The 102,003-nt window shown below is 41.8% G+C and overlaps 1 protein-coding gene across 1 annotated transcript; it reads left to right on the plus strand.

The window, feature by feature from the left end:
* Positions 1–26,231: 26,231 nt before the first annotated feature.
* LOC113016711 (activin receptor type-2A) lies at positions 26,232–100,908 on the plus strand. Its single transcript, XM_026159766.2, has 11 exons — positions 26,232–27,197; positions 63,401–63,608; positions 65,821–65,954; positions 73,242–73,396; positions 92,062–92,205; positions 93,865–94,008; positions 98,010–98,155; positions 98,254–98,368; positions 99,446–99,584; positions 99,679–99,809; positions 100,168–100,908. The coding sequence occupies exons 1-11, from the start codon at positions 27,143–27,145 to the stop codon at positions 100,360–100,362; spliced, it is 1,566 nt and encodes a 521-aa protein (XP_026015551.1). The 5' UTR covers positions 26,232–27,142; the 3' UTR covers positions 100,363–100,908.
* The last annotated feature ends 1,095 nt before the right edge of the window (positions 100,909–102,003 follow it).

Genomic DNA, 102,003 nt, shown 5'->3' on the forward strand with positions numbered 1-102,003 from the left:
CCACTCTGATGATGCATTGCACATTTCTTCTGGTGCAACTTGTGACTCTGATTTTATTTATTATAGCAAGTGTTTAAGCACTTTTACACATAAGAAAAGATGTATGGAGCATTTGTAACACACTCAAAAATAAGTGTGAATTTACTTAATCTTCATCATTAAGTTATCAGTTAAGAATTAACATAAATAACTCGCGGGTGCAATACATGTCATATCTAGGGCATCTGTAACAGAACCTTATATGGCTATGTCGGTTGATAACACACATTGGACATTTAAAATTACATTTAAAATATATATGTTTTTAATTTTTTTTAAAAGCTCTCTGTCAGCATGATCCCACATTGCTTCAGTAAAGCTGAGGTCCGGGCTCTGGGGAGGCCAATCCATGACTCTGTTTTTTCTATCCAAGTATGCTTTTACTGCACTGCCAGTGTGTTTGGGATGCCATGATGACAAAATGAAGCTGTTGCCAATCAGATGCTTTACAGATAGTATTGCATGGTGGTCAAAATCTGATGGTACTTTTCTGTGTTTGTAATTCATACATTTTGACAAGTTCTCCAACATCACTGACTGAAATGCAAAAAAAAAAAAAAGATCACTGACTGAAATGCAGCCTCAAACCATGACAGAGCCTCCACCTTGTTTTACAGATGGCTGTAAACACTCGTGCTGGACCTCCTCTGTACAAACTGATGACAATTTGAACCAAAGAACTGAAATTTGGATTAATCACTCTATCAGACCTGTTGCCACTGATTTTTAGTTCAATATGTAATTTAGCATACCTCAATCTTTTGTCCCTGTTTCCCATCCTTAAGAATAGCTTATTGAATCCATACTTTCACTGAGAACATTTCTAATGAGGCTTCTGTAAACAGTAGCTGGGTCAATGAAGGTCAAGGTCCTGTGTCACATCTTTGATAGTTTCTTTTCTATATCTTATGGACATGACTTTCAGATACTGTTGATCTGCTAGATGTAGATGAACACTGTACACCATGCTATGATAATACACATTATAATACGTTTTCTGCCAATAGCTTTTTGATAATCACCTTGTTGGTGCAAAAATACTATTTTATGTATGTTAAACTGTGTAACCATTGACATTTTTCATAGATTCAACCAAAGAAACTGGATCAAATTATGGCTGAACTCAAAATGAGTGAAAAAGCAGCTTATGTCCAAAGAAAACTTTGAAATCCAATACTTGGATTTGAAAGAGAACTATTGCTCAAAAACACTTGCTCAAAAACATTTTATAGTCTGGCTCTTTGAAAGCAAAATATAAAGGGGGTGGCTCAAGACTTTTGCACAGTAGTGTACAACAAGATACATATTAAAAAACATAATGCACATATTTGAAACTATTCTTAAAAAACTGAGAAAACCATAGGTTATATTATGATCACGTCAGGTTTTTAACATTTTCATTTAAAGTCAGCCAGGTTGGTGTCAGTTTTTCTAACTGCAGCATAGAAAGCATTTTCCTAATCCAGTTATTAAACGATGGAGCTTTATCTGATTTCCACTGCAGGAGAATAAGTCTTTGGGTCATTAACGAAGCAAAAGTTATGCCTTTGCTTATGTTCAGAAACCGAGACCCCACCCCGACAATGGAGATACTAAGTGGGGAAAGTAGTATTACCTTTCTACACTTGCATGACAGAACTTCAGAAATGTTTTTGAAATGCAGCAGCATGAAAGGAATAATGTTCAGAGGAGAAATGTCCCCTAGCATTTTTGGCAATGTTGAGATCATGGAAGTTGCTGGGTTGCACTTCCATCCATCCATCCATCCATCCTGAATGACCAAGCTTCTCACTCTTTCTTAAAGGGAGAGCCCCTACAACTTCAAAGGAAGCTCTAGCTTCCATCACTTAAACTCATATTTTGATACAAGAGGTATCCACACTCAGCTAGCAGTCCAAATCTCAAAGCTATTTCATTTGAAACAATTTAAAAGGAACAAAAATGGTCAACTATCAAAATTTAGAAGCAGAATCCAGAAGATGTTCACCATTGTTTCTTTTATAAATAACTTCAATGGGCTTTTTATCTGGATTTTCATCACAAGTAGTCAGAAGAAAAATAATAAGTGGGTGAAAAAAAACTATATTTAACCGCTTTACCTGGAAAACCTAACAAGATAAGTTAATTTTACCTTATTATTCCTAATAAATAAATCAAAGGAGGGCAAATTTAGCTTGCTCTGCTCAAAAATGTAATTTCCCTATAACTGCTTCCCCGTGATACATGACCTTTGCGGTGCAGGATGATGACCACGAGTTGAAAGAAATACTCCCAGTTTCATGGACCTAATATCTAAAAAAAAAAATCATTTCTAAAAATCATTCAACAAGCATAGTGTGGAAACTTAAAACCTGGAGTTTTTGTGACTAAAGTATACACACAGAGTTCAGCAGTGAGCCCCTTTTTCCTCATGATTAAAAACACTACCACACCAAGGATGGATTTGTAGATCCGACTGTATATAGTAGTACAGGTGAGCTGTGTGCAGATGTCATGTTATGGCCTGTTTCTCTCCCACACAGAAGCCCCAGTGGTATTGTGGGGGTGGGAGTGGCAGAGAACAGCCATCTGCTGCAGGAGAACAGCTATTTTTCATCAAGGGAGGGAAAAGGTGAGACAGACAGCAAAGAAGGAGTGAAAGATGGGGGAAGACAGCAATAAGGCCATAAGGTTAAAGTCTCCAGATTTAGACTGGTGTGAAACTCATCTTAGCATTTCTTCTTGATTTATGGTAGCTTAAAGTGAACCTATTGTTACGGTTGGAAGGAGGACTCAAGCGCAGGACTCCGGTACTGATGCTTACAAGAAGAGTTTATTTACAAGTCACCAGGTGTATATACAAGAATGTGCAGGGGGGGTGTTATATACAGCTGAGTGGGGTAAGAAGGGGTCTCCAGGGAAGTCCAAGGGAAAGCATACGTTCTTCAGAATATCCACTCACACGATCACAGGTTCACACTCCAACACTGCCACACGGGAAACACACGGGGAAAAAATCCAAGAGGTTCTGTGGACAGGGAGACAGGGTTAAGGACGATGCACAGAGGAAAACACTCTTCACTAAACTTGCTGTAGCTTTGACTTTACTAACGCGTGGTAGACAACGATCCAGCGACGAACAGCAGTCACCTCCTGGCTTAAATGCTGCTCCCCTTAATGAGACACCTGGGTCTCATCTCCCGAGGGCGTGGGCCAAGGGCATGAACCCACAGTGAGTTCCGCCCCGGCGAGAGAGAAGAGGAAGAGAAACAGAGAGGGCTGATCAGCGTGCAGCTGATCCGCCTGGCCGTGACAGTACCCCCCCCCCTGACGGGAGCCTCCCGGCGACCCCCAGGCTTGTCAGGGTGAGCCGCATGGAACGCCCGCACCATACCCTGATCCAAGAGGGCCGCCCGCGGGATCCAAGAACGCTCCTCCATCCCGTAGCCCTCCCAATCCACCAGATACTGCAGACCGCGCCCCCGGCACCGGACATCCATGATCCGCGAAACGGTGAAAGCCGGGTGGCCATCAACGACCCGGGCGGGCGGAGGGGGTCCGGAAGGAGGGCACAGAGGACTAGAGAGACACGGCTTCACTTGCGACACGTGGAAGGAGTTATGGATCCTCATATTCCAGGGCAGGCGAAGGCAGACAGAGACAGGGTTAATCACAGAGTCGACCTCAAAGGGACCGATGAAAGTGGGAGACAGTTTCTTGGACTCAGACCTGAGTGGGATGAATCTGGTAGACAGCCAAACCTTTTGTCCAGGTGTGTAGGTGGGAGCAGGGGTCCGGTGGCGATCCGCCAGGCGCTTATTGCGTTCCTCCGTGCGGAGAAGGGAGGCCCGAGTCGCTCTCCAGGCGCGCCGACACCTCCGAAGATGCTGTTGGACAGAGGGAACAAAGTGCTCACCCTCGACGGCTGGGAAGAGTGGCGGTTGATAGCCCAAGGACACCTCGAAAGGGGACACACCGGTGGCAGAGGAGGTAAGGCTGTTATGAGCATACTCAATCCATGACAGTTGCTCGCTCCAAGTTGACTGGTTAGTGGAGACCAGGCACCGGAGAGCTGCTTCGAGCTCCTGGTTGGCACGCTCCGTTTGGCCATTCGTCTGCGGGTGGAAACCAGAGGAGAGACTGACCTGAGCTCCGAGGGCACTGCAGAACTCCTTCCATACACGCGACGTGAACTGCGGTCCTCTGTCTGACACAATGTCCGTGGGGATGCCATGGAGGCGAAACACGTGGTCAGCTAGCAGCCGGGCGGTCTCTAGAGCAGTGGGGAGCTTAGGGAGGGCGACAAAATGAGCAGCCTTGGAGAAGCGGTCCACAATGGTGAGAATCACAGAGTTACCTGACGAGACGGGCAGACCAGTGATGAAGTCAACAGTGATGTGCGACCAAGGGCGGCTCGGAGTCGGCAGAGGGTAAAGGAGGCCAGTGGGTGGTTGATGGACGCTCTTGTTTTGAGCGCAGGTCGAGCATGCGGAAATATACTCGCGGACGTCTTTGGCAAGGGAAGGCCACCAGGCGAAACGTTGGAGGAAGGTAATAGTGCGGTGGACCCCCGGGTGGCAGGTGAATCTGGCAGTATGAGCCCAATGTAACACTCGTGACCTTACTGAGGAGGGGACGAAGAGCAACCCTGGAGGGCCCGTTCCGGGGTCCGGTTCTGTCCGCTGAGCCTCTCGAATAGCCGACTCGATCTCCCAGGTCAGGGCCCCGACTACACAGGTGGGCGGTAGAATGGGAGAGTCCCGAGTTGCGTCTTCGGAGGCGGCGAATTGGCGTGAGAGGGCGTCTGGCTTGACATTACGGGAACCGGGTCTGTAAGTGATCGTAAACTGGAATCTAGTGAAAAACAGGGCCCACCTGGCTTGCCTGGCGTTGAGGCGTTTTGCCGATCGAATGTACTCCAAGTTCTTGTGATCGGTCCAGACCACAAACGGCTGGGCAGCACCCTCTAACCAATGGCGCCACTCCTCCAGGGCTAGCTTGATGGCTAGTAGCTCTCGATCTCCCACATCATAGTTGCTCTCTGCAGAGGTGAGACGGCGTGAAAAGTAGGCACAGGGATGCAGCTTACCTCCTTGCTGCTGGGAAAGCACCGCCCCCACTCCAGCGTCCGAGGCATCCACCTCCACAACGAACTGCCGGTCGAGATCGGGTTGGACGAGAATGGGCGCCGAGGCAAAGCGGTCCTTCAGATGGGCAAACGCACGTTGAGCCAGCTCATCCCAGCAGAAGGGAACCTTGGGAGAAGTAAGACGGGTCAGAGGCAGGACCAGTTTACTATAGTTGCGAACAAAGCGCCGATAAAAGTTCGCGAACCCCAGAAAGCTTTGAAGCTGTTTACGGTTAGAGGGGGTCGGCCAGTCAACAACGGCTTGAACCTTTGCGGGATCAGTCTTGAGGTTACCCCGATCGATGACGTGGCCCAGGAAGGAAACAGTTGAGACATGAAACTCACACTTCTCCCCTTTAACAAAGAGACGATTTTCGAGGAGACGCTGAAGCACTTGCCTGACATGGCGTCGGTGGTCGGCGACAGACTGGGAGAAGATGAGGATGTCATCCAAGTAAATGAAAACGAAATGGTCGATGAAATCTCGGAGCACGTCATTCACGAGAGCCTGAAACACAGCTGGAGCATTGGTGAGACCAAAAGGCATCACAAGATATTCGAAATGGCCCAGGTGAGTATTGAAAGCCGTCTTCCACTCGTCTCCCTCCCTAATCCTCACCAGATGGTAGGCGTTGCGCAGGTCCAACTTTGTGAAGATGGTGGCACCCTGAAGAAGCTCGAACGCGGAACTCAGCAGAGGGAGGGGATACTTGTTTTTAACTGTGATGGCGTTGAGGCCGCGATAGTCAATACAGGGCCGTAAACTTATCTTTTTTGGTGACAAAAAAGAAACCAGCAGCAACAGGTGAGGACGAGGGGCGAATGAGACCAGCGGCAAGTGACTCATTGATGTAATTTTCCATGCTTTCCCGCTCCGGTCGAGACAGGCTATACAACCTACTGGTCGGAAGCGGCGCGCCTGGGAGGAGGTCAATCCCACAATCGTACGGCCGGTGAGGGGGAAGAGAGCGTGCCTTATCTTTACAAAACACTTGCGCCAGGTCGTGATAGTCAGACGGTATGGAGGACAGATCAGGCGGTTCTGAAATAGTTTTATTGGGTGGTAGGTTCATGGCGGGGGTGGCGGCTTTTAAACAGGACATGTGACACTCCTCCCCCCACCCCGAAATACTCTTTTTCCTCCAATCAATCACAGGGTTATGTTGACATAGCCAGGGATAGCCCAAGACTAGTGGAGTGAGTGGGGCCTTAAAGACGTACAACTGTATGGTTTCAACATGATTGCCGGAAAGAGACAGGGAAATCGGTTCTGTGACATGAGTAATGTCTGGAAGACGCTGGCCACTAAGGGCTGTGACTTGGAGTGAATGAGACAGAGGCTCCGTGCTAAAACCTAACTTCAGTGCCAGCGAGGCATCAATAAAATTCTGTTCTGCCCCGGAATCAATCAGAGCGTCGAGAGAATGAGTCCTGAGACGAACAGTTAGCTTAGCCGCAATCATGAGACGAGGAGGAGACTGAGAACATGAGACCTCGCCCACCCGTACACTCCTCACTACCGGCGGGCGCTGTCTTTTAGCCGCGCCTGGCAATCCATGGCAATATGGCCCTTGCGGCCACAATAATAGCACTCACCGGCCCTCCAGCGACGATACCGCTCCTCGGGCGACAGACTGGAGCGGCCCAGTTGCATGGGCTGTTCGCTTTCTTCCGTGCTGTCCAACGAGTGACTGCCGCTAGGCGCGCCCCCACCTGACGTCTCCATGCACCCCGGGGGCCTCTGGGAAATGTAGTTTCCGATTCCCCGACGCGCCCGTAGGTGCTCATCCAACTTCACATACAGCGTAATCACATCAGACAAGGTCTTAGGAACATCTCTCATCATCAGTTCTCTCTTTAACTCATCACAAACATTATTCAGGAGAGTACTTATCAATGCCGACTGCCCCCAGCCAGTCTCTTCGGCCAAGGTCCAGAATTCGACCGAAAAATCCGCCATACTCCGCCTCCCCTGCTTCAAATTTAACAGTCTGTGGGCAGCCGCCTCCGCTCCGGTGCCTCTTTCAAAAACACTCTTAAATTTGGTGAGGAAGTCCTCATAAGAAATGTCCGGGGCTGTTCTCAAAACAGCTTGCGCCCAGTTTAATGCGTGCCCGCGTAATAGTTGAACCATAAAGGCGATTTTAGCCCCATCTGTCTCATATGTTCTTCGTAATTGACGGAATTGTAGTGTGATCTGAGTCAAAAATCCACCACATTTATCGAACTCACCTGAGAAAGGCTCCGGCGCTGGTAACGATCGCTCCGGTGGTTCTGTGGGGGCCGGCGTGGGGGAAACAGGCGGAGCGGCTGCAGAGGGACTGGGAGCCGATAGCTGAGGAGAAACAGACGGAGGGGGTGAGGGTGGGCTTACCGACGGTAGACGTTGAGCGAGGGCTTGAGTGAGTGCAGCCAGTTGTTGATTTATGTGCCGAAGCATGTGTTCGTGGCGTTCCAGAATTGCCTCCGGGGTGAGGACGGGTTGCTGGGTGGGGTTTGAGTCCGCTGAGTCCATGATGGCTGGATCGTTATTGTTACGGTTGGAAGGAGGACTCAAGCGCAGGACTCCGGTACTGATGCTTACAAGAAGAGTTTATTTACAAGTCACCAGGTGTATATACAAGAATGTGCAGGGGGGGTGTTATATACAGCTGAGTGGGGGAAGAAGGGGTCTCCAGGGAAGTCCAAGGGAAAGCATACGTTCTTCAGAATATCCACTCACACGATCACAGGTTCACACTCCAACACTGCCACACGGGAAACACACAGGGAAAAATCCAAGAGGTTCTGTGGACAGGGAGACAGGGTTAAGGACGATGCACAGAGGAATACACTCTTCACTAAACTTGCTGTAGCTTTGACTTTACTAACGCGTGGTAGACAACGATCCAGCGACGAACAGCAGTCACCTCCTGGCTTAAATGCTGCTCCCCTTAATGAGACACCTGGGTCTCATCTCCCGAGGGCGTGGGCCAAGGGCATGAACCCACAGTGAGTTCCGCCCCGGCGAGAGAGAAGAGGAAGAGAAACAGAGAGGGCTGATCAGCGTGCAGCTGATCCGCCTGGCCGTGACACCTTTTATGCTTTTTCCTAGTTTCTGTCATGTATATACTGTAAGAATGATGGATGCTCCTATTAAATATGGCCAAAGTCTGAAATAATGAGGTCAATATGTGTGTTCATGTAGTCCTTAATAACAGCTCTCCCACTACTGACATGCTTGTATATGTACATACATGGGCCACTCAGAAGCCCATGTATGTCAATACAAGAATAATTTATTGACAATTCGTTTACCTATTTTGTAAAACAAAAACGCATCTTGCAATTTTAATTCCATGTACATTCCACATTATTACTTAAAAGCTTGTTTGCCAACTTTAGATTCTGGTATCACTTAGTTTTCGGTAATTTCATACATAGAGGTAAACATAGAGGTATAATCTCTGTTTGTCCTGGGTAGATCACGGTTAGGCATAGATCAACCTGGAAATCAGCCTTGACACTCTACACTCAGCTCTCACTCACTGCAACCAACCTTTTACAGTATCCACAAAACTGTCTATCAGTCTCGTATTCCACTCTCACCTCCCTTGTGAATAAACCCTAAGATACTAAAAGTCTTCCTTTTGGGTCAGCAACTCATCCCAACCTTGAGTGGGCAGCTGAGCATCTTGCCAGGTTTGAAGGTGCTAGTTCGCATCCCAGCCAGCAACAAAAATCCCCAGTGTGAGCTGAAGGTCATGGCTCAAAAAGGCCAACAGAGTCGCATCATCTGCAAAAAGCTGAAACAAGGTCCTGAATTCACCTAGCTCTCCATCCATTTGCTGTGCCTAGAAATTATGTCTATAAATGTTGTAAAAAGAATCAGGGCAAAGTGCACACAGTCTGACTTATTACCTGCTGTGTAGACCAAGCTCTCACTGCAGCTGTACAGGCACTGGAACAACTAAAAACAGCTAAAGCTAATCCCACATTACAGGCACTTATAGCACACAATTTGCTTCATGCTTTGTTCAGGGCATGCTGGCATGTGACAGGAGGGTGGAAAACAGTTGCTATCTTCCTGTCTCTGTTTTGGGAGCAAAGGTAACACCTATTTCAAGCAGATATTCCAGCTGAGCATTGGACAGTCACATCAACAGGTGGAGCTTTTTCCTCACTCCAAAAAAGGTCACTGCTGCTCAGTCTACGCCTCACAAAACAGCAGTTTTGACTTTCGTTTTCATCTACAGCAGCTCTCTCAGGTAGATCCTGTGATGTCTCCAACATCCTGATAACTTACAGTCTGAGAAGCTATCCCTCTGCAAGATATCTCACTATTTTTGACTTTTCTGAGCCTGTCAAGTCCTTCTTTTGACCCATTTTGCCAAAGGAAAGGACGTTGCCTAATAATTATGCACACCTGATATAGGGTGTTGATGTCATTAGACCACACCCCTTCTCATTACAGAGATGCACATCACCTAATATGCTTAATTGGTAGTAGGCTTTCGAGCCTATACAGCTTGGAGTAAGACAACATGCATGAAGAGGATGATGTGGACAAAATACTCATTTGCCTAATAATTCTGCACTCCCTGTAGTAGCGACTTGAGCCTGCCTCAAAAAGACTCAATCCCAATATTAGCATGTTAAAATTCACAACTTAATAGCATATATAAACATGTTCACAGCTACTACAACAACACAAAGAAAAGCAGTTTTTGACTTTAAGAATAGCTCTCCACTTTTATATCAATTCTAATCGGCTTAAAGTTAGGGGTGTGGCCACTCTGATTGATAGGTGTCTGAACACAGGCTGTTGTAGCTGATAGCTGTCTCCTAGCCCTCACTCCCCCATGCTGAACTGGGATTTTCCACTGTGTTTACTGTCTGTTATGTAGCACCAATTCTCAGCTGTTTGTCTGTCCATTGCACCTGTACATTTTATGTTTGCTAAAAAGGCCAGCTACCATTCGCTGATAAGTTAACACTCCACTCTTTTGTCCAAATATCGTCACTCATGATGTTGGATTTTTAGAGCTAGACATCCTAAACCAATGGGTGACCTCATGGACATCACTCCCATTTTTTATATACAGTTTGGTAGATCTACACGGGCAATGACTTTGGTGATGGAGGTATCAAAATTTCCCGTGGTTCACCTTTCCACCAAACATTTTTGCTTGTTTGTTTGTTGTTTTAGCTTGAAACATTCTAAATTCTTTTTTTTCTATTCCATATCTTTTGGTATGCTTGCTTTGATTCATACACAAATTCCACTATTTTCCCTGACTTTCCTAGATTTGTCTGTTTAAATTAAACAAAAACAGCATGTTCCTTACATCCAGTCCAACTGGCTTACTGACACTATTTGTTCTCTCTTCCTCCTACATCTCTGTACAATATATATCAGCACAAAGGCATTAATCTAATTTCACCTATGTCCAAAACAGTCAAAACACCATCACAAACTCTATGACCTCTGAAAGGAGAGCCAAAGTGTCCACCTCTAATTGTCTCTAACTGTGGCTGTGTCACGTCACATGCTCCAGTTTTAGAAAATGCTGCTGTGGCAGGAGATCAAAAATAAGCAAAGCAGAGCTTCGGTTACATAACATCCTCATGATTTCATACATGTCTCCAGTATGACCCTCTCAGATCTTGCCAAGCATAATATTAGATAATAACTAATTGGCAGCCTTTTGTGACATTACATCGACTGTTGGCAAGACTGGATTATGAACCAGGACAACTGCACAGACGATGTAATAAAACATTCCTTTATTCTGGCTTCAGAAATCCAAAAACACTGAAGGCAAAAAGGGAAAAAATTGACATCTTGACTGAAGATGAAGGACAGACTAAACTAAATGTGCACAGAGAACTGACTGAGAATGACAACCAGGCGATGTCAGGGCAGACAAAGAAGTAAAATAAAAAACACCAAAAACCAACTGACAAAGATAAAATGAAGTGTACAAACAACCGGAACACAGACAGAGAATATTATGGAAGACCTAGACAAGTCTAATGGAAACAGGGAAACACTGAGGAGACTAATAATAAAAGTGAGAGAAACGCAAAACACAATAAAATCATCCAAAAATTAAACAAAAGTCAAACAGAAACCCCAAAACTCCATAACAACTAGGATAAAAACTTCAAACAAGAACCCAACAATAATAGATGGAAACCAAAACAGTCAACAAGCTGCCCAGAAGGCTAGAATGTAATCATCTGGCTGTCGTGTGATCAAAACCTAATTTTAACATAATAACATAATCTAAAAATGAATGTAGTCATATACAGTGTTTTCCAGAAGTCTCCAGATTGTTACTTATCACCTGTACCATCAGAGATGTGACTTATTATATTCTGCAAACTTTCAGCTCTGTAAAGAAGCAGCAGGGCACCGTGGCTGCATCCACTGTCAAGTCCTGTGATCTTTTATTTGCAACTTTAAAGAAAGTTTTACAGATCTACAGTTCTTCCTTTGCACGTGCTTTACTTCAGCTGGGTACTTTCATGTCATTTTTCAGACACAAATAAACATCATTGATCACAAACCAAACCAAATGACTCACTGTTTAAAATATACCTTATTGATCTTAGGCGTCTTGCTGCTTAGTTCATCTCCTGTCTTTACCCATTTCCCTTTAAGGGCAGCCTCCATTTAAGCCAGTGGTCCTCAAACTGTGGCGCAAACCCTACTAGTATGGCACAGAGTCACTGAAAGAGCAACATGAATCACCAGGGTAAAAATAGTTTAAAAAGTTACATTTAAATTAGTAGGAGACGTTTTTGTTGAAAAAATTATTTAAAAACAAAACATAAAAAATCTGATGGTGAATATTTTTCCCTATTTAATGTGAGAGAACCACTACTTTAGCCTTATACAGTATGCTGTAGCCTTATATATCTTAGTAAAAAGGAGGATTTATGTAATAAAAACCGTATCACCTGAAGTAATTCGACATAGAATGGAGTTAAACTAAAGTCGAACAGCAGAAACCTTGACCTATCAAACACAAACATACTTAATGCTGTTTTAAAGCAGCTGCTGGAACAGCGCTGTAGTTCTTGTTACACCTTTGTCTCACCTGCCTCTGCTTTTGTTTTTTTTACCTCAAGCCAGCACTGCTTTTCAAACACGGCAGGAAAACAGTTCATGTACTTAATAATATGATTTAATAAAACTCAATTTTGCTTGTGCCTACTTATGTGATTCATATAAAATTGAGTCTGCCTCTTAACTTGAGTTCCTTCAGCAGGGTATAACCTTTGTTTACAGTTTAATCACCAGGCAAATATCAGGACCTGACACGGAATTTAATATAACTTTATTAATTGTGCTATTGCTTCTCAGAAACGTCTGAAGCTCCATTTATTTTTGCTTTATGGTAGTTTGGATGTAATTAAAATGCAGAAATGCAAATATATTCTGTTAAATGAAGCGGTACAAATTTTGATTTGGAGTCAGGAGCATCTTTACTAAAATAAATTGTACCTTTAAAGTGGATTTGATTTCCTTCATTTCTATCCTACCTATACTGATACTGTGCTGAATGTTCATGTTAAACATGGCAATGTTTAACATGAATGATTGTATATAATACAAGACAACGCTTATATTTAACGAAACTATTCCTTACACCTTTACTTTTCACTGTATTATATCAGTGGCATAAAAGGTACAGAAGCCCCACCCACCTGCTGCTAAAATCTGTTTAAAAGGGTGCAGCCAATCAGAAAATGATAGACGGTAAACGTCCTCGTTTGCACCAAGAATAAGCTAAATAAAGCTTATGTTGAACTGTGAATCATCCAAAGGTGCTCTGGTAGAGTACAGGAATAAAATCATGGGGCTAGTAATGATCAGAATAAGGTTCTTCAAAAATTTGACATAAAAGAATAAAGAAATGCAGAAATGATTTTTTTAAATACCTAAAAACCATCACAAGAAACAAAATAAACCCAAGAGGACCAAAGCAGGTGCCTTGGGGAACTCCCAGCACTTTATTAACTCTCTCTCTCCCCCAATGCTTACAGTTAACAAAACAGCTGACTTGTAGTGGGTTTTTTTTAATTTCCACTGTATTATATCAGTGACCTAACATGTTAGGCACATAAGTCCCTCCCACCTCTGCTGCTGAAAACTGTTTAGGAGAGGCAGCCTATCAGAAATAGAGCCATGCTCAACATTTTTGTTTCAGGCAGAGGATGAACTTTATTTAAAGACTTATTTTGTACTGTGAGTCTTGCAAAGCTGCTCTAGTGGAGTCCAGGAATAAAAACAAGCTGGAAATGAGCAGAACTGTTGGATCCTTAATCTTGGAATATGCTTAAAATTGAGCTTCAAGCATCACAAGCTTTGGAAATTGCCCTTCATGTATGCATGCACATCACCTGCACAGCTGCCCTCCTAAACCTTGGCAACAACCTGTCTATAAGTGTTTTGGGGTTTCGAGTTACATTCCCCAAATATCTGGGCCTCATTGTGAGATTGCATAAGCGTCACGTCACGCTCGAGGCATGGGCTGCCTCAGCTTTAACGTGGTGTTATTTTCACACTAGCCTGGTCATGCTGGCACTTTTTTGGGGGGTGTTGCGTATTAAATTTAGAGCTGTCAGCACTGCATCTCCTGTCAAGCCCCCCTCCAGAGAGGAAAATGAAGAGGAGAGGTAGATCAGTTCAGCGGCATTTATCTGCTTGGTGACTGATCCTAACTCACTTCATGAAGCTCTATTTCCTCCATGACTGATGAGGGCTCACTTGGTGACTTGAAATGACTAGAAACTGGAAGTAAATTCTGCAAATCTGGCTGCAAACAAGTGTTTATCGGATGAGAACGCGAGGAAAAACAACTATTCATGTAACAGCTTGGCAAAGGTCAAGATTTGCATATAAATTCTGCTGCAGCGGGCCTTGGTACGAGTGTATATACAGGAGAGAGCTCATAAGAGAGTTAATGAAAAGCATTGAGCCCTGAGATTCAAAGCTTCACAATAAGTTCGTCCTTCATTGACTGTACTGTACAATGTTAATCTCTGCTGTGTGCGTCATCATCCTATGTCCATTTGTGCAAGCCATATTCACTCCTGTGCAGGAAGTATTGTTTATTCTAATTTTATTCAAGCAGTAAAGGTTGTGTGCTCTTTTCTTCAAAGCCCACATGTTCCTTTTCAACCAGTAACAACACTTACATCTACTTCACCTGTGTCCTTATTTTCTCTTTTCAGAGCAAACTCATCGACCTTTAGGGACCCAAGCAGTTCATTTTGCCTCTCCCGCCTGATGTTCTGAGGCTCTGCTGCTGCTGACAGTTCCTGCATGTCTCGGTTTAAAAACAGTAGGTGTCACAGATCACGGCAGGCACGCTGGGGATTAAGAAGACAGTGATACCTGCCAACATGACATAAGCGCGAACTGTCGCCGATGATTGACGACGTAACTGGAGATGCTGTCTTTCTTCGGTTTATTGTCCTCCTGACCTTGAGTCCTCAAAAACCCTTTCTTCTCAGCTTCATCTCCACCGCTTTGCACACAGTAGCTACAGCAACCATAGCTCATTTTTAACTCGGCAACACCGCCACTCCCCCCTCCGAGGTTTGCTGCACAGGTTCATATGAGGACAAGGAAGGCAGCTGGGTGCCAGATGAGAACGGTAATTAGGCCGCTATCCACCGGACTTTGGTTACAGGTGCAGATCTGCCTGCAGGGATGAACAAAGCTGTCAATGCAAAAGATCATTCATGCTGAAACAACAGAAAAGAAGGGGGGGGATTGGCCGCTTCTGCTACAGAGAGCCTGGGCCAAGGCAAGATAAATCGCTCTGAGTGGCATCGCAACAAGCCGAAAGCAGGCGTATAAATCATTTTCCTGGGAGCTTTAAGAGCAAAAAGCGGAGGCTCTGATTTTAGCTCGAGCGGCTGTGCACAGATAGAGCTATCACCAGCCAGTCTGGGCTACCTGGTGCTGGTGCTATTTTTGATCGAACATTTTTAATTAGACAAGAGAGCCAAACACGTTGTAGGAGTGGAGTCCTTCTGAGATTTATAGTGACTCCAAAGAATCTCAAAAAGGTCTACATAGGAGCCTTCCAGTGGGAAACAGCAGGAAAAGCCCATTATGTTGGCATGTTTGTCGCATGCTACATTTTCTCTATATTTTGCAGTGGTTAGGTGTTCACATACATGTGGCCTGATAGTATCATTTCACAGATCACAACGTAACTGGACATTAAGCGGTCCATAAATATGATTTTTAGAGAATCGTTTTAGAAAAATGACAACTGCTCATTAAAACGGAAATCAGTCAGTCACATGGCTGCAATTCACTGCATGTACGCATGTACACTTGGTTAAAACAACCTGCTGAAGTTCAAGTCTTGTTGATGCCAGAATGGCTGATTCAAGCTGATAGAAAGCCAACAGTTACTCAAATTACCACTTTTTACAACCAAGGTATGCATAAGAGTATCTTTGAATCCACAGCAGAGGAGCAGAAGACCACCGGGTCCCACTTTTGTCAGCTAAGAACAGCAAACTGAGGCTACAATTTGCAAAGATTTACCAAAACTGGACAATCGACTGTCCATCACATTCAATGAAGACGTGAAGATGAGATTAATAATACAATAATACTCCAGCATGAAGCATACGTGATCTACATCAATCAGCATTGTTTTCAGATCCCTGTTGATGGAGACTTTCTGGACAATAGAAGATTGAAAAAAATGTTCCCTGGTGTTCTGAGCCTTTATTTCTACTCTCTGAGAAACATTCCCAGTGCCTTGTTGAATTTTTCCCATTTAGAATTAAGACAGGAGACAAAACGGGGTCCAACCCAGTACGCTGTACTTAATAAAGTAGCTGTTCAGTGTCAATGTTAAATGTATTTAGCTTTTTCTTTAAAGTAGAAAAAATTATTTTTGTGCAGTTCTGAGTATTAACTATATTTTCTTCACTTATTTTGTAGATAAGATATACTTTATTTTTGCCCAAGCTGGGGAATTCCTGTGTTATATGAATCAAAATAAAAAATATATTTTTTATCTTATATATAACTAATAGACCAACTATTTTACCCACAAATTAAACAAAATACTTTTTGTCCACCAACTACAGCCTGAAAATGCATTTACGCGATTAGTATTAGCCATACAATCATATACTATGTCTCATATACACATTCCTCAGAGTAATGGGAATGCATTCAATATTTTATGTTTTGATAATAAAACATAGTTCTAAGTGATTTTTCAGTGCTAGACTTCAGCTGCATGTTTTCTTTTCTTGAAGAGCTGGTTCTTTTAATTAAGTGTCTGAATATTTCAAATGCTTGCTCGGCCACTGTTTCTGAAGGCTCGAGTGGCTGCAGAGTGACATTTTCACTCAGCGATGTAGGTGTCTATGTAAGTTTCTGTTTGGCAAAGGCACTTATCAACTTTTCAAAATGACCTTTACAGAAGATGTGGCAGCAGCGGCGGAGGCAGCAGTTGCTGTCTGATTTGAGGTTTGTATGGGGAAACTCCATCCCGCTATTCATCATTCATGCTTGAATCTTTAAGTGTCCGCGTGTCCTTGGCGTCACCCTGCAGCTCTCGCTGTTGCACGCGCTCCCTCGCGTTACAAACTATTAACATTTCACCGTGTTTGCTCACAGTTTCGATGTATTTACATCCTTTGGTTGCCCTGCAGTGCACTTTGCGAGCAACCTGCTTTTTGTTAAAAGCACTTTGTCGATAAATTTGACTTCCCTTGACACTCAATACTGAGTCCATTAAGCCGCAGAGCCACGGGGCTACTCTGTGCACAAGGGCCACTGGTTCCAGTAAGGTATATCAGCTGAGCTCTCATTAGCAAGCATCATCATACGTAACTCTGGCACGTGTAATGCCATTAGAGGGGATTTGGCATCTGATAGTTGAGTAATGGGATTAGCTGGGCAATAAATCTCCAGGACTAGAACTGTAGGTCTTCCCCACTCAAGGGAAGACAGAGAGACGCACTTGTTCCACATGAGGCGCGTCATGTCGTCCCTTTGTCCTGGCGGAGTGCTTTCAGGGTTTTGTTATTGTAGAGAAATTAAACAGCCTCACTGCAGGCATACCTGTCCACATCAGTGTCTGGAAGGACCTTGGCATGCCTGAAGGCTCTTCAGCTAACACAAATACTACAACTCTGCTGATATTTTTTTATGTTTCAAAGCCTCAAAAGAGCATTTTAGGTGCTCTGGCAGTTCAAATATATCAAAAAATGTAGGAAAATTACGTATTTAGTTTGTCTTTAAGTGAAAAAGCAAATGGCCCTTTGTAATTTAGCTTCAGCACACAATTTGATCTACTTGTTGTCTGTTTGTTGTCCTTCAGCTTGTGACATCTCCTTGCTTCATTAACTTGTTAAGCCTTAATTGACTCACAGGTCAGGAATTACCAATTAGCAAGAAAGCTGACAACAATTCTAAGTAAAAACTGTTTTCAAACATTGTCCTAACGCTCACCAAGCACATACGCCTCTCAACACCTGATCTGAGAATCCTAAGATGCAGCTGTAAAGCACTTTCAGCTTCAAATTGTCCCTCGGCCTGAAATATCCCTAAAAATGGCAACAACAAAAAAAGTGGTTTCTCCCACCCGCGTCCCTGCACAGGTGCACCGCTGATGCATCAAGAAGTAAACTGTATACGCAGTGTCATCACAAAAGTCCGAGCCGGTGATATGCAAAGCAGGTGAGAGAACAACTTTCAGTTCACTAAAAAAGTTCTCTGACCAGCTAGCCCTCATTTCCCCCATTCAGATTTCTGCCATTCGCTTCACTCATTTGATAAGAAAATCTTTTATACAGTCATTGGTTTGCACTGTGAGGGTAAGTTCTGTAATGAAAGGCTCTGGCACTTTTGTGGTTTCTGGTGTGAATGTTGTTACATAAGTTGTACATGTCGATGTATATAGGTTTATATTGATGTTAGGATGTTACTGTGTAACCGAAACAAAGGGTGGTTGCTGTTAAACAGTGTTTCTGCCGTATTTATGCTCTTTGGCAGTAAGCTTTTGTCGGCCCCCTAGTGGTTGCTGCGCATAGCAGGAAATGTGTTTGGACTTACTGTTTTTCTGTGCTTTTTTTGATGTTGTTTTACATTGTAGGAGCCACAGTTGCGGGTACCACCAGAAGACACAAGTGTTTTCCATGTCTTCTGCAGATATGTGCGCTTGTTAACAGTCATTTTGTCTGTAAAGCACAAGCAAGTGAAAATGTAGTGCGCTACCGTTAATTTGTCCACTAGAGGGAAATGTTTAGCCGGTGATACTTCTGTTATCCTGTTATTTTGTTTTATACAATTGTGAAATGTATTTTTATAAGCCATAATATTTCTTTTTGTATACAAGTTCAGTGTGACAGACTGTAAAATGGAAGAAATGATTGTTTTCCATCTTTTCTTTATTAAAAAGTTAATTGTAAGTCTGTCAACACAGCGCACGTTTGCACTGTGAGGGAGCTACAATTGCAGGTACCACCAGAAGACACATGTTAAGTGTTTTCCATGTCTTCTGCAGGAATAAACTGTGAAAAGCCAACCTTTCTGAGCGTCTGTGATTTTTGAAGAGCTGGAAGCGTTACATGAGCACTCAAAGCGCTTTATACTACTAACTCATTCACCCAATCACTTCTTCTAAGCATCTAACATTCATACTCCGATGGATGGGGTTAGTATCTTGCCCAAGGATATTTGGCATGCAGACTGGAGCACCACCGATCTTTGAACCACCGACCTTCTGGTTAGTGACTGATCTGCTCTGCCACCTGAGCTACAGCCACCCCACATATGCTATCTAATTTTGATAATTCCACACATTGCTGGAAACCCAAACAAAACACGAAATAAGAGGCTCTAATTAGGGATGGGTATTGATAAGATTTTCACAATTCCGATTCCATTTTCGATTCTGTTTAACGATTCGATTCTTTGTCGATTCTTTTTTTTTTTTTAAAGGAGAACACACAGGTCGATTAGCTTAGAACTTTGTTTTATATCTTCTCTTTGAACAAGATAGAAATTTAGGATAACATGGCCTTACAAACCCAACAGTGAGATCTTAAGAGATCCAGCCTACGGCTCTTCAATGGGGTGTCACAGGGTCCCCAGGAAAAAAAATTGTAAATGTAAAATAATAAAATAAATATTCTCCTGTAGCAATAACAAAGTATAACATAAATTATTCTGTAGCAATTACACAAGAATATCCAGTAATGTCCCTGCCTACAATTAAACACATTCACTTACCAAAGTGAAATCGGGGGCATCTGCTGTGGCAAATGGGTGCAAGCCTTTTACCACAAACTTAGTCACTGCTCGGTGACATTCGTCTATCCTGGCCTGAAAGGAGACGCTACCGGTAGACTGCAGCGAGAACTAAGCGTCCTGTTAATGTTGGTGGCGTCAGTTACACAATGGACCCGAAGCCAGCACAACAGAGCCAGCAGTGCACGGGCAGGAATGGATTTCTTACTTGGAAATTCCAACACCACTTCATACTGCAACTAACTTATTTTAGTTGTGGTAGCTTACTGGGTTATGTGCCACTTCAGTATCTTTGATGTACTATTGCTGTGTGAATGCCACCGAGCTAACTTTGTTTGCTGGAGTTAGCTGAGACTAGTTCATAGACTGCAAACGGTTAGGCTTGATGGAGAGCATCAACAACCTGTTGGCTGCAAATAATCATGTGCAGTTGTGAAAGCAGTCTGACCTAACCTGAGCTAACGCCAGGTTATTACTATTAGCCTTCAGTAATAGTAATAAATCACACAGCAATAGTGCATTCAAGTAGTTGTAAAAAGCATGGTAATATATTGAGTAATCCAAAGTATTCAGAGTACATTACTCACACTGAGTAACTTAATGGAATGTGTTACAACCTACATTTTGGGGCATGTATTCTGTACTCTGCAGTGGAGTACAATTTAAAAGTAACCTTCCCAACACTGCTTGTGGAATCACCTTTAGTAGCAATAACTGGAAGTAATAATAGATCGCATTTGTAAAGCGCTTTTCGGGACCCTCAAAGCGCTTTACAATTCCACTATGCCGTTCACTCTCACATTCACACACTGGTGGAGGAAAGCTACAGTTGAAGCGAGGCTGCCATATCGCGCCATCGGCCCCTCTGGCCATCAGCAGTAGGCGGTAGGTGAAGCAGACCACGCTCCGCCACACACAGCCCCCTCCCACGTGAGAGGAGAGAGGGAATGAGCCCGACCGTCAGCATGGCCCAGCGGCAGGGATGTGTTGGTGACAGGGGACGGCCACTGGTCCAGCGGAAACAAAGCTGGTCCACAGGCCGGCCGCGTGGCAAGCAGCGGCGGCGCAGCAGACACAGACGTGAGCCGAGGCTCACAGGTAGCCGGCATGCAGGACCCCACCGCACACTGGCCTCTGGTGGAAACTAAGCAGATCCAGCTTGTGCGCCAAATCGGCCAAGGAAGGTCCCTCCCGCGCTCTGACCTTCAGCTTTGGCTGCACAGGTCTCTCCCTTGCGTCAACCTCTGGCTCTGGCTGAGCAGGACTCTCCTGCACACTGTCCACCGGCTCAGACCAAGCAAGTCTCTCCGGTGCCACGATCCCCGGCTCCAGCAGAGCAGGTCCCTCTAGCACACTGCCCACCGGGTCGGGGTGAGCAGGTGGGTTAGCAGGTGGTGGAAGTGGAGGTTGCTCGGCTGCCCTCCAGGGAACAGGAATGGGTGCAGGCACCTGCCGGGCACTAGCCACTCCCACCCGAGGAGTGTAGTAGAGTGTAGTGCGGAGGTAGGCTATGCCTTGGCTGGCCTCACCCATGGGTGCCAGAACAGGCCAGACACCAGCCACTCCCATACAGTCGAGGGGAGCCGGTGGAGCCGGCGGCCGTGTCGGCCAGGCACCGATCCTAGCTGCCAGACTCTCTATCGCCTGCATCTGGCAGTCGGTTTAGTCCTGCAGCTGTTCCCACTGTTTCGCTGCCTGCTCCCTCCCCGTGGCCGCAAACTCGGCCCCCGTTTGGGCCAGCACCTCCCCTGGCTGGCCCGGTCGCGGTTCCACCATGCCCCAATCCTGGGTTTGGGCACCAGTGTAACAGACATATGGCAGACCCGACCACATTTTCACGCTTTTCAGCACACGTCTTTTATTCCAGTTGTCGTTTTACACAGACGGTTGCAGCTTTTCAGCTGCCAGCCACACAATAACAACACACTCAGGACCCCGTTTAATCCTTTTAAGCTGGCAAGGCGTGATTACTGATGCCGCTCAGGTATGTCCACCTCCCCCGCCAGCCGTGCCACAGCCCACACCCTGCCACACAGCCACTCTGTTAAAGATTTCCCGCTGTGCATGAGACCCTTGTCCTGTAGCATGATGTTGTTCGTTATAGCCAAACATCTCTACTTTGGTCGCATCTGTCCAAAGTTCAGTGTTCCAGAAGTCTTGTGGTTTGTTCATAGACGACTTTGCAAACTTAAGCTGTGCTGCCACATTCTTATTAAAGAGAAGAGGCCTTCTCCTGGAAACCCTTACAAATAAACCATCCTTCTTTAGTCCCTTTCCAATTGTGCTGTCACGAACTTTAACATTTAACATGCTAAATGAGGCGTGTAGAGTCTGAGATGTAGTTTAGCGTGGGGTGAATTTCCTGGGACGTCCACTACTCCTGGGTGGGAAGATTGTGGCATTATGTTAACACACCAGAATGCCCCAGACCAGCAAAAAGCCAAAGCTGTTTCACTGCTACTAAAGCTCAAATTATGGGCTAGCAGCGGTAGCATGTTGGTGGTCCAGTGGTACTGATACACTGTGGTCTACCTGCAGAGAATTTCATTAAACAGTGTCAACAGACGCAGAGTACAAAGTATGTTGTACAACCGGTCTGCGGGCCACTCTTACTTGTGCTGTTGGTGGTTGATCAGCCAGCCATGGAAAATAAAACTAATTCGTAACATACAAATGAAAACAAGTGTTAAAAACACGAAAGGTGTCCACTGCAGCCACAGTCTGTACTGTTCACACTGTATTTTTGATGTTTCATGGTTTTTGTTTTTTGCTTTTTCTTGCGTCTCGCGTTCCTGCTGAACTCAGGACTACACAAAGGCACATTCACTGTGGGTGAAAACTCCTCTCTATGGAAATCCTCATGCAAATGGATACATTGGCAGGACAGTATTTTAACCCAAATTGTGATGTTTTCTAGCCAAATACCAAATGTGACTTAAAGTAACCAGTGACTGAAAAGGAAACTTAAAAATGGTGATGATAAATATCTGAAGTCAGTTTTGAGGTGGAAACAATCCCGTGTCATTTCAGAAGCACTTGAAAAATGTTTGTTTCACTTCACTTACGAACGCAGATAAGATCATGTAGTTGGAGGACTGGTTAGAGACATTTCCATGAACTCAATCAAGAAAGTAAAACTTTATTTGTCAGGACACCAATCTGACACCATTCTTATGAATTCAATTAATGTTAGCGTTTATTAGCAAATGTCAAACACAAAGCCACAAACATTACTTGTATACTGTGATTTCTATGGGAGTAGTACTGGTTTTCTTGTATTGCATTACTGCCCTGTTGTGAAGTTCCTAAATCAACCCAAATCATCCATCCGTAATCATTTTCCAGAACGGGGTTGTGAGCAGGCTGGCGCCTTTCCAACTGTCCATGGCCAAGAGAAGGACAGGGTCACCCCAAACAGACTGCCAGTCAATCGTAGGGCCGACTCAATACAAAATAAGCCAAATTAAACATTTTCAAACCGAACTGAAAAATAAGGCTTTTAAACCAATAAAAACTAATGAAAAATAAATAATTTTACTTTAAGGTTTAACTTCAACATGGATGCATCCATGTTCACCTTTTAGAGGTTTGTTGGATGGACTTCAGATTCAAGCCCTGGAGGTCAGACTGAAGTTCATTTAGGTTAGGTTATGTGTGACATTTTGCTCTAGAAACCTTTTTAAACGGGTCATGTGACGCTTGGCTTTTCTGTATTTTTGTTTGTTCAAATTTTAGTTACCAGGATTATAGGAAATGTTATAAGTGAATTTACATTGACGTTTTTCCAATTAAGAAATGGTGAAGTTTTAGAGTTTCCAGGAATTTTTGGAAGGTTTCTCTTCCATTGAGAGAGGGGGAAAGATACATGACAAATTTAGATAACAGAAATATAAGACATCATCTGGAAAACAAATCTCAGCCTCAAACATATGGAGAAGGTCTGGAGAGAGGTACAACAGTAAGTTTCTACAGCCGTCTGTAAAACTTGGTGGAGGCCAACGTTCTCACTCCCAAAGCGTAACATTTTACGCTAGGTGCAAAATCGTCACCATATTACGTTTTCGGCTACCCACCACGTTCCTAAATGACGACCTCGGAAAAGTGAGGAAATATGACAACCGTATGGACTCAATCTACACATGTTCGCTCTTTTTCTTTAAATCGCTGAGAAACACGCTATTTAACATCATTACGGTCCTGGTTAAGATCAGGAAAAAGGTTATGGTTAGGGCTAGGGATAAGGTTAGGTTTAGGGCTGGAATACAGGGCTGGAACGTCTATTACCGCGGGAGCGTCATTGCACTGGATTCCAGCCATAACCCGCCGCGTACCATAAGAACGCCGAAGGTCTCCTTTCGCGTTCCTCAGGAACGCCGCGGGACGTGACAAAACGTCGGCATGTTACGCCTCGGGAGTGAGAACGGGCTGTGGAGGCTCTGTCATGGTTTTGGGCTGAAGACTACTTAAAGAAATGACAAAAGACTTCAATCCTACATTTTTCACAGGGTGTCTGTTTTCTTTAATATCTTCATATTTTGTTGGACATCAAAATCAATCAAGCCATAGGCTCATAGATTGTGAAACTCATTTTAGCCACATGGTCTTACATCTTAGCTGAGATGTTGCCTGCAAACTGGAACTTTTCTATTAGCTCCCGATCTATTTTCTTACCACTTATTCATCTCGGAGTGATTTATTTCACAATATTGGTGATTTAGAACAGGGCTCTCAGTTATCAGCTTACAGCACACGCTAAAGAATTTGCTTCAAAATGCCTCATCAATTAGCAACAACACAACCCATGGATGAATGAATCCTGTGTGGTGTAGGCTGATCATGAAGCTATTGTTGCAGCGGCTCATCCTAAACTTCTGTAAGTGAATTAGTTAATTATACGTGACGCAAGAAAGGAGTGTGACAATGAAGGTGTAATCTGATTATGTGGTGACTTGGTGACCACAGCTATGCTCACAGCATGCTCACACATACTCAGAAACAAGCCTTTTGATTCATGTTTCTAATATCTCTGAAATGATGAGCATCCTGCTGGGGCTGCTTTCGCTCTTTCCAGAGAGATTTCATTTGTGATGAAAGTTTGAAAACGCTGCTAGGGGAATAACATTGACAAGAACTGAACTACTCACCCGGGCCTTTGTCAGTGCCTTGAGCCCCAGCCATTAAGCTATGTACAGGACCCCGTGTTTTGCTGAAGATGAAAGCCAACACTCCAATATAGAACAGGTGACTCAGCTTCCAGCTTGGCAGAGAAATCCCCCGAGACCTTTGACCTCCTAATCGTTTAGCAGCGCTTATGGTTGGAGATCTGCTCCAGGCTATTAGAGAGATTAGTGTCACACAGATCTGGGGATGGGCCAAGCCTATATCTGTACTTCATGGTATTCTCAGCATTTATTACTGAACACCCAACCCATGCTGAAACCTGATATATGTAGGTATAGTAGCACATACTGCAAAGTGAGGCTATATGTAGCCTATGTGTGGCATGTGTTGACCTATATGAGTGCTGAGCTGTATAATGAGCATACTGTTGATTAGAAAAAGGACATTTTTTGTGTAGTTTAAACCTCAACAACACCACTGTAGATGGCTGTAGTATAAATAGTTTTTCTTTTAACATAAGGTGTATAAAATAAGTACACGCTGACTAATGATATGTAATATAGCATGCACAAATTAAAATTAATGCAAGTTATTGTAAAGACGTATAAATGTGTAACAAATTGGACATTTCTTATTTTGAAAGGATGTTTAAAGAAATGTGACCGCCCATCTTTTCATTATACGGCACGCACTGGAAAGCAAAGCTAACAGCCTTCCCGGACAAAAACAATCCCTATCTCATAAAGCAGATCGTCAAGCTGGATAAAGTTAGCCAGATTGGCACCGGAAGTTGACAAGCAGTTCTTTCAGAATTAGGGCAACCCTCCCACCAAAAATGTCAAAAACATTCAAAATACTAAACTACGTTTGTTTATGTGATTCTACGTGGTGGTGGTGGTGGTGGTGGTGGCGATATTTTTTTCTTATTTATACAAAGGCCATTAATAATAATGAAGTCTGGACCTCAACATTATTGAAGCAATGTGGGATCATCCATAGTGTAGTGGTTTACAAATTCATCAAACATGCTAAATATCCCCGGTTCATTTGAGGGAAGAGACAGTAATCTCACAAATCCAGAGTCAAAATCTGCCAACTCAAAGACGTGGAGCTACCCACCGTGGCAACTCCTTGTGAATAAGGGAGCAGGCAAACGTAGCTCCTTGACAGAAAACAGAACAAAGGGCAGCCAACATCCAAAGAAGAGCTTTGAATGGTTTTCATAAAGCCTGGAAAACTATTCCCAAAAACTACTTCAAGAAATGACAAGAAATCTGCCTAAGAGAGTTCAAACTGTATTGAAACACAAAAATACATCTTAAATCATGCCATTTTGAAACATTTTGAGAACTCTGTTAATTTAGGGGGCAGATTTTATAAATAATAATGGAAACAGTCACTTAGTACTCAGGATTTAAATAAATGTTCGTACCAAAGCCTCTTTTTACAGAATTTATAAAATTCATTTAAAAAGGACGTCTAAACATCTACCTAAAAAAAGGATAGGTTTTCTCCTTCGGTTGCGTAGTTTTATTTTTTATTTCAGTAAACTAAAATTTCTCTTTACAACCGTTTTAGTTCGTTTACAAGCGTAAACGCTGTGGTTTTTATTTTGAAAACCCTCGCTGGAAGCTCGTTGTATGAGCTGGGTAAGCCTAACAGGGTGCCAGTGACGCCATCTTGAAATCGTCCCGAGCAGAGGGGGCGAGGAGGAGACGGACTTGGGAAAATCAGCTCGTCCTAAACTCGACAGCTACGTGGATTAACGGCAGCTTCAGCGGCTAGTGTTATCATATGATAGTCTTTCCGCTTGTTCGTTCGAATCTTTTGGACCGGGAACGGTTGTTTGGCCCACTTTGGAGAGGGCTGTCGCAGCGGGAGGGGGGGAAAGGCAGTCTGGTAATCGGTTGTTTCCCTGCTGGAGCGGACGGAGCCGTGGTTGTGGCCGGGCAGCCCAGCCGGACGAAGCCTAAAACCTCTGCACGGAATATAACACCTAAGATAAAGCTTTTAAATTGTTTTTTGCAAATAGCGGGAGAGTGGAAATGCTCCCTTTCGACGCAGTTTGGACATTTTGAGAGCTATGCGACGGAGCTCACCGAGGAGAAGTTTGATTGGAGAGCGGAGTGCGTTTGATTTGCAGTCCGATGGATGTTAGCCCTGCCCGGCTGTGGCTCGGGTCTGTGCACCGTTTATCTGAAAAATAGCACCACCGGGCACAGGTGAACAATGCTGCTGTTGCAGACCTGGCAAGTACACGATAACCCCGGCTCCAGTGCCATCAGTTCACCCTGCATTGCTTGTGTATAAACCTGGAAATACCAGCGACCATCCCCTCCTCCTCCTCCTCCTCCTCTTCATCCTCCCGTCTTCTTTTTTTGGACTAGTGAGGCTCGCATTACCTGGGATGTTTTGGATGTAGACTCGATCTTGACTTTTTTTTTTTTTTAAAGATGCAATATTTCCAGAGACAACAAGACATTTAATTTGACTCAATCGTTTTGAGATTTTTTTGAAAATTTTTCTGGAGCTTTTTGTGCTTTTGTAAAATTCTCTTTCTAGTCAAGAGGATCCGATTCGGATGGAAAATGGGAGACGCCACCAAATTGGCCTTCGCCGTTTTCCTCATCTCCTGCTCTTCAGGTGGGTGTGGAGGTGGGGGGCTATGTATGTTGCGTACGGTCAGCCGTGCAGTGCATAGCTTGCTTTTATGTGTAAGGAGTGTAACCTCTTTTGGGGCATCATTGGCGTGCATGCAAACTGCAGGTGAGCCCCAATATTGAAGGGGGGGGGGGGGGGGGGGGGTCAGAGGGCCCTTGAGTGGCTTCTTGTGGGACACAAGGGTACAGATTGGAGTTTTTATGAAGTTAATGAGGGAGCAGCCAGGGATTTGGGTTGATGGGAGTGCAAATAAAAGGTAATCAGTCATGTGGCTTGCATGTGGCTTCTTTCTACATCTACATGCTAAAAGCCATTTTCAGCACTCTGTGTTGGTGGACGGCCATTATATGTAGTTATTTCCCCGCGGTGGATGTTTAATGAATGTCAGTGTAGTGATGATAAAGGAAAGAGAGGTCATCTCGGGAGTGCAGGGCATGCTGTTTATGTGGGCTACTGGGAGAAATGCTTCAGACTTTACTTTTTTACTTGCCGGAGTATTCTGAGAGCAATTGTTCTTTAGGAAGAGAAGTTGATCACCTTGAAGTGTGTCATTTTAAATCTGCTCTTTGGGTTTGGTTTCATAGTACAAAATCCATTGAATTTGTTTTTTTGTTGTTGTTTTTTTTAATGGAATGAGAATAATATAGTTTGCAACAAATATAAAAGAGGCGACAGACAAGCAATTATATAACGTAATAGATGATTAAAGGGTAAAAAGACGGAAAAATCACATGACTAAAAGCAAGGTTACAAAAACGTGTTTTTACAGGAAGTCACAGATTTTACGAGCCTTATCTGCTCAGGCAGGTTTTAGAAAGCCAAGGGCTCCTGATGGGAGAAGCACCTCCACTTCCTCAGGTGGGGCTCTTTCTAACAATGTGAAGTAGGTTATATAAGGGGTCAGAATTTCTGCTACTTGGCTTTAAGCATGAGTAGGAAAATCTAAAATGTACTTGGAGTCAGAGGATTGGGATGATGTGATGCCGTCTGTACCAGTAAGAAGCTTCGCTGCTGCGTTTTGAACTGTTTGGAGGTGAGAGAGTGGTGTTTCATTTGCAGTAATTTAGCCTGGACAAAGCACAAGAATGAACCTTTTTCCAGCTAATATTTTGTTTAATTTTAATAGTAGATGTTATTTGGAAGAAGCAGGAAAGGGTAACTTTTCTAGTTCAAAGGTTAGAGCTGAGTACCTTTCTGACTGCTGGCTTTAGGGTCCTAGGACACCTTCAGAGTGGTTTGTGTGATTTGTAGATCAGGGAAGAGCATGATGTATGATTTATTTATTTATTTATTTGATGCATTTAATTAAAGAGAAGTGTGTGTTTTAGGGATTTAAGGTATCTATTTAAAATCTATTTATCCTAGGGACAGCATATAAATAGGAACTATAACAGGACCCAAAATCGAACCTTGTGGTATGCCACAGATAATGCTCAATTAAAATGCTAAGTGGGGTCACAAAACTCCAGCTCTACGCTTGTTTTGATCCATCTCCAGCTAGAGCTGGGCGATATGAGATTTTTTCATATCACGATATGTTTTTTTCATTTCAGGCGATAACGATATCTATCACGATATAAGCCAAATAACTATATTTGTAAGATTTAAATGTGCCGTTGCTCACAAGTAAAATGTGAAATAATCAGCAGCTTGTTTTTATTTAAATATTTATTTCCCATAATAAGTTCAACAGGGTAGATGTACTTAAGGAACATGAGACTTTTTCAGATAAATAAAGGCAAATATTGCAAACTACACAAAAGGCAGCCGCTAAAGCGTTTAAGTTTCAAAATAGAACAAACGAAATAGACTAAATTGTCAATTCCACTTAGAAACAAAGTATTAATTCTAAAAATAAATCTTAGTTTGTTTTACAGAAGAACAGACAAAACTGACTAACTTTTGTCAATATCAAATAAACTGAGAACTAAAAGGAAATTCTCAATCTCTCCTTGTTGTATAGCTTAGCTTTTCAAACAGTTTTAACAGTTACTTTAGTCTGACAAAAGCCGAATGACGAATTAGCGCTTCCAGTCAGAGACTGAGGCTACGTCCACACGTACACGGGTATTTTTGAAAACTGAGATTTTCCGTTTTCGTTTTAAAAAATAATCCCATCCACACATAAAGGCAGAAATGAAGGAAAACGCTGCTATGAACATGCCAAAGCAGCAGGTGGCGCTAGATTCCTAACCGTGCAGAAATGTTGGCCAATCAGAAGTCTAGAAGCCTCAGTGGGAAAAAGTAAACAAAGCTGGGGCATAGAAGCAGAACCGAGTCGTATGTGTGGACGGACAGTAACTGTGTGTATATGTAAGCATTTAAACACTGCAGAGAGTACAATTAACAGTAACAGTATTGTAGAAATTCATTTCACCGAAACAATAACGTGGCGCACAGTGTGACGCATGCACCAGTTTATTGTATTTCCAGACTTGCTTTCGGCACAATTTACAGCGCACGCTACTCTGTTTTTTGTCAGACTTGAAATAGCCGAAATACCTTCACACTACGGAACTTCTATGGCTCTTCCGTTCGACAATCTCTCCGGCATTGGAACCATCATCTGTTTTCTCTTCGGTCACGCTCGGTTGATTTTTCTAGTCGGCACACTCATTTCCTCCATTACGCGCTGGCTCCATTACCCGCTGGCTGCTTCCCAAACAAACACACGTGCGGCTTGGCACTTGTGCTGTACGTAACAAGTCACGCGACGTGACGCTGCGGCTGTGATTGGTTCGGCTCTGCGCTACTTAATTTGGATTGGCTGACCTTTTTTTTTGTTTGTTTTTTTAAGAGGACAAGAGCGGCGAGGTCTATCGCGATAGCTTAATTTCTCTATCGAGTAAAAGTTATATCTCGATACATATCGTTATCGTTCTATCGCCCAGCTCTATCTCCAGCATTTATCTTTTGCCTGGAGACCTTCTCCTCTTAATTTTGCAAGCAATTAAACCTCAATACTGGTGGAAATATACACATAAATATCTAGTCCTAAACCCCTCTAGCTGGGAATTCAAATATTTAAAAAGCGTGAACAGGTCTGTTTGCTTTCACTCCCAATGCTGTTGGCTTCTGGCTTCATATCAATACTCTGACATGGACTTTATTTAAAAAAAAAAAAAAAAAAACAACTTTAAAAATGTTAAAAAGAATTTAGCGCTGCTGCCTGTCTTAGTTATTATAGAAGGACACTGTTTTTAATTTGAGTAATTTGTGTAAACATAAGTAGGTAATATGTATGCAACATAAATATTGCATACATATTAGGCTTATACATGCTATTATCATTGTGCTGATAATTTAAAAAGTAAATTATTGTTATTTTAGTTTTATAATTTGCAACAAAACATGACATAAGTACCAGTTATTAATAAATAAGTCACAGTAAAGGCATTGGATGTGGTCAAACGTAGTAAAGTATCTAATTTATGCTTGATAGACTGTCACTATCATTATAAACCTTCAAAAATGATTATTTTGATAGTAGAGGTTTGCAACCCCTGAAGAAACCAAGTGATCAAGTAAATCTAGAGTGAACAAGATTTTATAACTTTGTATAACTTGGCCTGGAGGAAGCATATAAATAGAAAATGAGATGATACCTAAAATTGAACCTTGCAGTTTACCACAGGTAATGTGAGCTGTAGACGATGAGTTAGTTTGACCAGAATCGGTTTATTCCAAAAGATTAGAGGAAACTCATACAAGCAAACACTTGTTTAGCACAATCCAGTCTCAAATGCTCCTGTTGGATCTAAAAAGAACTAAAATCATGATCTCCCCTGTGGTGTGCAATGATTTTTGACTTGTAAAAGCAAAATATTGAGTAGAAACCACTTTTTCTAAAGCTATAAACTGTACTGTAAGTCTTCATTGAACCACTTCCACCTCCCAAAACGAGCTAATATAGCCTCATATAAACCCTGTGACACTTCTGTGACCATGTGAAGTGTAAATACTTGTGGGGAAATTGACACAAGTGTCATAGTAGTTGAGGTTTTGGTGTTGCTAACAAAATAGCACTGCAGTGAGTTTAACTTCCATTTGCAGTTGTGTCACTCGATGTGGTTTGATTGTGGTGTGAGCCTGATGTAACTGGAGCTGACAAAAGAAAACAAAAATTAGGCCCAGAGGCAGAATTTCTATTCCTGTTGGCTTACAGGATAAACAGAAAATGTTCTAACTTTACTGTTTGTGCGTGTTTGTGCAGCTCCACCGAACCGGTTTTCTCTACAGTTGCTGCCGGTTTACCAAATACTCAGTGTACCTGTGTGAAAGCTGCCCCAATTAACACCTAAGAGAAGTGTAAAATAAACCCTCGAGTTGCAGCAGAATTGTACTTTCACAGAAATCACCCCCCACCCCCACCCCCCTGGGGCGTCTTAAATTAAAAGGTTTCTCAAATATGGTAATAGTCGGGGTTGGTTGGAGTTATAAGCCAGGTGCTGCAGGTGATTATTCCACTCACTTATTACTGTCTGAAGTGGGGAAATGAACTAGGTGGAATAATAATCCTCAGTGAAATCGGAGTTGAATTGGCACAGCTCAAGAAAAACCTCTGATAAAGGCAGGGCACTTGGCCCAGAGTGGCTTTTATTTGATGAACATGCCAAAAGAAATGAACAGAGAGAGGTCTCTGTAGCTTTTCAGTGATGTTCAATATGCACCTTTAACCAGCTTCAATTCACTGTGAGATGAAACTGAGAGAAGCAGCTTAAATATTTATCAGAAACTTATTTGGCAGTAGGGAAAACAATCAACTAGTCTGCTCACATAGCCTCTGAAGACAGCCACCATTATTTCAGGACTTCAAGTGTGGACATCCCGTTCTGCCCGCGGGCCATTTAAAAACCCAAATCAACGTCTGACGATAAGGGATGGTTTTGATGTTGCAGTTTTGGGAAATATAATTTGTGGACTCAGCCGAGGCATGTTTGATGAGTAGAGGTCCAAACTGTAGCTGCCTGGTTATGGCAAACAGTCAAAATCCCCATTGTTTAGCTCCATGATGCAGTGGTTAATACACTGGCCCCACACGCAGAAGATTCTTTGTTCAAAACCAGGTGGAGTCACAAATCCTAGTGAGTCTGTAAAAATCGGTGCCGAATCACGTATGCTGTGTGAATTGGAGAGCAGCCGGAAGAAAGTTCCACTTGGGTGTTGGGGAAAAAAAATAGATTTATTAAACCTCAACCCAACCACAGTCTGAATGGGAGTAAATCTGGACTTTTAGTGAAAGCAAAAGTTTGATATCAAGCATCTGTAATATAAAATTACATCTTGTTTAATTACATTTTAAAGAAAAGCTTCTTGATTGTGGTAAAAAATCCCAATCAGTGGTAAGATTGTCATTATTTAACAGTGCGGTTTTTTTTCCAGAGACATTGGAAAAATAGGTCAATCATTAAACTTAAAAAAAAAAGAAAGTTGCCTTTTTTATTTAAACACAAACTTTAATTAGAATTTAAAAGAAAATAAATTAATGTGAACTTGACAAAAAGCAAAATTGGCAAAAGCGATGTGCTGAAAGGCAGAACGAGCTTTAATGCAAAACAGAATGTGGCCAAATAATTGTTTTTATCTCGATCAGCCAGTTTTTTTTAATAATCATTGAAAGCCAGAATTGTGTTGAAATTGATGAATTGCACAGCCCCAGTAGAAATGTAAGAGAACAGCAAATGGGAAAATGGGAAAGCTGCAAAGAAATGGAGAAGGGCATACATTTTGCCCTCTAAATTTATTTCAGTATAACAGCCTTCTAAAAACAAAGGTGTGGCATCCTACCCCAGATTAAACTGTTAAATGACAGGGATTGACTTTTTTTTTTACCTCTTTGTTAAATACTATAGAAATTTGTGGTTTTACTGCAATGCCACAGTAAGAACGAGACTTTATCTGTGGATATCTTATTCTTGAAGGACTGAGTCCAGGTAATGAACTGCAGATGCTCTTTCTTTCTTTCTTTCTTTCTTTCTTTCTTTCTTTCTTTCTTTCTTTCTTTCTTTCTTTCTTTCTTTCTTTCTTTCTTTCTTTCTTTCTTTCTTTCTTTCTTTCTTTCTTTCTTTTTTTTTTTACACATGTATTTATTTATTAAAGTTTAAGCTGCTGTCAGGTTTCTTTTATTCACTACATCAGCTTTTCTGCCCTGTGTAGAAAAACCTGAGATGGGATTAAATGTGTGTTTAAACTTCTTTACACTTGAAAGGAAGGAGAACAACGTGCAACTATGCTATATGTTGTTATGCAATAGTTTTACTGGTCCAACCCGCTGACAATAAACACTGAGCTGTATGTAAAAATGCTGCTGTAAAGAAAAACTGAGGCATGACTAAAACAGGGTTTTTGGGGGGATTTTTATACTTAATGCTTTGATGCTTTTATTTTGTAAGGGACCTCAGCAGCTGCTAAGTGTTTCACTGCCCAAGTTGCCTGAAAAGAGTTGATGGGACTTCTTTTTGTTGAACTTAAAGGGCGCATTCTGGTAACGCCGCACCACCAACAGCAGCATTATCAGATGAACCTTGAACCTTTGGTCATCTGATGGTCTTCAGGTGACCTCTGCCTCAGATCGCATGTGAGCTTGAACTGCAGGCTTGTAAATATTTACAGTGCTGCAACAGCACATCCAGATCCGGTGAGGCTTACTCTGAACTCTTTAAGTTCAAAGGTGGGGATTTGATTTTTTTTTAATTTTTAATTGTTTGGGTTTTTTTGGGGTGGTGGGGTGGGGTGGGGGGGGGGGGGTGGGGGTGGGGTGGTGATGTTCCGGGAAAGTGCAAACACATGAATCAAATGATCAAGCGATTGTGGTGTGGCCTTCCTAATGCAATCAATTATGCATACTAACAGTAAAACCTACCCTACCCTGTGACTGTCTCTTTATTTCTGGCGAAGCTGAAGCAACAAGAAGCTTCCCTTTTCCTCTCTATTCGTCAGACCTGATGTGACTGTAACTCAGCGAATCAGTCTAGAGCTGCAGAGGTCAAACCCTGTTATTACAGCCATGTTTCTTCAGTAATTTGGAGCAAATGGGTGTTTAGATTTCTCCACCACAGAGGCCAAGAGACGGACAAGTCGTGTCCCGTGTGCTGCTTGTACATTTGGCCTCCTGTACACTGCAGCAGTTTCACACAGACATTGATCCTCTTGCACACCAGTGTAAGGTTACATCAGTATGGCGAGGATGAAGCAGCTCTGGCTTGTTGTTGTTGTTTTTCTTTATTTCCTGTTTCTTTTCTTTCTTTTCTTTTCTTTTTTTTTTCTTTTTTTTCTTTTTTTAAATCCTCAGCAGCAGCGCAACAGAGCCGATGATTCAGTTTCAGCTCTGCTGCACATCAACTTAAATCTCAGTTGATGACCAGTCTGGGGTCTCTGTGTCCTGCTACCATTAAGCTGGGGCTGACTAATGTTCACCAGTTGCAATTGAACAGGTCAGGTGGTTCTGCCACCAGATTTGCAATTACACTCTAAATAGCATTTGTTTGTTTTATTTCTTTTTAGTTGACCCAAACCTATGTCCTTGCTGTGAAGGATTCGAAAAGATAGACACTCTTTTCTCAGCTCTGCAAGTAATAATAATTATATAATAATGAATGAATAATCATAAGTATTCGAGATTTACCTGGCAGATTTATTTTTTTGTTGCTCTCTCAGATTTTATGAAGGTAACAGTATCTAATCTCACTACTCCGACATCTTGATGTCTGTTAGTTGGTAGCCCCTGCATCTTCTCTTACTAGGTATCAGTATCTGTATTTATTCATTGTTTTAATAAGCTCCAATAAATATATTATTTTTTTAAAAATGCACAAACTGGGACTTTTCCATTGTACTGTACAATTTCAGACCTATAAATCATTAGGATTGAATTTTAGCAAAGTTTTATTTTATTTTGTAACTTCATACCAAGTTTATATGATTTGATCTAAACATATAGAGACTTATTGGTCTACTTGATTACTAATAGTAGGAACTGGCCTTGAAAAGGCCACGTCAGTTGATCCCTCTTTTGCTGTTTAATCCTTGCTGCCAACCAGGTGGCTGCCAGGCTGAGATAAAAACAGTGGAAAATAGCTGCCTGATCTGTTGGATGTTTCTTTTTAACAACTTAATGACTATTTGAATATCCCAAAATCATGACCATGGCTTGTTTTATCATCACAGTGATGCTCTCTGTGAGGCCTTTAAACCTTTAGACCTTTATAATTCACTCAGTTAAACACAATTCAACTCATTTGGCGTTCCTTTCCAGGCACAGTTAATCATTAGATGTCGTGTGAAGTGTTAAATGTTAAACGGAAGACTCCAAAAAAACACTTTAGGTAGGAGGGGGTAAAAATCCAATCATGGAAAGTAAAGACTAACGGTCCCAGTAGCAGACTGAAACCATGAAATGTTTACTCGTGCTCACTGAGCTGATTATTTACTCTGTAACTGGTTAAAAATCAGTGAAGTGCACTGAATCAATAGTTAAGCCAAAGAGTGGAAAGTGAGAATGATAGTGTAGCTTTATTGTGGTTTGGCTGAAGACGCTCCTCTGTTGTGCTGAAAGCTTAACAAAGCTACAAACTAAATTAATGAAAAACTTAATTTTCCATTCGATTTAAACCTCTTGCATGTGACTAAACCCCCCTCTATCTTTGCACTGCAGTGCTTTGGCTGCTTCCCCGAGTGGTCTGAGGCCAGCCATCAGCTCTGTCCCATTTTTTCCCCTCTTCCTATCTATTTCTAATATGTTCTCTTGCATTATGCATTAGGTTTCGAAAGCACAGGTGTATTTGTTAAGGCCAGATGTAGCCTCTATTTCCCATTGGGCCCAACTAACCGGACAACCTCCTTCCAAGGCCGTGTATCATTCTGTGCTTTAACAAAAAGAAAGCGCTGCACTAGCTCGTGTTCACCGAGGTAAAATGTTGACCCAAGACAGCATGTTGCCAAACACGGCTGGAGAAATTATGACCCTCGACCGGTTGGTTAAATTTAGCCTGTATCCAGGTGTTTCATGTTTCTGTACACACTGGATTGTGGGTGGCGTATGCAGCCTGGTAATTGCATTTCTGAAGTGGACGATAAACTTACGTAAGCATGCATTGTCAGTGAGGAAATTGCAATGAGTCAGTCGTGTTCATCACCACATATGGTTAAAATAATATGTTAAAAATGTTAAACTGTCCAGTCAGTCTAGCAAATGGCAGCTGCTCACACACTGAACCAACAGTGTTGTCATCGTTGTATTTTTACTCAGTATTTTTACTCAGTTGTATATAGTATTTGTATTTGTATTCTATTTTTATCTTATTGTATATTTATTTTATTTTATTCTACTGTATATAGTATTTTATTTTATTCTATTCTGTACAGTTGTGTACTGTATTTATTCTTATTGTATTCTAATTTTTGCCTCATAACTTTTGCACTGTCCACTCCTGCTGTGACAAAACAAATTTCCCACGTGTGGGACTAATAAAGGTTATCTTATCTTATCTTATCTTATCTTATCTTATCTTATCTTATCTTATCTTATCTTATCTTATCTTATCTTATCTTATCTTATCTTATCTTATCAACATGTATAACCTGAGTATTACTTTGGTTTTAGTGTACAGTGGGGCAAAAAACTATTTAGTCAGCCACCGATTGTGCAAGTTCCCCCACCTAAAATGATGACAGAGGTCAGTAATTTGCACCAGAGGTACACTTCAACTGTGAGAGACAGAATGTGAAAAAAAAAATCCATGAATCCACATGGTAGGATTTGTAAAGAATTTATTCGTAAATTAGGGTGGAAAATAAGTATTTGGTCAATAACAAAAATACAACTCAATACTTTGTAACATAACCTTTGTTGGCAATAACAGAGGTCAAACGTTTACTATAGGTCTTTACCAGGTTTGCACACACAGTAGCTGGTATTTTGGCCCATTCCTCCATGCAGATCTTCTCGAGAGCAGTGATGTTTTGGGGCTGTCGCTGAGCAACACGGACTTTCAACTCCCGCCACAGATTTTCTATGGGGTTGAGGTCTGGAGACTGGCTAGGCCACTCCAGGACTTTCAAATGCTCCTTACAGAGCCACTCCTTTGTTGCCCGGGCGGTGTGTTTTGGATCATTGTCATGTTGGAAGACCCAGCCTCGTTTCATCTTCAAAGTTCTCACTGATGGAAGGAGGTTTTGGCTCAAAATCTCACGATACATGGCCCCATTCATTCTGTCCTTAACACGGATCAGTCGTCCTGTCCCCTTGGCAGAAAAACAGCCCCATAGCATGATGTTTCCACCCCCATGCTTCACAGTAGGTATGGTGTTCTTGGGATGCAACTCAGTATTCTTCTTCCTCCAAACACGACGAGTTGAGTTTTTACCAAAAAGTTCTACTTTGGTTTCATCTGACCACATGACATTCTCCCAATCCTCTGCTGTATCATCCATGTGCTCTCTGGCAAACTTCAGACGGGCCTGGACATGCACTGGCTTCAGCAGCGGAACACGTCTGGCACTGCGGGATTTGATTCCCTGCCGTTGTAGTGTGCTACTGATGGTGACCTTTGTTACTTTGGTCCCAGCTCTCTGCAGGTCATTCACCAGGTCCCCCCGTGTGGTTCTGGGATCTTTGCTCACCGTTCTCATGATCATTTTGACCCCACGGGATGAGATCTTGCGTGGAGCCCCAGATCGAGGGAGATTATCAGTGGTCTTGTATGTCTTCCATTTTCTGATGATTGCTCCCACAGTTGATTTTTTTCACACCAAGCTGCTTGCCTATTGTAGATTCACTCTTCCCAGTCTGGTGCAGGTCTACAATACTTTTCCTGGTGTCCTTCGAAAGCTCTTTGGTCTTGGCCATGGCGGAGTTTGGAGTCTGACTGTTTGAGGCTGTGGACAGGTGTCTTTTATACAGATGATGAGTTCAAACAGGTGCCATTCATACAGGTAACGAGTGGGGGACAGAAAAGCTTCTTACAGAAGACGTTACAGGTCTGTGAGAGCCAGAGATTTTCCTTGTTTGAGGTGACCAAATACTTATTTTCCACCCTAATTTATGAATAAATTCTTTACAAATCCTACCATGTGAATTCATGGATTTTTTTTTCACATTCTGTCTCTCACAGTTGAAGTGTACCTCTGGTGCAAATTACTGACCTCTGTCATCATTTTAGGTGGGGGAACTTGCACAATCGGTGGCTGACTAAATACTTTTTTGCCCCACTGTACATGAGAGGCCCACATTGATAGGATGACATTTTTGTGAGGAGTTGATGGACTTTATTTCAAAAGTGAGAGTGAGTCAGTCAGTAAGTGGTCATTTCTCAGTGAGCAGGGTCACTGTTGTGAAAGGGCATGTTTTATCGTAACTAGTCGATGGAAGCGAGAGGGGGGGGCAAGAAGCAGAGCTCCCGGTGAGACATCAACCAGGATTTCCTGCCTGTTAACCCTGGAAATTATTTACTATTGTTCACTGAGCCTCCCTGGGAAAGTCTATGCCAGGGTGCTGGAAAGGAGAGTTCGCCCGTTAGTCGAACCTCGGATACAGGAGGAACAATGCGGTTTTCGTCCTGGTCGCGGAACACTGGACCAGCTCTTTATCCTCTCCAGGATACTTGAGGGTGCATGGGAGTTTGCCCAACCAGTCTACATGTGTTTTGTGGACTTGGAGAAGGCATTCGACCGTGTCCCTCGGGGTGTCCTGTGGGAGGTGTTGCGGGAATATGGGGTGTCTGGCCCATTGCTACGGGCCATTCGATCCCTATACAACCGTTGCAAGAGCTTGGTTCGCATTGCCGGCAATAAGTCGGACTCGTTCCCGGTGGGTGATGGGCTCTGCCAGGGCTGCCCTTTGTCTCCGGTTCTGTTCATAATTTTTATGGGCAGGATTTCTAGGCGCAGCCAAGTGGCGGAGGGCTTTCGCTTTGGTGGCCTCAGAATCTCATCTCTGATTTTTGCAGATGATGTGGTTCTGTTGGCTTCATCGGGTGAGGGCCTCCAGCTCGCACTGGAGCGGTTCGCAGCCGAGTGTGAAGCAGCGGGAATGAGGATCAGCACCTCCAAATCTGAGGCCATGGTTCTCAGCCGGAAAAGGGTGGAGTGCCCACTCCGGGTCGGGGATGAGTTCCTGCCCCAAGTGGAGGAGTTCAAGTATCTCGGGGTCTTGTTCGCGAGTGATGGGAGAAGAGAGCCGGAGATCGACAGACGGATTGGGGCTGCAGCTGCAGTAATGCGGACGCTGCACCGGTCCGTCGTGGTGAAGAGGGAGCTGAGTGTAAAAGCGAAGCTCTCAATTTACCGGTCGATCTACGTCCCTACCCTCACCTATGGCCACGAGCTGTGGGTAGTGACCGAAAGAACGAGATCGCGGATACAAGCGGCAGAAATGAGCTTCCTCCGAAGGGTGGCTGGCCTCTCCCTTAGAGATAGGGTGAGAAGTTCGGCCATCCGGGAGGGGCTCAGAGTAGAGCAGCTGCTGCTCCACATCGAAAGGAGCCAGCTGAGGTGGTTCGGGCATCTGACAAGGATGCCCCCTGGGCGCCTCCTGGGTGAGGTGTTCCAGGCATGTCCCACCGGGAGGAGGCCCCGGGGCAGACCCAGGACACGCTGGAGAGATTATATCTCTCGGCTGGCCTGGGAACGCCTTGGTATTCCCCCGGATAAGCTGGAGGAGGTGGCTGGGGAGAGGGAGGTCTGGGCCTCTTTGCTTAGGCTGCTGCCCCCGCGACCCGGCCCCGGACAAAGCGGATGAAAATGGATGGATGGATGGATGTTCACTGAGCTAAGATAAATTCTTTATTTATGGTCAAAGTTGGGAAATTCTTTTATGTTGGCAAAAACGAAATTAAAACTCAACTTTTAACAAGTTAAATTATGTTGATTATCTTTAAGAATAAATATGATAAAACAGACTTGTTAAATAAGGTTAAAAAAATTCCTAAAATCAAGCTGTGGTTGTGGAATATGGAAAAACATAATGCCTCCACTTTATGATTTCTCTTAAACTCCAATCAGTGAAAGTTATCGCTGTTATTTTTCATGAGGCCGACGTTAAATGAAGTAAATAACAAGTGAAAGAAAAAAAAAAACAGTGCAGATTATCTTTGCAAAGTTCACTTGTTCTCTGCTTATTTATATGTTGGCAAAGTCTGCACGGTCATTAAACTCCAATGAACTTAAATCAACATCAAACTTGATTATATTTGTGAGCAGCGAACGCCACAAGAAAAATAACTAGTTTGAAATCTTACAAGGACGTTTTAAGAGATTTCAAAAGCCTCCCTAAAACCGACTCACCACATGAATGACTGTCTAAACTTTGACTCCAATTAAATATCATCAAAACAGCATGATTACTATCGAGGGGATTTTCTTTCTCTTGCTGCAGGAATTTGTTCCAACCTGCTCCCACTGTTGTCGGACTGAGTATTGCCACACAGAGCCGTGCAGTCAAAGTGTTTAAAGTAGTATGCAAATGATTTCCTCTAATGTACTGTTCTCACCCTGGAGTAGTAAATACTCAATACTGAAAACAATTCTTCTAGTGTTTGTTGAAAGAGACTGAGACAACCTCCATATCATTTCTTGCAAATATCTACCATTTTATACTCTACCTGATGTATCGTAGGAGACAGGTGGGGAGAAGAGGCCGCCGGGTAACTGAAAGGTCGCATGTTCAACAACTGCTGCAGGCTTTCATCCTGTCAGCGACAAAAATGCAGCCCAGTTTGAGGTCAAATGGGCCAATCCATTGAAACCATAATACCCTAAACCCCACAATCTTTTAAGAGGAAAGAAGTACTTTGTGAAAAGTGATCCAGCACCACTACTTATTTATTTATTTTAAATATGCTGAAACTGTGAGTGTTGATTTCCCTCAGTCACCACAAAATTTGCCAGACAACAGTTATAATTTGTAGAGGAAACTTTTCAGAAAACCGTTGAAGAACAGTCTGAGGTTTCTTTAAAAAAAACAGCTGCATTTCCAGTGATCTGTTGTAGTTTTTGCACATTTATTTAAGCTTGAAGTAAATGTAGTGGAGTGTTTTGTTTAAGCGACCACCCTTACTTGTACATTATAATTCATAGCTTGCAGTGAAAAAACAGAAATGCTACACATGAGAGTTTTTGTAACTAAACAATAAAGTCTTTATGATTCAAAAATCTTGTTTATACAATGCTCAGCATAACATATTTCCCCAGTAGGCCTTTGGGCCTGTAGGTTAGACCTTTATTTGGCCACAGAAAAGTCTGTTTGATTACTTCGTATGCTGCTAGCTTAATATACAAGAACCTTACTATAATGCATGAAATAAAACTTGTTCTACACAATCAGGAGTTGATCATGCCGAAAGTTCTTATCTATATCAGATATTTGGATGTCATCAGGTTGCCTAGCAACGGGATAAAATGCTTTTATCATTTAGGTAAATACAGCACTTTTCTTACACCTTAACTTCTTGACAAAAAATGTCTCATTTATGTCCAAAACAGTTGAATTATACAAGAGATTATGATGTTTTTATGTTGCATAGCAGCCACCTGGAAACAGGCTAATATTACCTTATTTTTAGCATATGAACAGGACCTAGCACCTCTATATTTTCCTAAATGTTATTAAATGTATCTCTCAATATTGGCTATTTCTGGATAAATTGGTATTGGCAATTGTTATGTTATGGTCAATGAATGAAAATTTTAAAAGTGAAGATGATGTAGGAGAAACACTGTTCAATCCTGAGTTGAGTGTTGACGTTGCAACCAGAGGGCAATCTGCAACTCTTCTGTTCATAATAACCTGCTGATCCAGGCTGAGTGGAGATGACTAATCCACAACTTGCTGTGACAATTAAAAAGATTATTTTTTAAACTGCGTAAAATCTGTTTGTGTTTTCATGTACCTGCAGAATAAAGGTATTTTTCAACATATCTGATTTTTATAACAACAATTTATTGGTCCTAAGGTCAAGTTACAGTAATTAATGACTTAAAACACTGGGGGCAGGTGCTGGTCCCATTCCTTATGTTTGCCACATCTTATTTACAGTCACGGAGGATGAGAGCTAAAAGCTTATAATGCAAATCTAAACTGAGTGACCCGTAGAATGGGAAACCAGCAAATTAAATTGACTCGAATTAAAACAAATGAAAGGCAGATGGAAGTTCAGGATTGCCGCATCACCTTTAGTGTGGATATTTCATGATATGGGAGTCTCTGAATCCAGCTATCCTTAAATAGCGTCTCAGTCTAGACCACTTGATGTGCCGGTACCCCAGAGATCGGTCCAGAACAGTCTTTTACTGTAATTAATGCATCCTGCAGATGTTGCTTTATGTGCTTGGGAGAGTTTCAGTCTAGACAGGCTGGCTGCTCAGACGGAGAGGCCCGGCTTTGATCCTTGATTAAAAACTGCGAGCTGTACATTCATCATGCTCTTGTTTCAGGCTCTCTCAAGGGTCCTCGCCTGCTTTACACTTAACACAACCTCCTTCATCCTCTTCCTCCTCCACCACCTCTTCGGCCGCCTCTTGCCAAGATTCCTCACTGTCGTGAAGGTCGCTCTAACTTCTTATCACCACAAAACCACCAAAGGGTAACGGTGACCCGGGGACTCGGTTGGCCCTGGTTGAACGCTGCTCAGTTGTAATAATGCGAGCTTGTCATTCTGCCTTTATTGCTGCTGTCACTTTGCATCTTGTAAAACTCAAAAGCCATTTAGGCTGCGCGGAGCTGCAGAAGCAGGACCATGACGTCTAAGTCGACCTAGTAACAGTCGTTTTTGTTTTAATTGGATCTAATGGTCTTTCGTTATTTGTGTCTGGTTTTAGGTGGTTGTTTGTGAAAGCAGCACACGTCACCGCTTAAAGAATTAATTCTTACACATCTGGATTTTTATACCTCAGATGTGTTTGAGAGAGGTTTCTGGCACTAATGTGCATGATTGGATGATGATTTATATAAAAGGTGAATTAAAACCAATAATAACAGGTGGTTAGTTTGTGATAATACTTATTACTCTGACCTAAACTTATTGCTCTTGTTTTGAAGTTTGTGTCCAAGTGGCAGGCGGGTCATATGTTGGCCTTGACACTTGACACACTAGCATTAACAATTTCTAGCCTATAGTCTGTGTCACTTTCTCTTGTATTTTGATTAGAGTGAAGATTTAATATTGGGTGGGCCCCTGGGATTTTCTTCTAGGATGGTCTGTACAGCACAGACAGTCATAATTCAGTCATATACCTGTATAACCATGCATGTGACAAATAAAGAATCTTGAATCTTCTAATCAGGTATTTCCATGAAAATACTCCCAAAGCCCCCAGCAGCACAGACACAGTGAAGAGGTCCAGTTCAATTACTCAGATTAGCAGGGCTGATGCCGAGCAGCTCCAGCTGTCAATCACAGGAGCCACACCCCTAAACTAAAGTAGAGGCATAAAGGTGGGGAAACTGCCCATAGCGGAGGCTACAAATGTGTCTATTTCTGCTGTACAGTTAGCCATTTCCACATAGGAGACTATGGATTGACTCAACTTTGGAGCCTCGAGTGGCCACTAGAGGAACTGCAGTATTTCACACTTGCTGTGGTTTCATTTCCGAATCTCTGAGGGGTTTTTTTTGCGTACAGCTCCATGTAACTGTTGTTTCTGAAACACTATTACGCCACGCGTACAACAGACAGCAGCGCCTTGCCTTTCTCGCTCCCTCCCTCCTCATTCGTACAGTGACTTGATGTGGGCGAGCAAGCTTTAAAAACGAGACAGGCGACAGCGCCACTCTGTAGAAAACGGGCAGTGGCAACTGAAGTGTCGCGCAGCCACTCTGCTCCATGTCTGCAGAGTGTGGCAGTACAAAGTGTCACATGTTCGTTATCGTTGCGCGAGCGCGTGCACACACACACACACACACACACACACACACACACACACACACACACACACACACACACACACACACACCATTTAATCTTGTCCATTAGACTCTCCATCCATAGACCTCCTGATCAACTTGTGTTTTTCTGTATTATTATTATTATGTTCATCAGTTGTGTGAAATTGTGTTTTAAAGTATATTTTGGCAGTAGAAAACGACCTGTGTGCGCGAGAGAGACAAAGAAAGAGAGGACAGATGATCGCTCTCTAAATCTACACCTGTGACACAACAGACATGAAGGGTAAGGAGTGAGGAGAAGCAGGGGGACAGAGTTCAAGACTGGTTGCTAAATACTGCTGCTTTTTCCCCCACCTCAGCTACAAGGCCTTTCAGCTCTTGTAGCCGATTGAAGAGGGATTTGTTCAGTCTTGAAACTCACTTTTTCCCCTCCCCCTGACAGGAAAGCTTTTTTTTTTTCTTTTTCCTCAGCAGGGCTCTGCTTATCACTGACTCATCATGATTGGTATTGTAAACAAAACCATAAACCGCTGCAGATACATTATGGCTATTCTCTGCATCGCTTACTGCACCTGTAATATAATCTCAATCAGAAAATACACGAGTGTTGGGGGGGTTTTATTTTGGCCACGCTGCCTTGTGACCGCTGTGTCGTTAGTTTGCTTGAAATAGCGTCGAGTCAGGGAGGTCGTTGGTCAGTGGTGGGGGGTCGGTGGATGCGTGGGGAAGCGGGGGGGTCAGTGACTCCAAACGTTTATTGGTGTGTCTTGTACAAATGCGAAGCTGGCGAGTGCAAACAGTGAACATAGCTAAGTGGCAGACATGTCTTGGAGGGCCATGTGAGGTGACTCAGAGCAAGGCGGTGCGGTAGTTATACGCACTAGCACCAGCCATTGCCTGTGATCCAGCGTGGGCTAACCGTGCCTAGTTCCCCTGCACGGCCTTTATCAGAGCCGTACCCAAGCCGCCACAGCCCAGTTTGAAATGTGAGAGCCTTTTAATCACAACTGCAATCATCACACGAGCACAGAAGCATCTTCCGTGTGTCTACATTGAGTCATTTTGACCTTCTGATGAGTTTACTTACTGAAAAGGATTCTCTCAAAGCTTCTGCTTTAAGCTCTTTTCTACTAATGATGAGATAGAAGACAAGTTGAGGATAAGAAATAATACTAAAGAAGTCCTTTTCAAATCCTGTGCCTTTGTTATGTTGAGTTTCTTTTTAAAATGCAAATGTTTTCAGGGCAAAAACCAAAAAAAAAAAAACCTGGTTGGGAAAAAAAACAACTTTTTAACAGCATAATCTATTTGATTTTATTTCAGACTACAAAAATGTATCGTATTTTATTGGATTAAGATGTATAAAAGTTTAAAAGGGCACAGGGTCACAGTTGGGCTGGAGCTTATCCCAGTTATCACAGGGTTAGACAACCAGACAAACATTCACATCACATAGATCACTAATTAACCTAACATCCATGTTCTTGGACTGTGGGAGGAAGATGGGGTAGCTGGAGGAGATGTATAGAAAGACCTCAACTAGCTGACGGATTCAACCCCACGACCTTCTTGCTGTGAGCCAACAGCAGTAACAACCGTGTGCCCAAAAGGCGGCCATGATGGCTCTCATTGAGGAGTATATCAAGCGGGGCGGCCACTTAACAGTGAGTCCTATGGAGAAAATGGAAAGAGAGGACAGTTTATATTCTTATTTATTAAAATAAAAAAAATCTTTAAGAATTAAGAGTTTGAGTTATTGTAAGTGACCTCTGCAGTACATTTGCGGCCCATACTTCCTGCTCCCTGCTCTGTATGTTACACAGAGGCCAGTTTAGCCAGTACTTTGTTTTCGACTGACATTTATTTATCACAATTACATCTTCTTAGTGTTGGCAGCACAGTTTTAGGTATTTAACCGTTCAGAGCCGGACTGTATCAGTGATTTTAATGTCATTTATTACAGGGTGTGGCCAGCTCTTTTCCATATAGCAGTGTCCACACAAAAGGTCGGAAGCCAGTATGCTAATGCTACATCTTTGGGTTTTTTATGATGCATTCTGGGCCTTTTTGCCTTTTTACCTTTCTTATAAAGTATAGCACAGAGTATATACAAATTGGAGAGAGAGTGAAGGTGAATGAATCCGTGAACTTAAGGACTGCAGCCACCTGTAAACACCACAAGCCAAATTCACGGTATAGCTGTTCTTATCTGTGTACTTATTTGTTTGTTTGTTTTGTTCTGTTATCCAACTACTGTACGTGCATGAAATAGTGATATAAAGACTAACTTTCAAACTATTTTTCAGTCACAGGTGATTTTGACTGTTTTCATGTGTATTTAAAAAAAAAAAAAACATTTAGAGAGGAAGTTTGAACCCACATGTGGTGGAAGCATCCTGTTAACAGCTGCAATGATGCCTCACAGCTCTTCAGAGGTCTTACACTGGTGACATGTGGAGTCATGCTGACATTAAAACATGCAAACATGCTCTGATAGTCATCAGACTAAATCGATGAGCTTGCAAAGGGCCAGTTTACCCCATATAAGGTGTTGTTTTGACTCTTAAAAGTTTTTTATTTTTAATTTTTAAATACAGTCGTTTTATTTTTACCCTGCAACTTTACAAAAATACTAAGAGTACTAAGATGGAGCACAGCTCACTGTGTTTTGTTGTGCGCACTCTACTCAGTAATGCTCACAAGTAAAAGGTAGGCTCGTATGTTTTGCCTACAGGTTTTACCTTTCAGGATCTTCACGGGAGAGGATGATGGGGAAATTTCTCAGAGAGAATTGGCCTTGCAAAGAGTCAATCTCCTCATTCATATATATATATATATCTGTTTTATAGAAATATGTGTGTATATATATATATATATATATATTAGGGGTGCAACGATATTCGTATCGATATTGAACCGTTCGATACAGTGCTTTCGGTTCGGTACGCATATGTATCGAACAATACAACATTTGTAATTTATTTTATCAATTTTTCTTCTGACGATGCTGTCTGTGTTGAGCGCTCAGTGAATCTGTGTTCGACTACTCCGCCTAGGCTGCACTGTCGAGCGCAGATCCACTGAGCGCTCAACACAGACAGCATAGTCAGAAGGAAGAGCGCAGGGCAAGCTAGCAAGACAGAAGTTAAGCTCTCCTTTTAACATGGACCTCCCCCACCCTCATTCAGATCTGGCGTTTGGAATTATTTTGGTTTTCATGTGACGTATGACCCTGAAGGTAAGCGAGTCATGGACTAAAGTAAAACAGTATGTTGGATGTGCCATGCAATGCTCAATTACATGGGTGGGAGCTAGTGTGTTAGCGCAGTTAGCTCGTTAACGTGTTGGCCGTCTAGCCCCATGCACGGAGCGATCAGCGGTAGCTCGTTAACGGAGATTTGCCGTGTTGTGGCGTTAAGGTAATTTCAACGAGATTAACCTGAAAGCACTAGTGGGAACACAACGAATATGACTGCACATTTACACCGACATCATCCTAGTGCAAAGACAAGTGGAAGCAGACAAAAAAAAGCAAGCATGCTACTAACTTTAGCCGAGTCATTTAGACAGCTGTTAGCACATGATTCTCCTTATGCTGCTGAGAATATAGCCCAGAAGAAGCGGATAGTATAGCTTTTATTTTGGAAAGAGCCATTTCTCTGTAATAAACTCTCTTTTCCAAAGATGAGTGATTCCTCAATCAGATACAGGGCTTGCAATATCGCTAGCCCGACGTCCCGGAGCTAGCGATTTTTTTCAGTCGGGCTACCAAAATTCTATCTCTTCCCTGCCCGTCGGGCTATTGTAGGAAAAATATATGTCAATGCTTTTGCATTCTTTCAGAAATGTAGCTGGGTAATTATGTCAGTGGCATCGGTGAGCCACTGTCAATATGTGACATATTGAAGTCGCGTTTGAATTTGCGCTTGTTTTTTTGCTTTCACTTTGCAATCGTGCGAACTGTGTATAGAGAGCGACAGTACTGATCTGTGAGTGATGATAATTTGTGCACCAATTCCTCTGACATCGTCTTATTAATCGTTAGCTTACTATGCAAACATGACAAGTGAAATCTCCCGCAGCTTAAACATGTGAGAGGTTGATCGCGCAGAGAATCGCTGAGCTTATGTGAGTGAGTGTGTAAAAGCATTTCAGTTCTGCTGAGCCAAATAAGACAGGTCGGGGTGAAGAAGTGACAGCCAAAGAAAAGCTTACCACAAAACGGAGAAGTTATGACAAATCAGACTATAAGGCAAAAAGAAAGTGCAGCTTTATGGTTTCATGGACAAAATAATTTCTGTGGCTGCAATATGACGAGCTAAATAACCAGGGCTGCACATAAGTGGTCCGCAGGTGTGCATTCGCTGTCAAAATAAAAAACACGCACAAGGGTTAGGGTTAAATTTAAAAACTGTACTTTTGAGTTAAAATATATATTTATAATTTTAATAAATGACAAATTAAAAATGCTTGAACATTTTTTTGTATCGAAAAAATATCGAACCGTGACACCAAAGTATCGAACCGAACCGAACCGTGAATTTTGTGTATCGTTGCACCCCTAATATATATATATATATATATATATATATATATATATATATATATATATATATATATATATATATCTCTTCTGCCTCCTGCCTCTCCCCCCTCCTCTAGTCTTTGCTCGTTGATTGCTTGTTTTATAGAAATGAATTGAAACGCCCGTGCTTGCAGGCTTGCCGATATTGCAGCATCACTGCAAACTCAATAAGCAGTTCAGCTTTAAGCCCAAGTGCCACTTAACATACCCTTCAAATAAATCCAAACATTTCAAGCACACAGAGGGTGGGGGATCGGAGGGGAGCAGCAGGCTGGTGGGGTGAGGTGGGGACTTTGGCAGATCCTTCTGCAGAGAGATAACAAGGCACTTTTAAATTGCTCGTCCTGTAAAGAATGTACGGCACGCAGAGGCCGACCGCACGAGACACTGGGGCTGCCGCGCTGGTATTCGCTCCTACAGCCTGCCACCACTCAAGGCTAAGGAGACCCAGGTGCTCCCCTGACCTGTCCGACGGCGGACTCCATCAGCGCTAATTGAGGCGGAGACTGCCGGGCTCGGGCATACCAGCGAGGATTAAAGGGATTGGATTCAGTTGCTGAGTGCGGTGGTTTTTAATGCCCTCCCCTCCTCCCCAACCGTGGAAAGAGTGCGGTCTTTGTGACCGGCTCGCCCGAGCCAACGCAACCACCCCTGCCGTGTCATGACACCATCTGATTGAGCATTAACACAGGTCTCCAGTGAGATCTCTGTAAAATTACTGTCTACTGTAAAATAAATAAGTAAAAGAGCGGTTTTATGCACAGACCAGACATTCACCTCCCTATTTATTCAACCGCTGCCCTCCTGCTGCTGCTGGAAATTAAATGAATGCAATTATATAACTTTCCTTCCCAGCTTCTCTAATTTGACATAATGTCACATGCTAAGAACAAAGCTCGTCATCTTTCCTGTCATTTCTGCGATTGTCACCTATTTGAGGTTAAAAATCAGCACAGAAAATCTGATGAAGCAGCTCCATTAGCGGTGGCTCCATCACACTTTGTACAGTGTTTGTTTTATTTATTTATAAAATAAAATAAAACAAAATCTGCTGCCAGGGCTCTGAAATTGTGCATAATATCCATACTGTGAGGTGGTAACCTCACCGTGGGACGATGGTCTCCCATGCCGCCCCTGCTGCCTAATGCCTGTGATAGTGGAGCGGCTATAAATGGTGGAAAAAATCTTTATCCGAGCTGCCCCGGAGGCAGGCGGTGGGATGCATTTCTAACTGGCAGTGCCCACGTTTTTGGAGTCAGGGAGAAAGATGGGATGGTGGATATGGAGAAGTAGCACTACGTTTAGTTTGTTCAGGTACTTGTTTGTTTTTGTTTTTTTTGTTTTGCTCAGCAGATAGGGTTCAACAACCTTTACTATCAAATCAAAAGAGCCATGAACTACTTGTTAAGTACAGCTGAGCCTACAAGGATTATGAAGAGGTGCAAATAATTTAAGTCTTCACTACATGCGACTACTCTGCAGTGGGCTGTTTATGATTATTAGGGACTTTGCATTTCCATTACTGTAATTTTAAGTTGTTTTAGTTACATTTTTGAAATGATATAATGATGATATAATAAAAATAATAACATTTGTTCAGGCAGAAAAAAGGAGGAAAGCACAACATTTGGTCAAACTAACTGAGACTCTGTCAAACTCAGACTTGATAGTTTCACTTTTAACTGCTACAGTTGCTTTGCATGATTCAAAGTTAAAAAATGATCCTTCTTTATCTCTGTGCAACTCCTGAGTATAGCTCCTGCAACCCCTTGAAAGCAGTCTTTCCTCTTATTGGCTGCTCGTCGTGAAAAGGTTTGAAAGGCAAGCAGGCGGGGCTTCATGGTCCCCCTCTCTGACCTCAGAGATCCGAGGGTAGAAAAAAAACTGTCTGAAACTGAGCTTGTTATTGTTGTTCTGTCCTCCATAGCCACTTATAGTGGTGCTTAACTGAGTTAGCACAGGTTTTATTTTTGTTTCATTTTGACTTTTAAAAAAAAAAAAAAAATTCAGTTTAGTTTTTATTAGTTTCAGTGTTACTTTTACTCTTTTTGATTATTATCTTAGTTTGGGTTAACTACAATGACCTTGGCACTTGAAAAAGTTGAAATTAGGAAACAATGCAATGAGTTTAAATTTTTTCTCAGTGAGTTGTGATGTTTTTTTTAAGGCTGTTGCAGTATCTCTCTCTCTTTAATCTGAGCTCCTGTACTGATTACGTCACCTAAATGATGCCACCAACACAGACACGATGGTACGCTCGTGCCTTCAAGTCCAGTCTCGTTCCAAAAACTGAGATATGGCGTTGTAACAGGAGATTGGAAAATAAAGGTCTTTTAATATAAAGTAGGTCGAATAGTCTGTGAAAAGTTCCCACTAGAGTCACCTGGATTTTTTTAAACAATAACCTTAGTATATTTAATGAAATCATGCAAAATTTTACCTTCAAATAATGACTAGAGGTCCTGGAAGTACATGGGGCTGGTGAGTAGAAATTTTGTGCGTGTGCATTTTTGAGCCATCATAAATTCATTAGTACAGAGGGTTCTTTCAGGGCTGGTACACACTTTTAAAAACACATTCAAGCTGTTTAACAACTGCAACTGAATCAGTTTTACACCCTCTCCATGTGCCACAATCTGACAGCAAATCGTCTCAGCATCATAGCTTTACACTCACTCATTTTCCATGTGGACTTTTTTGTTTTTCCTCTATTAACGTAGTCATAACAGATACCTATTTGATAAAGTACCATCAGAGGAAGAGCTGCAGTTCCAAACAAGACCTGACGGCTTATAAAACCTTTTCTGCCTGAACCCAACGCGACCCCGAAGTCATGTCAATTCTGTTTATTTCTCTGTGTGCATGTCTAAACTGGACTGGCACTCGTTGTGCTCCCTGCTTATTTCACTGCTCTGCTGCACAACTTTGGAACTGCCTCTGCTCCACGTGCATGGCTTTTCGCGGCAGAGTGTTCAACACCGCTCACGATTAGAAGTTTTTCTCCGACATGTAAAAGCTGCATTTAGTCATGTCTTGAGTCAGTTATCTTGGGAGGGAGAGGAGTGTCAGGTTGCATCAGGAGCAAAAAAAGAGCATTGCCGGGAAGCCAAGAGGCCAGCTCTGCAGACGGCGTTTTGACCTGTGGTCTCAGCCCAAACGTCTTTATTCAAAGCCCATCGCTCATGCTGAGTTTCTTTTTTCTTTTCTTTTTTTTTACATTGCGGGTCGGGCTGATTCCCACACAAACCAGCGCCCCAAACGCCCATACATCACCTCCAATCTATTTCATCTGGGCCGCGGACGCAGATGATAAGTTGATCCTTAGAACAAATTCCATCATAACGAACAATCCTCGCTGCTGGCAGGCACACAAAAAAAGCCTTGATGAATGAGTTGTTTACCTACTTCAGTGCACGCAGTGCTGAGCGCAGGCCCGGCCCGCCAAAATGCCACTTCATTATGAGGCTGCAGAGCAAGAGTGCAGCACAGCCTTCCCCTGTGACCAGGGCCTCGCACACAGGAAATTGGATATTAGTTCCTGTATTCCTCAACAACAGTCGTCAGGCAGAAAATGCTTGGATGGGCTGTTCTCGAGTCTGAAATGTCACCTTTAAACGCCGTTATTGTCCACTGATGACAAGCTCAGGTCCCGGGTTTCTTTGTTTTTTTTTTTTTTTGTTGTTGTTGTTTTGCCATATTTCTGCCCTCCACGACCCAGAGATTACTTGTCCTCCGCCATGATATAGGTTGAATCATTGTGGTGTTAACACAACTGGCAACGGCAAGGAGCCAAATATACATTTATTTTTATGAAGCAGTGGCATGTTTTCCAAACTGTGAGGCTGAAATGTGGCCCGTTTGGCAGATGTTGTTGTTGTTGTTGTTGTTTTTCCCCTTGCCTTTTTTCTTTAAACTGTAAGTGTTGCTCTTCAAACTCAGAGGGACAAAAAGGCCTCCTGCCACGCAAGCTCAAGGACTTTAAATTAATCAAACACTTCATGGGTTTCACCAGCCAGCAGAGAGAACAAAAAACCTCCGGGCGTTGGCTGGCTTCCTGCCAGAGTGGCTCAGTCGAAATTTCTCTAACATTTGGCAGGTGGTTGGTGGTCATTTCCCACCCAGCATGCACCTCGCTGGCCTGGCGACCGATCGCACCAGAACCATCTCGCTTTGCTAATAAAGAGACGTGCTAGTTCTCGTGATCCTATGTATCCCTCTCTGGACATCTGGGGAGCCATTTGAGTAACAACGTGCAGTAAAAGGAGATGAAATACAAGGTTAAAACCTTTTTAACGTGTTTCACAACTGTTCCTGTAAAAAGTTAATGCTCCGGAGGTTATGTTCCGAGCAACAACAGCAGATCATTTAGAAGAATGCAGCCTTCTCATTGATTTCAATGAAAAAGAAAAAAATCAGTCATCCAGCAAAAATGTGGAGTCTGGCTCAACTTCTGCTGCTAAACAATAAGTCGGCATCCAGCAAAAATAGTTGATTGTTGATAAATCAGAAACTCGAAGGACTGAATTCCTGGAAAATGCAGACTGTTCAGTTGTGCTTGTCGTCTGGCCTGGGACATCTGTAATCTCTCTGGCAGAAAAGTTACAGTTACAGTCTCATAAAGTATATCCCAATGCATCTGTAGATTCTGTCAAAAAAGTTGCATATCGTGGGGACCATAAGGTTGTCTGATTAGGAACTAAACCCTGTAGATGGGTTTTGACCGAAGCCTAGCTAAACAGTCAAAGTCATACAGGCGTAGAGACTGGTCAGCAACAAACTGCGTGTTCTGAGGAATTTTCTTTTTTATTTTCCAACTGTTTGGCCAGTGCTTGCGGGAAGTACAACTGTCGATATGTGGAATTGGTTGCAAAGGTGGTATACTGAAGAGTTGTTGGGACCTTTCATTCACATAATAGGCAACCAATGACATAAACAATGGCGCACCCAAAATCTTCTTGCTGTTGCTTTGGTCACTAGGACCCTGCAACCTCCAGCAACCACTCATCAACCACTTGAGGAACATACATTTTTCTCTAATAAGAGGAGATTGCCAGGGGATCAGTGACCAGTGGCTTTTTGAAGTAAAGAAACTGTGAGTTATGCTTGTAAAATAAGATCAAATTAGAGTGTAATTACTGCTCAGCCGTACATGACGGTATCTCAATTTCTCACATTTGCATTGCTTCAGGCACAAAAGTGCATTTTATTGGATTCATTTAAATTCAGAACTAGATTGACTGAGTCATTAAAACTGGTCCATTTTACCATGTTTAACAGCCACCTGTGGAGCCTTTTCTTATAAATATGATTTACTTACATGTGGTTATACGTTTTCTCATTGCCTTCTGCATCTTCCTGGTGCAACTCTCAAACTCAATGTCTCTCATTTGTGTGCGCCTAAAGTGACCTTTTGGCCTCCTGACAAAAAAAGATTGAATTCTCAATGCGGACTACAGATGATCAGTAATCTCCTCAAGTCGCGGCGTCTCTGCCAAGTTTGGCATCTTTTCCATCCTCTTATTACGCTCTCTCTGTTTGCAGGGTTCTTTGCAGGAATATTTGCATCCTTAGTTTATTTCTCGCCAGTTTTATAGTTCTTTAATAACGGGGAGCTTAATTGCTGTGGGGATGGGATAACATTTTGGAATAACCACTAGCAGGCAGCTGTAGCGAGGGGTGAGGAGAATAGCCCCCAGTGAATTGAGAAGTAGGTCGAGGTGTTTAGACATTTTACTGAAATGTCCGCTGCTAAAGTAGGTCACGGTTAACCTTGATAAATCTCTCGTATGGATGGAAGCGCCCGAGTAAAATCCACTGTGGTCATTTGTGCTCACAAAAAGAGAGGAGAGTGTGAAAGTAGGAAGGAAGTAGCGTTGTTTTTGTTTTCTTCTTTTTTGACGGGGATGACCAATTAAATGTCACAAAAAGTGTTCCAAGGATGAGCTGATGCATGGACTCCATATGAAGTGTAAATGGATGCTTTTCTTTTCCTGTTTAACCCGCGTGAGCTTACCTTCCAGCATAACCTCCCTGACAACCATTACTATCAATTAGCCAGGCGTGTTGATTAAGGCTAAATAGCACACCGCTGCTTTTAGCTGCTTAATTTTCCCTCCTCCGTTCATTACTTTGCTGTTACTCTTTTTTTTTTCCTGTGTTTTGGTTCATTTATCTCGACACCCTGACACTTTCATTTACTTCGTAATGAATTAAATATACGTTACCAGCGTCATCGCAAAGAAAGCAGCCTTGCATTAAGAGCGTCTGTAGGCCGACCGACCTCATCACGGGTAAACAAAGTGAGCCCGTGCCGCTTGTGTTTGACATTTCCACACGTGAGATATCTTTGAGGACAGCATCTCTTTATTGCCAGCATGTGTGTTTGTGGGTGGAAGCCCTGTTATTGTATGTCCTTGCACAACCGCTCGGTGACATTATCCACTTTAGTCAACTCTGAGCTGCAACTTAGTCAGAAGATTGATTTCTCTGCTTTATATCCTTCACATCCGCCATGCTACCCGGCAGCTCTCTTGGCCACCTTTGGCGCACAGCGCTATAGACAGCCGGCCTGTACTGTCACCTCATTTCAGAGGAGTGATTGATTTGAGCTCTTAACGGCTGTATTTACAACTCGGCGCTGTATTTGCAGTTCACATAGCTCGCAGCTCTTTGAGGCAAACTGTAATACCTGAATGAAGCTGTTGACGTGTTTCATGGGAGCTAACATCTCAAGAAATAATTCATTTAAATCAGATCCGCCATGACCCCTCAGAATCAGATGAGTTCCCTTTTTGTTTTTAGACTAATTACTGTAGTATATTTAATGAAGTCATGCAAATTTTGCCTCTATACTAAGAATATTTTCTGGGTTACAGGCCTTTGAAGTACATACAGTTGAGTTGAAATTCGGTCCCTGTTAAATTTGAGCATTTTGAGCCCTCGTAACTTCATAGACATACAAATCAACTTTAAACTCATTCCAAGTTTGAGCAGCAGTATCATAGGTTTAGTACTTTCTGCGCGAGTTTAATTTTGGTGATGTGTAAAAACAGAAGCACCCATTGGCACGACGGATGTGTGATCTGATCATTCACTCGAGAAAACCAAAAGTACATTTTTGGTTAAACTAAAAAAAGTCACCATGTGGGATAGGTGGCTGCTCAAAATAAGCTGTACCATCTGAAAGGTCTCCATGTTTTCTTTTTGTTTTTATGTTGTTGTTTTTTACTTACATTGACACCAGGCGCATCATCTGGCTGGAAACAAAAGAAAAAAGAAACACTGTAAGAAATCATGAGGTGAGGTGCTGATGTAGGTGCAGCACCCTAGTTTCAATACATACGTTTATAACATCTCTACATCATCATTGATATGTTTTTTTTAAACCCTAACCCTTTTATTTGCTTTTGTTTAAGAAAAACTGTCAGCAATAAGTTGCGTAAAAATACCAGATATAGCAAAAATATTACAAATGAAAACTCATATGTGCAAATTGATATTTAATTTCTTTTCTTTATTTAAATTTGTCAAAGGTTAACTAAAACCTCAAAATTACAAAAATAAATAAATTCTGGCAATCATTTCGTGGTTCAGGCTTCACTGTGGCAAATTTCACCCCATTGTCCTTGGAAACTTGGAAAAGTTTCACACTATGAAGGGAAAAGCTGGCATGACTACATGTAACAAATCTTGAGTGTCCGTTTTTAAAAAATAAATTAAATAACAAAATCAAAAATAATGCTTTAAAATATATGAACAAAGTGTAATATTGATCGTAATTAAATCACTCAGATGCTGCCAGTAAACTTTCAATAAAGCCCTGTCCACATATAAGGCTATTTAAAATTACATTCAGAGCTCAGTTGCTTGGGTTACACGAAGACCCTAACATATTGTCCATCCCTATCAGTCAGCAGTATCCTTGGATCTCATTGGTATCCATTTAAGTAGCTCACCTCAAAAATGAGAGAAGTTGAACTCGGGATTCGCCCTTGTTGTGTCACTTGAAGACGCACAATATTGCCGTTTTTCTACCAATGCATTGTTGGCACAGTTCCAGTGTTATCCCCACTGGTTTAAGAACCACTTGCTTCATGGTGTTCCCAGTGGACACCTTATAGATGAAAGTGCTCCAGTGCTGATCCCAAGCACAGGAGCTTCCATAGCGAGTAAAAGTGTTCTATGACCACTTTTACCTTAGTTTTTGTGTTTATCCACTTGAAAAGTCCCCACTAACATGCTGTCGCTGATGGAAAACAACAAGTTTTTGTTCCAGCACGTCAACACAAATAGACTGCTGACACTTTGGCTTCAGATACCGAACCGAGCGTAGCGTAGCATAGCAGATGTTACACCCTTATTATTCACTCTAAGCCCTTAAGGTTCGATATTCAGATTGACAGTGTAAAGAATGAATGGAAAGCACCACAGATTTGGTCAAAAAACAGTTGGTCTCACAGCTGGAGCAACATTATTATCATTTTAGCCATTTTCAAAAAAGATAAAGTCAAAACATGAGTTGTTTAAGCTTCTCTTTGCCATAAACGGCAAGATAGCGGGTAGATTGGTGTTTGGTCTCACAAATCAACCTTATCTCAAACTTGTGAGCCATTTTTTTTTTTTACTCTCTTCTGGGCTTTATTTATCCAACTGGAGTGCACAAGTATGCAGCAATGTTTGCTCTGTGCTGAACGCTTGTTTTATTAAGACTTCCTTGTAATGAAGTTGCTTATCAGGCTGCCTGCACTCAGTGGAAACCATCCCATGCTTGATAGAAACTGCATTTTCCAAGCACCGCGACGTGACGTCCACGGGGGATCAGCGCTAGCACAGCTAATGCAGTCGCACCAGAAGTGGCTAATGAGCTAACCTTCCGCTTTACCTCGGCGTACCTCTCCATCATTAGCGCCTTCAGCTCCCACGAGAGGCCAGTGAGGCGAGTGGTGCATTCATCCCCATCTAGGAAGCAGAGAAATAATAGAAAGCAGGCGCCATACAGTGAACACTTAAACTGCTAAAGGGCTGATTGGAGTGGATAAGTGTAGCAAAACACCACCAGGGATTTTGCCATTTGTATTTAGATGCATGCGTAACATCATAGGTTATTCAAGGATAGGATCTTTCAGGGAAAGCATCAACTCGCCTTCCTTATCTGTCACTGCCTTTAGGGAATCTGCGGTTGGAAAATTTGGTCTTCCCACCTTTATTTATTTATTTTTTTGGTTGGTTTTTGGTTCATCATTCTTCGCCGGTCAAAGAAAACAAATTTCCTTTCCTTTTTTTTTTTTTTTTTTAAATTTTCCCCTCAACCTCCAGATGTGGCTTGGAACCCAACTGCAACCAAACAACAACCTAAAGGCATGATGGGATGTCTGAAGGGAGTGTTGCTTTTGCTGTGTTTTATGCAAATGTATAATGGCTGTGACAGGAAAACCAGGCTTTTCAACAACTCTTTGTCACGTATAATCCCCACTGCAGATGTGAATGTTTTGCTGAAGGGTGTCTTGGCAGGAGTTTGTGTTTTCAGGGGGAAGAAAAAAAAAAGTTGTTAATTTGGCCGGCTCAAGCATCGACGTTTACCAATCTTGTTTACCTTAATTTGGCACGATCGCTGCAGTTGAGTAGGTTTTTTTTTTTATTATTATCTTGAAAAGGAGTGAAATGCACATAGATACAAACCTAGAAAGTTTTAAATGTGTTTATTTGTGGGAGGAGTAAGAGGGTTGGGAGGGAAAATGAAGACCGCATAAACCACACGTCAGATGAGGTAATCTTCCCCGTGGCGTTATTTCTGCTATAATGCACGTTAGGGCAAATTCCTTTTTTCCCCCCTGTACAGTCACATATCCGTGACTTTATTCCACTGTAGATTTTTTTCCTTTGCATCATTACACATTAGCATACTGCATACTTATTTTTCCTGTGCTTGTGTTATTTTTGTTTGGGGGGGGGTTAAGGCTGAAAGGCAGTACGCAGTGTACATCTTGGCATTTTCTCTGAAGTTGGCTAGATGTTCCGTTTTCTTGTCAAAGCAACCTTTGAGAACAAACTGAGGTCAGGATAAAGTAAAAGAGCTGCAGCAGTTCGCAGGAAACTAAATTCTGATGTTTGTGTTAATTGCTGTTGGAAGCAGCCACCAGACTCCATTGACAAAAACAGCAATTTTACTCCTAAAGACACATTTACAATAACGAGTGTTTGTTTGGGTAAGCTGGGATGGTTTGGTTTCTTTGAAGTGGTTTTTGTACAGAAACGCCTGTGGTTCATGGGTGAAAGTAAAAAAAAAAAAAACAATTTTAAGAAATTCAGGTGTGTGCTGTTTTTAGGTCATTTTCTCTGTTTTACTTTTCCACTGGAAGCTGAAACCATTTTATTGCTCTCTGGGCTCCATTAACAAAAGTAGTAATTTTACTATTAAGAACACAGGAGTCGATGGTTTACCGCTGCCTGTTTTCCTTGCACCATGGAATGATTAGAACAGTTTTAAAAGCCTAATTTGAAAGTGAACCCAACGCTAAATGAATACCAGTGGACAGGCAACCATAGGCAAAATAAAAAAGGATATAGTTCTTTGTTATACCAACTGTCTGGTGCTGGAGGAACGGCACTGGACAACAAAGTTGACTTCACATGCACTGTCCCAAGCCTTTTCTCCCAGTTTTGCAGCTTTTGCACCATCACGGCAAGGCCGAAGACATAACTGTACCATCATGTCATCGAATCAGAGACTCACAGATAGATGTTGCAACAATTTGAAAACATTGTTATTGTTGTTACAGTGGTCATCTACCAATTAGCAGACTTGTGTTTAGATTTCCATGTATGCCAAAGTATCCTCAAGCAAGATACTGACCCTCGAGTTGCCTGGGATGCATCTGTCAGAGTGTGAGTGTGTGAATGTTAAAATATATGTTCTTGTATAAATGAGTGTGTGAATGGATGAATAAGGAGTGGAGTGGGGGCCATAAATGAAAACAATAGCCCACTCTACAGAATAAATGCCTTATGTAACACAACATCAAACTAACATCCTCTAAGTCATGGAAACGTATTGATGTATCTTAAAGTCATTTATTGTTGGACTGTGCAGCTGGAGAATTGCTTTATATAATCCAACACCAACTTACACTGTATTGCCAAAAGTATTCACTTATCCATCCACATCAGTAGCTCAATGAATTGCAGCGTGGTACCGTGATAGGATGCCACATGTGAAAAAAGTCCAGTCATGAAATTTCCTCATTACTAGATTTTCCACAGGCCACTATTAGTGGTATAGCAAAGCAACTCAGCCACAAAGTGGTAGGCCATGTAAAATCACAGAGCGGGGTCAGCAGGTGTTCTGGTCGCCAACACTGCAGATCTCCAAATTCATGCGGCCTTCAGATTAGCTTAGAACCGGTGCGTAGAGAGGAATGTGTTTCCATGGCTGAGCAGCTGCAGCCTTACATCACCAAGCACAGCGCAACGCATTGGATGCAGTGGTGTAAAGCATGCTGCCACTGGACTGTAGAGCAGTGGAGACACATTCTCTGGAGTGATCAATCACACTTCTCTGTCCAACATTCCAATGGACGGGTTCAGGTTTGGCGGTTGCCAGGGGAACGGTACTAAACGATATTTGACTGCTTTGTGCAAAGTGTAAAGTTTGTTGGAGGGGGGATTGTGGTGTGGGGTTGTTTTTCAGCAGTTGGGCTCGGCCTCTTAGTTTCAGTGAAAGCAACTCATGCACTAATGCTTCAGCATACCAAGACATTTTAGACAATTTCATGCTCCCAACTTTGTGGGAACAGTTTGAGGATGGCCCCTTCCTGCTCCAACATGACTGCACACCAGTGCACAAAGCAAGGTCCATAAAGACATGGATGAGCGAGTTTGGTGTCGAAGAACTTGACTGGCCTGCACAGAGTCCTGACCTCAACCAGGTAGAACACCTTTGAGATGAATTAGAGTGGAGACTGTGAGCCAGGACTTCTCACCCAACAATGTCTGACCTCACAAATGCGCTTCTGGAAGAACGGTCAAGGATTCTCATAAGCACCCTCCTAAACCTTGTCTTTGAGGAAAGCCTTCCCAAAAGAATTGAATTGTACTGCTATGTAACTCATGGACATGCATTAAAATTGATTGCTGTAAAAGTTGCTGGTAACATTAGCTACCATATAGAAAAGTACAGTTGTTTAGTTTTTTTTGAGAACCAATTATTTCAGCTTTGCTCATTCAGCAGCCCCAACTATCTTTCTCCTCTCACTCCCTCTTTACTTGAGCCATTTCCTTTCAATCACGCAGACAGCACTTCACAGTTGCACCTGTTGCTGTGAAATAGTTTGGGGCTTCATGGGAAATGGATTTGACGAGAGAGAAAATGCTGTCGGTGCTGGTAAGAGGCAGCGTGACCTCGCCTGCCAGTAAAGTAGCCATTCTCCTCTCACTTCCATCTGCAGCTGTTAATGTCGTTGAAAAGAGACCAGCGACGCTTCTGGGGGACCCGGCTGGCATTAACTGGCTTTACTTAAGCAGCCATTTTATTGAAAAATACATGATATTTCTAAAGTTAACCTCCATTACGCAAGCTAAGCTCTAATTTCTGAAAGCTACTGTGACTGCAGACACGGTCAGGACTCTTCTCCTCTGCGACGTGATTTCACTGGCAGAGGAGAGCGGATAATGATCCCATAAATTGGAACATTATTTTCTATTTGTCCGCTTTTTTCTTAAATTACAGTGTGCTTTTGAGACATTAAAAGCAGCAATAAACAAAAGGCAATTAGGTCAAGAGCGCAAATCCTACAAGGGTGGAACAATTTAACAAAAACAAAAAACAGACAATTAAGAGTGAATTAAACGGGTATAAAGAGATAAATAACAAATCCTGTTTGTTTAAAAATGTCCAGCTAACAGCCTCTACTTTAGTGGCTTTTCTCACTCTTCATCCGAAAGGCCACAAATCTCACTAATTGCACATTTAGCAGCAACAAAAAACAGAAGCCATGTATCATTTGTATATCTGCTGAATGTTGACTCCAGAGTTGGATACCAGTGCCTCATTTTAATAGCTTTAATTGACTTATATAAACAGACTGAGGTAGCTCAGAGCCTTTTGACAGCGCACACCATTTCCATGTCTTTGAAATTGTATTTATCTGTTGTATTGTGGTCTGACAAAGATTTTCATCAATATGAATCCTATATATAAAAGCTTACAAGATTACCAATTGGTTGAGGCAACACTGATTGTCTCAAGGTGCTTTACATTTTAAGGTGGAGACCCTCCAATAACACAGAGAAAACCCCAACAATCAGATGACCCCCTTTGAACAAGCACCTGGCAACAGTGGGAATGAAAAACTCATTTTTAACTGGAAGAAACCATCAGCAAAACCAGGCTCAGGGAGGGGCAGCTATCTGCCATGACTGGCTGGGGGTGAGGAGGGGGACAGGACAAAGACACACTGTGGAAGAGAGCTAAAGCTTAATAATGACTAATGATTAAATGCAGAGTGGTGTATAAGCGCACACATACAACCTGATTAATAGACTTGCGAATGTTGTACCATGGAAACCTGGCTTTGTACAATCAGCGTCAAGTACTGTAGTACAAAGCAGCAGTATGGAGGCCTTGACACCCCTAATTTCTTTATATTTTGCTAGGAAAATACGAAATGGGTGCAAGCACATATGCAAAGATACAGGGAAATAGAGCATATAAGGCATATACACCTCTGCAAATATATTTGCAATCAGTGGCTGTCGGGTAACTCTAGCAAAGATTTTTGTTTTTTTGCTACATCTCGACAGCAAATGGCAGCAAGCTGGCTGTGGAAGGTAGAATTCAACAGAAATGCGTAAAACGAAAAGGAAATTTAGCATAAAGGAGCTCAGAAACTCTTTCAGTTTCATTTCATGGCTTAAAAACTGAATGGACAAATTTAGAGGACTAAGAGTCAAAATTTCTTTATTTCACTTTGTAGCAGCACAAACCAAATAATGTGGGAAGTAATCTTTGTTTCCTGTGTGTCTGGGCTGTTTAGCTTGCAGCGCCAGGAAGCAGGCAAACAGCGGCTGACTATCCTCAGACTTGTCAGCAGTCTAAACTGGACTAAATCTCTGACAGGTGATGAGAGGCAGCGGCAGCAATGCTAAACTGACAAGCTGTCATGCAGTTATTTCCCTGGATATCAGTTTGTTGCCTGCAGGCTTCATCCGCAGGAAATCAGAGTCCCTTTTATTTTGGCGGGGAGAGAAGTCGATCGTCCCTGCTCTGCTTTTGTTTGTGGACAGGAACTTTTGTTTTTTTGTTCCTCCAGTAACTGCCATTTTTATTTTTTTAACGCTTTTATTTTTCATTGGTGTATTGATTCAGAGGCATTCTGGGAGTCCACATAGAAAAGTACCAGAGAAGTGAATTTTTATTATTGAGAAATGTTTTATGACTTCACTTCATTTTATATGTGGAGGCTGTAAAGAAATGTCCTTCCACCAGTTATTGATACACAGCTAAATTATCTTCTTTGTCAGTGACAAGGAAGGAGAGCAACTCTTACACCTCGCAGCCACAGCGGTTGTAAATTTCCTCATTCAAAAGTTTCTTTCATGAGTGTTTGAGACTTCACCTGACAACATGTTTGATAGAGTAATTTATCTTCCCCTGCAAGAGTCAACAATGCTCTTCTTCAAATTAAAAGGAAAGAAATTAAAGAATAACCTCTTTGTCCTCTCCAGGCGCCATCCTGGGACGCTCAGAGACGCAGGAGTGCGCCTACTACAACTCCAGCTGGGAGAAGGAGCGGACTAACCGCAGCGGCATCGAACCCTGCTATGGCGAGAAAGACAAGAGGCGGCACTGTTTCGCCACATGGAAAAATGTCTCCGGGACTGTGGAGATTGTCAAGCAGGGATGCTGGTTGGATGATGTCAACTGCTACGACAGGTAAGCAGGAAACATTTACGGGGAGGGTAAAAAAGCATTTTAAAGATATGCTGAACAAATATGTGAGTTTTACTGCTTTGGTGTGGTCAGCTGTGTGTTAAACTGCCATTTATTGTGGCTGGACGTGGCTTTAGTTGAAAGGTTGAACATCAAACAACCAATCAACCTTCAATCATCATCCAACCTGCCAATTATTCTCTCTCCCTATCCACCCACCAACCAATCGACAACACTACCTACCTAACTACCCAACCAGCTAGCCACCCAATCATTGACTCTATCAATCAAACAAATTACCCTCCTACCAGGCAATCGACCAGACCCCCTACCCACCAACCCACTCTGCATACCAACCAATTATTCCAATAGTTACCTGCCCACTGCCACCCTGGCTTCCTACCTATCAACTAACCACCACATGTAATTACCACTACACCTGTTTATCCGCCCACTTACCTTCTTACATTGCTACCTATCTAGCTTTTCAACCATCACACCTGCCTACCCACTGAATCAACCTATCTATGACACTTGTGTATCCACCTGCCTCCCTCCTTTGTTTCCTTATTATTTCCTTATTATTTTAATATTCATTGCACTTCAGCTTCCAGTTTGCCTGCCTAATATCTGTCTAACATGAGAAATTAAAGAGGGAAAAAAAAGCAAAATTTGGGGGTTGTTTTATCTGATAAAATTGAAGTAGGTCACATGACTTTGGTTTAATATTGAGGGGGAAAAAACAACCATCTAACTTCCCATTTTGGTTTCAGATAACAGTCTGGCTGAAGTAACAGTGCAAAAAGGAAACAAAGAAAATTATTTTTGTTTATTTATTTATATTATAATTCGTCTTTGATTACCACATGCATAACATATTACTGGGAAAGCGGAGTGTGTCTTAGTAGGTACTGTGGACTAAATGACCTGCTATAGTCATAGTATAAGCACACAGCAAGCATCATTGATGGGCATGTAGGGCAAATTTGGATTATTTTGAACTGCGAATCATGCATAGCTACTCTAATAGGGTCCAAGAATAAAAATATGGATGTTAGCAGAATAGTCCCACTTTAAGATTTACATTGTTCAAACAGTGCAGTGGTTTCCTAATAACCTTCCCACGCCTGTCTAAACTTTAAATAAAATACAGGACACTGTATAAAAAACACTGAGTATATACAATAAAGTGGCTTTATAAATAGCAAGCAGAATAGCTCATGAAGTCCAGTTAAAGTAAATAAACTGTAGTTTGATTACATTTCTGTGTATTTACATTTGGGTTTTCGCATCCAGCAGACTCCCTTTAACCTTAAAAACATAAGAAATCTCAGCTGATGATTTTAAGGGAACTTTCTGCTGTCACTAGAAGGTTGCATGGTATAAAATAGTAGTTAAATTCCCATCAGTAAGTAACAGAATACGGGAAATATCAACTTTAACCAGACATGCGTGCACTCTAAGAGGGTGAGCTTTTAATGGTGGCAGGGGTTGTTGCTGAGAAGCTGCCCATTAATTTCTGCACTGCCTCTGAATCAGGACAAAAGCAGCAGCCTCAACTCTAAATACATTTAAAATCACCTTGAGCATAATTTGTGTCCCTGTGTGAGATTCCACATCCAAATGGCTGCATTTTAATTACCACGCGCGAGGGAGCCTGAACCACAGCGTGAATTATGCGTCCACATCCAGGACGGTAAACAGATGATGATGATAATAAGAGATTATTATAGTTTGTCCCAGAGTAAAGCATCACCCTGGCCGCGGATACCGGTTTGAGCCAGTTCTGTTTTCCTTTTTGATTCCCGAACGATAAAGTTGTTGTCGGATGTGTAGCCCGCACAGTTCGGGGTACCTCTGCTCAGACGGCGCCGCCTCACCTCCCTGGAGAGTCCAGAGCAAATCGAGGGCGGCTGCCACTTCCTTTGGCTTTTATCTGATGGCTGCGTGAGTGTGAGAAGAGAGAGCAAGCGCGATTGTCGGCGTCCATGTTCGCATGTGTAGGAGTTATTTTATAAATGTTTTGTTTCATGTCCTCTGTTGCAGCAGCGAGGGAATGGAAAGCGGTGTTTGTTTGTTGTGTGTGTTTTCTTTTTTTCTTTTTTTTGCGTAACGTCTCCTGGAGTGAGTGCATGTTCAAAATAGCTCCCATGTCCTTTTGCAGTGCATGGAGAGGATTGAGTGTTTCTGATTTCCACCTCTGTGTCCTCTGCAGTAACGAGTGTGTGGAGAGGAAGGAGAGTCCCGATGTTTTCTTCTGCTGCTGTGAAGGCAACATGTGCAACGAGAGGTTCCTGTACGCCCCTGAAGCGCCCCCGCAGAGCGACCCGCACCATTCGACCGCCTACAGTATGTACAGTCCAGCACGCTCACTGAAAATGACGACTTCTCAGCGGGCGCAAACGCTTTCTTTTAGTCAGAGCTGCAGTTTGTTTGCTAGGCTTGAGCTTAATGCTTTAATATATGTTTAATGAGTTCCTGGAAAGTTGTAAGTTCATGCTATATGCTATTAATCTTTTCTGAGTTACAGGCACTCGAACTGCACAAGGGTTGGTCCATATTTGGCACTGAGCATCAGCCAGAGCTCTTTTCAATGCTTGTTGCTTTTACTCACTTCACTGAACTTTAGAGGGGAGCATCCAGTTGCTGTGTTCAGTGCATTGTCCTCATCTGCCGGTGTACACTCAGATCTTGCTTTGATCCTGAGATATTTTTTTTAGGTTTATGAAAAACGTATTCAGGGCTTGATCCCTGCAATAGGTCCAAACTATTATATACAACATGCGGACATCAATACTTCTCATTATTAGTAATGATGTCTTAATATCTATTATCCATATTGCGGTTGAGATGCCTCTTTGGTTCATCAGTCAGGTGCTCTCCGGTAAGGCGCCACTTGACTTTGCTTTTTTGATTTGAGTGTAGTGATGTGAACATCCTCTATTTTTGTAAAACAACATAAATAGGATGTTCAGTGTTTCTCACACTGTGGGACCAGGAGGAAAATATGGAGTAAAATTAAGTGGAATGGTAGCAATTGGCTGGGTCTTTTTGGAGTGAAAAATCATATTAAGAGTTTTAACTGTCATTTCAATTAAATTTGACTTGGAACTTTTTTTAAAATGTCACTGAATGCAAAGCAGTCACACAGGCGTAGAGATGAGGCTGTGACTCCCTGGCAACCTCTGGTCACTGAGGTAAAATGTGTATTCCTCCACCAGTTGCCGAGCGGTTGCTGGAGTTTGTTGGTAATCATTACCATGAAATCGATTGTTTTAGTGAATCATCCTATTTGCAATCTTTTGCTTCCTTTGGCTAATAGCAGATCGCTATGATCGCCTATAGTTTGCATGAAAGATCGCCAATTTGTCTCCAACTTCTTGCTGAGCAATAATAAAACTTCAAAATAAAAAAGTGCAATGGAAACAGAACACATAAAAGTGCCTTACTACTTACTGTTTCAAATGGTGCAACTTTTACTTTGAGGTCAGAAGATACCAGCTTCACCACCACTCTGCAAGCAGTTGGCAAGTGTTTGCAGACAAGTCGCCATCTTCTGTGCAAACAACAGGTGACCACCTGCTGCAATCGCAAGGTGGTTAGTGGAGCAGCACCAAGACCAAGTAAAATTGTGTCTGAAAGATGCTGCATAAATAAACCTGGAGAAAAAACAAGGGACCAAATGGCAACAAGCAGACTCCCGCAAACAACTCACCAACTTGTCAGGGAATCTCTTGCAAATGGTTGTTACTGGGGATCATTGACTGGTCTCATAGTCAAGCACAAACATACGAGCGTACTGAGTAATTTGTTATTTTTTAGCAACCTGTGGTGGTGGTCGCCAGCTGATCTCTACGCCTGAGTCAGTGGGGCATTGGAAACACTCAGGCCAACCAAAATGTGGTGATTCACCTTACAATAGCTCTGTTAGTGTGTTTCTCCATTCTTTATGTATAATATTTGACTATATTAGAAATGTCTTTTGCCCCAGAAGGAATTTTGGCTAGAGAATGAACCTGGTTTTAAAATGTAGATAAGAAAAGGAGTCCTTTCATATACTGTAACTTGTTTTGAGCAGCCACCTGTCTCCCATGGTGATATATGACCCTTTGAAGTTCACCCAAAATACACTTTTTGAAGTTTTCTCCAGTGAAAAATCAGAAAACAGATCAAACATCCAGGATCCCAGTCCTTTTTTCCGTTCTCTCCATGTCACAGATATTATATCAGTGCAGTTTTGCTATCAAAGCTGTGAATATATTCCGTTATATCAACTAATCAGCTAATCTCTGATAGAATACCCATAAGTGTTTCGAGGGCCTATGAATTTATAAGTATTCATACTATCGAGGTAAAATATTTCGTGAAAAAGATTAAAGTTATAATACACACATATTAACTGATTGTGAGGTGCTCACGGCTTGGTTTGATTGGTTTTATATTAAAACCCCAACTTATCAACTTCGTACCTCAGTACTTGTTTGGAAGGTTATTTCTAAAGTTATTCCTATCAACTTTGTTTCTATAGCATGGCTCATGAATAAAAAAATATACCTTAAGCAAACAATCAGAAGCACATACAAGTTATTTCTACAATCTGGAGACATCCGGGCTTTTATTTTGAAAGCCTTACCTTGCACAAAGGGTGTAATGTAAGAAATTATGGAGGGCTGCCATCAACTGAGCTTCCTTCCAGGTGTTCAGGGCTGGAATGATGATTAAAAAGTGAATACAGGTTTGAGGGAGGCATGTCTGGGCTTTGTGTGGTTCTCACCTGCACTAAACGAAGCATCGGGAAAAATATTTAAGCGAATATGTGAATCATTTATTTGTAATGAAGTGGAAATATTGCAAAAGATTTCACATCAGTATGTATTCATGGTTCTGAATATCCACTGAGCTTAGTAACTGATATATTATAGAAGAATATAAGATCAATGCATCCCTAAGAACATGATTCAGACTCCTTTTTTAGCCCATTTCAATGCAATGGAATTTATTTTAAGAAACAAAAATGTTAAAAAAAACAATGTGTTTACCTCCTTGAATAGGAATGGAAATGAGACATTAAACTAGCTTACATGTAAAGTCCAGACAGCCTCATAATGTGGGTTAAATGGTGAATGTAAATGCAGCAATGCTGATGATATCAGCGTTAAGTGTAGTGGCTCTGCACAGTAATGAATGTGGAAAAAAAATTGAGCGAAGCATGAGATCAAGTAGGAAATGAAGACTGACCACAGCTGGGGCAGATCTGCGACCTCAGTGCCAGTCCACATCAGCTCACAGCTCAGCTGACACATCTATTGGACAGCGTCATCTTATAACTCGGCTTTAGTCTGCTTTCATTTGCTGCTGCCACTGCCCCTGCAAGCTACTTGGCAAACCCACCTCTGCCCATCTCCACCTTTCATGCTGTATTCGGCTAAAATCATTCCAAATCTGTCAACTATCCTGTGAGGGAGTCACGCTGCCGATCTTAGTGGAACTATGCACCAATTGCTATTTTCTTCTCGATAATGACACTCTGAATTAACTGAACATCGGGGCTGCTACGATTTGTCGCCATAATCGACGAAACGGATAATAAAAATTTGTTGATGCAGAATGTTTATTGACAACACGTCGTATTCTAAAACCACATAAGTGTGTTTTATAACCAAAATAAAATTCAAACAGCCCTCCTCCCCACCTCTGCTGCTGCACTTATATTTCCATCAGGTATGCGAAAGCACAGGCCGAACTACCTGCAGCATGTGTCAAAAAGTGTCCTCAGACGTCACCAAGCCCCAGGCAGCCAACCCACTCATTTTTATTTCACAGGAAAAAATCTTTCTTTCTTCTTCATGTTTTTTTTTTTTTTTTTAACTTCCATTGGGTTCTCCGCCTACTGATACCAGCCTGACCCTCACCTTTAAGGCCAGCAGCCTTGTGAGTAATGAAGCTCATCCTTTGGGGTCAAGGCCGGGTCACAACTAAATCCAAATAATCTATTAGTAGAGAAGCTAGCAGACAAAACGGCTACCGATGGAAATCAGAACAGAAATTTGTACGTTTTCCTGTTATTCTTGGCCATTTTGTCAACAAACATGTTTAACGTGAGTAGATTCAACCCTGCTTCAATAATAAAATGAATAGAAATGATTTCAGACCTCAGACATCTTTTAAACGCAAGAGAAATCTTTAATTTAGGACTGGCAGGAAATTAATCAAACTTTATTTGTATAGCGTTTTTCATGCAGGTTAGTAAAGTTCACAGTCCTTCACTGTAAAGCAGGAAATTAGACAAAACTGGGGGTTATGTGCTATTATGGGTAATTTAATATAAGTTAAAGAGACAAGCGATCAAAGGAATAAATTAATCAATTAGGAGTACAGTATTTATAAGTATATAAATAAAATGAATGAAAAAGATGTACTTATCCCTGAATTTAGTATAACAGGAGGTTAAAGCACATTCAGGTACCGGTGATTAATGCTTCACCAACCAGTGGTGTCCTTGCGCTCATCAGTTTGCAGCTGAAGTGTCTGGCAGGCCCGTCTGTCTCACCCTTTAAATCTGACTTTGTGAAACCTGCAGACTTCCTGTAGAGGAACAACTTTCCACAACGTCCCGACAAACACCCTCAGGGTCCCACAATGCAGCTGGTGCAGTCCTGTCGGCACCTACCCCCTCCCTCACGCCTTTCTTCACTTCCCTGCTCTCAGAGGGCGGCAGCGGCGGGTCGGCGTCCGAGCGTCGGCGTTTTGACAGCGCTGCCGAATCAGACGGCCGCTTTGTGACGGGAGGACAGGCTGAGCGAGCAGGCGTCACCCTGCGCCTCCTGCAGGGGTCGGGCACAGTTCAGAGCTGTTATTTTTGGCAGGCGGATTACGTTATGTCACGAGATGGATTTGCTAATCCTGCTGTGCGTGTGTGTGTTTGTGTGCGCTTATGTGCGCTGATATGATCTCTAAGCACGGTGGCTGTAAGCAGGGTTAGAGCTGCATTTAGAGATAGAGGCCCAGCGTGAGGCCAGCTAGGAAGGCTGTGTACTCTTGTCTTTGTTTGGCTGATCCTGGAGCAGTTTCTTCTGAGAGTTTCAGTCACTGTGGGCTCGTTTCTCTCTGCAATATAAAGTCCTGTACTCTTGTGGAAAGAGAAAAACCAGAGCTTCAAGAGGAAAGAAGTCAGAAATGTCTTTTGTGAAGTATAGCACAATTTAAAAATACTGAAATATAAAATATAATACAGAAACCGATGATACCAGTGTAGGAGAGGAAAAACCTTCACATGTTAAATCATTAAATGTTTAGAACCTCTATAAATCAGGCATTCTTCATGCCGCTCTGCAAATTGACTTCATGGAGATATTTTCTGTGTATGATCAGGAAGACTGCCCCACACTCCTTTCTGTGGCCGTTACCACATTTGTAACCAAGAGGATGTTGGCCGTGTTTTTGTTGTTGTGGCTGGTTTAGGATCCAACAAGCTTGACGTGACTCTGTGCTTTGTGATAGGCGCTTCAATGGAAGGGAGGTCTATCTGAATTGGAGGATCTGATATTATCACCAATCAGAATAAACGTAATCTTAGATTAAATAAATCATTATGACGATCTCCTGAAGTTCAAACTGAGCATCAGAATGGGGAAGGATGATTTAAGTGACTGTGCTGTAATGTGGGATATTTTCATGGAACTCTTTGGACCCCTTAGTACCAACAGAGCATCATTTAAACACCACAAACCTACCTGAGTGTTGTTCCTGACCATGTCTATCCCTTTATGTCTACCATCTTCTGATGGGTAATACACCATGTCACAAAGCTCAGATCATCTCAAACTGGTTTCTTGAACATGACATTGAGTTCACTGTACTCCCAACGGCCTCCACAGTCACCAGATCTCAATCCAGTTAGAGCACATTTAAGATGTGGTGGAACAGCAGATTCTTATCGTCCATGTGCAGTCAACAAATCTGCAGCAACTGTGTCATGCTGTCACATCAAAATCTCTAAACATTGTTTCCAGCTTCTTGTTAAGTATGTACCATGAAGAATTGAAACAGCATTGAAGGCAAAATTGGGTCAACCTGCAATAAAAAGCCTCAGGTGAAAGTATAATTGTCATTTTTTATTAGGTGGGAGGCAGGCAACATGATGGGGTCTTTAACATCTCATATGATGCTTTTCAAGCACTGTGAATAGAAGTTAGATGTTATTATCATGAATAAAAAAGGATGCAATGCTTTCATGAGGTGTTTTGGGTGCTTAAATGCTAGAAATGGGTCATTAAAACTTCACTGGTAGGTGGTTGCTAAGCAACATGATGATTTTATAATATCTGGTATAGATAAGAACCTTCGGGGGCCTGAGATGTACACGTGTGGCAAGTTTGGTTGCTCAATCCCTGATGGTGTATGAGTTGTGAGAGATTCGGTGTTCTTGCATGTCCACCCTTTGAGGCATATCGAGAACTATCAGTTCCAACAGGTTGCAAATAAGTTGAGCAATTCTGTATTATTTTAACGCTCGGGCACGGTTTATCTTACTGCCAGGAACCTGATGAAGGCCACAAGACGAGACACGTCAGCGAATCAGTGAAGTTGTTCTTTACACACAAAGTGCTGCTGGTGTTTTAACATATTCAGATCTGTCGTGCTCTCCCTGCACTTTGAAAGTAGGTGAGGTTGTGGCAGAAAGCACCACTTTGTCTCTCCTTCAAGTACTCCACTTGTAGACGGAGCCTGTCGTATACAGCGTTAACAGAAACTCACTGATTTTGGAGTTGTACAGGGCACCGCACACCTTAAATTCATCGCACGTTCAATTCAACAATGACAGAACCCTCAGTTTTGCCCTGTTGTCATTTATCTGTTATTTATTTTTTATTTATTCACGATTTTACTGTCCAATTTAAACAACTTAGCAATAGCCAATTTACCAACTCCTATATTCTTTCTATTTATTTCATATGCTGCCTTGAGAGTTTGGTTGAACAAAAATGCACCGTGGCGATCTATTATCATGGCTCCTCACTTCAGCTGAAGTTTGTTTGTCTAGTCGTGCACATTGGTCATTTTTGTAGAACTATTAAAAGAGACGTGTTGAGCAATGAAGTCTTTCTAATATTTCTGCCTCTGTTACACACTGAAGCCTAATTTAGTTGGCTTTTCCTTATGGGACCCTTGGGTCACGCGTAGTTTAAATCCCACTGGGCATTTTGAACATCTAATGCTTGTTTTTACAGCTTGAAATATTAAAAACAAAACCCCAAAAGGTACTAATCCAGCGAAAGAAAGCATGTCCTTTGCATTCCACCCGGAGATTTGTGCTTCAGAAGGTTGAGTGTCGATATTTCACAGCTTTCATTACATATGCAGTATAAAAGGTGGACATAATCACCATGATTTCAGACACTGTTTCAATCACAAAGCTTTAAGATGAGCATTTTCATTGTTACCATCTTGGTGTTGAACATACCAGATAATCCTCCTTTCTAATTCTAATTATGACTATGATTTGTAAAAGTTACCTATATCATTTATTCGCTATGACCTGAAAATTGTGATCGAGTCCATGAGCTCATGAACAATGTGGTTACAAAGCGAGGGAGCTCAGACTGACTTATATAATGTCTGTTTCTCCTCTCACAGCCACCTCCAACCCGTTCTCCCAGAAGCCCCAGCTCTTCAGCACCCTGCTTTACTCACTGGTTCCCATCATAGGCCTGGCCGCGGTCGTCCTCTTCTCCTTCTGGATGTGGAGGCACCACAAACTGGCGTACCCAGCTGCCCTCGTCCCCACACATGTAAGTCCCACCAGAGTCCAGCCCATCACTGCTTTAATCCCGGTTTGTCTCTCAGTCTTCACGTTTGCTCGTCGCTGTCGTCTGATTTCAGAGGTCACCTGTCAGTCACACAGCGTGGCGAGGCTGCGGTGTCCTCTTTCTTCAAAGTTGCTTGCTGATGCAGTTAGTTTCTCTTTCTGTCTGTTCAGCCTCGGTGACCATCAGGTCTGACTTCCATCTGTTAATTGCAAACAAAGGGGAAATGTAAAACCAGTCAGTTCCTGCATGTCAGAGGATTCGTCCTCTGATACCTGAAAGTTCGGTTAAATTTATTACAAGAGACGTCCGTATGTGGTCTGAGGTTAATATTTATTTCTGACATGACTTCATCAGTTGCTCGCTTTTAAAAAGGTTGTGCATTATTTGAAGTTTGCAGTCAGGTGCAGTGTGCACACTGCCTTCTCTGTTTAACCAACCTTCAGCTTCACCACTGTTCCACTTCCATCAGTGGGCTTCAACAGCCTTGGCCTCTCCTGCCCTGCGCAGCCGAGGGACGGAGCGATGGTCAGCCAGAGCTGACACGCTGTGCTGAGAGTTTACGTCTGGATAATTGCTTTTACAATTTCTTATTTCAGTCCTGTTTAGAAGGATGAGAGGAGCCCTGGTTCTGTCTTTTTCTTTTTCCTGCGGGTCTCTTTTCAGAGCAAACTCATCTCAGACTCGCTTTTAATTCACCACATTGAGGAGTCAGGAGATGAGCCGAACTGTATTGTTGAGAGTGTGTCAGACAGGCTTTTAATCACACACAAGTGCGATTAGTCTGATCAAAAAATACCTGTGCCCTTTTTTTGGGGGGTTATTTACAATTAGCCCTGTTCCATATCAGATTATCCCTAGTGAAATTGTCACACTGCAATGTCATTGCTATAGCAATGGTTTACGTTACTTAGTGGACAAAACAATGAAATAAGCCCGGGCATGTCTGACGAAGAGACTGTGTCACCTTGCGAAGTTTATTTAATACCTGGAAACAGAGATACTTCGACAAACTCGATCAACACACATTACTGTGCAAAATATGCACAAAAACGAAAACAAAACTATTTTTCATTCAGTTCAATTTTATTAATGTAGCGCTAAATGACAACAGCAGTCACCTCAGGGTTCTTTACATTGTAAGGTAAAGACCTTAAATAATATGTTTCACCACTTGAGTCTATAAAAGACATCATCAAGTACACGGTTGGTGATGTGTGAAACAAGTGATGTGTAAACAAGTAAATCCACCAAGCAAGTGACAGGAAGTGGAAAATGGGTGGGTGTAAGGTACAGATGCAGTTATCTGATGGAAAGGCATGGCTTTAAACAACTCCACTTAGCCAACTGATGTGTCCATGTCCACGCCAGCAATAAGTATCAATAGAAGGCGGGGCGTCCTTAAAAATTAACGGGCTAAAATTTACATTTAAATTTAATCACATTAAATGTTAAACACTTAGTTAGGCTAATGGTAGCTGTGCTAGTTGCTAGCGTTAGCGTTTTCTACATCAAAATAAAATAAAACACTAAAATATTTGTTAGCCTGAGAGCTATAAATGAGGGGAAAAGCTGTTACTGTTATTGTGGATTTTAAAGGCAGTTGAGCCACTACCTCTTGTTATTTGTTTAACTTCATTTAAGTGTCTTTTTATACCACATTTGCTTATATTTTGGTTTTCGCATTTTCTTTTGCTAAGTACCGCTATGTGTACTGACACAATTTCCCGCACAGTGATTACTCTGTTAAGCTATACGTGGCCGAAGGACAAAGAGCTGGTGACTTGCGGTCACTTTGAAAGGAGCCCGTGTGCATGGGCGCCCTGGTCATTTTCTTTTGTTACTGTCTCATTTAGCAATTAATGAACTGCTGAGTGCTGACCCTCAGACACCCTCAGACCATCAGTTATTAATGCGAGCAATTCTGCAGAGTGTGAGGGCGGCGGAGGCACAGTTACCATGGATTACTTTGGTGCTGAAGGAATATGAGCAATTAATAACAACAATAACTAACACGGGTGACAAGCTTACGGCCACATAGCGCTCAGCGAGTCTATGATGCTAGCAGATCATACATGTGTGACAGTTTTTGGGCGCTTCCCTTTGGAATTCTTTCCTGAAATGCTTTAAAAACGCACAAAGGATGAAAGTAGAGGGAAATATTTATCATGCTGAGCATGAAATGAAATCACACCCAACACCATCTCCAGTAAGAGCCACAAAAAGATATTTTTAAACAAGATGTCTCCAAATCCGACTCATCTAATCCGCTTCGGGTTTTCTTACAGGCTCCCATGGTTCAGTTTTTGGTTTATTTTTTATTTTTTATCACTTTATTGTCATTCAGAATGTAAACTAATTAGTGGACATGAGAACAAAATTTCGGTGCATTTATTAACCATTCGGACTGTACAATATAAATTAATCTAAAGGTATAAATCTAGCAGTGTTAACAGTAAGGAAAACTGCACAAGATCTTAGGAAATATATTTCACAGCACTAATAGCAGAATAAAAACCAGTCTACATTCACTATTTCAGGCCTGCAACTGCACTGCCCTAAATAAACAGTCATGATGTTAGTTGTATAGTCACTGATATGAATGATGAGCGGAGATTTCAGAGGGTTGTAGGAAGTATACCAGGAGTTTTTCCTGAGGATACGTCAGCTTAGCTGATTATATGTGATCCATGTGTCTTCAGACGTCGTCCCGCTGTTTCCTCCTCCGCTGATATCTGCTTCGGTTTGATGGATGTTTGTTTAATGTTGGCGCCAACCCGGAACAAGTCGGCGAGTGGTGCTTTGGTGTGCATGTGGCTGTTCTGGGGCGTGTTTGACAGTCACACATGGATCAATGTTGCTGATACAGGTAGTCGCTCCCAGAGGAACAAACAAAGAGACGCAGGCGATTATCTACAAATAAATTCAGAATTTTTTGGTGTACTGGTTACCCCTGCATGCCTCTAGCTAGCTTCAAATGTCACCATTTAATGTACGCCCTAATGAAATACTAAGACGGTAAATGGATACCTTTTCTTAGTCACCACGCTCATCGTGTTTCCTGATTTAACGCTGTCATAAACCTTTCAGACACCCCACAAATTCTCGCTGTTTTAGGACTGAGAATAAAACCATTTCACCAAATTCCTGATTAATTTAGTTTCTGTGATTCGGAGGCTGTTTCAACCCGACAGCAGCAGCGATGTTCTCGGCTGCTCAGCAGCAGGGGAAAAAGAAAACCCATGCACAGCTTCCACAGTATGGAAGAGAGGAGTCAGGGGCCTCTGCATTATTGATGAGGCTTTATATAGGCAAACAAAACTAAGCAGAGAGAGACGCTCGCAGCTCTGCCTCCGAGGGTGGTGGTGGTGGTGTTGGCGGTGGGTGGGAGAATGGGGAGTGTGGGGGTGGGAGTGAAGAGAGACATGCAGTTCTCTTAACTTGGCTATTGTATCTGCACGGTGCTAAAGCACGGCAGGAAGAGGATAAAAAAGACAGCAACACAATGCAATCTGGATACCAATGGTGATGGAAAAACAACACCGCTAAGAAGCTTATGAAGCATCTTACCTGGGAGCAGATAAATGAATAAATAAACAACAGAAAACAAAACAAGATCAGCACTGGGGGGAAAAGAGTGGATCAGATAACAAAAGATGATACAGAGGGGATTAGAAAAATGCAGCACCTATAAGATTTGTAAAATCAGAGGGGAGTGAAATGAAATAAAATAGCCAGGGTGGAACAAATGGAGTCATGCTGCATGTGTGTAACCCTCTGTGTGCGTGCAGGAGTGCATTATTGCATGAATGAGTAGGTGTGCAAGGACAGGAGAGGGGAAGCAAAAGGAGGTCACTCAACTCACAAGGAATGTATTTAAAAGTCAGCTAATATGCATTTCTGGAAGAGGGCGATGAGGTAAACTCCACTCGCCCGCTGCGTGAAGGTGGGTAAAACAAACGGGAGGTGCGCTTGCGGTTCCCCTCTGCAGCCACTTTTGTGTCCGTTGCTTATTTTGCAATTGATTAAACCTGTTTTTTCAATTTAGGAGATGGAGTGGAGAGAGGTGGGTGCAGTGGGGAGAGGAGATATGGAGGGATTTATTTCTGCTGCCTTTTTTCTTTTTCGTATGTGTGTGGTGCTGTTGATGTTTTTCAGTTACACCACGGGCGCCGCTTTAAAAAAATAAAAGCAGAGGTGACTCCGACAATCACTCAAACAGCCTGCAAAGTCATCAAGGACGGCTGCTAGCAATTCAGTTGTTGAAGGGGACAAAAAAACACCACAGACACCCTCTGTTACAACAGAGGTTACTCATTTAGGACGTGCAACACCTGCTCGATGAAGTGAGGCATTTAAAGGTGTCCTGTCTGCTTGTTAAGTGACGACATATCAACCCTGTTTCCGGGTCCACCTGTCTTCTGTGTTTGACGATGAGCCTCTTGTCTTTTAACCTGCTTTCCCTTTTAATTGTAACGAGTCCCACAAAACTGTTGAGGGATCTGTTTCAGAAAAGAATCGCTCACATGGCCCCAACTTTGCCGCTACATAGTATCTTTATTTTTCTCGACATATATTTGCGCCTCTCTGAAATTAAGATCATCCCTGCTATACTGTGTTTACAGTAGCTAACCATAGCTCTGTAGATAGCCACCAGGTAGTAGCTAGTCGTTAGCTAGCCCACTTTCACTAACCCTCCAAACGTCGCTGATATTTCATCTTCTCTTTTATATCCAAAGTTATAGCAGTGCTGTATGTCAGACCATGGTATACCTGCTAATTAAGCGTTATAAATGCTCTTTTTCATAGATTCTTGGACTCCAGAGCAGCCACCCTGGTTATTTTATTGGAGCTCAAAGAATTTGAGTAGTTTCTGCCTCTAAAGGTAGCAAAAATCTGTTGTCTCCTCCGTCTTTAAGCCATCTTTCTTCTAATTGGCTGCCCCTCACAAATAGCTGGTGGGTGGAGCCTAATTTCCTATATCCGAGATGTCACACAGAGCTAAAAGTTGAAAAACTAACTAAACGTTTGCATTTTGAGCAGTCTGAAGCCTGAACTTCATTATTTTAAATTTTGGTCATGCTTAATATAAGAATTTGCCTTTGTAAATGGCAGAGAACTCTTCATCTAACTCTGGAAAGCAAACTTAAAAAGTATGCCAGAAAATTTCCAGTATTGTATTATCTATGCAAAAGTGGTCCACGGGCGAATGAAAAATTGTCAACATCTTCCTCCAATTCGCAGTTAAAACACTTTGTCAGATTAAATTAGAATAATTTGTTTGGATTTTTTTGAAAGAGACATCCATCAAGTGAAAACTTCTGCCACCTCATTTCATATCAGCTCTCAGCCACTCTGGGGAAAATGTAAAAATCAGCAGATGTTTTATTCTTGGTCATGCTCGCATCGACACCCGAGCATAATGCGCTCTTCTTGGTCATTTATTATTAATGTGACAGCAACAAATTGGCCACACCTGTTGCCAGTTGGATTTCAGAGTGTCCTGTGTGTTTGGGAAGTCGTTCTAGTTATTAATCATACCTGTTCGGAGCATTTTCCTCGCTCCCTAACAGCATCCGTGTGCCAGCTACACTGCTTCATCTTGTAAAATGTCAGAGCTCTGCATCACACTGCGCACATTTAATCTGAATCTCTAATTAAAATGAGTAGCAATGCGATTATGTCATAAACAGGCAGCTGCAGTCTGAACAGACAGCCAGAGAGACAAAGACGTATATGTCTTATTAATATCCTCTTGAGTGTTTAAAACCCCTGAATCTGGACCTGAAAATGCTAACAGATCATTAACTGAAGCACTGATTTGTGAAATGAGGACAACAATAAAAAGAATTGCAGAGTCAGGAAGTGTTTTTGGAACAAACGCCCACTCGTGAACTACATATCTTTAAGGGCTTTTTTTCTCTTTGCATACACACCACCAACAGAAATGTTAATGGCCCATTTGTGCACACTACATCGGTCACTTCGACCACAAGCAGTGATGTCACCACTGCTGAGGGCATGAGGACTCGCTGCAGTAATCTCCTGATAGGTGTCACCACACAGACAAAAACCTCCAGGTTTCTTCTTGTTCAAAGGGAGTTTCTCCTTTCCACTTGGGGACAGCACCTTGAAGTTAATCTTATAAATATAAATGAAATGGAAATTAATTCCACTTATGATTTGTGCCACATTTACCAACATGCATTTGGCTAATATTTTCTCTAGCCCTTGTAAACCCTAGATTTCATACACATGTCAACTATTAAATGGATTCTTTGTCAGTAGGGCTGTGGAATTAATAACATTTGCGTACAATTATGGCTTTATTGAGATGAAATATTTTTTTCTGCATGCTTTTAGTTTTTTGCAGTAGTGCAATCCTTATGTCTTTTCTCAAAAATGTCATATTCACTTAAAAGTGGTGGAGAGGTTTCAGTCAGCTCGACTCAAGATAACAGGAACTGTTCAGATTTTAACAGTAAAGCCACTTACGCTGGAAATACTTCTTCATCAGTATTTCCAGCTGATCAGACATCTTAAAATCAAAAATGTTGTAAAAGTAAGCTGATTGTGTTAATTAAAAACAGTCTCAATATGCTTACATAAGTAAAGGTTCCTTGTTGCTCGGGGTTACCTACTCTATAATAGAAGCTAAAAGCCTGTCCCAAAGGCCCTGTGTTGAACATTTAGTACAAGGCAACACCAGTAATCCAAACACAGAAAGGACCAGTTGGAAGAATAGGTCAGTAAAATCTCTGAAGGGATTGTCTCACTATTCAAAGCTTTAAAAGTTCAAATAAAATCCGAAGCTGACAGAAACCCAGTGAAAAGAATTTGGAAATTGAAAAGAGATGATTAGCATTTTGGACTGATGGAAGTTGATTCAGAGACGATTTGTTAAGACTTTTACAGTAACTGATTGAGAAGAGATGAAAAACATGAGCAGTTTTCTCCAGTTCCAGCTTGGAATTCACAAGAATAGACTTAGCAATGGTCCTTACGTAGATGGAAAAAAATTAGATCCTGACAGGAAGCTGTCCAAGATAACCTCAAGGTTACATGAGCTGGATTTAACAGAGGAGCTTGGCAGACCCAAGGCATTATTTGATCTTTGATATGGTGCTATCTGGAACAGTTGTTACGAGTCTCTGTTTTGCTAAAATTTAACTGTAGAGGTTAAGCACTTAACTAAGACCTGATGGCAGTCAGGCAGTTATTTAGATCAGCAAGGTCAGAAAGAAAGACCAACCGGATGTCATCCGCAAACAAATGGTAAATCAAACATCTGTTTAAGAGCCCTTTTCTGAAAAGGAACGATTAATAGAGACTGAGAACATTTTGCCCATGAGATGAGATTTAATCCAGTCTAATGCAAGTATTGACAGATGATCTCAGATCAAACACAACAAGGGAAGTATTGTTACCGGCATCTGAAGGCATTAAAATTAAAGGAATTGAATGTTTTTAAAGGAAGATAAGACCATCAGCAACCAAAACAACAAACCCATTATTTGATGATACACTGACACCAAGTTGAACCTAACCAGAAACTGAAGGGTCAGCGAGAGAGATGTTTTCAGTCAGGATTTGAATAACAGGAGGCTGTTGCATAGTTAAAGAAAACTCTGTCCTGAATATTTCCTTTGTTTTGTGATTTTGTTAAGAATTTCTGCACATTTTTAGCTTTGAACTTGTTCTCTCCTCAGCGAAGGAGCCTTCTAGTCATTTAAAGAAAAACACCATTAGTTTTCTCTGCTAGGTAATGAAACATGCAGTCTTCACAATGCAAAAGTAATTGTTCCCACTTAATGATCGTTATTGGATCCATTATCACGGCTGTGCTCCCTGATTTTACAAGACAAGGCACCAGAAATGAAATATACCTAGTAAAACAAAAAGAGCTCCGGCCTTTCTTTCTCATATAGGCGGCAGATTTGCATCAGTGTGGGTTTAGCATACAAAAAAAATAATGTGTTGGATTTTCTGTTTAATTAGCCGTCTTCCCAAACCTTAAAATGACAAAACCCAGTGTGAAACGCAGAAAATTTCATGCGCCAAAGTCCTTCTGTCGCACTCTGTCATTATGTCATGATGGCTGCGGTCCATCATGGTCTGCATACTTGCCACCAAGCCTCCATTATTCACACCACAGTGCGAAGTGGAGGCAAACTGGAATTGATTCTGTCTGAGTACACAGACCCACAGCTTTCACACGAAGAGGCCTGGAGCTGCAGCATTTAAGCATAAGTCTAGCCTCTTTTTCTTTTTTTTTTCTTTCTCCTTCAACATGGGCCCTATTTTCTCATCTCTATCCATCTTAGCAATCGATTCTGACCAAAATCTCATCAATTGCTTTATTATGGAGCTACTTACATCTTGTTTGTCTGGGTGCAGCTTTCCAAAGAAGTCCTAAAGGATCAGTGGACTCTACACCATGTCTTATTAACTCATTTGATGCAAAAATGAAGCTGGCAGGTGCTGTTAGAGAAATCCAAAGCTGATATTGACCTGATTGTTGCTTTACTGCGTTTTTTCTTTCTGTTTTCGTTGGACAAAGCAGCTGGCCTTTAAAATGTGTCTGAACTCTTACATGATAGAGTTCGTGTGTAGTGTTTGGGATCGTTTCATATGCAGACGTGTGCTTCAAATATATAGTATAATTCTGGGGCTGCTGTGTGTCGGCTTAGGCAGAATTTTGACATTTCCAAATGGTCACCATCAGTCCAACATGTTAGGTTGGATGTGCTGATCCAAATCACCTGTTTTGGATTATTTTTGTTTTAAACCAAAAAGATAAAAGGCCGACATTACGCAGCATCTAAATTAGAAGCATTAGGGCGTCAACACCAGCCTGCCAGAGGGCTCGACTGCCTCTCTGGATGGCTTTACAAAGAATGAATTTTGTATTTAAATCATTATCAACTCAGATTTTGTAATAAAATCTCCTGTTATTTTTACACGTGGCCCATTGACTTCAGTTAAATAAACAAATGGCTGGGGGCAACATGTGCTATCTTATACTTGAGGCAGCTAGCTTGCCCATTGTACACTGTTATTTCAAAAGTTTTAAACTTTTAAGTTTTACTCGGCAGTACTTAATATCAGCTACACTATAAAATCGTCTCCAGGAGCGCTACATTTGTCTGTTCTACTATTACTAATGGGACTGTCCATCAGTCACTGTGTTAAACTATCAACTTACCCTCAGCTAAGTTAAAAGAAGAAGGCTTGTTCACCACATTGATTTACTAAGTTCATTGTCAGGAGGCAGAGCACTAAATTAGCATAACACCAAAAGCCCGCGCAAAAATTTAATAATAGACTTGAGGGATTGGCTGTATTAGCAACCAGTTGGAAAGCAGGGGGAAAGACAAGAGAAGTAAAGTTACAAAAAGGGAACCTTATGTTAACTAAGCAGATTTACCAGTTCTCATAGTCCAGTGCTTAGAAAAACTTGATCACACTTTGTAAGTAATATTTATCACTGAAATTTTACCGCCTAATTTTAGCGCCTAAAACTAACCGACTAGCTTTACGCTTCCAAACTTAACTTAGACCTTGTTGGATATATTGATCCAATCTCCCAGCCCTAGTTCCACTTCTATAAGCATCTATTTCAAGATAAAAGCAGCCGTTAGTTGAGAGTGGCATATTTTTCATGTCTGATTTCTCTGTAGCTCCATGTTGGTGTCCTCAGCTGAAGGTCTGACTCTCTGAGCTCAACCTTTCTGCCTCTTACATGACTTCTGTCGGGAAAGTTTTGTGTGTCTGACATCAGCGTGCTGTTGCTGTTAACTTGTGTTTGTTCGGCTTCACTGTGATCTTCTGTTCTTTTCACACATCATTCAGTCTCTATTTTCAGCATCATTTTAAGTTCCTAAAATGTACCATCTTGCCTTTGGAGCCATGCTTATTAACCTCTTCATGATCCATGTGGGATAAGAAACTAGAAGCCCTGCTCTGGAGCGCAAGAGGGGAACAAAAGGTTATTCAGGGCTGACTTATCATGTCCTGCTTTTTTATCTGCCTCTATTTCATCCACTAACTGAAAGAAGATAGCAATAATTTCTCTGTTTGCTTCTTATGTTCCTTTTCAACAAGCACGCCTTTCACATTATGGTGGAGGTAAGAGCAGTTTAAATGAAAACACTGTTAGTTTTCCCCTCCTTTTTGGGTTCAGAGCCTGGTATGAATTCTCCACCTCAATCCCAGACCACCATTTTGTGTCTTCTTTAGTTGACTTTTCTTTTTTGTGCCTGGATTGTTTGCATGGGTGGATGGTTGTGTATTTTATTTTATTTTTTAATTGTTTCTTGCTGAAGATGCATTGTGCATGGCGGAAAATGGCCAACGCGGCTCTGAATGCAGCCCTCCTTTTATATTTTTCTTTGTATGAATCTCCACCTGTGATGTTTATGTAACACATTGTGTGTGATGTGACCCAGTTTCCAGAATGGTATCTGCTCAGACCTATGGCTCACCATTTTTCCATGCAGAGATGGCAGAGGTGTTTGAAACTGAAACTGCGGCTTGCTTTTCCATCTCATTTGCAGACTGAGGAGGAGTACAGATACGTTTTTACATAAGTAGGAGCTTTGCCACTTATCTGGAACATTTTTCAAGTGAGAGAGTGTAAATTGCTTAAGTACAAGGGAAGCATAAGCCTCTTGCAAATGTACCTTGGCTCAAAATTTAACAAATTGGAGTCGAAGTATGGCGCCAGACCTTTCTGGGGAAAAAAAGTAACTCACTAAATAACTCGGGGATTTTAGTCCCTGGCCTTGCTCCTTTAAGGTCATGTCAACAACTTTTTGTTGTTGACATGGTCTCAAGCTTTACGGCCATATCAACAACAGGAAATGACCTTACAATAATGGAGTTTTAGCCAGAATACCTACTCATTGTCCTAAAACCAAGCTTGGCATTTTGGTTTTGTTAGATCTACTTATCTGCACCTAAACCCAGGACACCCAAACCAGACTGAAAGACCTGTTTTGATGTAATAGATGAAGGTGTAACTTGATTAGGCCATAGGAGATGGTTGAGGGTTGGGAGGAACGGCGTGAAGCAGCAGATTCTGTTTTCCTGTTTCCTGTGGTCTGCTGACTAAGTGTAATGCGCCCCCATTTGAGGCCACAGCGCCCTGCGATCGGACAAGGGATCCGGTGACTCCCACAGGACGCCTGGCGGGCTGGGCCCCCTCGTCAGGCTGAAACCCAGAAGAAAGACGAGTTTTCAGAAGCGATGGAGAAAAGAAGAGCGTCCTGCAATGACAGGTCGTCTTCAGGATTGTGTCTGATGCTTATCAGGCAAATCCATAGTGGCTTATATCTTTAGGGTTTTAAGATGACGTTCTCATACGTTTTTGTTTTTTTGCCAACATTGGGGTTTTGAGCATGGCCACATCCTTCTGTGATCAGAGTGAGCATCAAATACTTTTCAGTTTCACTGTAACCCAACACAGGCAAGGCTGAGGAAAAGTTAATACCATGCATGTGTTTACTGACGATTTATTGATCACATCAACACCAAATCAGTTTTAATTTTCAGTCAGAACAAAATGTACCAGAGCTTATTGTTCTGACAAATTACTATGCACGGTAAAATGGTCCTGAGCTGATTTAAATACTGAACAGAATCATAATCAGTTATACTGCCAAGAGCGATAGATGCACTGGAATTCTTCTTGATTGCTTTTTTGCAAGCTTATGTAACACAACTCCTCTAATTATACTTTTATTGTCAAATTGGAATCGGAATTTAAAATGTTGGACTACAAAGCCCAGGAAAGACACAGGAATTTGACTTGAGACAAATTAGAGAACTGTTTTGTAACAGTGAACAGAGCTCGTGTCCTTGTATTATAGCCTGATTTTGTTAACGAAACCATGATCAGAATAACAATCATATCAGAAAGTGAGCTTAAAGTGGACATGTTTTTCTCGTTTACAGCTCCTCATTTATATTTTCGGACTCAAATAGAGTAGCTTTGTGTGATTCCAAGTTGAAAGTAACCCTTAATTCAGCCCCTCAATTCATCTTCTTTCTGAAACGAGACATTTTCAGAAACTTTCATCTGATTGGCTGTTCCATATAAACACAAGGTTTGAACAGCAGGTAGGTCAGGCTTTTGTGCCCTCCTGACATCATATAAAGCAAAGAGTATTACAAACTCTTACTTGTATTTACTCTGACCTCATCATTTTTAACTTTGCTTTTCATGTTTATTATGAGCATCCACTTCTGGAACGAGATATATTTAACAAGAAAATAAGCATAATAACTCCTTTTTAATGGATGTACTAGAAACTGCTTTCATCCTCTTTTCTGGCATAAAGAGTCCTTCAATAGCAAGTGTTTGTTGACCTATTTTCACTGAAAAGTGTCCCCACTCATATTTACTGCTAAGCTATTCTGTTTATTCTTTTTTTCGCCCCCGTTCTACTTTCCTGATTCTGGAAAGAAATGATAATCTTCACCCCACCTTCTCTGGACCTCATCAGATGTTGGGTTGTCGTAAGGCAGATTCAGAGTCTTACATTGGTATCTCTGTACACAGAGCGAAACCAGTGTTGAGGCTGTGGTTTCATACATGCAGTTACTCAACAAACATCTGATGGCTTGGCATTGGTTGGAATGGAGGTTTGAACCAGAAAGGGAATTAACCAGTTACCACGAAGAGAAAGAAGGCTGAACCATTTCTCTTTGTTGTTTAGGTCATGGTAAAAATCAAAACTTTAAAGTCTTGTAATGCTCATTTTCTAAGTTATGGTCCCCATTAGAGTCAAAAAGGATGATGAAAGCAAGGTATTCTTGAGTCAGGCTCACCCCTCAGTGGTCTCACAATGTTTTAAAACACCAAGATGGCAAAAATGCTCAGTTTAAATATATAGTCAGTCATTTTTCTGATGCATTCTCATAACCATTAAAAGTATAAAGTTTTATACATACAACATACAAAGTTTTACAGCCTCTTAAAGAGTAAATAGATATGAATACACATTGACAGCTGAGGTAAACAGCAGACTGACAGCCTACAGCCACTACAGATGAACGACAGCCAGAATAGGCCAGGCCTACAGCAGCCACTCTAGCTAGGATTATGTACTTGAATGGGAATGTTTACTCTTAATAGTGAGATTTTTTTACACGGGCTTTGCATACACTTGCAAAGTCAACGTTGAGGCATGACCTTCAAGGAGCCTTTAAATAGGTTAGGATCATAAATCAGATATAATTTAATTCAGTTTTATTTATACAGGGCCAAATCACAGTAACAGACACTTTATATTGTAAGGTAGACCCTACAATAATACATACAAAGAAAAACCCAACAATCATATGACCCCCTACAAGCAAGTGCTTTGGCGACAGTGGGAAGGAAAAACTCCCTTTTAACAGGAAGAAACCTCCAGCAGAATCAGGCTCAGGGAGGGGCGGCCATCTGCTGCAGTCGGTTGGGGTGAAAGAAGGAAGACAGGATAAAAGACCTGCTGTGGAAGAGAGTCAGAGATTAATAAAACACACTAGAGAAAGGAGGATGCTGTTAAACAGAAACGTTTACTTGCGTATACATTAAAACATCCAGCAGATGCTTCCAAAACAAGATAGACTAATTCACCATGTCTTTTTTATTTTATATTTTTTTATTAGTGCCGTCAACGTTAATCTTGTCAAAATGACGTTAACAGCATAACCGCATTAATGCGGCAAATATCTGTTAGCGAGTTAACGTGGATGGCGCCGTGCGTGGGGCTGCACGGTGTCAACGCATTAGCGCAGTTAAGTTGTTAAAGAAGGAAACCTGACTAAGAGGGAAGCAACACAAACAGATGCAGAAAGACATTAAATTCAGTTAAATTCAGTTAACAACAATAATTGAATGGTTTCATATATAAACAAATTCCCGTTACTGAGGCGTCAGATACATAAAGACGTTCAGTTAACCATAGAATAGAGTACATAATTGTGAGTAAGGTCGTCACAGTTGGTAATGAATCTGTCTGATTATACACAGTCCAACTTACAAAGAAAGTGAACAGAAACATTTATATACAACAAGTTGTCCCCATCAATTTCTGTTGTGCACGAAAAGAAAAACACTGCTTATTTTCTATTATTTCACTCATATAATTAAAGGTTCTTATGTGATGCTATAGAAGCACATCACACCACACTTTCAATCATCTATCCTGCCTGCTGCTGCTGCAGGTTGATCTAAAAGTCCAGACTGGGAGAAATCAGATTTCTGTCCAGTTATTCTTTAACCTATCCCACCTGCCAAAGGACAGGAGGTTGTCAAGTTCATTGATGCACAAAGGTCTGAAATAACAGCCTGCCAAATCCTTCGACTTTAGTTAATAATATCAGTAAGGCTCAGCCGCCAAACTGGAAGCTAGCTTTCTGTGAGTACAGTACGTGCTCCCCAGTCATGGACCAGGCAAGTAAATGATTTGTTTAAAAAAAAAAAAAAAGAAGTTTTGAGTTCATCTGATCCTCATTGAAAGTTCATGCCTATATTTAAAAACAGTATCAAAAACAGATGCATAGAAACATTTGTGTGAAACTATACTTTGATTATTTTGGTCAGTACAATGTGTTCTTAAAAATGTTTTCAAGCTGCCATCTAGAGAGCGTTTGGGCCGCTCTGAAATCCAACCTCTGCACCGTGGTGGGTAATTTTCCTCGTCATTTGGCTGGCATTTGGTGTGAAAGCAGTGTGCAGACAGCAGGTCTGCCTCACAGCTCTCTGTTAGAGGGAAAAGGCTTTAAGTAAACACACCAGTTACCATTCCAATCCTCCATTCCCCTCGTACTGCCTAGAAGAAATGGGCAGCCTGCTCTATATATCTACCAAAAGCAGCAGCAGCAATTATTTCATTTATTTTTTTTCTTACACGCTTTTAGATGTTGCAAATTGAAAACACGATCCCTGGGGAGCAGCTTGGTCCTAGAGAAAAGGCCGTTTGACGTGCACCTTCTCGAGACAGACCTCATGACTGCAACACGTCTCCATCATAAATGTCTGTTTTCAGACCTCGACTTTAATCCGTTTGATGGATATTAAGAGGTTTCTGTGGAATTTTGGGTTTGAGGTGCAACGTTATTATAGTAAACTAAAACTAGGTGTGAATGCAATGCTAAAGTTAACTAAAATAAAAATAAAATTAGACCTTTAGGGAACAAAACTTGAAACAATTTTGTGAGCTTGGGAAATTAAAATCACAAAAGTCTGAAACTAACACTGAAACAGTAAAAAACTAAAAATTTCAAGCAACAAAAACTAAAGAAGATCCGCTCTGAAAACTACCTGAAACTAAATTAAATTAAAAGAAAAGTCAAACGTTAAATTTAAAAGCATTAATTAGAATGAAATAAACTATAATAGCTCTTGTTAGGTGCTAATAACACAGCAGTCATATACAGTCATGTGAAAGGTTTCACCAGACTCTGCACTCTTGTAATAAATGCAGTACACCCCATGATTTCATTTTGCTTGCATAATTGAAAATAAAGAGTCTTGAATTCAGTAGAGCCACGTTTAGCAAAAATAACTTGAAGTAATGATTTTCTGTGTAACTTTATCAGCCTCTCACATCACTGTGGAGGAATTCCAGCCCGCTCTTCTTTACAGCATTGCTTCAGTTAATTGAGGTTTGTGGAGGTTTGCTTATGCACAGCTCTCTTCAGCATTTCAATCATGTTGCGGTCTGGACTTAGACTGGACCACTGCAGGACCTTGATTCTTTTCCTTTTAAGCCATTCTGTTGTAGATTTGCTGCTTTGCTTGGGATCATTGTCCTGTTACATGACCCTGTCAGATAGACGGCCTCGCATTTGACTCTAGGATACTTTGGTATACAGAGGAGTTCATGGTCGACTCATTCACTGCAAAACAAATCCAAATCACCTCTACCACCGTACTAACAGCTGGTATGAGGTATTTGTGTTGATGTGGAGCTGTGCATCATGACCAAACATCTCCACTTTGGTCTTGTCTGTCCAAAGGACATCGTTCCAGAACTCTTGTGATTTTTCAGATGGGGGGTTTAGAAACCTGCTGCCGTGATCTTTTAGAGAGAATAGGCTTTCTCTTGTAACCCTTCCAAGCAACCCACACTCATTCAGTCTTTTTCCAATTGTACTGTCATGAATTAATATTTAACATGCTAACTGATGCCTGTAGAGTCTGAGATGCAGATCGTGGGGGGGTTATGGTTACCTGAACATTGCATGGTCTCACCTTGGAGTTAACTTGTTGTAACTTCCAGCAATCTACCAAAACTTGAGCTTTAATAGAGATGCTCACACTTGCTGATAAACAGTTAATGAAGTGCATTTGATTAGCAGCGCTTGGCTGCTGCTCCCCCTCTTAATTCCTATGGAAGCCATAAAGTTGGGCCAAATCTATAATGGATTTAGCCTACAGCCATGTGGTTTAAAGCCAACCGATGTCCCTGGCAATAGATGTGCCTGATGGAAAACCTGGACAGCACCTTATTTGTTTCATAAAGGTGCTCGGAACATAATTTCAGACACATACAATTGTGTGTAAAAATGGCTGTACTTACTGAACAGGTAAATGCAATGAATCAAAACCAGAACTGTGCACTTGAATCATATCTTGATTGTTTGATTTAAAACCCACTGTGGTGGTGTACAGAGGCAAAATTAAACAAGATTAGCTCAGTATGGACCTGACGAAGGATGCGTTGTAGGCGTGTGTTCACTAGATAAAAGTCCTCTTGCACTGCAGAAGGAACAAAACTTAATTGAATTTAATTTGTTTGTAGCCTTTCTTTATCTGCATCCATAGATTTAATTATATGTAGTTAAAAAAAATAGTTTGATGTATGCAAAATATTTCTGAGCCGACCAGACAATCTGCCACTTTTTGTTTGCTTTAAAGTCAACTTCTCCAAGAAAAAGAGGCAGCTGAGGTTATTTTGCTGTGTTTCTAAAAACTTTGATTTACCCCCACCCTCTCAAACAGTGTCTTGTGTTTGCCAAAACGTAATAAAATGATGAGATTTAGTGAAATGCACATTAAGGCTTCTTCAGCCACACAGTAGCGCTTTGTTTTGTGTGCACTAAAGGCCAGAGTTCAATTTCATCTTGATAAAAATCTAATTCATAAATGTTACTAGAGGATACACAGTTTGCTCCTGTAACCGCAGTAATCTTGCCGTAGCCGCTTCCTCTGCGCTTTTTTTTTTTAACGGCTCCTGCTGTTAAACGCTCCTTGGCATGGGCTCATTTTTAACAGTTGGTGTGCGGCTTGGATCTGGCTTTAAGAAAGGTCGTATGCCAAAAACCCTGGATGGTAAATCCAGAAATGAGGTAATATTTGTGCCCTGAAATGCACGTTTTTCTTTTCCTTCTGTAACCTCGTGGGTTAGAGCAGCGCTCTTAAATCTGTTAAATCCAGCAGAAACTCAAAAGAGAAACCCTTTCTTTCTTTTACGTGAGCTTAGCGAAACACTCGGAGTGACACGAGTGCACTCCTGATATATTATCGTCGCGTCTGAGTGGATCCTGCAGGCCTCGGGGTCTTGAAACTTGCTGCAGCTCATCAGGCACCTTGTAAGCCTTCAGTTCAAGTGAAAACATGAACATCGCGAAGGGAAAAAAAGCTCCTTCTTCTTTTTTCTTCTTCTTCTTTTCTTACTGACAGCAGAGGCATGCAGCTAAAGTCGAGGTTTTACAGCAGCGTATCTGGTTTCATCAAACGCCATCAGTCATGTGCTACTCTTTCTCCTCTACCTTTTATCCTTTGGAAATGTGACTCCTGCACTGCATGCTTCTTTTTAACCTTCTTCCCCACCCTCGTCCTCCTCCACCTCCGTCTCTCGCGTGCTTTCTCTCTCTCCAGGTCTCGCTATCCTTGCTCGCCCTCTGTCCTCCTCTGTGAAGTCACATGTGAAAGTGATCAGCTTAATCCCGATCACCAGCTGTGTTTAACCTACTTTAGATTTGGAACACTTGGCTTTACTCTCTTTCACTTTTGTTTGTGTGGGATTAGCATGAACGCACAGCACACGCATGCGGTCTGACCCGCCGCCTTTGGATCTTAAATGTTTTTATTAAATCCATAATTAAACCCTTGCCCAATTTCTTTGTGTGCCTTGCTCAGCGGTTAATCTTCCAGGTTTTGTTTTGTTTTTTCCAACCACCGCCAGCGCACACATTTCATCTGCTGTTTCTCGGATTTAAACTGGCAACCCTCCAGTTACAAACCCGCTTCTGTAAACTTGAGCAAATGCAACTCCTCGGGGGGGTTAATTGAATTTAAAATGAATGTATCCGAACCCTGCTCGGTATGCCGTGTTCACACGGTCATATGGAGGCTAAACTTAAATGTGCAGCTCTCCTGAAGCGGACTTTCCCTCATTAGAAACAACAGAAATTTAAAAGTAGATAAAGCACCGAGGCACCACTTTGTGGAAGAAGTCTATAAATGTAAGTTGTAAGATTTAAGATGTGGAGACGTTGGCAATTCTGCTGGCCTTAGCTCCTCAGGCACGCTGTCACTGTGAGCCAAACAGCCCGGTCACCTTCAATGTAAGCCCGGTGCTATTTTAATGCTCTGGACAAGAAATAAATAAATAAATAAAAAGAATAACACCTGCGTCTCTATCTCTCTGCAGGATCCCGGACCCTCACCCCCGTCCCCAATTCTGGGACACAAACCTCTGCAGCTGATCGAGGTGAAAGCCAGGGGGCGCTTCGGCTGTGTGTGGAAGGCACAACTGCTGAACGAATACATGGCTGTTAAGATCTTTCCCATCCAGGTACACGTGCTGATGGTTCTTCTTTTTGTTTTTTTACTACAACTGTTACATTAGCCTGACAACTCTTACACCCCCACAAAGTAAAGTACTAAAGGAAAAATGTTCACTGTCTTATCAAATAAAGGCAAAACTAAATTAAAAAAAGCAACAACTATAAGAAGTAAAGGAGGTGATTCAAAAACACACACATTGTGAGTATTAATCATTTATCAAATGCCTGTCCACATATCTTCACTAATGACTGTAGCCTGTCACCGCTGCCTTCATATGTCAAAAAGTTATCATGTTTGATATATGACAGTTTATTCAATTCAGTTTTATTCATATAGCACCAAATCACAACAACAGTCAAAAAAAATAAGGCCCTTCATATTGTAAGGTAAAAAACCTACAATAACAGAGATGAAACACCAACAATCAGACGAACCCGCTGTGATGAAGCACTTGGCGATAGTGGGAAAGAAAAACTCCTTTTTAACAGGAAGGAGTCATAGACAGAGCCAGAGGGAGGGGCAGCCACCTTTTTTCAGAATAGAAATAAATACATACGATTGAAGTGAAATAAATACTGTAGAAAGGGATTTATAGTAATTTAAGGTCTTAAAACAGGTGTGCCCAACATTTTGAACATCAAAGACATACTGCTGTAGTTAATGAAATAAATATTTCAGCACATCTCTTAAATTGTAAGAAATAAATTGTGTCATTTGCACCCGTTTAAAAGAAAAGACATTTCTGTTGTAGATAGTCGACAAAACAGGAACAGGATCCATTTAATTTTTGAATGTATGTTTAAGCCCAGAAATTACACTTTCACGTTTTCCAATACTGTCCAATTCTACTCTTTACCGGAGTGATTCTGGACTTATATTTGACACTTATGGACATGTCTTTTCATGTCATTTAAACAAAGTGCGTGATTAAAATAGTCACCTCACCTAGTTTTTCTGATGGACTAAACTAACCAAAGCAGCTAAAACCATTTTTGTTCGTTTTTTTTAACAATTCTGGAAATATTTTAGATCCAGCCTCTAGTGGCTGTTAGAGGAACTTTAACTAATAAAAACTAAACTAAAACAAGCAAATCCACTCTGGGAAGTAACTGAAACTAAAATGAAATCAAAAGGAAATAGAAAGGAATAGAAACTGTACCAACTCTGGCTGTATGTGTTTAATTTTCTGGGTAAAATCTAGTTTGGTTACAGGAAAATTCTTCTGATAAGCTTTTTTTTTTTTTTTTTTAAATTGGGCTAGTGTATCCATTATTTTCATGCTGGAAGCGGGGAATAAATGAAAAACAGCTAATTAAACTTGTAGCCAACAAGTCTGACAGCTTTTCTAGTGGAAACTTTATAACTCATCCCCTTTTTTGTTATTTCTGACCTTTTGATAAGCAAAAATGTGTTTTATATTTGAGTAATATTATTGGAATTATTTGGGTGCCGAGTGTCTCTGTTAGGAGATGAATTAGAGCTTCTCGGCTGTTTTAATAATGAGTAATAATAAAGCAGCATGTAAAACAAAGAATAGACTAAAATCAGTCTGCATCTCCCAAACTTTCTAACACTAGTCGCGACCTGGCTTGTACGTGTTTTTGTCGATTGGGTGGCACGGCGGCATGAATAACATCTGCATCTCTCCCTCTGTGCTCGTGTCTAGGACAAGCTGTCTTGGCAGAACGAGTACGAGATCTACAGCGTGAGCGGCATGAAGCACGAAAACATCCTCCACTTTATCGGTGCGGAGAAGAGGAACAACAACCTGGACCTGGAGCTGTGGCTCATCACCGCCTACCACGACAAGGTACGCCGAGAGGGCTGCAGAGATGCATATTCTTTTCTTTACTGAGTCATTTTCAATCTGAGTGCACTAAAGCAGAGTACACTATAGGAGACCGGACTGTATTTCTAATGCATTCATTCCTCTATATGTTGTATATTTTCTCATTGCTTCATCAAACCTCTCGCACTTTGGGGACGTCTCAGACCTCCAGGCTCGATGACCTGAGCTTCATGCTGAACCTTCAGTCTGCTTTGTATGCCAGGCTTTTGTCTACTACACTGTGGATCTATTTCAAACCAGTTTCAGGATGTTTTTACATCGATACGTCATTTAGGTCTAAAAATTGCTTTATGAGTTCAGCTTGATTTAAGACCATCAGATAAAGAGGAGCGAATAAGACAAACAAAAGAAAAACAAAAACGTGTTTAATTTTGCTTTTTCTGGGGTATCTTAAGTGCAATCACTGCTTTAGTTCATTAAAATAAACAGGCTGTTGCTTATGTTAAGTAGCAGGCGTGCTCACGGGGGCAGCCTTTGGGTTTAAAGACTGCAGTTTCTCTAGTGGCCAGTAGAGGGTGACTACATAAGTGAGTCAGTACCCATAGATCGCCATGTTAAAATGTCAAAATTTATAGCTGATATAAGCACGTTGGCGACCACAAAGCAGTTTTTGTCTCTATAGCCAGTTGTCCTAAATTAAAAAACAGGGTGACTGTTTTTATAAGTCATCTATTTATATTTTAAAAAGTCTTTTTAAGTTTGCATTAGTCAGTCGTAATTATTTTATTTACAGAGCTTCTTGATCCCTCTGTGCTGTTTTTGGCTCTATCTTAGTTTAACTGTTAAAATTCTTATCACATTTTATTGTTTTGCTTTTGCTTTGTGGAGCAAACGAACCCACATTTTTGAGTTAAATCATAATTTCAAGATTTTTTGAACCTTTTTTTTGAGTTAAGTTGAACTTTTGAGATATTCAAAATTGGAGTTGCATCTAAACTTTGATCAGTTTTTTAGTTACTGCGTTGAATTTCAATGTGCTAACCCACAATCTTGAGTTGTCAAGTTGTAATTCTGAGATAAATAACCCAAATATATAGTTCAACTTTTGAGATGCTAACCCAAATTTTTGAGTTACAATTTTTTTTTTAAATGTAACTATAAATTTTGACGTGTTGCCAAATAAATTTTCTTCAGTGGCAGAAATGCGCTTCCATAAAGTATAGTTACTTCTGTCTTAAAAAAACAAACACAGAGGTTTAAAACACTAGTGTTCGTTACTGATGTCATTGTGGCCGTCTCCATCCTTTATATACAGTCTGTGGTATGATCCCTACTTTTTTCTTGTTGCTACCCAAGCAACATGTTGAGCTGATGGTCTGGATGTCTATACGACCTTATTTTAGTTCCATTTTGAACTGTGTCAACAAGTCCTGATAAGAGTCCATGTTTACTGAGCATTTATCCATATGTATCCATATCAAATTTATGACATACACCTGCATTTAAACCTGGCACAGCCACTCAAACCTTTAAAAAGATAGCTGTAATATCAAGAGATCAAAGCCGGTATACATCTCAGTAAAAGAGTTAAAACTCAATAAACTTGGGCTCAAGTTTCCACAGCTGAAGAAAAGGTTAGAAACCGTTGCAAGTGTTGTTTAAAACACATCCAACTGGAGCGCTTCAGATCTGTTTTCCAGTCACAGTGTACATGTAAAACAATTCTCTGATTTCCCGCCTGATTTCTCCCACTAACTGGGTTGTTTGTGTCCATGTAAGCTCAGCATATTGCTGAGCTTAGTGTATGTTATTGAGTTGTTTGCTGGGGGGTTTTTGTGGGGGGGGCAGTTGCACACAGATCTAAAAAGCTCCAGGGCGACCATCTAACAAAGTTGTAAACACTGGTAAAGAGGGGAAACATGCATGAAACCTTCACATTTGATTGATTCTGTTTGGTGCCTTAAGATCTAATCTATAGTTACAATACGCCTCATGTTGCCTTTCTTTTTTTTTTTGTGCCTAGAAAGTGGGTTTGAGCTGTGTTAGCCCCCTTTTGTACTCCACTCACCCTCCATGCTGCAGCCTTTGTAGCATTCGGGGCTCTAAGTGCCTCTGTGTTTTGAGAGTCATTACCAACCTAGTGGAGAGTGATTCTTGTACGCTTGGCTTGCCCGAAATTTCCCAGCCAGACCGAGGATTTGAATCAGCGTTCCTAAGGAGCCTTCATCGCGTGAATAAAGGTTGAAAAATTAAAAGCTTGTGGGTGTGGCGGTGAGGCTTTAACACTCACAATACAACTCTTGGAAAGGCACTCAGCTCTGGAGTGGAGTGAAGCTCTCCTAGAGGGAATAACACTGGAGCTTTAAAGGAGGAAACTGTAATTATTCTGCAAGCATAAGTCTTTAAGCTTTGACCTAAAAAGAGCAGGTGTCGAAGTGTTGGCGTCTGTCGCAGCTGATTTATGTTTGATGCATCTGAGCAGCTTTATGGTGTGGAGCCGTGCACATGCAGCAGCTTGCCGAAGAAAAAAAACCCCTGTAATTTATATCTTTTCATATATTTCCACTGCAAGGATATTAAAAGCTGTCACGCAGAATATGCACACACACACACACACACACACACACACACACTGTGGAAAGCTTTCATCTGAAGCTCAGCTGATGATGTGTTGGAGTTGCATGCCCTCTAGTGGTCACTCAACACAACTACATTTGCCTTTGGCCTCCACTGGTGACCTTGTGTTGTGTTGACATTCAAAATTCAAGACCTTTATTGTCATTGTGCATTGTAGATGACATTTAAAGAAAAACACTAACAGGAGTACAGATTAACAAATATATTTTATACTTTTTATTCTACATTATTAACTCTCATTATGATAAAAAAATGGTCAATAAAGGTGTGAGGGAAACAGCAGCAGCACAGAAATATGAGTAAATATAAAATATGAGCATTAACAGGACAGAAGACAAATTAGTAAATTAGATGTAAGCTCAAATCTCCAGATCTACAGTAGCATTTCTACTTTTTCGCTCTAATACTTAAGAGTAAGGCACATGCTGCTCTTCATGAGTAGACAAAGGATAAGTGATCACATGGAGGAGGTCATTGAATCAGCGTTATCAGAGCTCCGTTATTCAGAGAGGACAATAAGCATCCGCTGTGGTTTTAAGAGGACGCCTTGTAGGTCGTAAATGTCATTTATTGCACTCTAGGGGATTTATTGAGCTCCAGAAGTTCTTTCTTCTTCGATAATCATCTAAAAAATGTCAATATTGAAACTTGTACATCCAGTATAATTGTTTTATCTTGTGGAGTCAGCTGCAAACTAAAAAAAATAGAAAAGCTTTGGTGAATTTCCATCCATTAGAGATATTTCCATTACCACACTGAGAATACTGCATGCTCTGATGCAGCTCAGCTTTTAATGTACTATTAATTAATCTTTTCATTCCATCACTCTGACTCTTGAATATATTTATAACATCACACATTTCTAGATTTCAGCTGATAAACATTAAAACTTCTGTAACAGTTAAACACAAGTTAGTGATCTGCTTTGTCCTCCATCGTCCTCCGGCCCTTCCATCACACGTGAATAAGATCTTGTGCATTCGCTCTCTTGGAGCACCGTCTCTCCCCCAACCCAAAGGGGAGTTTTGCCTCAGACTTGAAGATGCCAAGTAACTCCTGGTAGGGTCATCTCAGGGGAGGGGTCTTGCTTTGAGAAACTCCATTGAAACAGAATATTTGGCACTGGATAACCTCACCTGAAACTGGCATTAAGCTAGAACAGAAACGGGGACGTCTGGCAGCCAGGCCTGGATTCATGGGGTCTGGACAGGTACAGCTTATCAACAACAACAGAAATTAGGGACACGTGCAGTGTGGACTGGGCGACAGGCAAAGGGCACATTTTGGGGCCCCTTTTCCTACATGCCCATTTTTGAATGTAAAGTTAGTGTTTCTGTTTTTTCTTCCCACTGACACCCATCTTCTCTGTCTGTCTCATTCACTAGGGCTCATTGACAGACTACCTGAAGGCCAACGTGGTGTCCTGGAACGAGCTCTGCCACATCGCTCAGTCAGCAGCCCGCGGTCTCGCCTACCTCCACGAAGATATCCCAGGACACAAGGACGGGCACAAGCCCTCCATCGCTCACAGGTACACTGCCATAAACATAAACATCTGTGGATTATCAAGACTCCTGTATTAGTTTGACTGGGCTAAAGGGATATTTCCTGTGTCGTGCGTTCTTTCAGGGACATTAAAAGTAAGAATGTGTTGTTGAAGAATAACCTGACAGCCTGCATAGCTGACTTTGGCCTCGCTCTGAAGTTTGAGGCAGGAAAATCAGCAGGAGACACACACGGACAGGTATAGCTCACACTTAAAACTTCATATAGTTGTCTCTCATCCACCATTTCACTGTGTTTGAAGGCATGTTTACAGGCAGTACCCAGTTACATCTGTTTCCAGCTTATTTGTACAATGATGTTAAGCAACCAATGTCAGTTTATGTTGTCTGAAAATTTGGTTTATCATTATTATAATATTTTAGTCTTCCAAATGTTTTGCACTGCACAGCACAACAATCTTAAATGACAAGTTGAATAACACAAAAAAATCATCTATACAGTATCAATAATTACAGTCTAGAATCTTTCCCTTATTGTAAAAGGACATACGTCCATTAATGTATGACATTTTAGATCCTCCCATCAAAGTACAGTCAGATTCTTTCCGTCAGTGTACAGTGACATTCTAGAACATTTCCATCAATGCAGTTAAATTCTAAAATATTTCCCTTTGTGTACAGTGAAATTCTATAATCTTTCCAATATATTTTAGAAGCTTTCTATTAATAGTCAGTGACTTTCCAGAATCTTCCTGTTAATGTATAATTACGTCTTTTCGTTGATGTTAAATTATGTTCTAGAATTTTCAATTCAGTACAACTTCAATTCCTCCTGAAACTGCAATAGTCAGTAGTTTATCTTAGCTTAGCGTGATTTATAGTTCAAAATAACCCTTCTTTATCTCATACTGGACCCTGTCTTAAGGGGAAAATGGGGGGGGGACGGGGACAAAAATAACGGAAAACTGAAACTGAGTATTTAGACCTGAGGCCTGATCTTTTTCTCTTTTTTTTTAAGCTATTTGTTCATTTCGCTGTAATCACCAACATCCATTTTAGAGAGAAACTTATTATTCGTGCTTTGAGACAGTAGTTGTAGACTCCTTTGGGTGGCAGCATAGGCCAGAAATTTTTGAAGCAGCCCTGGAGGGATTCATTTGAATGATGAGGTTTTCAATTTTTGAAAGTTGGACAATCACAGTAAAGCAGTGAAAACACATTTATTTGGCAGTGTTTTTGCTGGGTCTGCTTTAATTGGTGGTCATGTAGCTATTTATCTCAGTGCTGATCTTTGGACTCCTGCTTGGAACCTGTAGGTGGGAACACGACGTTACATGGCTCCCGAAGTCCTGGAGGGCGCAATCAACTTCCAGCGTGATTCATTTTTGCGCATCGATATGTACGCCTTTGGCCTCGTCCTGTGGGAGCTGGCATCACGGTGCACCGCTGCCGACGGTAAATCCACAAGCACTCCAGTCAGGTTTTATCCACACTGTCTTATTTTTATTCCGTCCGAATTTTAACTTTGGACACGTGCACATGTTTCCAGGACCAGTAGATGAGTACATGCTCCCCTTTGAGGAGGAGGTGGGTCAGCACCCATCTCTGGAGGACATGCAGGAGGTGGTGGTGCATAAGAAACTGCGGCCCTGCCTGCGAGACTGCTGGCAGAAACACACGGTGAGAAATTAGAGGAGTGTTTGTTGAAACTGTCCCATAGCTCTTTGATTTATGCAGCATGATTTAAAATGGTTCCCTCTATAGCACATTTAAAAAGAACAGCTGATGTACACCTGAAATAATCAAACAACATATAACACAGGACAAAATGACAGTGAGTAAGAACAACACAAAGTATTATGAACTTTCATTGGATAGTCTCTTCAGTCACTTGCCTGAAAGTTTATAAATAGGTCCCGCCCACTTTGTGCCACTGCAGAGCGCTTCCAGTGTGTCCATGCTCAAACTCCAGAAACCACAACCAGCTGAGATATCGTGGTGCTGTTTGGATAACGTTCGTCTGAACTTTGTTCCACAGGGTCTGGCCATGCTTTGCGAAACCATCGAGGACTGCTGGGACCACGAGGCCGAGGCACGCCTGTCCGCCGGCTGCGTCGAAGAGCGCATCGGACAGATGCAGCGCCAGGCGCCCGTCATCGGCCCCGAGGAGATCGTCACGGTTGTCACCATGGTGACAAACGTGGACCTCCCACCCAAGGAGTCCAGCTTATGATCAGCCAATCAGCCGACGCCAGACGAGCTCTAGCGAAAACACAGATCAACACGAGGGGATAAATGGCCAACCCTGGTTGGTTGGCTTTGTGGGGGGGGTTTTCTTCTTCTTCTTCTCCTTTGATTTTTTTTTTTTCCTTCCTGTTCTTTTAAGTGCGGGCCGCTGCTCGCATTCAGGAAACGCCCCTTGCGCCCGCCTCACCACATCAGTTGACATCCACCTCATTTTGATAGGCGTGCTTGAGGATTTTAACGTTGAACTCTCTGCCATCCTGAGCGGACTCACTCAGGATGTTTTACCAAGCCACAGCACTGACATGCTGGGACAACACTCTACGGACACTTTGATCATGTATTGTTTTTATATACACATATACATGCAAACGCACGCACGCACACAGACACACACACAGATGTAGGAGGGCGACGTGTTCTGCTCTGAGAAGATTCTTCGGAGAAATTTCACAAAACTCTCGGTGCATTTTAGTGTTAAAAAACAACAAAAGAAGAAAAAAAAAGAAAAGACGAGCGTCCGGCTCTTGATACATTTGCTGTTTTCTCGTGTGTTTTTTTTCTTTTTCTTTTGTTTTTTTTTGGGAGACTATCGTTCTGCCAATAAGCAACGGCTTCTGAATGTTTATAGTGTAATGCTGCTGTACATAGTGTATTATGGACCCAGACAACTTGGTAATCAAGCTTATTTTAAATGGGGGGGGGGGAATGGGGAGGGGGGTCCATTTTCAAGCATTACGACGATAAAAACCATAAACCTCCTTCAACCAGGTATACCTCAGTTCAGATGGACAGTTTTAAAAAAAAATCAGTCCCTCTCTCCCTGGTCATGGTCATCGCTCGCACTTCCTTTACAACCTTTTGGCCCTTCGTCAATCAACAAAGCCTAGACACACACAGACACACACGGCCATACAAACCGTAAAAAAAAACAACACAACTTTTTCCCTTCTTCGTCCCCTTCCTTTCTCTCAGTGTCTACTTCAACTTTCTCCTGTTGGGTTTTTTTTTTGTTTTTTGTTTTTGTTTTTTTTGCTTCTATCAGATGTTCATGAGAGCGGGATAAACTCATGAACCCCCCCCCCCCCCCCCCCCCCCCACCACCACCCACACCCTGCCCACACCCATGATAATGAAGTTGTCGTTTAAAGTTTTCTTCTTCTTTTTTTTTTTTTTGTTTGCCGTGTCAGCCGTCAGCAGAGAGTAAATACCCATTGCTGACTAGCTTGAATTGGAGTCATGAGATCTCTCTCTGGATTAGCGCTGGGTGCCAGCTGTAATGATACCTTCTCTTTTTCCTTTTTCTTTTCTTTTTTTGGATATTTAATCAGAGATATCAAACTCTCGGGTCATATTCTTGTTCATTCATTGTGAAATAAATTATGTGTTGTTTGATTCTATTTAGAAAAATCAGATTAACAAAAAAAAACAAAAAAAAAACAAGAGGTCACCTGGCATGATTATTTTTAGGAGGTATCAAATTTGAAGTACAGTTTCCAGAGGTACCCAGCCCTACTTTGGAACTGTGCCTGTATTTAGCTGAGCCAGCTTGCTTTTGATTTGATTGCACGCATCTTTTTATTTTTTTTTATTTTATTTTTTTTAATTAAGAGTTTCTGCTCTCTTTGGA

Source organism: Astatotilapia calliptera, chromosome 23 (genome assembly GCF_964374335.1).
Source record: "Astatotilapia calliptera chromosome 23, fAstCal68.1, whole genome shotgun sequence".
NCBI classification, from domain to species: domain Eukaryota; kingdom Metazoa; phylum Chordata; class Actinopteri; order Cichliformes; family Cichlidae; genus Astatotilapia; species Astatotilapia calliptera.

What these genes read in the sequence shown, in the direction of transcription:
- LOC113016711 (XM_026159766.2), top strand. Translation starts at nt 27,143, where the DNA reads ATGGGAGACGCCACCAAATTGGCCTTCGCCGTTTTCCTCATCTCCTGC. An exon ending in CCTCATCTCCTGCTCTTCAG is followed by an intron (nt 27,198 to 63,400) that starts GTGGGTGTGGAG and finishes TGTCCTCTCCAG; the next exon opens with GCGCCATCCTGGGACGCTCA. An exon ending in ACGGTGCACCGCTGCCGACG is followed by an intron (nt 99,585 to 99,678) that starts GTAAATCCACAA and finishes ACATGTTTCCAG; the next exon opens with GACCAGTAGATGAGTACATG.